Genomic DNA, 115,881 nt, shown 5'->3' with positions numbered 1-115,881 from the left:
TTTTTTGCCCAAAAAAAAAGTAAGGCTAACCCCTTTCCATTTTTGGCGAAAATTTTCGCGATTTTCCAAAGTGCTGGAATTGATTAATTGTGGCACTATTCCGACGTAATTTTGCGAGAGCAATCGATTGGGCGCAGTCCCAATACGCTGCGATCAACGCATCAAAAGTTACGGCCAAAAAACTAGAACCCGAATTTTTGACATTTTTCAGCAGGTGCTTTTTCGCTCGCCATTTCTCTCCTGTTGGTCCTACGCTCTTTTCGCTGCGATTTCTGAGTTCCTAAGGGTGCAATTGGTCAGATAAGGGTCATTCAAATGAAATCTGAGACCAAAAGTTTTTCGCCCAAAAAAAAAGTAAGGCTAACCCGTTCCCATTTTTGGCAAAAATTTTCGCGATTTTCAAAAGTGCTCGAATAGAATAATTGTGGCACTCTTCCGACGTAATTTCGCGAGAGAAATCGATTGGGCGCAGTCCCAATACGCTGCGGTCAACGCATCAAACGTTACGGCCAAAAAACCAGAACCCGAATTTTCGACATTTTTCAGCAGGTGCTTTTTTGCTCGCCATTTCTCTCCTGTTGGTCCTACGCTCTTTTCGCTGCGATTGCTAAGTTCCTAAGGGTCCGATAGGTCAGATAAGGGTCATTCAAATCAAATCTGAGACCAAAAGTTTTTTGCCCAAAAAAAAAGTAAGGCTAACCCCTTCCCATTTTTGGCGAAAATTTTCGCGATTTTCGAAAGTGCTCGAATAGACTGATTGTGGCACTATTCCGACGTAATTTCGCGAGAGAAATCGATTGGGCGCAGTCCCAATACGCTGCGATGAACAGATCAAAAGTTACAGCAAAAATTGAGATCCGGTGTTTTCGACGTTTTTCAGCAGGTGCTTTTTCGCTCGCCATTTCTCTCCTGTTGGTCCTACACTCTTTTCGCTGCGATTTCTGAGTTCCTGAGGGTCCAATTAGTCAGATGAGGGTCATTCAAATCGAATCTGAGACCAAAAGTTTTTTGCCCAAAAAAAAAGTAAGGCTAACCCCTTTCCATTTTTGGCGAAAATTTTCGCGATTTTCCAAAGTGCTGGAATTGATTAATTGTGGCACTATTCCGACGTAATTTTGCGAGAGCAATCGATTGGGCGCAGTCCCAATACGCTGCGATCAACGCATCAAAAGTTACGGCCAAAAAACCAGAACCCGAATTTTCGACATTTTTCAGCAGGTGCTTTTTTGCTCGCCATTTCTCTCCTGTTGGTCCTACGCTCTTTTCGCTGCGATTGCTAAGTTCCTAAGGGTCCGATAGGTCAGATAAGGGTCATTCAAATCAAATCTGAGACCAAAAGTTTTTTGCCCAAAAAAAAAGTAAGGCTAACCCCTTCCCATTTTTGGCGAAAATTTTCGCGATTTTCGAAAGTGCTCGAATAGACTGATTGTGGCACTATTCCGACGTAATTTCGCGAGAGAAATCGATTGGGCGCAGTCCCAATACGCTGCGATGAACAGATCAAAAGTTACAGCAAAAATTGAGATCCGGTGTTTTCGACGTTTTTCAGCAGGTGCTTTTTCGCTCGCCATTTCTCTCCTGTTGGTCCTACACTCTTTTCGCTGCGATTTCTGAGTTCCTGAGGGTCCAATTAGTCAGATGAGGGTCATTCAAATCGAATCTGAGACCAAAAGTTTTTTGCCCAAAAAAAAAGTAAGGCTAACCCCTTTCCATTTTTGGCGAAAATTTTCGCGATTTTCCAAAGTGCTGGAATTGATTAATTGTGGCACTATTCCGACGTAATTTTGCGAGAGCAATCGATTGGGCGCAGTCCCAATACGCTGCGATCAACGCATCAAAAGTTACGGCCAAAAAACTAGAACCCGAATTTTTGACATTTTTCAGCAGGTGCTTTTTCGCTCGCCATTTCTCTCCTGTTGGTCCTACGCTCTTTTCGCTGCGATTTCTGAGTTCCTAAGGGTGCCATTGGTCAGATAAGGGTCATTCAAATGAAATCTGAGACCAAAAGTTTTTCGCCCAAAAAAAAAGTAAGGCTAACCCCTTCCCATTTTTGGCGAAAATTTTCGCGATTTTCGAAAGTGCTCGAATAGAATAATTGTGGCACTCTTCCGACGTAATTTCGCGAGAGAAATCGATTGGGCGCAGTCCCAATACGCTGCGGTCAACGCATCAAAAGTTACGGCCAAAAAACCAGAACCCGAATTTTCGACATTTTTCGGCAGGTGCTTTTTTGCTCGCCATTTCTCTCCTGTTGGTCCTACGCTCTTTTCGCTGCGATTTCTGAGTTCCTAAGGGTGCAATTGGTCAGATAAGGGTCATTCAAATGAAATCTAAGACCAAAAGTTTTTCGCCCCAAAAAAAAGTAAGGCTAACCCCTTTCCATTTTTGGCGAAAATTTTCGCGATTTTCCAAAGTGCTGGAATTGATCAATTGTAGCACTATTCCGACGTAATTTTGCGGGAAAAATCGATTGGGCGAAGTCCCAAAACGCTGCGATCAACGGATCAAAAGTTACAGCAAAAAACGAGATCCTGAGTTTTCGACGTTTTTCAGCAGGTGCTTTTTTGCTCGCCGTTTCTCTCCTATTGGTCCTACGCTCTTTTCGCTGCGATTTCTGAGTTCCGGAGGGTCCAATTAGTCAAGTAAGGGTCATTCAAACCGAAACTGAGACCAAAAGTTTTTTGCCCAAAAAAAAGGTAAGGCCAACCCCTTTGTGTTTTTGGCGAAAATTTTCGCGATTTTGAAAAGTGCTGGAATAAATTCTTTCATGCACTATTCCTACGTAATTTTGCGAGAGAAATCGATTGGGCGCAGTCCCAATACGCTGCGATCAACGCATCAAAAGTTACGGCCAAAAAACTAGGACCCGAATTTTCGACATTTTTCAGCAGGTGCTTTTTCGCTCGCCATTTCTCTTCTGTTGGTCCTACACTCATTTCGCCACGATTTCCGAGTTCCTGAGGGTCCAATTGGTCAGATAAGAATCATTTCAATCGAATCTGAGACCAAAAGTTTTTCGCCCAAAAAAAAAGTAAGGCTAACCCCTTTCCATTTTTGGCGAAAATTTTCGCGATTTTCCAAAGTGCTGGAATTGATCAATTGTAGCACTATTCCGACGTAATTTTGCGGAAGAAATCGATTGAGCGAAGTCCCAAAACGCTGCGATCAACGGATCAAAAGTTACAGCAAAAAACGAGATCCTGAGTTTTCGACGTTTTTCAGCAGGTGCTTTTTTGCTCGCCGTTTCTCTCCTATTGGTCCTACGCTCTTTTCGCTGCGATTTCTGAGTTCCGGAGGGTCCAATTAGTCAAGTAAGGGTCATTTAAATCGAAACTGAGACCAAAAGTTTTTTGCCCAAAAAAAAAGTAAGGCTAACCCCTTTCCATTTTTGGCGAAAATTTTCGCGATTTTCCAAAGTGCTGGAATTGATTAATTGTGGCACTATTCCGACGTAATTTTGCGAGAGCAATCGATTGGGCGCAGTCCCAATACGCTGCGATCAACGCATCAAAAGTTACGGCCAAAAAACTAGAACCCGAATTTTTGACATTTTTCAGCAGGTGCTTTTTCGCTCGCCATTTCTCTCCTGTTGGTCCTACGCTCTTTTCGCTGCGATTTCTGAGTTCCTAAGGGTGCAATTGGTCAGATAAGGGTCATTCAAATGAAATCTGAGACCAAAAGTTTTTCGCCCAAAAAAAAAGTAAGGCTAACCCGTTCCCATTTTTGGCAAAAATTTTCGCGATTTTCAAAAGTGCTCGAATAGAATAATTGTGGCACTCTTCCGACGTAATTTCGCGAGAGAAATCGATTGGGCGCAGTCCCAATACGCTGCGATCAACGCATCAAAAGTTACGGCCAAAAAACTGGAACCCGAATTTTCGACATTTTTCAGCAGGTGCTTTTTCGCTCGCCATTTCTCTCCTGTTGGTCCTACGCTCTTTTCGCTGCGATTTCTGAGCTCCTGAGGGTCCGATTGGTCAGATGAGGGTCATTCAAATCGAATCTGAGACCAAAAGTTTTTTGCCCAAAAAAAAAGTAAGGCTAACCCCTTTTTATTTTTGGCGAAAATTTTCGCGATTTTTGAAAGTGCTCGAATAGACTAATTGTGGCACTATTCCGACGTAATTTCGCGAGAGAAATCGATTGGGCGCAGTCCCAATACGCTGCGATCAACGCATCAAAAGTTACGGCCAAAAAACTAGAACCTGAATTTTCGACATTTTTCAGCAGGTGCTTTTTCGCTCGCCATTTCTCTCCTGTTGGTGCTACGCTCTTTTCGCTGCGATTTCTGAGCTCCTGAGGGTCCAATTGGTCAGATGAGGGTCATTCAAATCGAATCTGAGACCAAAAGTTTTTTGCCCAAAAAAAAAAGTAAGGCTAACCCCTTTCCATTTTTGGCGAAAATTTTCGCGATTTTTGAAAGTGCTCGAATAGACTAATTGTGGCACTATTCCGACGTAATTTCGCTAGAGAAATCGATTGGGCGAAGTCCCAAAACGCTGCGATCAACGGATCAAAAGTTACAGCAAAAAACGAGATCCTGTGTTTTCGACGTTTTTCAGCAGGTGCTTTTTCGCTCGCCATTTCTCTCCTGTTGGTCCTACGCTCTTTTCGCTGCGATTTCTGAGTTCCCAAGGGTCCAATTGGTCAGATAAGGGTCATTCAAAGCAAATCTGAGACCAAAAGTTTTTTGCCCAAAAAAAAAGTAAGGCTAACCCCTTTCCATTTTTGGCGAAAATTTTCGCGATTTTCAAAAGTGCTGGAATTGATTAATTGTGGCACTATTACGACGTAATTTTGCGAGAGAAATCGATTGGGCGAAGTCCCAAAACGCTGCGATCAGCGGATCAAAAGTTACAGCAAAAAACGAGATCCTGTGTTTTCGACGTTTTTCAGCAGGTGCTTTTTCGCTCGCCATTTCTCTCCTGTTGGTCCTACGCTCTTTTCGCTGCGATTGCTAAGTTCCTAAGGGTCCGATAGGTCAGATAAGGGTCATTCAAATCAAATCTGAGACCAAAAGTTTTTTGCCCAAAAAAAAAGTAAGGCTAACCCCTTTCCATTTTTGGCGAAAATTTTCGCGATTTCCAAAAGTGCTGGAATTGATTAATTGTGGCACTATTCCGACGTAATTTTGCGAGAGAAATCGATTGGGCGAAGTCCCAAAACGCTGCGATCAACGGATCGAAAGTTACAGCAAAAAACGAGATCCTGAGTTTTCGACGTTTTTCAGCAGGTGCTTTTTTGCTCGCCGTTTCTCTCCTATTGGTCCTACGCTCTTTTCGCTGCGATTTCTGAGTTCCGGAGGCTCCAATTAGTCAAGTAAGGGTCATTCAAATCGAAACTGAGACCAAAAGTTTTTTGCCCAAAAAAAAGGTAAGGCCAACCCCTTTGTGTTTTTGGCGAAAATTTTCGCGATTTTGAAAAGTGCTGGAATAAATTCTTTCATGCACTATTTCTACGTAATTTTGCGAGAGCAATCGATTGGGCGCAGTCCCAATACGCTGCGATGAACAGATCGAAAGTTACAGCAAAAAACGAGATTCTGTGTTTTCGACGGTTTTCAGCAGGTGCTTTTTCGCTCGCCATTTCTCTCCTGTAGGTCCTACACTCTTTTCGCTACGATTTCTGAGTTCCTGAGGGTCCAATTGGTCAGATGAGGGTCATTCAAATCGAATCTGAGACCAAAAGTTTTTTGCCCAAGAAAAAAGTAAGGCTAACCCCTTTCCATTTTTGGCGAAAATTTTCGCGATTTTTGAAAGTGCTCGAATAGACTAATTGTGGCACTATTCCGACGTAATTTCGCGAGAGAAATCGATTGGGCGCAGTCCCAATACGCTGCGGTCAACGCATCAAAAGTTACGGCCAAAAAATCAGAACCCGAATTTTCGACATTTTTCAGCAGGTGCTTTTTTGCTCGCCATTTCTCTCCTGTTGGTCCTACACTCTTTTCGCTGCGATTTCTGAGTTCCTGAGGGTCCAATTGGTCAGATGAGGGTCATTCAAATCGAATCTGAGACCAAAAGTTTTTTGCCCAAAAAAAAAGTAAGGCTAACCCCTATCCATTTTTGGCGAAAATTTTCGCGATTTTTGAAAGTGCTCGAATAGACTAATTGTGGCACTATTCCGACGTAATTTCGCGAGAGAAATCGATTGGGCGCAGTCCCAATACGCTGCGATCAACGCATCAAAAGTTACGGCCAAAAAACTAGAACCCGAATTTTTGACATTTTTCAGCAGGTGCTTTTTCGCTCGCCATTTATCTTCTGTTGGTCCTACACTCATTTCGCCACGATTTCCGAGTTCCTGAGGGTCCAATTGGTCAGATAAGAATCATTCAAATCGAATCTGAGACCAAAAGTTTTTCGCCCAAAAAAAAAGTAAGGCTAACCCCTTTCCATTTTTGGCGAAAATTTTCGCGATTTTCAAAAGTGCTGGAATTGATTAATTGTGGCACTATTACGACGTAATTTTGCGAGAGAAATCGATTGGGCGAAGTCCCAAAACGCTGCGATCAACGGATCAAAAGTTACAGCAAAAAACGAGATCCTGTGTTTTCGACGTTTTTCAGCAGGTGCTTTTTCGCTCGCCATTTCTCTCTTGTTGGTCCTACGCTCTTTTCGCTGCGATTTCTGAGTTCCTGAGGGTCCAATTGGTCAGATAAGGGTCATTCAAATCAAATCTGAGACCAAAAGTTTTTTGCCCAAAAAAAAAGTAAGGCTAACCCCTTTCCATTTTTGGCGAAAATTTTCGCGATTTTCAAAAGTGCTGGAATTGATTAATTGTGGCACTATTCCGACGTAATTTTGCGAGAGAAATCGATTGGGCGCAGTCCCAATACGCTGCGATCAACGCATCAAAAGTTACGGCCAAAAAACTGGAACCCGAATTTTCGACATTTTTCAGCAGGTGCTTTTCCGCTCGCCATTTCTCTTCTGTTGGTCCTACGCTTTTTTCGCTGCGATTTCTGAGTTCCTGAGGGTCCAATTGGTCAGATTAGGGTCATTCAAATCGAATCTGAGACCTAAAATTTTTCGGCCGAAAAAACGGTAAGGCTAACCCCTTTGTGTTTTCGGCGAAAATTTTCGCGGTTTTGAAAAGTGCTGGAATAAATTCTTTTGTGCACTTTTTCGACGTAATTTTGCGAGTGAAGTCGATTGGGCGCAGTCCCAATACGCTGCGAGCAACGGATCAAAAGATAAAACCAAAAAACAAGAACCTGTGGTTTCAACATCTTTTGACTGGTGCTCTTTTCGTCGTCATGTCTCTGCTGTTGGTCCCACGTTGCTTTTGCTGCGTTTTCTGAGTTCCTGGGGGTCCAATTAGTCAGGAAAGGGTCATACGAATCGATTCTGAGACCTAAAATTTTTCGGCCGAAAAAAAGGTGAAGCTAACCCTTTGTGTTTTTGGCGAAAATTTTCGCGGTCTTGAAAAGTGCTGGAATAATTTCTTTCGTGCACTATTCCGACGTAATATCGCGAGAAAAGTCGATTGGGCGCAGTCCCAATACGCTGCGAGCAACAGATTAAGAGGTACAGTCCAAACACATGAAATTCGAACGCAGTTTTCAAGTAGGTGAGGAAAAAAGTCACAAATTCACAGCAACCAAGTGTCAGCTGTTGATTCAACGTGCCCTAATGCTAGTACAAGTGACCGGGTGTCACTGTGTGGTAACTCAACAAGATGCCGGATAGTACGAAAGTAAAGATTCAACGAGAGGAAGAAGTTTATGAATAAGCCTAACATTATAATTCTGATTATAACAAAAAATAGCAGTGCATCGCATTTTATCTTAAGCAGAATATGAATAATATTACATCAGATAGTCATTGTCGTAGTAAGTAAGTATATTTCAAATTGTGTGTGAGATTGTATTTTTACTATTTTATGTAACCTGGTTTAAAAGAAACAAATAAACGAATTTTTCGGTATTATATCGTATTGTCTCAGTTATTGGTCCCACGATGATTCAAACGCCGTTTTTAGAATCCGTGAGGTCGAATTAGTCTCAGAAAAGTTGTTCGAATGTATTGTGAAACAAAAACTTCTTGCTTCGAAAATCACGAAAAAAGCAATGATAGCTTCATTGAATATTTGCTGAAAATTTGACCATGCTAGATGATACTGGAATCAATTGTTTGATGCACCATATGACGTCATTTTCGGAGCGGAATTGATTGAGCGCAGTCCGAATAAGTTGCGGCCGAAAAACGAAAGACCTCTTTCGTCATTTTTCTGCTTTTTATCCCATTGGCCTTACTTTTTTGACCGAGCAATTTTTAGTCTCAAAATTGATTTTTATGACCCTTTCTAGACTAATTGGACCCTCAGGAACGCAATCTTTGTACACTAACTTATTACCTGGACTTATTTGAGCACACTGCACCCCATGTTGAATGTATTCTGAAGTTTAGCCAACGTACATTACTACACTTGTGTACAAAAACCCATTCCTGGCTTCTATTATTATCAACATACCAAATAACTCATATTTGAAGAATCGAGATATCATCATTTAGCCCTTGCCTGGTGAAAGTTTTGATGATTTTGGATGATGACACTATACTGACGTAATTTTGCGAGAGGAATCGAATGCACGCAATCCGAATAGAATGCTGTCGGCTTTCTTTCCGCGTTACATAAAGGACTTTATTCCCGACTTAATTATATCCACATTATTAACTCGAAAAGTGGCAACCACGTAACTTGCGGGAAATAATTATAAGCGGGATTGTCCTCTTCGTATGCTACCTTTGGTTCATTTTTCAGCATCACAGTTGAGTCGGGAATAAAATACATTTTTCCTAGCGGCACAACGTAATTTTATGATTTTTCCTGATTGACGAAATTGCGTGATAATTCTCGTGCTTTCCAGTCTGATGCCACCGTGATATTTTCTGGTCGTTTTGGTGTCAGATTTTTCAAAGCAATAGGGAATGGGGGAGTTGTATCGAGTGAACATCGATATGTAAACTGTGTTTTTATAAATTATACATCACAATAGTACATGAAATGCATCTTTTCTACTAAGAAAATAACTGATTATAAATAGGTAGTTACAAGTATTTCAATTTTTTTGCTCCTCGCAATGTGGAGGGGAAATGTTTTAATTTAGCAACAAAAATAGTATACTCAAATACCCATAATTAGGTACTCTTCTAACAATGCGCCATATCTTATGCGGTAAGTAGTTTCGTCAATTGCTAGAATATGTCTACAAGCTTTGCTTCTAGGCTGTAATCTTCGGTATCACACCCTGCGATTAGCTGCTCAACGGTAATGTTTACCTTTCATAGTTATTCAAATCGTTTCGATATTTTCTACCGATTTATCTATTGCAAAAGTAAAAGGTTGACAGATATCTGCACGTCATTCTATCACACTCAATCTCACAAATGTATGCAAACAATTAACTGAGTATGGATCAATATGAAAGCACTGTCGGTTTCAGCATTACCAATTATCTGATCTAATGTGCAGATTCAGTTCTAGTACGCAAAAAATGATGTAGCCACTCTTCTCACTTTCCTATGATTCGTTAAGTTCTAGTGATGATTGGGCGTACAAAAAAATATGCATTTATTGTCAATTCGCCGTTTGTAGAGCATCCGAAAATTTCCAAAACAGTCTGCAACTTGTAGAGATAAAAGATACTAAAGCTGATGCTGTTGTAAAAATGAAAGCAAGGGGAAAAGTCTTAAACTTTATAGCTCTTCCTTTACATCAAGTTTTGATACACAGCCCTGTGAAGCGTATTGATTACTATTTATCAAAAAGTTACATAACATACGGAAATGTGTTCAGTTTAAGGTATAACATATATCACATATGCGATAAAATATTTTGACTATCGGCATAAGTTATCAGATTTACTTGTATCAAGTTAATAAGAAGAGGGACTACCGAGTATGTACACGTGATTTACAGTCTTTTACACTAACACACGTTCACCGCCCAGCACTTTAGGTACTTTATAATATCTAAAAAGTATGGGAATATGATAGAACAATATCTTCGATTATTTACAACATTCGACTAGAATATTATATGTATGTTACTTCAGTTTAAAAATTTAGCAATACTAAAGCACAGAACGGTTTAAAGTATCCTGTTATTTATTTTTTCTTAAAACTTAAATATACTGGCTGTGCATGAAATGTTTGCAATTTGCGCAGATAAGAAATATCGATGGACAAACTTGAATCACAATCTCAAAACATTCGCTACCTATGATTAACAATAAGTTTGATAAGTTCAATGATTTATAGGAGATACTATTAACATAAATTTATTCGATTTGAGAACAGATTTGTTCATGTTACAGCTGAATAGTATTAATTTCAGAGTTTAAAAGTAGTCCAAACTCGCAGCAAAATGTCGTGGAAGTGATTCAATGGCGTAGTGAGTACAGTTCAGTAACCTCGTCAACGCCTCTTCTATACCTCATTCCAAGCACAGTCTAAGTATTTTTGTCAACTGTATATTTCAAATGAAATTTTTACAACGTATCCGAAATTTCATCTTGAAAACATATGATTTTGTGTGTGCGTGTGTATGTACGCGCGCGTAGGTATGTATATTAACTACGACAATTTAAATTCTATTTGATTCAATTCTTAAGCGCTGGTTAAAATCATTAATAATTATGTTCAAATCAGTGTATCAAATTTGTATAAATATATAACTAGAAGACATAATATGAAGAATGTATCACTACTAATAAACGTTCATCACTACTCATAAGTTGTTTTCCATACGACGCTTAGGAATTTCTATTTTGTATGATACATTTTTTCCTTACATTATATTTTTTCACCAACTTTGGTTCTAAATGTGATCTTTTCAACTGAGATGTGTATGATTTTTTATATCTTAAGGATATTACTTGATAAATATTGCTGTCAATCTTATCAGGACAAATTTGTGTACCTCCTATACAAAACATATGGAAGATATTGAAAGAGGTGGTGAAAATATAATTCGAAGTTTGATACACCTGATACCATTTGGGTAAATGAATAAAAATTTATTTTCAATTCGGACAAGTTACGTTGCAGATCGTTTTCGATGTATATCTGCTCATTGTAACACTTGATAAATTACTACTAGAAAATATTTATTTGATTTTCCGATATCTCTGAACATTAACTCATTCGCTGGACTTACGTGGGCGCTCTGTACCCCATGTTGAATGTCTTTCGAAGTTTAGCAACGCTGTACTAGTCTTCTGTACAAAACAACCATTCCTGGTTTCTATTATTATAAGCATACTGAATAACACATGTTTGAAGAAACGAGAGATCATCGTTCAGCCCCTTGCCTAATTCAGTCGTCGTTTCTTTGACTCCGATATACATTGAAGGATTATTCTGAGTGATCTTAAATAACGATAAAACTATGTATTTAATAACATATTTCATCAATACGAAGACCTTGGTGCACCTTTCCAAGAATGCACATTCAAGAGAGCCTGGAGGGGTCTTGGCATGGAACGACTACCCAACCATCTTCTCCAGATACTGTAGACCCCATGGCTACAGGCGCACCTCCTGAGCCGCCACCTCGTTGGCCTTTCATGATTTCTAACTGTCTCTTCAAATTCCAGTATAGTTTTACCAAGGATTCCTATTACGAACCAAAATTTTACAAATATTAGTATTGGTCAAGAACAGCTGCATAAATAAATCTTGTTAGAAATTATAAAACGAATAAAAATTAAAAATATAATGGCAGCAATGAATATAATGGTAGTAAAATCAATATATTAAATAAAATTAAGAAGTACTCACTTTCTCATCTTCCAGCTTACGGAGTTCTTGTTGTTGTCGTAGACTATCAACGCTGAGATTTTTAAGCATCTCATTTTTGTGCTGACCTAAAAGCGCAATTTCTGTTTGCACCTTGAGATACTCTTGAGCAAGTTGCTTATGTTCCTCAAAGATCTCCCGAGATTGTTGACACGTATAATCCGGAGTGAGTGGCCTCAATTCTGCATCCAGCAGCCGATAGACGTTTTCCAAATCTTCACTCGTTGTGCTGCTTCCTAAAATGTAATAATCCTCAATTACGTTTCATCTTAAGGTAATTTCGTCCAACGGAATTCAGTGACAACATGCCGTTTTCATGGAAATCTTCTGTGAACGTATCAACTAACGATGAGTGGTTTAAAAAAGATCATAGTCTCAACACTAACAAGATGCATCATCTACTATGGTAATTAAGCTTCAATTATGCTTTCAATAATCCAGAATCCATGTAGTCGTCATTCGCTAATAGTTAGTTCAACTTCTAAACAATATTTATTAATAACATTTGAATACTAACGTAATAGTACCCAGCAACACTTGAGGGTCTCCGTGCTAACGATATTGGGTAATTCATCACACATATTGAGCAGTGCACAATAATCAGTGCTCGATTTCGTAAATTAATAATTTCGCGTTAACACTGCTTTTCGTTGCAGCATAATCCAATATCACAATTAAAGATTGAAATTCAGAATTGCATCTTCCTTAAGAACGTGTGCTCAAGATCAATTTTTTCTTAATTTTTGCAAATAAGTTTTGAATTCACATTAGGATAAAGAAGAATTTAAAATATGCTCATACGAGGATTATAACTTCCATATCTTTTCAAATGAATATACTTCATGAAAACGTTAGGAAAGCCACATGTTTACAGAGACTGTGCTCTAAGATTATCCTTGGGAGGTGTTCCTCCGCAGGCAGTTCGGTCGCTACTAAACAAATGAGTAGCTATATCGGGGAGGCTGACTCAGCCACACCTGCTAAATGCTGCCCCCCTCTGGCCTTCTTCTTAGGAGTAGGGTTGGTGAAGCATGAGCCAAGAACAAAACATTCGTGCTTTGATTCATCCCCAAGAATTTCTGATCTCTTTGGTCATTTTTGTTACTTTTCTCGCTACTTGCGGTAAAATGAATTCTTTTTTATTAGTTTGTTACTTAATTTAGTATGCGAATGTGAATCTTTTCCAAAACTTCATTGTTGTTTTAGAATTGTAGTGCGCAATAATTGGCATATTTTTTACTTTCCTATTATACTCAAACGTGACTTGATTGACTTGATTGTTGTGACACTTTGATACAAGGATATTAATTATTTCAACTTTTATTAGTATATATATGGAGCATAGAAGGGAATCGGAAAATAATTTTCGTAATTTATAAAATGAACCCATTGAACAGTTAAAAAAAGACAGAAAAGAAAAAACCAATCTGATTAATTTCAATGAGCAGTGTTTATTGAGATGTCCATATTAATCTCATGTAAGTAACATTGGCAAGGAGTCAACTGGCGGTCGGCATTATAAAGTCCTCTGAATCCCTGACTTTTATGCAGATTTAATGCGTCGGATTTTCCAATAATACTGCAAAATTAGGTAATGCGTTGCGTTCGTCTCAGAAGTGTATTCCTATGAAGCACGAATCAACTACTGTATAGTTTTACTAACTAAAAAACAGCTGCATTAAATTCAAATCAAGCAAGCACAAAATGTATAGAAGTCGTTAAGAAATCAAGATGATTCTTTAATGATAAATACTGGAATAATGATAGCGGATTGTAAAAAACTTATTACCGAATTTTTTGCAAAAAGGTACAAAGATAGGTCTTCTTCTGATGTATCGCAATTGATTATGTACAACAGCTGCTTGAAGATTCGGAAAAAATAGTCATGAAGGCGTTGGGCTATAAAAATAAAAGTATGTTTCAGCAACAAGGGTTAGCATCTTCTACTTTTATTTTACATAACTCTTGAATCTCTATATGTATAAAAAAGTCTTATAATTTTGCGAAAAGTGGTGGCTATTGATCGTCAGATAAAATAAATTCAGTGCATTTTGTTATGGCATGTAGAAATATGACTAAGGCAAATGTGCTGCAGTACTTTCAACGTTAATCTAAGCTTTGTGAGCAACAAGAACATAAAAAAATTCAGAAAATTGAATGAATTCATCCCACGGGATTTATCTTGCAGAACAGGGAAGTCATTTAGTTGACACTTGACAGCGTGTATCGTCTATATATACATATATACACACATACTCACCCACACTCAAATATATATATATATATATATATATATATATATATATATATATATATATATGCATCTGTACTATATACATGAGACTCAGCAAGAGTGTATTTTAGATGAGTCAACATGCCTTGGTATTCTGAGCCTAAAATATACTTCATGCTCACACACTTGCTTGTATGTGGTTACACACGTGGCGGGAGACCTATATTACTTAAGATTTCCTTTGTCAATCACATTTGTCATTACATTAGGGTGAATTTTTTTTTTCTCTTAATTACTACATCAGCTTGTTCTAGGCTTTGAAAATGTCAAACAATCTGAAAGTACACTACAACATACAGGTGGAATCTGATAGAATTTGACATTAGCATAATCATGAAAGGAGACATTCAACAAAATAAATTTTCATTGAACGAAGGTGAATTTAATTGAAAAAACCTGACGGGGACCGGTGATCTGATTGCAGCTATGAATAGTGCGGGACGTACTCTTATTAGGGGGCTTGTGTTGGCAGACAGTTTGGTGTCACCAGTATGTACAGCATGGCAGAATAATCGAACAGATACATCATTTTCATTAATGGGAAACTGAATTAAAATTTGGAGTATTCAATTTTCTGTTTATAAAATTCAAACTTTTTTCCTGAATAATACCACATAACGATATCTTGTTGTTCAAATGAGTTGCAGAGTTATGCATAAAGTCGCATCATTCCGATTATCTCTACATCGTGTAGCTTTGTGTACTTCATAGTTTATTAGTTTATAGAGCCGATGATAACGAAGTACATGGTCAGTTTATTTCAGTTACTTGTTGCGGCATTGTCTCGGTGTCGTTCACCCCTCATCTCCCCACTATATACCCCTGACGTTGTACAGGCTACAAGTGCAAGTATGAAGAGTATGACTCGCAACTGACATTCTCAGCAATAACATTATTTTTATAGCCATTTAGAGTAAGCTAATCAAGTAAAAAATAGTCAGTGTCAATCTTGACTAGGCTTGTTTTAAGTTTGAGTTCCTTGTTGTTATAATGTGATTACAAATAATTACTGACGGATGTTTTTTAACTTATTCTGCTTACCTAAGATAATGTAAATTTAAAAATGTTTTTGTATGGATAAAGTGTAGTAAAATAAATATTAACAATGCACTAGCAAAAATTATCTCTCGGTCTTACTATGCACTAATTGCAGTTGATAGTTAAGAGTTCTTTTAGAATGAAAAGTAGAGTACGAACTTAATTCGTATTCCAAGATCTAAGTATCTGCGCAGTCGACTAAGCTACCAAGCTTTCAGGCTCTATGACACATCTGTTAGGCTTTCACACGCGCACAGATGCAGTCTCAGCACACGTACACGGGGTGTCTTAGAGGCCAGACATCTGGGGACCAGCTTCTGTTTTATCCTTACTTAATGCTTGCCCTGTATTCTGGCTATTTATGTTTGTATCTTTGCGTTGAGTCACGCCATGGGCTTTTATGTCAGGGATATGTAACCGAATTATTTTTTCAAACCACATACCAATTTCTCACACTAATGACCAAAGTGTCCAGAGACCGGATAGTTTAAAAATCTTCATGGACTTTCAGACTCTACGATAGAAAGAGTCCTTTTGTCACGGTCAAAATTCCCTGATTTTTATTATACTTTCGAGTGGAGCCAAAATTTTCTAAATATCTGTAGAATGGAGTGAATCAGAAAAAGTTTTTAAATAAATAGTTGGTTGTGTAAATACATCTGTTCCAGATTGTAATGTGAAAAGATCCCGCCATAAAGAGATCAAAGATAAAAAATTTGTGCAGTTATTGGATTTAAAAAAACTGTTTATGATTTACAATATATTATGGTATCTGGGTATTCTAGGATTTTGGCGTTTGGTATTTAAGGTACATTTTAAATGACGCAAATTCAGTTTATCTTAATGTCAATGTGAGAAATCTAACTTTCGGTGATTTAGGAAAAGATTCTTCACTCTATAATTTAAATCGATATACACTTTTGTATCGAATTTTCTCATTATTCAATAAACAATTGTTTTTTAGTGCTTTATAATTAATGTATAGATGGAATATATGGCATGGAATCAGTAGCTAATAAATAATTATTATTGTTTCGGGCAATTGTTCATAATAATTCGGCTTATCTAGTGGATATTGCGTGAGATCAAAATGTTGGAACGAAATTGTTGATGCACGAAACTTAATTACGACCGAAAAAGTGACTTAAGAAACCATTTCTGGAAAAACGTGACTCCTTTAAAAAAAGTGACTGACTACCAGCTCTGTGATATCACTCTAACTTTGAATATGAGCTAATTTCTTATTCTACTATATTATTTTCCAAGTATACCTTTGAATGTATACCTTTGTATAAATCGTACATGAGTTTTTGTTGTTACATCGAAATCAAAACGATCCATGTATCTTCAGAATAATAAGGTATCTTTTGCTGCTAAATGATTTAACTTAGGCATTTGACGAAAATTCAATGGATAAAACAAAGTGGGTCAAGTTCAGAAGCTCACTCTAGTAAATATGAAATACGATATTTGCCAAACTGATATGATTTCAAATGGAATAAATGTAGAATCGTAAAAAAATTCTGAACTTCTTACCTTGAGGAGTTTTATGTGTCTTTGGAACCATTTTGTCCAATCCCGCCATGTTACGTATCTCCCATGAAGAGTCATCGGAGGTGGTTAAATCCCAAGAATTCTGAAAATAGGCATCATAAAATAAATAAGAATCAACAAATTTGACAAGTATACCCACATATCGTGACTACTTACTGGATTACACTCTATCTGTATCGGTGAAGTATAGTCGTTTAAAACTGATGGTGATAGTCTGGTTCGTTGAGTCACAGGTATACCTCTAGGAGGTCTTTGTGGCGTGAGATCTGTTTTACCGCCAGTTTGTGAGTTGGGCTTAGAATTATTCTGAAGTCCAAGGAACTGTGTTCCAGCTTGGTTCAGCCTAGGTGTGAGGTACCCTGTGTTACATTCAGTCTGCGGTACCTGAGACTGTGACGAGCTGGTTTCTGGTTGTGTAAATTGAATGTCAGACATAACTTGATTGTCTGTTGGCGTTGGTGTCTGATTTGTACCATTGCTTACAGAACCATTGATTTGTGAGTTTAAGGTACTCGGCATATCCAATGTGTCATCAGCACCATCTTCCTCATCCATTTCACTGCCTGAAAATTACCATGAAAATGCAAAATTCTTTACTGTACAGGTTACTTGGATTTTGTATTTTGTATGAAATAGCATTTACTATAATAATGATTTGTTTTCTCTACTAAAAAACCCTCATAAGACGTAATTTTTTCATAGTGCGTTCTTATCATCTTTTTTCGTTTTTGATAATCCTAGTTTAAGAAGTGTCTATGGAGGTTTATAACATACTTAAAGAATATTCAACAGGATCCAATTGACCGTTGAAGAACTCTGAAAGAGTGGTCATAATTTGAACAACTTCATCCATTGACGGTCTCTCTTCTGGAACTTTTTTCCAACACCTAAGAGCAACAAATAAAAATGAGAGAAAGTTAATATAGAGAAAAATAGGAATTACAGATTAAATTTTGGCATAATGAGTAACAGTCGAACTCTACATCAAACACACACGTTCATGTCAAGTGGATTTATGACTGGACAGTACCATAAAGTACCATAAGATATTGAACTGTGTTCAAAGATTTTTTCTTAGTGTAAATAGGAAGATGCTGTAACAAATTAATATTTACTCACCGGGTCATAAGGTCTTCTATCGGTTTAGGACAACCATCCATCAACGGAGGCCTCTGACCAATATGCACAGCCCACATAATTCTGTATGCAGAACCACCAATGTCGTCGAATGGTTTTCTACGGGATAAAATCTCCCACAAAATAACGCCCCAGCTAAACACGTCACATTTTTCTGTATACCGCGATCCTTCAAAGACTTCAGGCGCCATCCAAGCAGCAGAGCCTTTGTTATTGGTCATGTAAGTATTCAGATCGCAGGCTGTTCCAAAATCACAGATTTTCAGAGTCTGACCACCCAGGATGAGAAGAAGATTAGGAGGCTTCAAATCTCTGTAAAGTTTCCAATAGTCAAAGTTATAGTGTCTGATAGAATTTCAATTATGTCCATGTTTGAAAGTGAGTGGCTCTTAGAAACACAACAACATGTGCATAGCTATGTAATGATTAAATATTTGACCAACCTGTGAATTAATGGTTTTGGCTTCATGTTGTGAAGATAAGCAACCCCACGAGCACACTGGAGTGCCCAACTCATTGCATGGCCTGCTGTGTAGTAAGGTTGTGGATTACAATGCAACACTGTAACATTAACACATTATAGTTATAAAATATGTGTGTATTGTAAAGAAATTTTTTTTAAAAAAGCAGAAAAAGTATCAATTCTCAAAAGATACGTACACAGCTCGAATGTAAATGGAAGAATAAAGCGGAGAAAGTGTCATTCATGTATAATTATTAGAATGATGGGACAGAGCAGCCTTAAAGTGAAATTTGAAAACTCAGTAATGTATGCTGTATTTTGCAGATCATTGGTGTTTTATATTCAGGCACTGCATTACTCCTATTTCATAGATAAGGTATCAAGTAAAACCACTACATTTGTTTAAACATACTGGGTTGTAGTCAACAACCAAAATTATTTCAAGCAACTCTATTCGCAATTGATTAAATAAAAAAATACCATGATGTAATACTTGTGAAATAATACTTATCATTTACAAAGTAAATCATTTTTTAGGATGCATGGTCATTTTTTGGATATGTGTATATTTCACAAATCATTAGCTGGATGTTAGTTTGAATTAACACCAGTGTACTATAAATTTTCAATTACTTGCCATTATATAAAGAGCCACCCTCAGCATACTCCATAACTAAACAAACTGGATTTTTTGTACATGCACCATAGAGTTTAACAATATTAGGATGTGCTACTCTGGATAGCTGGCGCACTTCGACGGTGAATGCCTTCCTCTCTCCCTCAGAGTTTATGTGTTTCACCGCCACATACTGACCTCTCCATCGTCCTTTCCAGACAACTCCAAAGGAGCCTTTCCCAACAATCTGTTATCAGAAACAATTACTTTTTTACTTTACTGTATTAGTTAAAGGAAGTTGGATCGCTGACATAAAATGTCTAAACAAATCATGAGGCGCGTATCAAAGCTGATTAGATGAATTTGATTACACAGCAATGGCTGATATCTCTTTGTAAATAAATGTTTTAATTTTAACTAACGTTAGCTGATCTATAAAGCTTGTTCGTTGATATTGTATAAATCAATTCACTCTCTTTTACAAACGCGAGTTCTATGCACGTCGATAATAATGTTTACTGATGAATAACGGTGAGCAACAGCCCGAAAGTGGATGGACATATTAAGTCAGGACTCAGTTGATTGATCGAGATAGATAATTGAGTGAAAAAAATATTCATGTATGTTTATAGAGACCGAAATGTTTTGGAGACGAAGATGTTGTGAGGTTATGTTTTCGCAATAGATTTTTATACGAGGTTCATTGATACGATATGGAATTTTACGAGTGCTATTTATTTAAGGGTAAGTTATTTGCTACAAAATGACAATTTGGTGAGGGTAAACATAATGAAAATGTGCGATTTTCTTACACAGATATCACAAGATTACCTCCTGTGTTTCAATTTCATTGTAGTTAATTTCTTCAACAAACTGTTGCTGATGGCCAGTTCCTTCCTTGCTCGCCATCACATACCGTCCGCATCACATTATTTTCAGGCCGCATTTACCCAGCTAACGCAAATTTTTCACAAATATTTATTTGAACTGGCATTCAAATTGTTTCGCCATTTGCCATTTTTCGTCTTTCTACCGACGTGTTTGCGTTGTTTTGAGACGAAGTGGGCGTTCTGTAATACAATTGGTCAAAGATATCAAACCTGCAATGGCGATCGCAGCGGCGCTGCTGAGTGGATGAGCGTGCAGCGGAAAATTTGAGAAATATCAAAAGCAGAACACTCGCGATAGTTGTCGAATATAATCCATTATTAGACAAGATTTTAAGTAAATAATACAATTCTCATATCGAAATGACTGCGCCGCGTTGTTCCGAGTTTATTCTGGACTCGTAGGATATTTTTATCTCGTCTCCGGGTTCTGTACTCGCTTTATCGATTTGTTGCATGGTTCTGTCATGGAGGACCTCCTGCTGCAGATCGTCAAGGAGGCTTCGCACGCGAAATTACCAAACATACGTAAATCGGCGCAAGAGGCACATGGTGAGCTAAACATTGAACATCTTATCTTATCCATTTTTTGATTCTTCACACACTTATTTTCTCCCACAGATTTCCTAGACAAGCAGCAAGGTCTATTGCGGGATCCCCCGCACGAACTGCGGGCGAAATGCCTCCACACCTGTCAGCTCGCTCTCGAAACAAGGAGAAGCAAATTTGTCGCCTTTGGTCTTGCTGGCCTACATGTAATGCATTCTAATGATCCCGATATTCACAGCTGTTCGCTTTATTTCGCCAGCTTTCCTTATCGCTCGTACATTGCCTCACTCTCACTGTGTAACACCCTCGTATTTGCAATAACCACATCCTGGGTGGTACAATTACTGATAGTGCTTTCACCATATGATACTCACTATGCTACACAGCTTGCACTCATTCACATTTCTGACGCTGACTAATTTTTTCTACTAATTACTGTTTTGACGATAACTGTATAAAAATATTTAAATTATATTTCGAAGTGAAACTATACTTTAACTGAAAAAAATTCTTCCAAGAATATAATTAATGTTAAAATTAGATCATTGTGCCACAAATTTTTGTTTTCAGAATTCATGATTTTTTGTAAAATACTTTGAGCAGCTTGACTAGATTTAGAAACTCATTCAGAGCTGTGTTATTTAGCAAGTTACCAATCGATATTCAGACAGTAGTTTTTGCTTACCAATTGATTGTTTTTACATGTCTCCTTGCAATTTTAGACCTGTTATACAGTGAAAGTTGATCAATAAGAAATAGGAAACTATTTTTTTGATTTCAGTCTCTTTCTCCTGTTATGACAGCGTTTTGAATATATTCTGCAAATTTGAAGCTCATGCCAAATGATTTTTATTGCAATGGGAGAAGCTCTAAGTTTTTTGGTAACGGTTTCGACACTGATTACACAATATATAACATATTTTTACTGACATATCAAGCACTCTGCTTATGTTTCACTTATTTGCTCATGTCGTTTTTTTAATCGACTAATATATAGTGTTAAATTTGACATTAAATGTTTCTAAGATAATTTATACTTATTCGCTTCAATGAGTTATTTTTTCAGGATTATTCAAACAAACATTTTGTTTCTAATTGAAATTGAATAGAATAATTTCTTATAGATATAAGTGGTTATATGCAATTAATGTTCATTTATGTCTTATGGCAGAAAATGCTGAGGGACGATAGATTTCAGTCTCCTTATGAGCCGGAGGATGATTCCTTGTGGCTTCCAGCTCAAATGCTCCATACTATGAGTTCCATATTATCCCAGTCAGACGATGCACAGACAGACATGCTAAAAGTAAGTTAGTTGTAAAATTGAAAACAGAAATGAAGAGCAAATACAGTCTAGGCTGTTTTTACCTGTGATTCATTTTAAACCAATCAAATCATTAATATTATTATTGATGTTATTCGTAAAATTTTTCCTAGGTGCTACTGCAAGTTGCATGTTCTTCATATTGGACAATGAATGGTCGTCTCATTATTGCTGTACTAACAACTTGTAGCGAGGCCTTTGAAAATGGAAACCAAGCAGTTAGAACTGCGGCACAGGCAGCTACCAGCCAAACTCTTCGATCCTTCTGCTTATTTCTAGGCAATATGAACAGATATTTAATTGCTTAGGATGTAGTTTAGTATATACCACAAATTTTGACTACTAAATATTTTTATTACAGATGAAGAATGTCAAGAAATGGACGAGAATGCCAAGAAGAATAAGAATATTCATGAAAGAGGGGTATCTTGTTTTAATGAGGCGATACCTATACTACAATATATCTGTAGCAAATTAGATGAAGCTCAAACGTAAGTATTGCTGAAAGAAATCAAACGAAACATTTACAGTTGAACTTCTGTAGAAAAAAAAAAATTCATTTTAATATTCTTCGAACAATGTCACCGCAGTATTAAAATGTGCACTTATTACTGCAAAGTTAAGTTTAATCTAATATTTTTCAATCATTATTCCAGAAACGGCCGTAATGGAACAACAGTTGTGTTTCTTCTAGAATGCTTGCACACATTGATATCATCTCTTCCGCAGAAAATCCATACTAATGCACACTTCACGACATTCTTGTGGCAAAAGTTTTGCCCCGCGCTCATAGCTTTTCTGGGTACTCCAAGAGTTGACAAAACATTTATATCCAGGGAAGGAAAAGATACGGAAGTTGGTAGAGGGTCAGGCTACTTAGCAACAGCTTTGAGTTTTGACAGCCATCAGGCTAAAACTGTTTATAGGTATGATATTACAGTGGCAAGCAAACTTGGCTCAAAGTGTGTCGAAAAAAGTAATTCCGCACTGATTAGATATACTTTATGGCGTTTTATATAACATATTTGGAATATACCTATGAAAATTTAGTGTAATAATTTAATTTACAAATTTCAGTATCGGAACAGAATTGGTCCGTTTGGTTGGTTGTGTTGGGTCGCTTCGCCCGGTACTGGAATCAGTATTTCACAGAATGTTACTATACCCACCACCACAACACAGAATAGAACCTTTAAAAGCACTTCGGGAGTTGTTGCGTAGTCCGAGTAGAATGGTAGATTTTGCAGGACCTTTGCTGGTTGAAAATGAAAAAGGAAGTCAACAAAGCGACATGGCATTAATGCGACTGTAGGTTTTCAACTTTTAACGGACGATCTTCAATTCGGCCAAAGATTAGTTACATTTATTTTATATCATTATTCATCTTCCAGAGTTATGGATTCAATAGAAGAATCCACAACAGCTGGGCCGTTGGTACTTCATGCCTCTGTTTCCTGTGTTGTTGCTATGCTATCTGCATTGCAGGAGCTTTGTGAAGGAAAAGCTATCAGTCATGATTACACTTGTACAATCAATAGTCTTTACGAAGATCTTGATAGCTGTAACTATCAAGGTCCGTTAACTTACCAGAGTATGGCTAGGCTGCCAAAAACTTATCGGTAAGGGAATTCACGGGCACTAAATGGAGATCAATTTATTCTTCGATGATCATTCGTTAATAACCATTAATCAATTAGTTACTTATACACTTCCGAATATAATGTGGAATATATTTTCATTATATAGCGAACAACTAGAGCTTATGAAAAAAGCTAATAACTCTGAGTCAGATTCGTCTGGTCATGGGCTCTCTGAGAACGGTGATTCGTCAGACACAGAAGGTCCACAAAACGAATCAGACATAAATGAAGAGAACAGTTTAGATGAGAATGATTATTCGTTAGAAAATGAGAAGCAAAGATTGAGATTAGAAAAGTTGCCAAAGTGCCTGCATGTCGGAAGACAGATTGCCGAAGAGTGCAATGTCGATGTTGAAAGGCATAATGCGAGATTGTTTGCAAAGACTATTATATCAGATTTGATTCCAATGGTATCAACTCTGAGGAGTAATATTCAGGTTGACGAAGCCTTTCAATCTTTTGCTTCTGAATACTGCCAAGGTGAAATTTTCTGTAACATACACTCTAGTTCTAAAACTTTAACATTTGACAGTTGTTGCATAGGATACATACCTCTCATTCATTTTTTACGCAGGGGTTTTTGCAGAGCAACAAAAATTACAAGCTCAGGGAGACACCAGCGTAGATACATGTGCCCTGATAACTATAATGAACGCTGATGGAATTTATTTGGCAACTTATGCCGCACTGCTATTGAACTTGAAGTTGATCAAAATAAATTATTACAACGACGATACTCGACAAGTACCGATCAGTGAGGTACGTCTCTTAACATTGAGACCATTTTTTGTAAATCACCAAAAATAATAAAACTCAATGAATTTAAAGGAGCAATTTGTCGAGGAAGTTCATGGCTCTGGTGTACTGGTATATCTTTCAGCCACATGGCTATCTGAACTGTATCAACAAGTTTTGGCATGTAATCTTCTAGAAAAATGCGGATATAATCCAAATACAAAAGAGAATAATGCGCTTGTGAATGTACTAACCGGTAAGACTTTGCGAAATATGTAAAAGAGGGGAACGAAGAGCTTTTTCTAGACATAAAATAACTATTGTGCTTGATCAAATATTTTTCAGATATCGACGGCCTGGGCAGTACTCTTCAGAGCGGTCAACTTTTGTCAGACTACCGCCGACTAGAAAGAGCTCAACCATCACACATCGAACCTTCACCAGAAGCAGAGGCAGGAGCCAAACTATCACGCCGAGTACTTACTTGCTGCTGGGGGAGCATGATGACTGTTTTAACGGCAGGTCTTAATCCATCGAATGAAGAAAATTCCAAAGGGATTCTTAATAGAGAAGGTGGAAGAAGAGGAGTGAAAGATACAGTTGTGATGGCACTTGAGGGATTGCATAAAGCTGCAACGTTGAGTAATATTTTAGGTATAGATTGTATGCAAATTTGCAGCTCTGCTGCTTCCATACCTGATTGCGATTGATCAGTCATACAGGATTCTTCATATTTTTCCAGGCCTCCAGAATCGTTGTGGTTCCATTTTCTCTCTCCTTGCTAAGGCATCCTGTAGCGAACAGTCTGCATCAAAATTAAGACGGACAAAAGATGTTCTTAGACTTAAGTTACAAAATAGAGGAGCTAACTTACATACGTCCCATGCACTGAGTATGGAAGTTCTCCTAGCCAGAGGTCTTGAGTTAGGAAGTCATAGTAGTGATTGTTGGCCACATGTTTTTATGTAAGTGCTTCAGTTATTTTTAATTATCATGGAATCTAAAAATTTTGATTTGAATGTTAATATTTTCGGAGGGCACAAAATATAGTACGCAATAATTCGTTACATATGACATGTGAGAATGAGTTGGTTTTATGGAGTGGTTTCTTCCGTTTCAGATGTTGTTTGTACGTATGCAAATTGGAGCACGGATTCTTTAGCAAAACTCAAAATCACAGTTTACCAAAGGCATTGCAGAAGAAAGATACTAATATAGGAGAGAATAAAACAACCCAAGAAAGACTTAATCTTAGTTTTAATCTAACAGATGAAGATGAAACTTGGTGCGTTACAATACTACAATTATTATGAACATTTGATTAAAAGTCAACTGTACAAAATGTGTAAATTTTAATGCTGTAATTTTTTCAGTGTTGACGTATACAGTTTCCTTTCAACTCCATACAATCAGAACGTGACAACAGATTCCATCCCTGAAATTATACAGGAATCTAATGCTGATAACCATTTCAATGGCATTCTGCCTGCTGATTATGCAGCTAAAATAATTTGCGTGTTATCACAGTTAGTTGATAGACTTTTCGAAGATGCTGCATTAAAGTTGAATTTGAGAGCACTGTGCTCATTTTTGAATGCTCTATGTAAAGCGAGTCAAGCGCAATTGTTTAAGACGACAAATGGATCGAAAGAGAATAAACGGCTCTGGTGGCGGCGAACTAAACCAAGAGAAAATGATTTGAATGTGCTACTTTTGACAAGACTAGGAGCAGTGATGTTAAAGTGCGTCAGAAGTGGCCGACCATTAATCCATATCATGAGGGTAAGCATGGTTTTTGTCTGTATAAAATTTCCAAGTCGAGGTGTAGAAAAATGATGAATCTTTACAAGTGCAACTTTGTATAGATAAATACTATCTATCTATGTACTTATCTATCTTTTTTTAGGTATGGAGCATCCTGGGGCCTCATTTTATGGAAGCTGCTTGCCACAAGGATCGCGCAATTTCTAAAAAAGCTGTACAATGCATACACGACTCGGTCGCCGCGTTATTGAATGAACAGATCGAACTACCACACTTTCATTTTAATGAGGCTCTCTTCAAGCCCTTTGAAAATTTACTTTGCTTAGAATTATGTGACGGCGATGTACAAGATCAGGTGGGTTGAGAACTTCAGTACCAAGTCATTTATTTATAGTACCTACGAACTGAGATTATGATCAAATAACGGCAATTAATTAATATGTATCACAGATTGTGAGCTGCATTTGTGAGTTCGTCGAAACAAATCGAACAGAAATTCGTTCAGGGTGGCGTCCTCTGTTTGGAGCTTTGAGGGTCGCTTCAGTTGGAAATTCAGAGTCTATAGAATCAGAGCCCCTCCTTGAAGTGTTTAGAGTATTTCTGTCAACTGACAATACTCTGGTGTTTGCGAATGCGGCTCTAGACTGCATATTATGCTTACTGCGACATGTCAGAGGTCCTAGTGATAACGGAATTGAGGAAGAAACAGAATCAAAGAAAATGCAACTCTGCGTCGAAAGCTTGAAGTACCTTTTAAGCTGCAGCGACATTTTAGCATCAATGTACTGTATGCCTGCATGCCCGATATTCCATTCAGCACAAAGAATCCAAGTTTCAACAATACCACAATATGTTGATGCGGTCATTCCGAATCTGGAACTAACGACCTTTGCTCAAAACGGTGACCCTCCTCACGAAACTATCCAAGAAATGTCTTACAAAGTTTTATCAACTACGGACGGTGTTCTTACTACGTTACAAAACTTGGATAAACCAAGCGGAATACTAAGGGTTTGGTATTTGCTCATTGAAGGGCTCGCTAGTGCTACCATGATCTGTCCACGCAAGTACCAGCCGCATACGTTGGAAACGTTATTCCACTTGTTGCGAGACATACTAAATATCCCAGGACCTGATTTCGGACTATACTGCGTCAATCATTTGCTACTACCAATGGTTCAGAATTGGCTGAGAAAAACATCGAAGATTTTTCGTGGCTGGGACAATTTTGCACCTAATTTCAAACAGTGTTGTGGATTAACAACTGACTTGGTTGTGGATTATCTCACTCATTTGCAAGGTATTTGTTTACGCTTCAGTCATCTGAGCATTAGGTTGGGAATAAAAAATTTTATTACTTGTATCCCAAACTATATTTGATCCGTGATGGCGGTTAGCATTTAAGCTTATTCATTTTAAACGTTTTGCGTATTTTTTTAATTTTTGTTTAGTCATTTTATTTTCATCGGTTCAATGCAATTCTGTTCAGAAAAAGTTCTAATCAAGTAGACTATATTCAGTTAAATGTGATCCGATTCTTTTAATGGATAACTGAATGTATAAAATTTTAGGACCTGAAGTCGTTCGGAACGAAACGTTTTTACCAGCTACCACTTTGATGCTGAAACAACTTCTGCTCGTGATGGCAGAGTGTGTGGTACAGCCCACAGAGAGTATAGCGAGATTGGGATGCGCTTGCATCAGGTGAGTACTTCATGATTTTTCATAGCTTAGAAATCGACGAATTGATATTTTACCCGTGTACAATGTTCAATCATATACAATATTGTTACATATTCCGGAGTTTACATTTAGACAAGCATTTTGAAGGATAAATTTTGAACCTGTTAATGCTTCCTTGCCAATACATCTTCACGGCTTTTATTTGCGAATTTCTAAAAAACACAGAGAATGCGCGCATTCGTATTTAAACCGAAGAGCATTGATCAGATCATTGTTTGTACAATTTTTCCTAATATCCATGTTCTGAGTAAACGTGCAGATATTAGATAAAACGCGTCCGAGCATCGCGAGAGAAGAGATGAAAAATAACAGTAAGAAAAAAAGAAACAAACATGTCAGTTCAATACTCTGAAATTGAGTGGGTATTTTGAAAGTAGAATAACACGTTTTGCATCTTTGGCTGAGGACTCCCAACAATCGGAAAAGAATAGAAACGGATTGACAATTTCAATACGATGTATTCCGATTTCCTTATCCAAACGGATGTTTCGTATTCTTTGAAAAGAATTAATTCGGATAGAAAACATTGAATCGAATTGATAATTGCCATCCCTTATTCTAAATAAATAATTGAAACGAACAAGCTATTGGAGGTGGCATTGTCGCGAATATGACGAGATAGGAAAGAACAGATAAAATCGAATAGAAACGAATAAACAGATTAAAACGAACAGTGTCTCATTGGAATAACTCATGCTTAATTCGGAAACTTAAAGAAATGGGATTCATAATTCTGCTAATCGTTCCGTTTCTATTCTTTTCCGATTGTTGGGCTGCACGGAAGTTTCCACGTATCGGGGCGCGTAACGACGCCGTGTGTCACTGCAGGGCAAAGTGGGTAAATAATTATAAAATCTCATTTCTGCAACGAAGTGTGTAAGATAATAACGAAGCTTGACAGGCTGTCGGATAGAATAAGGCAGCCGGGGAACTCAATACCCCGCGGCTGATCGTTGCACACAGGCAAATCTTTACCAAGCCGATTTTGTACGCAATAAATGTGTGTATGCACAACATATACACGTATTCATCTAAACACGCGTGACGAGATGTGCGCCGATCGCACGCCGCATGCAGCCAAGTGTCTGCCTATATGATACGTACGCACATACAGTCGTTCAACTCCGGACACATTTACCCCATATTATAACGCCCCACACATCCAGTAGTAATTCTATCCCTTCTCGGGGTATCGGTGTAACCTTACGCGTAGGTATATGAATTTAAAAACTGCCACAGGTTATACGCGGACGAAAAAATCTCGGTCTCTAGGTATAAGTCCTTAATCGATTAACGATCTTCCTCTGGCTAAAAAATGTAATTATGCTACTCGTAAGCTATGGATTAAAAAAACCGCAGTTTTCATTGATCGCGTGTAACAGTTTCAGCTCCGCCACGAAACTCTTTCGTTAATCAGGCCAGAAGTGATTTAGGTCGTCTCCTAATTACAAGGGGTCAATGAAAATAGCATTTCGATTCAAAATATCAGTATTTGTCTTCACTCTTTTTTTAAAGAATATAAACAATAAAAGATTCGAATCGCCTGCGACGACCTTTTAATAACTTGAAATCATTTCAAGTTCTGCAGTTTGCATATGCTGCACTTTGGTTCCTTCATACGTGTAAATGGATACGGTTCGTTATAATTTTTTCCTCTTTTCGTTCTTTCCGTTTCTTTTCGCGCGATCGCGTTGAAGCTTATGCGCGCACAGCTTTGCGTTCTTTTGCATATTTGCAAATTTATTTCAATACGTTTCTTTTCCTTATATCACTATCCGCGACACTGACAACGCGAAAGAAATCAATTTTCCAGGTGTTTTTATTCGATCTTTGAAATTCCCCACAGTCAACGACACGACTGACATTGAAGCGGGTCAATCCGTCTTCGCGGAACCATTAACTGTGTTGTTTTCCATACCGATTTGCGCACTTTGGTTACGTCGTGACGTATATTAAGCAAGAGTCGAAAACCGACCCGAGCCTGCATATATCTCTTAATGATCAATTAAAACGCGTAGCAACGTTTCGGACGTCGGCATCTCAGGATGACTAATAATTCACCGATATAATTCACGTATTTCGCTCATACGAGTCTGAATCAATCATTCGTCGCATCTGAGGATCTTCACTTTGAATTTTCACAGGCACGTGCTCGTCAGCGGAGGTCCGATGCTGACACCCGAACAGTGGGAGGTATGCGGAGTTGCCTGCTACCGGGCGTGCTCAAATTCCCTCCAGGAGCTCCACCAGCTCACCATGGCATTTTCCGCTCGTTCCGAATCTTTCTACGGGGATGTGGCCCAGGTCAAGGTCGCCGCGCGTCGCGACGCCACCCCGGAGGAATCGGAGCGTCTTCGTCAGCTTGCCGCCCAGGTCTGTTTGCTTGAAAGAAACTTTTAAGAGAAAAATCTAGCTAATTGTGAGGAGTGTTTTGTGAAATGCTAGATTTAGAGTATTCCTTATCACTTTGCATTCAATATTCCATAGTCTTCCGGCAGCCAAATTCGGGAACCTGCTGATCAATCTCGCCAGTCACCAGTTTACTAAACAATTTTTAGAATTGCAGGAATTTATTGTCGTGTATTCTCTGCGCCGATGATGTATTCCCGTTCCACGGAGGTTCGTTAACCGACATCGGATGTACTGAATTTGAATTCTTTTCCACTTTAGCACTTCAAGACACGTGATGAGAAATTACTACTTGCAATTAATCACTGACTCCATTTTCGACCGATTATGAATATTTGGGTCTACAACGAAAGTCGATGCGGGTAATTTAATGGCCACTCACATATCACACGTAATTATTTTTCTGTTTTTATTCAAGGAATATGAATACGCCAGGGTGACCACAGCTCGGTGTAAACTCGCGTGATAAGGAGCTGGTAATCTACCTATTGCCCCGGTAGTCCGGCATGTACGCCTCCGGTGGTGCAGGATTTTTTTATATTTGTTACTCGCGTAATTACTACTCTTGGAGCCTTATTTTCTCTAACTTGAGGTTAATGACATTATTTTTGCATCAACGCATATTCGGAACTTTTGTGAAGGGTCAATTTAATCGGAGATTTGATTGTGGCTCGGTGTTACTTTAGATGTAGTCGGTGTAGTGTACTATCCACACGTAACAATTGCCTTGGGCTAATCGTCCGATAAGCCAAGACTTTCATACGCTTGCGAGGAATTCTAAATACTCCGTAAATCGATTCGAGAATTAAAATATACTTTTTATAATACTGCGAAAAGTCTGTGCGTGGTGAAACTTTTTTTTTACTTTATCTTGTGTCTTTTAGATGTTACGCAGGTGATTTCCGTTAGTATACTGATAGTGTAAAATGATCTAATTCGGAAAGTCCAATTTTCAGATCAAATTTCTAGCATTCAATCGAAATTCTGGATATAAACTAAATCATCAAATCAATTTGGCCAGCCATTTAATGTTTCGATCCAATGAAAAAATTATGCTCTCAGAATCGTGATAAGAGCATGCGGTATATTGTACACACGTAATTACACACCTGCTTGACATATACATACTCCTATAATGTATGTATATCTGAAGCTTGGGAGGCCGAATTATTTTGTCATCCCACGACGTTGTAGCGTAGAAGTCCATTCAAAGTTTGCGTATAATTTTTCACAATTTCAATTTGATTTCAGTCCAATGCCGTAGCTATTCCACCCATATTTCTTGATGCAATTTATCGACATCGATTTGTTTTTTCGTATGCCACGCGTTGGTGAAAATTTTTTTACGAACAATTTTGAGTGGACCGTCTAATGTGACTGCTCAGGTGAGCCAGCTGCGCGAGGCTCTGGCTGCCATCAGGAAGCAAAGCGCAGCGATTCTGCCACCAGGGCCTTTCGATGACACCAGAATAGAGCCGACACTGTTGAACCACCTGAACCAACTGAATCACCTGAACCACCTGAACCAAGCGAATCAACTGAACCACACAACTGCCTCCGGTTGTAGACAGCACACGACACCCCCAGATTACACTAACACTTCGACGAACATGGGGCCGCACTGGCTCTAGCCATTTACGGTAACTCACGTCATGGATTTTAGTTCTTTTACCCGTTCAATCAGCTACCAAAGCAACTCTTTCTCACAATGAACGTATTGAGTAATCAGAATGAAATTAGTCTGGTCGGTTTGGTCTTTCGGTCCTTCGTTTGATACACGTCTTTGCGCAGGGGATTCAATTTTACAAACGTTGACTGTACCTCCTTTCGTTTCTCGAAATGATAAAATTAGCAAAACTAGACTGATATAAGTCCTTGTATACTCGTGTATTACCATGCTGACAAAAGTTGACTCTGAAATCATTTTCATTAACATTGTGAATTCGGATCAAACGTACCGTGGTTAAACATAGAATACATTTATTTTAACTTACGCTTGGTGAATTTTTCATTCGATTTTGATGATTAAAGGAAAAAATACAGAGGTGAATGGCTGCCCGTTTTTATTGCTTGCTGAGAAGGCACTTCATCGTCACTGCTCTGATTCGTTCATTGGTTTGATATCCTTTTTATATTCCACTGTCACATTTGTATTACTTTCATATCTGCAATCTTTTCGATCTTCCATTTTGAAAATCTTGTTTGTGAAGTTTCGTGCTCACTGGCAATTTTTTAATCTGTGCGCAGTCTTTGCCGTTCTTTTTAATTGCAGATAAGACTTTCTACTATTTTCCTTGTAGCGGAGTGCCCGTTTTCAGATTAGGCGAACCTGTTGAGGCACACAAAAGTTGTCTGTGGGCACGTGAACTAACTGTGATTTGCAGTGTTGGCGTGTCTTTATATAATATAATATATAAAGGAATAAAAAAAGGAGTGGCATCATTCTTGCTGACGGTAGATAGTGATTTTACACTTGAGATTATAGTTGCAAAAACCGAAGTGCCGATTAGCTGCCTGTTTGGATTGACCGCCAGGAAATCATCGCACACGAGTGTTCATTTGTTACTTCTATCCCAGTGTTTCTGGGATCATGATTTTTGTCCATAATCACGATTCTTTGTTGAATCAGATATGCGAAATCGGCCAGTTTTTTCAGCGTTCGTGCTGCTTTCTCGCCTTCCATCAGTCACGTTGAATGGCCTCACAGAAAATTTTGCATGTCAGTCTAGAATACGTTACATTATACATATAGCGAAGGACCCATTTACCTTATAGACCCAACCATCAAGTTGCACAATTTGTTTTATATAGTACGTCACCGCTGAAATCCATGGCTTGAGACCATGGCTATTTAACAGTATTTCTCACATGTTACACTTAGGATTGCTTCTGCTACGTAGATCGCACGTGTTTTTCCTATGTATAATACAGTTACTATATTGTTACCTAATAGTTGTAACGATACAATTACTTTATACGTATATTAATCACACACAGCAGTTTTTACAATAGAACTGTTTGAACGCGCGTGCGCGCCTTCATCACCATCATTGCAGCGTTTTCTTGTGGTACGATTTTACACAAAAGAAAACCTTGGTTCCCATTTCAGGTATTTCTGCTCGATGAACAACGGTCCGAAGAAATTCCGTCAACGGCTGACGAGAGGTCCTTTGTTTTTCTACTTTATCCACCGTCGATTACGACTACTCTCAATCCTGATCTTTACATAGTCAGGGTCCAGCTAAAAGCCCTGGTAGTTGGCCTCTTGGTCCATCAGATGCTGCTTCGTTGCATAGCTAGCGTTCTTCTCCATGGGACTAGGCAGCTTATTCCTAGGTGAGGGATGATCCGCGACTGTCAAAGAAATGGGAGACTGCCTTGAGGTTGGAGCTCTTGTATGAATTTCAAACTTTCGCCAAATAAAATAGGATTCAGAACGTTGTGACGTTAACCAGTTGTCAGAATAATCATGGCGATTCGGAGTTTGCTTCATTGCGGTGTCCCATATTCTTATCGACCAATTTTTCTCGATTACACCCTCGAAAAAAGTGGTATACTCTTAGTTTGTATTATCAAAATAAAAGATATCGTTAAGTAATTATAAGGCTGTTAATGTTCAGGGTGGCGACAGTTTGGGAAAACCGGGAAAAGTCAAGGAATTATGATAGATCACATGAAAAAACGTACTTCTTTATAAATTGTTTTTAAACTTCAACTGTGCTTTGTAAATTTAGCCAACCTAACTTTCGGGAATAGTATTGTTTAATTTATAATTATTTGCGTAAAAGGAAGCAGTACTAGGTGTTTTTGAATCCACATTCATGTATTGAAGGTGCACAATTTCTGGAGCTTTTAGTCATAAAAGAGACCGAAAATTATCTAAGTTTCGTAGAAAAATATCAAGGAGTTCTGAATTTTTTGACGGGAAAAGTGAATGAATTTTATTTGAGCAAAATTGTCGTCACCCTGACGGTTTACTAATATAAGTCTAAACTTAAGGACAAGAACGGTAACCAATGTAACGTCTTGTTTGGATTCTAGCCTGGTGCAAGTGATTTTAGAACCGGCGGCATCGTCGGTAACAGATACCCCAGAAAAATCCTTACCCGGATACTTGCCATACATGAATTCATCACATATCGACACATTCCTGGCCGCTCTGGATTTGTCACAGGCGGCAGCGATGAAGTTTGATTCCCGCCCCGGCCTCAAGTTCCTGGTACAAAAGGTGGCGAATCTCGATCAGGCAGCGAATTTGTATCAGCAAGCCGGTGTTGCTTGGACGATTAAAGTTGTAACTCTGTTCGAATTGTGCCTGGACGAGATTTCCAGAACAGGAGCAGACGTTGACAAAGTGAAACTGATTCTTAGAGGAAATTCGGAAGACAGCGAAACCGTGGAACCGACTGCAGAGGATGATACCGTAAAAATTCTGGAGAAATTCGCCAGACTTTCGAAGTACCTGAAAGAGCTGCAGACGACGTTCGACAACTTGTGCGAAATGTACGTCGAGGTTGTCGTCGACAAGGACGGAGAGCACTCGCGAGTTGATCAGTTCGCCAGTCAGTCGGTCTTCTTCTTGGTCGCTCAGCCAGACGACTATCCAGAAATAAAGGGAAAGGAGACGTCGGAGCGCAGGAACAGCGGGGAAAAACTCCAAGGCGCATCCGGAGTCGTTGAGGCTTCGATCACGGCGCCTGAAAGCAGCGAGTTGTCGGTGGAGCCGGTATCCCGAATCCATGAAAACGCAGACACGGGTTCGTCGTCTTCTTCCGACGACGAGGTCGAGATATACAATCCAAACCTCGACGACGAGAGCGGACTGGAGGAGCTGGGACTCGCCGAGAACGAATCGAGGCCCTTCAGGCTCTCCGATTTGGCGGTCGAGTACTCCACGGATTCCGGACCGGAATCGGAGCCGGAATCGTATGACGAGAATTCGCGACCCGCTTCCCGGCTGGGGTCGATCAACGATCGAATTCTCTACTTGGATCAATCCCGCGAAAGTTCTCGGGAGGGTTACGTCGACACATTGGATGACGACGATGTTATGAACCGGGCGAATTCGGTTGCGCCCTCGAGATTGGACCACCTTGATTTTCGGGGGGTCGAAAGCCGCGGGAGTAAATGCTCCAAGGATCGGGCAGTCTCTCGCCTCATGGGAACAGCAGCGACGCCATTGTCCAGGCAGAATTCCCTCAAGTTCGTATTTGGGGACGGCGACGAAGAGCGGATCCGAGGCTCGCCACCACCCCTGCGATCCCAGTCGGTCATGGAACTCCGGAAGACCTCGGCTGCCAATCGGAGAACCGGGAATTCCCTCAGGGTCAGACCTTCGCAGTCCGTTTCGGAGTCTCCGAAGTCGCGGTCGTCTTCCAAGGCCAGCAATCGTTCCCAGCAGCTTTACACCTCGAAAGTCGCGTGTCTCGAGGAGGACGAGACATCGAGTGTCGGCTCGCCTGTGAAGACCGTCGAAGAGGATAAAGTGACCGCTTTGCTCGACGCTTACAAGCGTAGCAAGCTTGGACTTCGCACAAATCCTTTCCTCGTCGATAAAACTGCCGAGGAGACAAAGGCGAAGCAGCCACCCGTTCCTCCCGAAGTCGAGCTGCAGAGGAAGAAGAGCATCTTCAAGGATCGCGAAGCGCACTGCAGAGCCTGGGCCGAGATTCTGAGCGCTGCCTTGCAGTGGGCCTCCATGTTACCGGTGAGTTTTCATTTTTCTCTACCTCGGTAGAACAGTTTTAACCGGACGAAGTATCGAACGATACTTTCGACCAGTCTATCGTCCATCTCAAAGTAATGGTGTACGGATTATTTATCTTTCCAACGCAGGACGAGAAATTGGCACCTTTGCTACCGGTCCTTGTGGGTGGCGTCCAAATTTTAACACGACACGCTGCAGATCCTCCGCTCAAACAGCATCTTGCGGTATTATTTCATCGCATTGCGGTCTTGTACGGCTTCTCAACAAATTAAAAACAGATATCCAATCAATTTTAATGTACGACGCTCTCGCTAGAGGCAGACCAGCGATTTTTTAAATCTTTAAAACTTACCGTTCAAGGCTTTCTATACAGGGAAGAAACGAGTCATAGTCGCATAAATTTCAAAATTATTCTCGTCATTTCAATTGCCATATTTTTATTTTTTCTTTCAAATCTAGGTCGCAGGTTCTATAGCGAAAGTGGTGTAATACTTGACGCTTGTTATGTTCCTTAGGATGGTGGGGACATCAATCACTTGATTCTAGCTGCCTTCTATCTATATCTTCTGTCTATACTTTTAAAGATAAGTGCTAGCGTTGTTATTAGGAATGGGTGAGCTGCAGGATGAGGTACCTGAAACCCCTCGTGTTTTATGGGGACATTTATACAATTGGTGAAATTTTATCAAATCTAGATTGTAATAGTTTTTGTTTACAAGTGTATAATTATAGTTTAGTCGTTTCCATATCATTTGTTATAATTTAATTGTGACAGTAGATCTCGCAGTATTACATGTTTCCTATAGCTATGTCATTTTTTCAATTTATGATTAAACTGATTTGTATATTTTGTATAATTAGGAAGAACTTAATATCACGTTCTGCCCGGTTGTGGAGATTCTAATTTGAGCACAGTCGAATGATTTTTTTTCAGTTTGATTCGTTTACTCATTTTTGTACGAGTAGTGATGTTTTTTTTTCTCAATACATTTACTTTTCATTAAATTCCGAATCCGATCAAGTCCGACCTCTAAGAAATTGGCCATCCCATTTTCAATACCATATTAGAGTCGTTGCTAATCAGTTGAATGAAAAGTTTTATCAATAATACAATGTCATAAAGTCTACAGTTGAATTTTTAAATATTATTACAATTAAAAAAGATCACAAATTAAAATTGTATTTTGCCGTTGTATTTTCTGACACTTGTATCCTCCAACCGCAGAACAAGGGAAATGAGATCTTAATATAAAATAAGAACAATGCATACTAAAAAAACAGATTCCGTGTATCGTATTTGCAATATGATTATAAATACGACATAGTGAGGATACCGAGTTGATAAGCCAATTATTAGGTATATACTATCTAAAAGAAAAAACGCTCTATATACGTACTAAAATAATCCTTGGATATAATAGATGTACTTACATGTTATTTTTCGGAGCATATTACCAGTATTGTACTCTCAAGACAATATAAAATATACTGTACAATAAATGCAACAAAAAAAAAAGGCTTTGGCTTGTTTTACTGCTCATCATCGTCCTCTGTCAATGTTCAATATAAACTAGCTTTAAAACCGGATTAATGTCGGATGCCTAGTGTAACTGGTTTTTGTGCTCGTGCGCTCGTTTACTAAGTTGTCAGTGTTTTACCATATGGCATAGTTGTGGGGGAGACTGGAGCACGATGGACTCCCCAAAAAATTCTGGTATTTGCTTCACAGTATACAGAATGAACACTGTCTTCGTGCATGTGACGCAAACCGAATCCGCCCGTAAGATTTTTCCTATATAATGTTACAAATCACGTTTACACAGGCATGTGAGTATAACGTATTGTGATTTTACGACAATAAATTTCGTCAAAAAATACCACAGAAAAATCAGCTAAGTGCTAACAGATTTGAAACACGACTTACAGGAATTTTAGCTCTAATTGAACGACGTTATCGTCATGTATTCCTATGCATAACTATGTCAACTACTCACCAATTGCAATTTGTTGATTCTGGTCGTTTGGTTTTTTTTCGGATTCAAAACTTTATCTGAAGCATGCATATTCGTTTGATAGTAGAAAACATGACGTTTTCAATAATCAAACATGTAAACTTGAAAATTAGTTCTGAAAGTCAAAAGTCACCAGGTCAAGGACCTGGACAGCCAAAACCACGGAGCGCTTGACCTGGGGGTCGAGATCCACCAGGTGGAGGACTTGGACAGCCAAATTTACGGAAAATTAATCCTGAAGGTCGAAAGTCACCAGGTCAAGGATCTGGACAGCCAGAACTACGAAGCGCTTGTTCTGGAAGTTGAGTTTCACCAAGGAGCGGACCTGGAGCGCGGAAACTACGCAGCGCTTGGTCAAAAGTCACCAGGTCAAGAACCCGGACAGCCAGAACTACGGAACGCTTTTCCTGGATGTCAAGATCCACCAGGTGGAGGACCTGGACAGCCAAAACACGGAAAATTAGTATCGAAGTTCAAAAGTAACCAGGTCAAGGATCTGGCCAGCCAGAACTACGGAGCGCGTGTCCTGGAAGTCGAGTTTCACCAGGTAGCAGAACTGGAGCGCAGGAACCACGAGGTGCTTGTCCTGGAAGTCGAGTTCCGCCAGGTAGCGGACATGAAGCGCAGGATCCAGGAGGTACCGAACCCGGTACTCGAAATCTGCGGAGCGCGATTTTCATACGTCCGCCCTACTACGCGGTTGTTTCCAGACTGAGGAATTCGGTTAGCCGATTTTAGATCGATGACGTCAAGAGAAAAAAAATTTTGGGTGACGTCACTCTCTTCAAATCCAAACTTTGGTTTCCAACTTTAATACTATGTATGATGTTGTTGTAAGATTTGATGCGCGCAAGTATTTTCTATAACGTACCGTACAAAACCGTGGTCACAAAGTGTGCCTTGCTCTCCGAGTACCTGCTCCATAGATTCTGACTCCCGACTCTCAACCCAAGCCCAAGCCGTGTCCCTCCTCCTTCTATTCGTAATATTTATTTATGCTTTTTGCGTTTAACTGTAGTCTGTGGTTTCTTCGCCGCAAGTTCTGAGCTTAGCTACAGCAAGTCGTAACTTTGTCAACCGCTTCCTGGACAGCGATATCGGCAGGGCGACGAAGAGGTATGTTGCTAGGCTATGAAAAAAAAAAAAAATCTTGAGAGACATTTGATCGGTTGTATTTTCGTTGTGTGTAAGTTTCAAGCAGCGCGAAGGAATCCGATACGAGCATTGAACCACCCAATCATCAACCACCGACTACCGGCTAGAACACCGTAGCCGTCTTTCCCATTTCTTATTTTCACCTTCGATTCTCATTTCTTTTTTCTCTTATTTTTTATTTACTTTCCTCACTGCTCCGTTGAAAATAATTATGAAAAACGTCAGAATTTTCCTGTATCAGTTGCGCAGAACTGTAATCTAATTTCGGGCCTCGGTGAGGGGTCGTCGAGCTCGTCTCCTCGAAATGGCCCGTTGCAGTTGGAATAATTACCGCACTATTATTGCTAGGCAATTCCGAAGTCTTCGCCGTCGTTGTCTTCCACGTATAACGTGGCCGGGAGACGTCGTCTTCGGAGAGCGTAAACCTCTGTAGTGCAGATAGTTGAGCCGGTGGATTTGTCGGCGCGTCTGCGGTCGCCCGCGAGTGTCACTGCTCATCGTAAAAAGCTGAGCTTACGATCCATACCTCGCCGTCTTGCATGGCGAACCTAACTCATATCAGCGAACTATTCTTTTCCACCTTTAACACGCGAGCCGCCCCGCAATTCTTGACTTTGAATACGCAACAATCGAGTCACGTTTCTTCCCGAAGAGCTTGCGCCAAAAATCCCACTTTCATCATCATCACTGACTTTATTTGAGGTGAAGCCGAACTGGTCTTGTTATTTCGTTGCATCAAGGCGCACAATTCTGTCAGCATAACTTATACGCAGTACGTTATTCCTTGGAATCACAGCAGACACCTTCTGCTTATTTGAGCCTGCATTCGTGATAATTAGGGTTAAACCGTACATCGAGAGGTGGAATTTTGTTCAAGTGGCAACAATATTCAGATACTTGGTTCACGGTAAATGGCCAACTATGCTAGACCACTCATTTTCAGAGCAACTGTATAAGTATTTTGGACGTGAGCTTATCGTTGAGTTTACAGATGATGCGGACGATGTTCAAGAAGATGTAACATCGCGCCGGAATATAACCTGAGAAAATTACAAGAAAAACAACAAAAATTGATATTGAAACAGTAGCGTTGAGCAGTGTGGCCATACACAGTGATGGCATGGCAGAGCGGTAGAACAGCTAACCACAAATGAACATATGGCATGGCTACTGTCGGGTTTATTTGCTAGGTGTATGGGTTGATACATTGGCCTGAATCTGCAACAGCGCAAAAAAGATTCAGTAATGAAAATTCAATTATACTATCGTCTCAACTTGAATGAGCATGCGCACATCCTACCTAAGAGACGTCTGCACGTGCGGTTTGGATGGTCCCGAGACACCACGACTCGTCATTGCCGGCAGAAGTTAACACAGGATGTACACAGTGTGAGCTGAAGTGAAAGAGAGCGATAGGAACAAATCCGGCAAGATTTTATTCATGAAAAATATTGCATTATTGTATATTTACATAAAAAGTTAATGTTACTATTATTTTTATTAGTATTTATAAACTATGCATTTATATAATACTAAAATGAATCATGTCCTGATGTGTGTAGCATCATACAATTGGTATTCACTATTTATATATTTATATATATAAGATTTACAGTTATACATTACATTTGCTTATAATTATGAAGAAGTTTAGATCACTATTACATGAGTTCACAACTCTGTTGTACAACCAATGATGTTTGTTTAAAATGTAACATCTAACATTTCCATTAATTTTTAATTATTATTCTTCTTATACCGTTGAAAACATGATAATATTTACCGATATTACGCATACCGATTCTATGATTTGTCTTTTGCATCTAATTGTAAATAATAAGTAGGTATAATGAGATCTTATGCAGTCCGTGACCGTATTTCCGGGCAGGTATAACAGGTTACCCCGGACCCTTGTAAAGTCAGACACGATTTTAAAAAAATATATACAGCTATGAATAATGCTCGCGATCCGCAGGAGTTTATGACATTGATAGTAGCTACGTGAGAGAAGCCGATGATAACACGAGTCTTATCGAAGCTACGTCAAGTCCTGTAGAATACCGCGCGGTCAGGTAATTAAATCGAGATGAGAAATTCGCTGGCGTTAAAAATTATTCAAAACTGACCATAATTTTAGATATTTAATGCATTTAAGTTAACGTAAATTATTAAACAAATTCCGAGAAGAAATTTTTGAGCAAACAAAGGATAGTATTAAATTTTCATTCTCTACGAGAAAACCCGTATTTCTAACAGCCCGAAGAGGAAAATCTTCCAGCCGTCACGTAATTAATTATAATGAATCAGTGATTAGAATAGTCTAAGGAAATATCCGTCCGGATTGTTAATGACTCTTTGCGGAAGATTCCTTGTTCCTCCGATTGATTTCGGGCGATCTATTCGTTGGAGAACTGTACCTCCGGCTCTATTAAATTTTCCTAAAAAATAATTTCCTTACTTTCTATAATCTTCCAAAGTCCCATCGACACGAAGCGTATCCAAATCGATCATCAAGTTCTCCGTACGAATTAAACTCGAGTGCCTGTATCGACGAGCCTGTCAGTGTTTGTTCGAGGAGGGGGGAAGACGGAGGGTGTGATGGTGCTTCAAACAATTTTAATAAGGTCTCCAGACATCATTTCTCTGTTCGCTTTCCTCTCCTAAAACACCAATTTCCAGTCTGTTACTACTAATGCTCAACCCGCTAGCTATGGTGACTTGTTCCTCGCTTAAATCACCGTGTAAATGAACGTGTATTTGATTTTGGTTGACAGTGCTGTAGAGTTGAGGGTACAAAACCATCGGTGGAGGATTGATATAATTTTGCGGTGGATTGTAGTACCCCTGATGATTGGGGTTGTAGTTGTGGGGCAGGACCGGGGCCGCTGGGCTCGCTGCCCACGAGCCGTAGTGATACCCTGGACTTCCGCTACCTTCCCCACTTCCGTTATTCCCCAAAATCTCAAGCTCGGACGATTTCGCTGGTACCAGCGGCAGCGTCGCCGTCGGCCCGTGAGGATACTGCGTCGACACGTAACTAGGCGTGTACGTGTCTTGCGGAGTATCGCCCATAACTGCAATTCAATCGTCACACTTACTACGAGATGGACCTCTACGAGACGAAACGACTCGTGGAAAATTCAGTTCAATTTCGTGCCAACTGTTCGTAACGTATCGTACACCCAGCGATCTTAGAACCTTGGATTCAACATTATCGCAAGGTTAAAGCTCTAGTCTAGTCGACTTACCGGATGGTAAAGACACGGGCTCCGTCGTTGGGTGATGCGATAGCGATTCACCTGGGTAGGAGAAGGCTGCTGGTAGTGGAGAATAGGGCCCGCTACCAGCCCCGGTATAAGACGAATTCGATGGAGGATACCAGTCCGTGGTCCCGGCGCCGGTATCTGAAACGAAAAAACGAAAAAAGGAACATTTACTCCCAACGGTTGAGCGAACTGTGGCTGTTGGCACCGCCAGATCGTGCGACCTTCTTCGAAGTACGAAAAAGGCCCAATTCCGTGATTCACGACTACGATACTACTCGCTAAATTCCGCAATTTTGCGGCATCGATTAATTTCATCGAATCCGGCCCTCGGTTCAAGCTTTCGAGAACTACAAACTCGAGATGATTAGACGAAGGGGAATAAATGTATGGATAATCAGCGTTACCGCGTTCAACGACAAGAGATTTGTCATCGCGTCGGGCGCATCCGGAACGCCTACTTCGAGCGGTGGTGTACCTGTGTACCTGTGTACCCGAGATTGAATTTCTCCGTTCTCTTCATCATCGAGTCATTTGCCCCGAGTCGGATGTAACCAAATTGCGTAACGATATAGCGGGATTCTCGAAGTCTCGCAAGTCGGTACGGATGCGATGATGGGCAGCTGGTAGGCCTAAACCAATTCATGGATTTCCGACGATTTCTTACTCACGCTGCTTACGCGTATAGTCAGACGCACACAACGATCACCGTGGCATCGCGACGTTGTGCCCGAGGTACTCAGCCGTTTCACCGAGAAACCTTAGCGTTTTCTCCCACTTCGCGTCACGCCACTTCACGTCCGGCCCGAGGCCCGAGGCCCAGTTCAGCACGTCACTTTTACTGCTTAAACGGGAACTTTTGTTATAATATAATATTCGTGGTTATTTCCACCTGCATCTTTGCTTCATCAATATACCACGTGAAGGTAGGTATACTTGTGTAGATGATTTGATACTTTTTTTATCGTACAAATTTCCAAATCGTCAATTAACGTGTCTCGATTTGTGGCTAACGTGAGTTTCCGTTATTTCCCATTAGGCTCTATGCGATGATCCCTGGTCCATGGCATTCGTATACGAATCGTCGACGAGTGCATGTCTGGCTAATAGGCAGCATTTTTACTAACGCGTCTACCCTCCTCCTCCTCCTGTCCCTAATTTATGTCTTTAACGAGTAACGCTGACATATTAATTAGCTTAAACTCGGTGATTCACGCGGGGCGATATATGGACCGAGACTAAACTATGCGTATTATGGAACTGGAAATGCGAAGACGTCATATAGGTCCGTATACCTTACGCGTTGCGTGTGTGTTACGAGCAATGACATCACACCGTGCAAAATGGAAGTAAATACGCACACGCAAAAGCAAACTTGAAAATTACGATTCGGGTAAAGAAAACGTCGAAGATATATACTCCCGCTAGTTTGTCCTTGGCTACGCTCCGAGGCACAAAAATATTATTTTAATCAAACAGGTTGCAGCAGGCTGAACAAGGACATGAATCAAATCACACTTCTCCTTTCCTTCCTCGCCTCCTCGAAGCATCTTTGTCCGAAATGCTTGATCCACTGTCGTCGCACGAGTGGATATAAATATCGAAGTTCTTCAGAGTAGCTGCCCGCGTATGCCTACGTACACCTCCATTGTTCATCGCACGATTTGAATGCGTCACTGCTTAAGCGCAGTTTTCGTTAACAGAATGGAAAGAGTTGCGAGGCGACGAGATATACCAAAGCTCGCGATGTCCAATCGCGATAAGTGCCAAATCACTGTCGGACATTTTTTTAGACAACTTTAAGGTCAATTACACAGCGCTGACGAATCGATTTTGAAAATCCATCGATCACTAATGATCATTAAACGTACCTGTCAAAAATTACACGGAAACAGGCATCTGATCTTGAGTCGTTGTTACCTGCACACACTAAGTTTTCTTTCACCGAGAGAGAAGCGTAGGCAAAAACTGTTTGTCAATGTTTTGAACGTGCTTTAACTTTTTACTTTTGTTTTTTTTTCTTCTTTTTTTATCGTTGTCACGGCTTCTACGCTCTGCGGTATTGTCCTCTCCGTGGAATCGGGGGCCCCAAGGTGTTTAATTAATACAGCTGATGTAAAATATATGACATTAAATATTCCCACCTCGTCGAACGCAAATCGATCGTACCGATGCTTCGCCGCCTGCGCATGCTATTGATATTTGAATCATGAATGGGTCAAAGCGGGGAAACCCCAACAAATAGTCACGTATGCCTTCACACGATGGCTAGTCGAGTATATAAGCTTCTCTCTCTATCCCTCTCGCCAAATGACCTGCACTTTCACTATTTCGTAACACGAAATTATCGTCTAGACAAGGTCGATAGCCAAGATCTCGCCGCGTGGAAAAGGAAATACTTCACGATTTGACTCCCGACTTAGCTGGCTAGATCGATTTCGTCCTTTCAAAGTTTCGACGGGTTCCCGCCTCGGCGAGTCCTCCTCTTCGTCGACGAATCACCGCGTGGGTTTCCTGCGTCGCCTGAAGCGTCCGGGTTTCCCGTAAGATCCGGACCGAAGCGTCGACTGGAATTGGCCTAGGAGCCAATATTTGACAATTGCTTAACTACGTGACTGACGCACCGCCGGCCATCGCCTGGGGGAAACTAGTCGAACAATTCCGCACAAACAACCGGGTGAGAAACAAGTTTCTACTAGTGCGGGAATGATTTTATCGCGCACTTTATTCTATCTGGAAATACGCAGTCATACGGTCACCTCTGGTTGAATATAATTCGTAAATAAAGCCAACCTTGCATAAACTGGATATCAACGCGGGAAGCCCATGTTTATACTGACGCCTGCGGCGAACGGCTTTAAACGACGGAATTGAAGCATAAGCGTGGTACTTGGGAGCTGTGTAACTTTATCAATTAGTTGAAATCCGCTTACCGGATGGACGATTTCGCGGCAAAAATAATTTACAATTCATAAAAATGGTCTGGTACGCACTTGAATTGTGTTACAGGGTAACATCGACAGTTTTATAAAGTGATACGGTTTAATCATTTTCATCATCGTCAATTTTACGCGACGGTCAAAGCAACGACGGAACAATTTGCTTGTATCAAGCTTATCGCGATTGCAGGAAATTCGCGCGTTTAACGACCCGAAAGTCGGAATCGTGCCGTGAAAATCGTAATAACATCCAGTTTTTTTATTCAGTATAAAACCGGTGCGGGTTCCTTTTAACGATTGTTAGTCAGCTCGCACCGATTCCCCGAGAAAATTTATAGGTCAATATGATTCATTCGACATGGAATTAGCACTGCAGTGTCAATACAAACGAGAAAAAGACGTCAATTCACTTTTGCACGAGCGAAGGTCACCAAAAAACACTGCATATGAATTAACATACTTGCAGCACAGCTGCATTATGACAACAGAAGGAGATTCCAAAGATAGGAACAGCTGGTAAAGCTTTTCCTTTATTTCCCGCTAATTGTCACATTACAGAAATTTTTCAAAGGATCAAATTGTATCCTCAATATCTCGATGAAAGGTATCTCCCTTTTTTCGAATCTAAACAGGTCCATATTGCCACAGTTATCGGAAAGGAAACAATAATCATTATTATTATAATAATAACAACAATAACGATAATAATAATAACGACAGCAATATAACAAAAGGAAGAAAGAGAGAGAAAAAGAAAGGAAAAAAATTCGAATAAAATTAAGGGTGAAGGGAGAGCGGGCCATCTGTTAGATGATAGTCCATGAGTCCGGCCAAGTCCAAAGTTCGACTATACTTCGAAGGCCTGCGAAGGGTCCTAAACGATTCTAATGACGGACTGAAGATTGCTATACGGCGGTAGGTAGGGCCCAGCATCCACCTTCGGAGCTGTGAGTATTATACACACCGGCAGTGACGTACCGATGGTTACAATTCCTCGAAACCTTGTTACACGAGAAGACAGGGGCTGAAGGTTCGGTTCTGGGTTTAGGAAAGTTTCCGATTCTCAATGACGACGCTGTATTATAACAGCAATAACTGATGAAGAAGTTGGCGGACCCCGTTCTCTCAAGGCTTTAAGCGTCATTGCGGGAATCCAGGATCGAAATTACTCAAAGGTGTGTATGTTCCACGTGCTTCCCCGGAAACCGCAATTCACGTGAAACGATTCTGATCAATATTCCTGACGCCGGTGTTTTTTATTTATTTTTCTTGTTTTACGAATTAGCAATCTTCACTTTCGTTTCTAAATCACTTGCGATTGTTGATATTTGAAAAAGTTGACCAGAACTTTGTTTCAATACGTGCAGTCCGAATGAAGAAAAGTAAGATCGAGTTGAAAAAATGGGACAGTGAAAAAAAAAAAAAAAAAAAAAAACGCGAAAAATGATACCGCAACGGTGCGAAATATACAAGCAGGCTACTGTTCGATCAACCGCAAATGAATTTTCATCGAGATACAGCCCGCGACCGAGTTTCCTAGACCTTTCAGATGTATTACAAAGGTAACTGCTTCATTGGGACCGTTTTGCCGGCCAGAAAGAGAAAGAATAGTTTTTGTATTCTCTCATTTTTTTTTCCTCTCTCCGCCTCTCGTTATGCGCGGTTTTCAAGGTGTTTACTACCGTTGTGGGTGTGAAACCACACTGAGGTTTTGGTGCTTAGGTTCCGAGCAGTCATCTACTTAGCTGACCGAGGATATAAGACTGTAACCGGGTGAGCGTTTCTTCCTTAAGACCGGCAACCTCAGAGTAATCGTAACAATTTTATCATTTGCCGTTTTTTCGTAATCGCACGCGTTAAATTTCTCCACTCGTCTGTGTATCCTGGACCGTGCGTTTATTTTCACTCAAGAATCACACTTTGCGGAATTCATTCGAACGGTCCTGGAATCTTTTGTGGTTTTCAACGCCTACGGGATATTTTTCTTATGCGGTGCGGGATGACGGGGTTGCGGTTTTCGAATTTAAGTAAACACCCGTTACCTTGTTGATCTACTGTTATTTACACGTCTAATTACGGCTCGGAGAACGCGGACAGAATCATGGACACGATTAACAAAATAGAACAGAAGAAAATGGCAAAGATTCGTTGGAACAAATCGGCATTATTCGATTTAGTTTCAAAAAAAAAAAATAGTCATTTCAAATCTCTTTCACAGAACACGATTATCATACAAGTTTAATGCTTTAAAAACATGTATAGTTTTGGACAGCTCGACGCTATAAACCATCGAGTTACAAATATAAGAAACTGCGTGAAAATTGAGTACAATATGCAAGATCGGTGAGGTTAAAGTGATCGATTTTTTTATATCTTGCATGATATTATTCACTGTTAAGAACCTCCTCTCGTTTTCTTCGTGCCAAGGTGTGCCCGGCTCGTTTTCTCGATAGACACATTATCCTTGGCAGGATACTCGATGAAAATAAAATGAAGAGCGGTAAAACAAAAACAAAAAACGAGAAAAAAAGGCAAATCGAAAAGGAAAAAAAATTACATAAAAAAAAAAAAGAAAAAGAAAATGAAAAAGAATCAGTGTAAGCGATACGCGCGAGCAGCGATCGAGGCGCGAGAAGAAGTCGAACGAGGGAGAGACGAGCTTGGGAGAGGAGAGGCTCGAGAGGTTGCCAGTTTCCTGCGTCAGTGTCTGCGTAAGACTTCGCTCCGCATGCGTACGGGACGCAATATCAACTTACGTTATACAAGACGTTGCCGTGCGTCCCTCGAGTCGCGGTGGGAACCGAAGCCGTATCGAGCCAACCGATCTCAAAAGTTGTAACAATTTTTTTCACTCCCTGTATGCGATCTTCAGGAATATACGTAGGTATTCACGTCTTGTACACACGCATAGAATGACGCGTTGTCGCCGCGATTGGTGCTTTCGGGATCACATTTGGAAGTACCGAAGCGGCGGAAACGCGTGGCGAAAAATCGTACCTGCGTACCGGGCATTCCAGGTAAATTCGGTTAGGGTTTGATCCTGAACCTCTTGGATGTGTTATCAATGATTGCGAAATTTGTGAGTTTAACAAGAAAAAAAAATGAAAAATCGCAATATTTTGTGATACGTCCAGTATTTTCGCTGTTAATCTCGAAAAAGAGCGAAGTTTTTCATCATTTCAACTTCAACCTTGAATAACTTTTGAAAGAGTTTAGTTATCGAAAAACTATACGAGACCTTTTTTGTATAGCATTAAATTCCCCAGAAAAACAAGTATCGGTCATTTATGTACGTTACCTCGTTACTGATTGTGAGCTACAACATTCAGAAATAACTAAAATTAATTTTTCGTGTTAATGAAATGGAAAATTGATAATTTCGGTGAGAAATCACCAAATATGAATATTAAGGGCTCATGTTACAACAGACGTCTTATTCCCTCTTCCCACAACTATTAAACATGTGAGATTGAAAAAAAAATAGTCAATTTTTTCAACCGGTCTAATATAACATGAATGCCAACGTTGTACACTTGCATCGATTCGTCGACGTAATGGATTTCTCTGAAAATCGCGAGTTAGTATTATTACACGATCAGTAAACCCGAGAAAACCTGTCAATATGCCAAATGCGAAGAAGATTGCCGGTAATTTGGAGCATCCTGTTCGTGCAGTCGGATGTTGCGCTTGGGTTTTTGTTTCACTGATTCAAATTTGCGACCTATTTTCCGAATTCGTTCTCGTCACTCGCCATGCCTGCCCTGCAAAGACGCAAAGGGTCCTTGCACCCTCCGTCCTGTGGGTCGGTGCTGCAAACTCGTGTGTTGAATAAATGCCGATTTTCGAAAGTATAGTATAGCAATAAACCGCATCAGGTAACGAAGGAGAAGGGAATAAAAATGAGCAAAGAAACTTTTCTACTATTGGGACAAAGGTCCGCGACTTGCACGCACGTCCCGTAATTGCCTTCGTGACAATGGATTCGGTATCCGTCGTTGCACCAGGGAACCGAAAGAAACGACTGTTTGACTCTTCTCCTTCCTTTCTTCCTCCATTTTTCTTCATCTTATTCTGTACCCGATTGCCCGTTTTTCGATTCTTTTTCCTTCCCTCTCACTATCTCTATCTCTTCCTCTCTCTTTTTCTCCAGTATTTCAGAGCATGAATGAAGTTACCGGCATGAATGAAAGAGCGTGCGACAAGAGCCCGGAAGCTGTTGGACAGGGCTGCATGTACACTTGCCGTGAGGCGAGTGAGATGAATTAGAAGATCCCCTTCAGCTACAAGTTACTCGGGCATTTTGTTTTTCAGTCGATTGCCTGATCCCAACAGCCGGTATACGTTTTATTCGGGGTATTCGATTGTTTTCGTAAACAAAAGTTTGGTATCCTTGAGACGATGAATTTTGTGCAATTTTTCAACAGGTTCTTGGTACATACCTGTTCGCAAACCGTATTCGTGCAAAAGATTCAAAGACTAAAAATGTGGTATAAGCTGGTTCACGAACTCTGAATAAATGACATACCTACCTGGAAATCGAAATCTTTTCGAAGACGGTCTACGAAAGCGTTTCGTGTAGCGTCAACTAGAATTAGGCAATTAATGAAAATGACGCTCGATTCAACGATGAAATTTCGGAAAAACCTTAGCTCTGGATGAATCCCCGGATTTTTCCGGGTATCTCGCTCCGTCACCGATCATTGGCTTTCAACACTCGTTGGTTCGTCATGTGCAGCATCAGCTGGCCAACCTGATCCAAGGTTCCAACGACGTCTCGTCGATTCTAGAGTTTCAAAGACATCCCGCGTGGAGATTATTGCTCCATGGTTGTTAATTAAAACCTCTTATAAATTGGTCCAGTCGTAGCTGTTCAGGGCTTTTCGCCCTTGTGATTCGTGGCCGTAGGTGGGTGCTATTATAATACGCGGGAGAGTTGTAGGGCGTAACAGATGTTCCGTCGTAAAAGTTAGCGATGCCCACTAATCAGCGATATCCCGTGCAGACGCGTTACCGATCCCCACCCACGAACGACCCCGGCGCACTCTTTTCCAGGCTTCGGGGTATTCGGGGGCGAAGGAACGAGTCCTAGAATAGACGACGAGGAGTCCTCCGGTAATTTGACAGAAAACCCTGGTCCCGTGGAGGGTGCGCCCTCTTATTAGCGGACCCGCTGTCGCCTAGGTGGGCCTCAGGTATACCTGCTGGTCCCGGAACCGGCGCTCCTCGAGTGAGTCCCAATTTCTAGATCCAATTAGTTCGGCAAACAAGCCGCCTGTCCGTGGCATCGCGGTTTTTCATTCGTCCTTCACACGAGCCGGTCGTGTTGATATCTGTCTAATTCTTGGTATTTGACAACCGGCCGGCAAGAAGTGATAATTTATAACCGTTCCACGGACGGTCCACCCGTTGAACATGGACTATGAAACTCGATTAAGTCGGTCGTCTAAGAAAACGTTTGAGTGGGTACACTCTGGCAGCGTGGCAAAAAACTGGTGTCCAAACGGGCGATCCGATGGAGAAGAGGCTACGGAACGAATCGACGGTAGTGGAGAAAAAAGAGAGAAGAATCTACGAGTCATAAACGGCTCATTAATTTCGCGTTAATCCCTACAGACCGGTTTAGCCTCGAGTCAGATTTGTATAAAAGTGATCGTTTCTTCCTCACGTTTTATCCCGTCCTGTGCGGCACTTTTCATCTGTTTCATTTGTTCTTATATCTCGAATGCGTTTCTTGTCGCTAATTCTGTAAGCGTAGGATACGTACTTAAGGTACAATCTATAAGTTACAGACATCCGCTTAGAGCACTCAGAACTTCGTTCTTTGGCAGTTGATGCAATTCGTGGTGCATTGTTTTTCTTTTTTTTTTTTTTTTTGCAAACTGTTTTTCCATTAGCTCTAGGTTTCAGCGTAGCTGCGGTCCAGGAATTAGTGGGAATAAAAGGGAGGAACAAGCACTTTCGTAAACGGATGGCCCTGTTCTGTAGCACTTGATCATGATCATTTTCTATACGATCTGTTGATCCGATGATGATCCATGAACCAATGGAAATACTTGCAGGCTTTTCTTCCAATCTGCTCTATGTAGTGCATTTCAGTACCTCCAATACGTCACACTTGCTTTCGCGTCGTTGTAACCCTGTTACTTTCCAATCGTTAATCAGGTTATCAATTATCATACAGTCGTGGATTCTTATACGAATGAGATAAAAATGTACGAAGGAACATATCATTTCCACTTCCATATTCGGAACTCTCATACAAATTTCCTATCCTCTTTTCCCTATGAGACATCTTCAGACCTATGTGAATCATCGAAAAAGTCAGGGGGGTCATGTTTCTCTACCAATCTTCTACCGACTACTATATACAGGCAGTAACGGCGCGTCGAATCTTCAGGACGTTCAATGGAGTCCGAGTCTCCCGGTGCAGATCGGAGGAAAAGGTACGTGGTCCACGGTTGAGGGCGCAGAACGGTGGCTCTCGTTGATCTTACGATCCCTTGGTTATTTCAAGTGGTATAAGAGAGAAGGAGAGAGAGAGAGAGAGAGAGAGAGACTTCGGTCCATTGATTGAGGAAGTGAACTGTTCTTAGCTTCTGGGAAATGCTTCATTCACTCATGACCGGCTAGCCTGGTCTTTAAGCCTGGAATTGCGGCAGCTTGCAATACACTGTATAACACTGGTCTCGAACACACGTTTCAATTGTTTCAAATTTATACACGTTCCAATTGCGATACACGTCTACAGCTGAATGGTCTTCCATGGCTATTTCTACCACAGAGATACCATTGAAATAAGGTCGAGAACGACGACGACAACAACAACAACACTTTGATCACTAGCCACAAACCGCACGGAGATTTCTTTGCCGGGTTTTAATAATTATTGTGCATCGTCAGGGAGTTTTTGGGAATTTCGCAACTACATTTGCATGATGGACTATTTACCTCTTGGAATATTTTTATACGCAGCGTGGGTGGACACGGTTATTTCCTTCGGAGTTTCGATATTTTTTCCGTGTTTTTCACGCTAATATACCAACGTCATCGTCACCTAAGGATGCCAGTGGTGCAGACGTTGATTTGTTTCCTTGTACTAATTATAGATGTGTGCGGGTATGATAATCGCGGGAGAAAAACGCAACAAGGAAAGAAAGGTAAAGTTTATTTTGAGAGTAAAAATTTGCAAGTATAAGTTTGAGCATACGTTGATTTATAGAAAACTCGTTTTACCTGCTGTGTTACTCTTTTGAAAAATTTTTGCTACTACAGGAATTTCTTCTTCGTCTGTCTCTATTTTAATATACTCTTCCAGCTCTTCTAAAAAATGATTTTTTCATTAAGTATAACGGTTTTCATCAGAGATGAATAACATTTATAAGGTAATTTCCTTCTCACTCACTAGGAATTCCCATTAACACAGTCAAGTTCCACACCCCGAACGATGTAATCGAGAATCCAAAAGCAGGTATAAAAAGATTGCGTGAAATTTGACATAACCAATTTTGAAAATCTAAAAATTACTCTAATCATATCAATCGACAATTGCCCGACATTCCCTGTCGATAATATCATCACTTAACGCTCGACAAACGGAGGAAAAAAAGGAGGAAAAAATATTCAATTAAGACTGGAAGCGAACCAAGCTGAACAGACGCTGGGTAACCACCACGATTGAAAGTAATCGATTTATTGATTAGCACAGGAGCAATCGGCAAGTTTGCTCCAGTCACCTGTCTCGATAGGCGATTGGAAGAGTCATATCAAGAGGTATAATCAGACACGAATAACGACAAGTGTGAAGGCTGCAGCACAGCTGGATACAGGGATTTAGGATAATGAAGATCTCGTGAGTGAGAAGATCATCCGCGCAACAGTGAGAGTAGGTATAACAGGTTTTTTCACGACAAAGATGTCGAGAGGAATTACCGGGAAGTGTGACGCCATCAGAATGCCAGGCATTCCCGGTACGATCCATATATTTGTCAATAGGGCAACGCAAACAAGACGAAACGAAGATGAAACGAGCAAAAAAGGAGCAGCAGCCGCATTTATAACCGTTATGGCCTACGCCCAAATTCGATACTATTAACGATTGTTAAGCAGAGGCGACTGCTTGTCTGTACAAGTATTGTTACGTGATAAGTAAACTGGATAATCAGGTTTTTGGAATAACCGAATTCGCCTCTCGATGCGCCGATCACACCTCGCGTGGGCGATGTTCTGAAATTGATATATCTTGCCTCCTGCTCGGAATATTTCGAAGCCCGTGGGTCAAGAGCACTGTTAACATACGTACATCAATTTTAACATATTACAAACGAGTGATCGCGGAAAAAGTGATATTAATATGTATATATACCGGGAAAGTTACATCACGATTGAAGTTTACAGGCTATATTGACACCGTGCCGATGCAGTATGACCAACATCACAAGTTTCGGCCGGAACAATTGCTCCTCGAAGTGTAAAATTAATTGGGCACCGTCGGCAGCTGACTCGCGTTGAATCGCCGCATAATTCCTTAGTGTGATTAACCGTCTTAATCGCCGTACGGTAAAGTCAACTCTACATCGTATATTGTTAGTAAACGTAAGCCTGAAACCGCTAGTTCCGAGAAAGTCCGCCAGGCGCGCCGAAGAGTTTCGCTCTCTCGCGAGACAAGGATAATCGCCTAAGTCGGTAATTACAAATATCATTGATCTCTTTTGTCGTGATCGATATCGTCGCAGAGTTCAATTTCTCGGGGATCTGGCCACGTGACAATTCGCAACGTCGCAATGGCTGCGATGATACGCGTTAATTCGTACCCGCAGACCCATAAGGTCGATCTTACGCGCATGCTACGTGAGATGAATGAAAAATGAGATGAGTCAGTAATAAAACCGGCCTGCGAACGCGTGTGGGGCCGTCTAGCGACCGTTACTGAGAAAACGTCACGGTTTGTTCTTCTTCGGTTTTGTGTTTGTACGCTGCCTGAAAGCGTGTACACGAATTACATATCGCATAAGTGTAACGCAATGCACACGGTGATCCGCATTTACGGGGAAATTGTAAAGCGCGGCTCGAGGCGAGGCGAGGAAATTCGGTAAACTTTCAAATTAGTATAGAAATTCAAGCAGATGTAAGGGGAAATTGCCTTTCACAATTTGTCAATTAGTCTTTATTGCATGTGCATACGCACCGTGTGTATATCCCCGTATAATATGACATAATTTATACAATCTTTCAATTCCGAACCTCGGGTTTAATGTTAATTAACGATGGTTTGCATAGACCGCATAATTATAAATATTTATTTTCCATTTCTGCGGTGACGCGCGTTTGCTCTTGTGAGTAGGTATGCAAATTGTCGAGAATTTTATTCAACGCGTATCGTACCGGACGTACGTAAGTAGATTGAGCTAAAGAAGCCGCGGGACGTTAAGCCTCAACCTATTAACGTCGGTATAGACTTACACACTTTAATGCTTGCCCATACACGCGTGCGCCGCTGAGTATCTACTTTGAGGTCTGAGACCCTCCTTATCGTTTTGTTAAATTTTCAATTTATCGAAAAAAAAAATATTCAAACTTCTTTTCATTCTTCATTTCTTCATTCGGAGGCAACTCTGTATGCGATTATGCCATAGACAAGTATCGCCACAGATTCATGTTCACGCGTTTGAGTAAACGGTAGGAAAAAAAAAAAATAATATGACTTCAAATTCAAAACTAAGATGAGAACATGCGAGAATTTATCTGCAAGCTGATTACGCGGTTATAATCACAAATTAAGAGTATACTACTAAGTAACTACTGTGCGAAAGCGTGATAATTAAATTTTATTGCAATCGCGTTTGCAGCATAGAGACGTCATTGAAACCCGGGTGATAACTGAAAAGACGGATGAAGAGACAAAACAAATAAATGAGGAAATAAAAAGCGAGAAATGAGAGAACTGCCGAATCATCGCAATTGAAACGAGGAGGGCAGTCCGGCACGAGATTTTTCGTTTGCGTCGAGAAAAAGGAAAGGTAAGGGGGAAAAAAAAGTATCTTACGCGCCGGTACAACCTATACCACACACCAAGAGTGAATCAATCTTTCGTCGATTAACAAAGTCCTGTAATCATTTTTTTCTTTCTTCTTCTGCTTGGTATTTTTTCGAAATTTTTCTTTTCTTTTCTTCTCTTTTTTTTTACAATCTATTTAATTTTTTACCCTCCGGTCACAGATCTCGTACACTTTTTGTTCCGGTCCAGTGTTTCGGTAGGTTACAGTCATTCTTAGGATCTGCCTTGCTGCATCGCGCTGCTGCCGCAGCAGGTCGACCACTTTCTCGCAAGTTTTCATCACATCTTGCACGATTTCTTAAACCGGATTAAATCAATACAACGTTCAATTATCTATCCCAATATCGTTGTCCATTCGGACGAAGAATTGCTCTGCGATACAGCCGCTCCGCTTTATATTTACGGAGCTGACTCTTGCCGCATCTGATTTTCATCGCGTACGTTTATCCATCGCAAAAATATTCACATTCCTCGTCGATACACGATGCTTTTTACTTCGCACAGACGTCGAGCCGTGGGTGTATACCTATAATACATAAGCGGAAACTCGTCTTAATTTCTCGCTTCGATATCTCACGGCTCGCAACGTGGAACGTTCAAGACAGAAGCAAAGTGAAGCTGCTTCTCCCGCTGCCTTTAACTTCGTGGTTTATTTACTTTTATTAGCTTATTTTTCCCGAACACGTATTCGCCGACGCGTGACCGACCATTGGGACTCAGATTCCGCTACAGCGGTCTCATCTCTCTCTATCTCTCTCTCTCTCTCTCTCACCCCCCCCCCCCCCCCCTCTCCTTTCCTCTCCGATCCGAGATGATCCTCATATTATATTGTCTTCGCCTTTTCCAAAGCGCGGTAAATAAATCTGACGAGTATTTTACCCACCATTCCGGAATGGATACCCAATCTCAGGATTGGAGAGAACGTTCCAAAAATGTGTTTCGTGATGTATATATATTGTATATATATATATACATGTATAAATATATACAGAATCACGAAAGAACTGATCGCGAGATTTTAATTATCTTCACGCCACGGTGGTTCTTGATGAATAAAAATTTTCGAATCGGTTGTACGAAACGATATATATATATATATATATATATATATATAGTCGGTCAAAGGTATTGTACCACTACGAACCAGTGAATCGCGGGTGTAATTGAGGTAAAAGTTATTACATCCTTTTTAAGGATCCAAAAGTAATTGAACAGAGTAACGAGGTAAACGGACTAGAGTGAGAGGCTGCAGCACAATTATTTCACGTTACGTTTCAAGTATAATTTTACGACGATTCCCAGACTCATTTCACCGACCTCGGTTAATTTCATCTGCAGATTTTACACGCCCAGCCGACGTTACCTAAGACTCAGAATTAATCTCGGACTTGCGATTTTCATCCCCGTATAATCCAAGTCATTGACTTTGGTCAAATATCCGCAAACGCGGGCTTAAAGATTGAATAAAAACCGCGGATCGCTGGACCGCAAGAAGTTCGGGAAGGAGAATAATAATAAAAAAAAAAGAAAAAAGAAACAAGATTGATAAAGAGGCGATTGGAGGAGGGGCAAATTTAATTCGTGCGTATATCGTATGCAACGCAAGAAGAGCAGGAAGCCGCTCGTAGCGATTGCTCGATAGGCAACCTGTTGTCTTCTCGTTCCTTACTCACGCGCCCCGAGGCATCCCGATGTAACCTGGGCGAAGGTGTTGGCGCATAGACGCCGAGTCGGCGATAAACCCAGACACTCGCGTCCAGGTGGGATCCCCCCTCATTCCATCTTCATCCTCATCCTCATCCTCATCCTCATCCTCATCCTCATCCCCATCTCCTCTCCAACCCCGACTATTACGACCAGGTGCGCCAGATCGAACGCGTATCGTGTTCGACATATCGAGCATGGAATTTGCCGATAAAAAATTATATTGAAAAATTGATCACACGGCAGATTATTCTCAACTTAAAGGAATTACCTGCAGCGCGAGTCGATGATGTAGGTTCTGTATCTCAGGCATGGTATATTACCTGATTATAATATGTATACATATACGAGTATCGTCTATATACGATGCATTATAAGCATTCGGGTAACGTGACTTATACATGCGCAACAGGTACTCATTTATTTTTCGTTCGTACAACGATTCCACGAGATCATTTTTTTTTTTTTTTAATTCTTTACTTTCCGCGTCGCAAAAAATCGCACATAGATACGCGATTCGCGGTACTTTTCGTATTTCGGTAAGAATGACAAAAAAAAAAAAAAAAAAAGTAAATAAAAATATTAAACCAACGAAGAAACGGATATACAAAAATTGTACCGAGGGCTAAAATGATCGCTGCCGGTTACGATCAGGGACCGGAAGTGACTGAATGCTTCGGCGGTAGTAATTCCTTTGCGAATCGCATTCCCATACGATCGTAACGTGTATATATGTGTATATATATATTATATACCGTATGACGAGAAAAGAAATTACACCTTGAATCTGGCTGACGATTATTTATTTTCTGTGGTTCCTTGAAGCGAGAGAGAGAGAGAGAGAGAGAGAGTGAAAAAAATAGCACGTACTACGGCAGACGGATTTGAAGGGTGATGGCTTTATATCTCGGCTCGATCGCTTGTTATCATGTAACGAAAATTAAATTAGGCAGAGAAAAATAGAGGTAAGGCATAAGAAACGGCGGGTAACGATCCTCGCGCAATCGTCTGGAACCTATACCGTGGGAAAAACTAAAAACTAAATCAAACTCGCCTCAAGTCGACACGACTCGAATCAATTCCTCGAGTCTTAATTCTCGGACGATGATTGCAGGACTTGGATAGAAACGGAAGAAAGAGGAGAGCTGTCAGGCAGAAAACAGAGGACGGAGGAAAAGCCTCCGTCAGGGACGATGATCTCGGTTTTTGTCACTCCCTGTTCCATCATCAAGTTCTGCCGAGCAGTCGTTATTACTATTATTATACAACGATGATAAAAATTCGATGCCCTCCTCAATTCGATACCCTTAATTTCCCGAAATCGATTCTTAAATCTATCGCTCAACGCAACGCGTAACTAACTACTTAATTATTGTAGAGCTTATATATATATATATATATATATAAGGTGTACCACTTTTAATAAGATTTATATTTACACGGAAATCATACTTTTACATGTGTGTTATTTTCTGAGGTTTCCTGACTCCGCGTACGTTGATTTTAAAATATAGACATAAAGTGTCGAGGAAAGAGAAATATACATGTATAAAAAATTGAATTATAATATCGTGTTTATGAGAAATAAAGAAAAAAAGAAGGAAAAAAAAGACGTCGACGAAGAAAAGTGAAGAAAATAATAACAATTCGAAATTATTACGCAAGTTTACGGAAAGTGTTTATCGCGGTGTGTCTTAGCGGTTACACGCAAGTTTCCTTAAGTCCGTTTTCAAGAATATACCCGAGTGGTTGAATCCGAAGGATGTAGACCTTGACAGAAGATAAGAACGAGGCGATAAACCTGTCTTAGTGCAGATTTCAAAACTTTCCTTTCAAAATCCATATATGTATATATAATATATCCCTCTGGATTCTTTTATACATATGCACGTGGATAAAATGTATAGAGTTGCGCCGTTTTAAACATTCACGAAAAAATCAACTCGCATTTCAGTAGCGATGCATTTTTTATTTTCTTTTTTTTTTTTTTTTTGATTCACGTGAGAGTTGGAAAATTTCGCTTGTTCACAAAACGATAACCATACAAATATACGTATACGTGCATACGTAGAACGTCTCGACGTGAGAAAAAAAAATTGACGACAAGTTTGAAACGCACTGTTCTGATAAAAATACCCCTGGGAATTACGTTAATATAATTTCAGCCCTATTCCACTCAAGCTTATACCGTTCTTGTACATATCGCGTATATAATATATTCTAAATGAAAGACAAAAGTGGGTACAGAACTCAACGGTATAAGGCTAATGGATTTATGCGTTTAATTAACTTTCGCGGTTACAACGTTTGTCATTTTATCTGGCGTATAGAGCTATTGTTTCATGCAAGTTAGGGTAAAACTTTTCAGCTTGTTAACTTCCGCTCGCACGGAACTCAATGCGAACGCGTTTTCTGCAAGAAGAAATACGGTATATACGATCGCGGCTCTGCCTCGCCGTAATCGCGTAAATTCTGCTCACTCCACCCGCAGGTTTTCAATTGTCAGGGAAATCCGTAGGATAATATTGAAAGAAAAAGACTGGAAATAAAAACGAAATCAGGCTGCGCGAGTGGACAGGAACGGTTATCGGATTTCAAACATCGAAGCCGTGAGTTTATCGCGGGACAGTATCGAGTTGAAAACCCCTGCCTTCCGGGCGCCGGTTTCTTAGGGGGCGTTTGTGAGGTAATTAGGGAAGTGTCACATACACTCCTATCGCTTAGCCCTTACAACTCCGGTTAGCCTTACAAAGGCGATGTATTCATTGGGCCGCCGGTTTCCCGAACTTATCGCGTTATATTTTCCGCAACCTTATTTTTATTTTCTTTCCTTCGGCCTCTGTTGCGCTTAACCGATAGGATAATTAGCCTCGAGCATGATTCCAGCAACAAAAGGTACAAATTTTATCTCCATACTTGCGCCGATTGCATCTATAGGTTATATTATACAGTTGCAAAAGTACACACTGCAGGCCTTTGTTTCAAGCGAGAGTTAACAACGAGGGAGGAAAGTAAGAAAACGTCCTGCAGGGGGAGAGAATAATTTGAATTATTTTTGTAAAAATGCAGTTAAATCAGCAAAGTGCATTCCTGCAGTGCAGCAGGAGCGAGTGCAGCGAGACAACAGCGGCTGGGAGAATTGAGATATACCGTATATAAATACATACATTCAATATGTATATGTATGTGTTTACACAGAGGTGTATTTATTATATATATATATATATATATATATATATATATGTATATATGTATACATGTATATGTATATATACGGTATATACCGACTGCAAGAAGCAAGGAGGAGTAATACCGACTGCAGCGGTAAAGTAGGCTGTGGCACGTGGGAATCGCGAAATTTTCCTCCCCCTTGGCCCCTTCGCCCCTTCCGCACACGAGGCTTTTTAGCGCGGTAAGTAGCCGCATCTCGGTAAATAGGTAAACCGCTTCGCCGCAGTACAACTTTGCTCGAGGGCATATATGCACGTTCCATTAGGCCTCTGTATGCGTGTATGATATATATATATATATATATATATATATGTACACAATGCGCATTTACGGAAGTGTAGCAATAATCGTTCGCACAATGCAGCGAAGCTTTGAGCGCTTTTTATCCTGTGTAACTAAATGAATAAATACTTTTACCGGCGGCACGCTGCTGTTCGTTACGACGAATACCGCGAGAATATGCGTATATTTATCAGATATCTTGCGATACGTCGTATTATACAGGTACACGTATGTATCACACCCGTTATAATATTTTGATCCATTGTCAAGAATAAATTGTTTCTTTCCGGTATCGCGTCAAGTATGCCGACGCTTTTTTCATATACGCACGGTCCTTTATATACTATAATGTTCGTCACTCGAGGCTAACGCTTCGCGATATCTGACGTTCAAAGTTATATCTTACGTCCATTATATGTTTTTTAGACTCGTATTATATTCAAAACCTGTACAGGAAACGTCGCGTAACATAACAAATTAAACCAGAATTTAATTAAATCCTTACAATTCTGGGACAAATATATACCTGAGCGATATTTTTTCAACTCCCTGTTCTAATTTTTCTTAATGAAATTTTTCCGCACGAGTTGCTCGGAATTTTACTCGGGAAAGTATGAATCGGAAAAAAAAAAAAAACAAAAAAAAAAAAGACGCCGCTGATAAATGTATAAAAAAGTGGCAAAGGTGGCGGCGAAGTTATAACGGATCGGGGAACGATTTTACCGTCACGGACTGCCGACGCAGTCAAGATCGAGATCGAGATCGAGATCGAGAGACTCGCGGAGTGCGGAGCTTCCTCGAATAGTTAAACGGTCCGAGGGAGGGAAGGACGATGATCACCGTCAAGTTTGCCAGTGAAATAACGTCCGTGGACCGAATCGACGAGGCATGTTCAGTCCGCGTCGTCGAGTCGTTCCTCGGCTTCTTCGTTCCTTCTCATTCGCTCGTCGGTCCGCGACGCTAGCGAAGAAAAGGATCCGAAGCAAAGTATAGGTTTGTTACTTACACAGCCAGAAGGAGTCGGCATATACAATCAGTGTGATTGTTTCACACCCCATCATCAGCGTCCTTACCCCCTCCAGTTCCGCATCCGTCGGCCGGCTCGCTCTCTCTCTCTCTCTCTCTCTCTCGCGTCCCTTCTCTTCTCTTCTCTTCTCCGGCAGGTCTCATTACCCTGATCACGACCCAAGATGAGCGACTCCTCGGGAGACCAGAGACGATTCAAGTTATATTATAAGAGACACAAATAACACTCACTTCCTTTTTTCCCTCCTTGCCGCCCTCTTCTTCCTTTTCCCAGTTTCCAGTTTCCTATTACTCCTCCATTCTTATCTCGCAGACTCTTTGATAAAGTCTCTGCGCGGCCGCTGCTCGGTGAAATTTCGTCGTGAAAAAATTTTCCGCAAAGTTGCAAATAAAGCCGGACGTGCGTCGCGACATCTGCAGCGTTCCGCTATTTTTACGTGGCCGCAGGTCAGTTGCGGAACTTTCTACACGGCCGTTATTTTCCTCGGACTAGTTCAACTGTCAGCTAGGAGATCGTCATTAGCTAGCTCGTAGACCGAGAACCCTGTACGTGCTGGGCACGTACGCGCATGATGCATCAATGTGCCGCAGAGCACCTATGAATTACCGAGTGAACAGTTAGGATGCACTCGGCTGCATGGGGGGCCGAAGTCAGGGGACAAATCGAGATTGCAACCTTGCGATTCTGCATATAAGGCAAAGACGCAGCGATCTTACGTGGATGCAAAATTAGCAACGACACGAGGAGCCGTGCAGCCGCCGAGGAGAAGAAGAAGAAGAAGAAGAAGAAGAAGAAGAAGAAGAAGAAGAGAGATGATTATTCTGAAGACAATGCGGCGCGTTGTCGGCGAGGCGAGAGGGGGAATCGAAAAATAGAAGGAAAAGATGGAGTGGGAAAAAAAGCCAGCGGCAGAGAAGAATCGGTGTAAAAAGTGGCTGGATCCTCCGATCGGTAGATCAGAGCTGCAGGTTTACCCGTTCTCCGTGATAGTAAATATCTTCCGATCGATCGACGCTGCTGCATCCTCGAGGGGCAAAAAAAGGGTATAATCGAGGATCTTGCAATGTCTCCCGTGATCGCATATGTGCGTAATTGACCCGGCAGGAAATTAAATTTGCCGAGCGTTCGTACGAACGGGCGAACCTTGCCGCGGCGTCGCGACGAGTCGAGGTGTTGCTCTGCCAGCCGAGGCTATACGGAGCTGGCAAGGTGAAGACGGAGGTTAAGGGTGACGGGATTCAGCTTGGGGAACGGGGGTAGTAGCTACACAAAACCGCAGCGTATAGCTTCAAAGAGGTCTTGCCAGCGGGACTACCTGCCGTCTACTTAACCGACTTTGATCAGACTCAAACCGCTGCTTGGTACACATAAACCTTATACACGGCTGAACGGGTAGCAAGGCGCACCTTGTACGTGATGCGCGTATACCTACGCCTGTTTCATTCTCGACTTGCAGGGACTCGCGACGATCCGACAGCGTCTGGATTTCGGTGCTATTTTTGCTTCTTTCGGGAACCTGCGTGATTTTGGTTTTAAACATCTCCGAAGGGTGGACGAGGATCGAAGAGTAAAATGACCGCTTGAGAAAAAAGACGCGAAAATTTAACACGTTGCAAAGATTTTAAATTTAGAAAGGTTAAAGTATATACGGTTAAAACGTAGAATTGTAAGAATTCCAACTGCTCTGAATTATTGCATTCGTTCAGCTGACGGTTCTGTATCTCGAATTTCTATACTTGGAACTTTATACTTTTGAAATCTTATGGAGTAGATTTGGGAGTCTTTAAAAAGTGTACACTGTGAACTTTCTACATTCTTATTTTGCCACATATTTATACACCTCCGCCACCCAGGGTTTCAAAGTTTTTCATCGATCGGGCGATCAGAATTGATGAGAAAATTGCCAAATTCAAAAGAAATTGTTACTCGAATCGCTACAAAAATTCATCGTTCAATTACATTTTTTCGTCAAGGCCGTAACAATATTGTCCTCTCGTAACAAGTTTATTTTCCTGGGTTAAAATCGTTCGGGAATAAATTATGTTTCTGGATCCGCTAACCTGCGATACACACACACCCGTAAAGTGGGCCCGAATTCGGAACAAAAGAATCTTCTAACGCTGTACAAGCCCGATTTCAATGGAATCACGGCGTTGATGTCTGGGCGGCGGAAGAATCCTCTCCGTATCTCTCTATCTACCGAGTAGCGCTCTCGGCCGAGCTGTGAGCGTTTATATTATTTATACAGTTGATTAGGGTCCGGCGGAGGTACCTGCAAAGGTAGTTTCGGCCTCACAGCTCCGCGCAGGGTTGAGGTAATGGTAAATGGGCCCGCGTACGTGCCCCACGCCTCCGAGGCTCCCCGGGCCCACGTTCGGGCCTTATTGGGCCTTCGGGCCTTTGTGGACCCGCGAGGTGCGGATCGGTTTCTAACGCAACACGTGGCTTCGTTTCTCGTTAGAGAATCATTTGACCGATTGGTTCGATTCCGATTTCGATCGCGATTGCGATTACGCCTCGGTAATTCTCGACGCACGAACAAAAAAGCTGTCGGACGCACACCTTTGTTCTCAGTTATATCAAATCGCCTCGGCTTGCACGGACGGATTTCTGCAGCTCGGCCGCCGTAACGTTGCACCACGATCGGCGGTGATTCATTACACGATTTCACCAGGATGCTCCGTGACCGGATTAATTATATATCGTACGATGAGCGGGCAGAGCTCGATTTTTATCCCGCAGCTGATAATTCTGTCGCACAGGTAAAACGTCGACTTGCACTTTGGGAGGGACAAAAAAATTCCAGCGGTTTCAATCGAACCGTGCGTCATTCCGCAATCGGTTCGAGGACTGCTGGGGAATGTTACGCTAATTATCGATCCTACGGCGTCACGGTGCACGTTATAATACGAAAGACTGCGTCGCGTGTCAGACGCTGTTGTTTCTACGGTTCTCCGTGACTCCCGCGCTTTCTCAACAGCTGTTCACCATTCCCGGAAATCGGACCGAAGACCGTGCGTCACAACTGGACACTATGAAAATCTTTCGAAAGAAACTCCCGATATTTTTTATATTTTTTCAGACAATTTCATTAATCGAGAATATAGTTAGTATTGATTTCCTTCGTGGAGATACAGAGGTTATATTACGTGCGCAATTTCGTATCCGAAAAATAATGATTCGGAGCGAAACGTACGACGGCAAAATTCACAGATCTTGGGTTCAACGACATTGTTTTTATCCTCGACACTCCTAATTTCACTGTGCTCTGTGTCTCCGTTTATTTATTTATTTATTTATTTTCAAGTAGGCAACTCGGAGGATTAATTTTAAATCGCAAAAACTAATCTCGGACCCCGAGGAAATTGTCGATTACAATACTGCAGCAAGGTAACGCTTGTGAGTTACTAGATCGAGTGTGTGATATATTTAACCAGTGACAAAAATTGCGGTTGGGTATAATAAACTTTGTTACAGTAAGGTTTACAAGAGAAACGCGCCATTCCCCAAAGTTAAGTGACATAGAAATACGACAGTAATTTTCTTTCCGCCTGTGTAAACCTTAAGACACGAGCTGTCCGTGGCAGGAAACACCCTTGAAACCGCGACGGTTTCCGGTCTCTTAATTATTCTTACGCGATACGGATTAAAATTCTGGGCGATTCTGGAATCGGAAATAAATATGAAACGGCGTGGGGATAAACGTGAGTAAACTTACCACCGTGGGGCGGGCTCTGCTTGTAACACTCCTGCTGTGCCGTCGTCGGCTGTCCGCCCGACGAACCCGCGGATCCCGTCAGCTGCCCGGGAACGACGGACGTCGGGGAGGTCGCACTTACACTCTGGTGATGGTGGTGGTGATGATGGTGATGGTACTTGCTCTTACGGTACTGATGGTCGAGCGAGTCTCTCAAGTGACTGCCGAAGGGTGGGCCCGAATCTATGTACGGCCTCTGGCCCAGTCCGATTGCCCGGAATTGCTGCTGCTGCCCTAAGTCAATTGTGGGGCACAATATATTTCAATTAGAATACAGGAAAGAGAGAGAGAGAGAGAGAGAAGCTTTGTTCGAGAGAAGCTTTATTCACCCTGGGACGATTCCCCTCAGGCAGTATGTGGAATACGTGTATAAAATGCAATAAAACCAACAAGATTAAAACTAAAGTTGCGAAAGAATACCGAAAAGGTGATCAAAATAGATGAAATTAACAATAAATAGAGATAAAAAATGTAAGTAAGAAAATAAAAGAAGTTAGAAGATAAATAAATAAATAGTCGAATATCAGTAAACATAGAAAGAGAATAGATAAAAGTAACAATAAGATCAGTTCGGACAGAGGAAAATGATTCAACCGAATGTGAACAGGAATGAAATAGAACAAAACCAACAACAAAAGTTAAAACGAAAGTTACAAAGAATACAAGATTGATTGATTGGTTTTATTTAGGCTCTGGGGGTTAACCCGTAAGAGCCCGACACAGTATTGAAATAATAAACATAATTATAATGTATAATATTAAAACTAATTGAACAGAGAAATTCGTGAGTCCATGCGGCCTTATACAATAATAGGTTCAAGTTTTGATATTAGAGCGGTGCGGGAATATTAACGGCGCATTTGATGCGCGTAGAGGCGGGCCTTGAATACCTGCACCGATGGAGCAGTGCGTATGAGCGATTGGGCATTTACGTGGGCAATTCGAAGCGAGTTTCCACATGTAGATCAAGCGAACGAGAGTGCGAGTGTGGCGCGGGTGGTTGGGAGTCTGCTATCAGACGTGCTTTGGCCGATTGCGTTTGAGCGGAGTTTTTCGAGATCGACCATGCTTTGCAGTACCGCGTGTTCCGCATTCCCTTTCCCGCACAGATGAACGGAGCCATTTCTGAGCCGAACAGCCGAGATGTTAGGCTGAGAACGAGCCCAAGCTCGAGCCGCCTTTTGGAGAACATAGAGAGTAGTTGGTAGATTTCGATTTATGAGTATCTTCGAATCTCCGAGGGAAGGGTGTACGTCCTTGGCCACGAGTGCGGGTTTCCTTTGCCGTGCGAGGGTTACCAGTCTGTCACATGCGTGGGCGCTGGAAAATTTTACTAAGATTTTCGCCGGGTTTTGTGGACTCGAGACTCCCAGACGAAAAGCGTCAAGCACGCTGGAGGGTTCAAGATCAGCCCGAACTGCCGTGAGGACGGATTCCACGAGTTCGCGAGGATGCTCGCAGTCAACTAAGGGCAGCCCCGCAATGGGGAACAAGAGAGAGAGAGAGAGAGAGAGAGAGAGAAAGAGTCAAGCGACAGAAAGATATCTGTGGGCATTGAGAATTTTCTCCAGTGCTGAAGGTGTCACGCTTTTCTGCCAATTCCATTTTCACTACAGCTTGAATTATCCTCATTAAAGTTCGCGAGTAACGAAGTTTTTTTGGAGTAAAAATTTTTAGGGATAGGTTCTCGTAGAGTCAGCTTTATATGCGGATAGTTGGATTTTACATGTATATAAAAATATCGAAGTGTAATAAATTTCGAACTCTGGATCGAGTTAGTTCAAGATCAGATTTTTAAAGCGTTCAAATTTACACTTATCTTGATTTTCTGTTTCGAAGAGGCTCTGAAAGTTTGAGTACTCGGGGAAAAAAATCGATAAATGAGAAGTGGAAGAAAGAAGTTTAATTTCGTGTATATAATTTGTCTGACACCCTCAATAAACAGTCTGCAGCAAATGCCTCCAGAATATTATTTCCATGTAGTCCCTGGACGCAATAGCTTTGTATTCATGAAGGCAAGACGAATGTGCATTACTTCTAATTTAAAAGCGTTTATCGAATTTTTGTGGGACTCGATAAGACGGGAAGGGTTTGATTAGAAAGGTCGCGGCTAGTGTAGGAACCCAAGGAAGCTCGTACCGATTATGCCAGTGAAAAAGAAGTCGGAGAACGTTGGGCCCCAAGGGTATTTCAGGTTTGTATGGATCGCTAAACGGGTACAACGAACTGTGTCGAAAATGGGAGGGAAATGGAGTTTTGTAAGGCGGCAGGCCGATCGTGTGCCGATAATTGGCGGACAGCTCCGCGCGTTGTAAAGACGTTAAGGAGTTAAGATTCTGCCTAGATCAATCAACCCGCGAACAGCTGCTGATGCGGCCAAGGTTATTCTCCGCAAATACACGAAGATGTTGAAACGGACCTCGATTCTTCTCCACTTTGGAGAAAAGTGAAATCATCCAGTCGTGGGTGCGGATCAACTGGATAGATTTTGAATCAGCCCGTACGTCAAAAGCATAGTTACACTCATAACTAGGTAGGTATAATATCGGGTCGAAGTGAATGCCTCTGCAGAGACCATAATTATGAAAGACACGAGTCGATGGCACGCACGGCATGCTATTGAGCCGAGATTCCAGCGTGGTCGAGCCTCTTAATCATCCTAATATCCGCCTAATTGTACAAACGATATCCAGAACCCACTCGTATCGGCGAAACCTCGACTTCGGCGCACCGAGGCTGACAAAATATTTTCACGATGATTCCGTCACGCCTTGAAATCTCCCCGATCGTTGGATCCCTGCATGGAATTACAGACGAATTCCTGCAGGCATCCGTATTTACTCTGACACAATTCCAACGCGTGTAGTAGATTTTTCCAGAAAGTGGGAATTCACGTTTCACTCAAGACGAAGAAGAAGAAGAAGAAGAAACGGCTATAGAACACTCGCAATAATCGGGTTGCGCACGAATGCTGGGATCGAGGATTACTGTAAAATAATTGTATCGAATCCCAGCCTACTACTCCCACGAAATAATAGCTCTGATCCGCCGCAAGAAAAGCGACAAATAATATTCGACCGCAAACTGCGCGAAATTGTACCCACGATCAGGGCATATCTGTGCGGGGCGTCGATACCAAGTATTATACAAGTGCGATTGTATCGTTCACCGGTGGCTAGTGGCTACTGTTCCCGATCGGCTCTCGGGCTCTCAGATCGAGAGCCGTGGCTATATACATCGGATCGCTCCGAAGATCCCACGATTGACTTCTCACGTACCGGACGTGAGGCGCTGTAAGGCCCAAACCTATCGTTGTTCTACACCAACAGGCCTTTTTTGACTCGTGTTCATCTCTGCCCGTACCGAATGTCTCGAAGAGGGGAGGTTCGGTTAAGGGAGGGGGGGGGGGGGGATGAACCTGGCCCGAGATGAATCTGCAGCAAGTAAAATTGGGTGTAGAATATAAACGGTGCCCGTTAATATTTTTCCCCAGAAACATACACAGCTGATATATTCTCGCGCTGCAGTTTCGCGGACGTCGCAGTTTCCTGCCGAATTGTACTTATTTGAGTAAAAAAGGTGAAATATCTCTGCGACGGTTCGACGAAATTTTACTAAATTTTGTACGCGAGTTGAGTTTCACAGTTTCGAGATACCGTGTGAGTTTTATTGAATTTGAATAAAAAATGTGAAAGTTTGAAATTTGTCACTTGAATCGTGTTACATTTCAATTAAATGTCTCTCCGTGATTATATAAGTTAAGATTTCCAGAAACAGTATGCGAACGTACGTGTATAAAAATGCGTGTGCATTGTTACTGGTGTTGGAGCTCGAGTCTCAGCCGAGATTTAATATGTACACGTTATACGTATAGCCGAGGCGCGTTAATGTGTGTGTGTGTGAGTGTGTGTGCGCGCATGGGTTATAATATAACGGCGTGGACTCATTTATCTAATCACATATAGCAGCGGATGTAGCCGGCAGGCTTCGTGGGACCACTCCCTAGCGTCTTATTGTTAGGCCCTTCTTAACGTCGAGTGAAATTCAAACAACTCCATGATTCATGCTGCAGATGCAGTTTGACACCATGGTCGTAACCGTGTCTCCAACCCCTAGCAGGGGGCGATGGGGGTCGTAAGTATACGTTCGAAAGTAGCAAGATGAAGCAATGAAAATCGAATCGTGCATCGATTACCAAAATTCGAAAATCGACCATTCGTCAATCAGTGGGAAAAATTTCTTCCGGCTTTGAGCGGCGCAAGCTATATATGTATACATATATACAATTCGGATAGGCGTCGTTTCTTTGGTCCGTTGTGGTGGTATCAAGTTTTGCCCTCGTAATAAAACTTGTAATATACATCATTCACCATTAATCTCCGGATGTCCACCGAAATATCGAGTTACAATTACCTTGACATACGCGCGTGAAAAAAGACGATGGCATCGGAAGTAAGCGTTCGCATGCAAAGCGGACGTTGAGAAGGGGGCGCCTTATGTCTCCGCGGGGCGAGGCTTGTATACAAGAATCGAGGAACAGGTTTCGAAAATTACGAAAAAATAGCTCAATTACATGAAATTATGTGAAAAAGTAGAAACAATTTCAATAACAAAAAGCTCGCTGACGATTATATTGATATAATAAGGGGTGGCAGGTGTTTCTGGGGTGTCGTGTGCCATTGTTAGAAGACAATGCCGCCGCTGTAACCCGCCGTGGCTTGCTTCGGTAAAGCAGCGATACGCCTTGCCTACGGAGCCGCGCACGCACGCGACCCTCTAGTCGTATATGCAATATGTTGTCCGCCTCTTGCCGGCCCCGAAACCCCCGTCGAATTTCTGGCCTCCCGGACAAGAACCTATTAGGGTACGTGTTGCTGCCATGGCCCAAAACCCAACGATCCCACGGGAGCTCAGGGAGACGTCAATCGTTAAAAAGCGATTGTCAGCTTATCGAGGAACAGACCATTTTCAAACGCCATGCTATTCCACAACATTAATAATATTAATTTTTTATTGCCGGTATTCCAGAGTTACCAACGCGTCGTCACACACGGAAAGCTCTCGGATGATGTGATCGTGGGAATTTTTGATTCGATATTTCAGAGGTTTGTAATCTCCCGCGTCTTTACTGGAGAACGTTTTTGGAAAGATCGTTTACAGCCGTGGGAGAAGTGTTCCATAATAAAGAGGTATTCGATATTGGGCCATTGGATTAGGCTGAATAGGTGTCGTTGAATTTAAAGGGGGCGGCCGGCCACTCTGGAACTATACGTTTGAAAGCTTGCGACTCATCTCATCAATACTTGATTCCTCAAAATGCGAAATGCCCGCAAACAGTACAGATTTGCGGTTCAATTTACTGCACTGTAGCAGAGCCGTGCAGTACAGTACCTGATCAATCGTCGGCGCAACAGCAGCAACAGCAACAACAACAACAATATTTCAATGAATTCTTCTTACGGGAAACATTGATTGATAAGTTGCAACCACTCGTCCTCGTTGCATGAAATCTGACTGTAAGCAAACTTCTCGCGGAGTGGTCGATTGAATAATATGTAAATAATAAGGATGTGGGATAAAAAGAAAAAAAAGGGGGTCGAAGCTGCAGGCGTGCAAAGTGACGTCGCGAACCACATGCTATGCCGTGCCGATTCTCGTTTGGCAGGAAACTTTAAGCGAGCAGCATGCAAGCCGAATTCGTGACGGTTGCTGGTGCGTTGCGTGCAAATTGAAGCTACATTGATCCAACGATGCACAATGGCGGTCACATTGTAGACCCATTGGGGAAAAGTTAAATGGAAAGAGAAGAAGGAAAGTAGAAAACAATGAACAAAAAAAAAAAAAAAAAAAACCACGACACGAGCTGCATCACCCGGACAAATGGTAAAAATGTAAAAATTTTAAATGACTCTCGACTCATTTTGTGGTAGGTACTCACTGGTCTTTGATCTCGGTTCTCTTGGTCCATCAACCGTCACCTTGATAGCCCTGCTGTAGGTCGCAACTTGAGGCGGACTCGTCGATACCGTTATCGTTATGCTGAAACTTTTTCCTAGAATGAGACAAAAAAAAAAAAAGAAACGAAACAGAGATACTAGTTAATCGACTTAAACAAAATTTGCAACCAATCGCTACGTTTGTCGTCACAGCTGTACGATCCAATCGTCTAATTCTAGGTTTGTTTTCCTCAGTTTTAACACAATATCCGCTTCGTTGGTTAAGGACACTTTTAACGAGGTCGGATATTCGCTTATCTTTCTCAACTGACGGTAAAAGCGGTGCGATAACATCTTATCGTTGAGAAATTGTACTAATCTGCAGTACGAATCCCCTTTTCAAATGAAAAAACAACCTTACTTCGGACAGAATTTTTCAAAGAAATCTCGGTACAAGATCCACTCTCGCTCGTATATTCATGCCTTGGGTAATTATGCGCATATATAATCTTAGTGGCGAAATAAAATGGCTATTAATTACTTCTCTATTAGCCCCCCGAGAGTCGCTTCGCTCGGCTGCTGCTCGAGGGTTCGCGGGTATTGAGAAAAGTATCAGCGAAAGAGCGAAACGCGACGTGTGTGTCGTACGTATGCCCGTATAGAGAGGCATACACACGTGGCTGTAGGCGCGATATACGACTGCGCTGCAGAGCCGGAGGTTGGAGGCCCGGTATATTAATTCTCTCTCCATAAACGTCGTTGTAAGAGATTGACTACTCGGTTTTAACCGCCTAGTCGCTAATATGCATTTGGTAATTCATTGCCGCAGCTTCTTCGGCTTTAAACGCCTCCTCGCTTCATTGTATTATCCTGTGTCATTGGCGAGCTGTTTTGCGGACCAAAGATCGGTGCGAAAACAGCTAGGCGTATCGTATACAGTCCGAGCGGAAAAAGACGCGGCTGCGGACGATAGAATGAAGAATTTCGCTACCCGAATTAATCCCCCGGGAGAGGGATGATCTAACAAGGTGCTTAATTGCGGCCTCTCCGACACTCCGTCCGATTTTCAAGCCGATTTGAGGAGGCCAACTCCTCGGGGTTCACGATCACGGATCAGTTATACACACACAGCCGTAGACTCGCTGCGGTTCACCGAAAAATGCCTCGCAATTATCATCGGAGCTCTGTTATGGGTCGGTGGACCATGGGGGTTATTGAACGCACCATGGCGGCGGTTAGGCCTTGAATAATAGTCGTTTTAATTTAAACGCGTGTAATTATCAGGTAGCGTTTTTATTGAAGGCATGAATTAAGGGCCGCGCGTAAATCGGCGCAATTCCGGTCGAAGGATTCGGGTGCATCCTTCCAGCCATTAACGTTGCAGCTGAACGATTAACCCCTTGAAGCTCGAGGGGAACGGGGTGAAAAATTTTCGCCAAGACTGTACCGAACTCGGAGCTGTCTTAACGATTCGTACAAAGTGTTTGGGTGCGTTATTAAAAGTTGAAACGTTTCATTTTTTATGACCAGCCGAGAGTCGTTCCGGAATTCACCGCCTGTCTCCGCTCCTGCACAAGCGACTCTTTCTCTACAACGCCACGGACTGACTCTTTGAGGTTTTAAATAGACGCCGGTGTAATAATCTCTACTTGCGAGTCCCTTTTTTCATCCTAATTTCTTGTCACTATCCCCGTTCCGAAGTCCACTTATTAAAAATCGAATCAGACGCTCCCCTCGAGCGTGAAGAAAATTGTTCTTGCTCTGCTCTATTTTTTTTTTTTTTCTTTAGTCAATATACCAAGTTTAAGAGAGAAAATTATTATAAAGTAATACACATGTATATACTGTTATTAATTACTGAATCAGACTCGCGCTGCGTTGTTTCCTTCCGTTGCGAATCGCGTTATATGTCTATGTACCTAGGTATCTGTGCATAATCGTACTTTCCATTTCGCGTAACACGCGTATACACATTTATATTCACCGAAATCGTAGAAACTATTATTTGGACGTGTTGAATGCATGGAGAAAAAGAAAAGATAAACGAAAAAGAGATGAAAAAAAAAAAACCCCCATCAAAGTGATAGAAACCGAGTCATTATGTATACGTCGTTTACATAATTTGGGAATATTTTTTTTTACCTCTCGAGCGGTGCACCGCAGCTGTGGCGAATGATTTCGCGTTTCGCTCGGTATAATCTGTGCAGGCCACGGATAAAAAGTCATTCAATTATCCGATTTGTGCAATTATCCCGGTGGAAATCGGCGCCTTTTTGTCAACGGCAGACTTGAAACCGGTTCGACGTTTCTTCGCCAAATCTTTTGACGTCCTATATTCGAGTACATGTACATTTCACCCGTATACCTATAATCCTACGTACGCACGCACCTTTGTCGGGTGTCCGTCGGCATGATAACAGGCATCAAACACCCCCCCCCCCCCTCTCCCTTCGCAGCCCCTTTCTCGCCGACGGGACAACTGCGACTGCAACTGACTGCATCGTCACATATCGTCCCGAGCGTCCCGTCGGCTCCCTGTGTCATCCCTTTATACCCGTCATTGTATCATTGTTATCGTCATTGTTCACGCGCGGAGCGAATCTCATCTATGTACCTGTGCTATGTGCGAATGCTTTGCACGGCTGTTCGACTAGCCGGATTACCACGCGGATTTTATCCAACGAAACAATTATACCACGAGTTGAATCGATTTTTTGATTCCTCGAATTCGATCGAGGTGAATTCCGTATCTTATCGTGCTTATTTATCTTGCAGAGTGACGGAAACGAACCATCGAAGGGCTTAGATTTCGAAGAATAACCATTTTCGAGAACTAGTGTCGTTTTGTTGGGAATTTCTTTCCCTAAATTCGATTGACCATTCTACCAGAAACTTAAACTGAACGATTCTAGTCAGGATCTGTGAAACGACGATTTTTATGATTAGATCCGGTCATTGAGTAAAAGCAGTTTTCGCAAGTTGGTGAAAACTGTCCAAACAACGTCGATCGTCGAGTACCTTCAATCCAATAACATAATTTGTAACCGATATTCTGTACGTAACAAAACACATTATTCTCTAATAAATAAGTTTTCTTGTATAATTCAAATTCTTCGAGTAACAGTTCGCAACCTTCTTCTTTTTCTGAATAATAATAATAATTAAAAAAAAAAACAATTTCACACGGTCCCAAACGAAGCAATTAAATTATAAGCATAATATTGTATGTAAGAATAATTGAAAAAGGCGAAAAATTCGATCGTTTAAGACACACAGAACATAAATCACGATTTACGAGAAATATCGTATTAAAAAGATCGTCGTTCATCGGACGATCCATATTCCCTGTAAAAGACAGGATTCCCCGTCAAGATCCACGGAGTAAGACCTCACCAGATTGGAAGATCTTATAATTCGGCATTGGAAGCCGTGTCCTAGCCGGAGGCAAAAAACGTGGAATTCCTTCAGGAAATGTTCGTCGGCGTAGGTCCAGGCCGGTGTCCTGGTACCGGGTAGGCGGTCGAGGGGCACGGGGTGGTTCGGGGGTAGGTGGCACAGGTCTATCGCATTTGGGGCTAATAATGCAGCCGCCCCCGTGCCGGAGCTGCGGTTAATACTCGATGATGGGAACAGTCATCTGCAGAGACAGCCAGCCGGTCCGGCAGAGTCTAGCTCAACACCAACGGGACAAAACGGGGGCATACCGTCCAGGGCATAGGATAGGATAGGATATACGGCGCACCGCACGTTGCGTTACGTCGCGTTACGTCGCATCGCGCTGAGCGAAGCTGGCGAAAAAGGTAGGGTGCGTCGGTACGCGAGTTCGCACGGGGGGTTGCGGGGTGTCGGGGGTGGATTGTCAAATAATTACTATCGGTGGTAATTTCGACCCTGTGTATGTGCATATAAATATGCTGTACATATACCAACGCATACACGGATATTGCCTGTCGGTATATTACTAATTATATGACCTATAGATCAGCGGCAGAAACTTCTCGCGATGCGTACGATCGTCATTGGTTTCGAGGATTCGATTTGATCCCTCTTATTTTATATCCTAATTCACGAATTTGCCGACGTTATAATAACGGAGCGATTATTTAGCACGGTGATCGGTAATTTGTGATTCACAGGATATTCGAATATTAAACCTTGTTTGACACGTTGAGGTACAAACGACCTACGCCTTTTCTTCGTTAATTTAAAGTATGTAATTTAAAAAAATTGGGTCTGCGGGCGCCATTTGGTATTTTGTTATTTATATATAGTTTCAAAAGGTAACCTGTTAAGAATTTCTAATAATAATTTTCAAGTGAAAATATTGAATAGTTTATTTTTCATGACAGTTTTTGTCGCTGGGGTACAAGCGACCCCGGTGTGTCAAGTATGTGGTTATACATAAGTGTGTCAAACAAGGATTAATTCCATAATAACGTGTATAATTTAATGTCGACGATTTCTAACTTAAAAAAATCCACGATCCTAAATTCACTCTGAAATACTGCGCTGGTCGGAATATCCACAATGTATGTATAAAGAACGTGTGTTTACACAGAAGCAGGAAACACGAAAATAAAAATCGGTATTAATTAAGACTGAGAAAACAAACATAGTTGAATCCGAGAGAATGTTTATTCGAATAGTAGCTCCTCAGCAGAAATTTAATAATATCACATGGTGATTTGCACGTACTAAGAAAACTTCAAATATTTTAGTAAGAAGACAGTCAAATATTTCGTTGAGTGAATAAATTATCTGCTAAGGATTATTGAGATAAATATTATCGTGGATAAAACTATTATATATTATTTTTTTTTCAATCGAGCAAATGCAGTTATAATATCTAGAAAATGAAGGAAAATTTCCAATGAAAATGCAACGCTATTTGCGGTTTGCTCTGCGAGCTTTCCGCCGCTGAACAGCCCACCCCGGATATTCCTGCACTCAAATTAATATATTTACAAAAAAAAAAAAAGACTTGTACGTGACACCAGTCCGTTGTCGCGTGAATAGATTCGTCGAGGGAAAGAAGCCTCGGGGTTTGTGGAGTCGAATGTGGGCATAGGACGGAAGGCGGGTAGTCACACAGACACGCGCGATACAATTTATATTATTGTAGATTATATCCGATGCGCTGAAACGAGCTTTCTCTCTGTCCTCTGTCACACGCCGTCGCACGTACAATACGTACTTTACTGATGTGTCACTGTACACGAGTGTAGGTATTATCCGTGATGCCAGCGAATATGAGCTGTTTTCATTAGCAAAAATGAACCGTGCTTTCTATTTTTTCCTATATTATACATGAGAAATGATTTCGTTAATAAAACAACCACCGTATCGATGCAATAAAAACCGCAGATTAATTTGTAAATCGAATTGGCCACTTGACCGCGGATTGTTATTGGTAGATACACGTGTATGACGACCGATATCATTTTTTAGTATAACAAGTATCCACATGGTTGTATGTTTATACAGGTCTACACAGGCATGCGCGTTCATATAAATAGGGTACGAATTTACGGATGAAACTGCAGTGCAGGACCAGGTCCATTGAACCGCGGGGGCTGCAGGAGATGATGATAAAACGTGTGACAAAAGGGTAACGAATCGTATCCGCGAGCCGATGCACCGCACCCTGGATCAATCTGTTAACCATGAAACCCCGTAATCCTGAATGGCCGGAAACTAATTCGTGTATGTCGACGGTGACCGCGTCGAGGTGAAAATAATTCGCCGATCTTGAGACCGATCGCTCGATCGCGACGATCGAATTTCTAACCGGCGCACGTTCGTACGTTTCCACCTTCGCTCGATCCCCGTGTCGACGACGATCCACGCCGGAAGAAGCTTTTCTACGATCCGTCCGCGGTACGAAGCGCGAAATATCGGGGCGGGAATGCAGACGCCAATGATAAACTGGGGACGTCATTCTTGGTAATTGCAGTTTGGATCGATTGATACCATCGCGAGATGATTTCGGGTTAACAGCCAGTTGTTTTTGGTGGTGTGGGATTGCAGCGGACGTCGAGTAATGACTCTGGGGGTTGCAGCCCGAGCGGATGAACGACGGGGTGGAGGGCTAGGCTAGCCTCCAGCCTGACGATGATTACAATAACTGTGATTTCGACGGGAGGACGAAGGACGGGGGGCGGGGGGGCGGGGGGCTACACCACGGCCTCCATTATATCGCTTTGTGCGCGAATTGAGTGATCGCATTTATTAACAGAGTGCCGGTGGCTCCAGGCTCTCGGCTGCAGGATCCGGAAGAATAAAATCTCCGATCGCTCGCCTTTTAACGCGGTCAACCACTTGTCGGATCGAAAAGTCGCGGAATTAATTTACATTTCATTTGATTTATCTGAAAATCATCGACGCCTCGCGATTCCGCGTGTACCTAATAAGGACGAAGAGAGCGGACGCGTAGCAACGAAAAGGGACCGCTTTTTAATTATACTCCCGGTTTTACGTAACTTAATTTCGCAACGAACGTGTTGTAATTAATTTCACCGATTGATTTGCGATACCTATTCGTTTTTAGTGGATATCATTGCAGATTACACAATCGAATGATGTACGTATGTGTGCACGCGTATCATACACTAACACAGTGTTTCGTTCCCGGATGCAAAAATTAAATAAAACATTTCTGCGAAAATCTGTGACGATCAGGGAAAGAAGTAAAGGTTCGAATTAACTAGGCGTCGATTTCTGTGAATCAGATAATTCGTGGAATAAAAAAGATGGTGCGCAGGTATGAAAAAAATTCACGGCCTGTACTAGGAATTCAGGAACATTCCGCAAAGACACCTTATCGTACCATATTCGGCACGTATCAATTTCGCGCAGTGAATTATTTCGGAAGACGATTATAAACTCCACATACTATTGCCAAAGGCATTAAAGTTCCTGGAACTGGTAATATTCGCTGGAGTAGTCCTACTCTAATTCCTCAATATTTCATTAACAGAAATAACTTGCTTTGCGAATGATGTTGATAAATTTTTTTTACCAAGTATCGGCTTTCGATTAGCGCTCTAGTTATGAGTAAACAAGTAAACGCGATAATTATGATACCTACGCATAATTTAATCAAAATTACCCCGTCAAAAACTCCATCGAATTCAATGATCGGATTTTCCCGGGTTTGAAGTGTTGGCGTGATACAATTATAAGTTTGTAAGTGTAACACCTGCGGTAAATAAATTTTCCAACTGCGCAAACGCGTGTAAAAGCAAATTTCATCGAAAAAATCATACCCACGATTTCGTCATTTAAATTTGTACGAATTATCGAAGAGTTTGAATTTTGATCCTTCTCCCGAGGGTGTGCATGAAGTTGTTTGATGAACAGTGACATCGGATAATTGAAAATGGGTCTGTGTCGTAAAGCGTTGCATACATACATACGCATATGTATACATAGGCACGATTCATTTTTTAGCAACTCTTTTTTTCCATCTCTGTCTTTTTTTTTTTTTTTTTTGAGGAACAATAATATTTCTGATGGAAATACATTTGCACGTCAGTCTCCATGCGGATCTTTCACCGTTATTATTACCACTACTATCACGATTATTATTCGTCCAAATACATATTCATGGATCATAGGTATAGATTTTTCGCCAGTTTCACCCGCAGAACCACAGCTGCGATATGTTTCGTGAAAATTACATGTATACGTACCATATGCGTACGTACATAAGGTCCGGTATATATAAATCAAAAATTATTTATCCCTTCCAAACTAGCCATAACATGTGACGTGCGAATTCTCACCTCTTCCACTTCTGCCGACGAACCTCAGATCGTTGAATTTGGCGATCTGGTTCTTCATGAGGGCCGTCGAATTCCTGATCTCGGCGCAGCATTTTTCTTCGTTACCAGCGCGGACTGTGACGAGGGTGCCGTCGCTAACCTCGCCGAGTGCAACCACCTCGAATCCACCCGGTAGCGCCTTGTTCGACCTCCAATGCGTCGGTAGCTGACTGCAGAGGAAGAAAGGTGACCCTGGAAGCCGGGAGGAGAAGAATAAACGAATGATCGGGGCTCATTCCCAACAAGTCGCGGAAAGTGCTCGCGAATTTCATACCAGGGCTTGGCTCCCCAACTTCGAGAACCCGTTTACGACTGGTAAGAGTTATTAGCCGGCGCTAAGCTACCGCGGGTAAGAAAGTGACCCCGGTTACGTTACGATCGAGCCGGTGTGATACGTGATTCACGATCGATGATCCAGCCACGCAACGCTACGTTTCGAAGTGCCTGCAGAGAGCGAGCGGAAGGATTTTTAACAGGATGTGCGCAATCGTCGAAAGGTATTGCAAAACCTGGGCTATAACGTAAAGACGCGAATTTTGTTTACTCATCCACGCATCCTCCTCCGAGGCTCCCAAACTTTCCCAACTGACGAATCTTTTCGATGAAATCTCGCAGGTCTGAACGACTCGAATTAAATGATGAAACAGTTGCAGGTGAGTGCGGAGAATTAAACGGTTACAGTGATTCGATGAATTGATCCGCGATGTCCAATCGCTAATTGCAGCAATTAACGGGGCCCGAAAGCCACCTTACAACAGTCGGAAACGATGATTCGCATCGGCTGAACGCGGTGGGAAGATTGCATAATTCGCGAACCGGACCTCGTTCCAAGTTCGTTCCAAGCGTAAATTGATGTAAGAAATTTGAGGATTCCTCACCCGTCCTGACGAGTTCCCCGGGGTGTTTGGCCTGCGCCTCGTCGACGAGCCTCTCCGTCCACCAGAGTTCACCAACGGCTGCGGTTTCGCTCATCTCGCCGCCGCCGCCGCCTCCTTGGTACCCTAAGCCGCCCCCTTGGAGGGGCGACAGCGAAGATCCCGTTAATTCACCGTCTCCTCCCGACCCGACACTCCCAGCACCACCGCCACCCTCTCGTGTCCCAGTGAAATTCTCCCCGCAGCTTACGGATCCCACCGGGAGATGCATCCCACTTGCACTGCACCGCGGAATCACCAGTTTCGGTGACTTTTTACTCGGAGGTCCGAAGGGGAGTTTTCTTCTTTTTACTACGCAGGTACGTACCTGCACGTTTCCCTAATCGACACCGTCTGTTGCCTTTTGCACTCTCCCGACGGAATGTGTTTTTTATTATACTTGTTACAAACGATCGTTGATTGACGTGTTATTTATCGTTATTTATCCTTTACGTGTAATTCAGAAAAGTCGTTTAAATTTTTTACACGCATTATAAGAGTTGTTGCTGAAATTTACCGCACTTACGATGAGATACTTTGCAGCGTGTATTATTTTTGTAGAAAGTTTAAAGTTTCAACTCCCGGTCAAGGCTTTGGACCGATTAGGCTTCCAACGATTGATCGCAACTGTTGCATACTTTCCGGGATATTTAAAACTCGCAACACTCGGATATCGCGACGATAAGAAATCAACGGTTCGATAGAAAGTTAGATAAACCCTGATTGTAAAACAATCACTGTTTCACGGTGTTCCACAGTTGAGTTGTACGAACAATTTTCTTGCAGTCTTGAAGTTAAACTGTGATAAAGCGTATACAACGTACAAGTATAATTTACGCCTAGTAATTAAAATACACCCATATAGGGGAGCCGCACGTGTATTTCAATTCAAATATTACTTTATCAAGTTGAAACGTTGGCGTGTATAAATGCCCTTGAAGTTACCATATTATCACCTCTTGATATTCGAATAATCAGCATTTATATACGAGCGAGAAGGTGTTGCGGCGCATAAAAAAGCAATCGTTCGCTCCAAACTAAACAAAATACATAAAAAAAAAAAAAAAAACCGTCATCAGTGAAAACAACGGTTCTCCACAGACGTCGCTGTCCGATTAAAGAACGAAATTATCAGCATGTAACATTCCCAACAGACAATGAAATACGTTGAAAATTATTCCGCATATTATACTTATTATCCTGCATGTTACAATTGAATACGACATGCAGGTAATATCTCGCGACTATCACGGCGAAGAAATCAGCAACAAGCTCCGAACCCAACACTCGTCACTCGTTTACAGAAATTCGCGAATCCGTTCCCCGTGAAGACGACCACTGCGTCCGAGATCCGAATCCCGACTCCCGGGCGGCGAAACGTCAAACGCGGTTGACACGCGTGGCTGCCGTTCGCAGGCGGCTGGACTGCGTTAAGACCGGCGGTCGAGTCAGTCGCGGTCGGCGGTGCGCGACGTTGTGTCGCGATCTCGTCTCGTGCCCCGGGTCGGTCGGTCCCTCCCCCAACCCCCGGCCCCTGCCCTCTGCACAGCCTCTCCCTCTACCTACCCAGGCGTTGATACTTTGCCGACACTCGTGTAACGCCCGGCGCGCGGCCCGTTGGTTGGCTCGTTCCACGATCGAAATTCCCGGAGTGCCTCTTATGCCTCTCACTCACCGCCGCCGAGTCCTTGGGGATGATTGGCCATTTTTTTACCGCTTCTTCCTTCTTCCGTCCTTTCCTCTGCTCGCCTCACCACACCTTTCCCTTCATTCGTTTCCTTTCCTTACTTCCTCCGCTTCCGTTGCCACGAATTGTACACCACCATACGCACGTTGATCTGTCATTTCACGCTTTCAATTTAGGTATGTAGGCCTGGGCGAATTATTTTCGTACCGTCGAATCTTCGGTTTCGGTTCGACGTTGGTTCTGTTGACTAACGAAGGTTTGGCGGATTTTTTCAATCTCAAATACGACTGCATCGATATTTCGTTGAGAGTACGCATGTAAGACAAGTATTTGCATTTATGCCTTGCATGTACGTACGAGATGTTCATCGTCGTTACGATATTATCTTATACGTCACAATTCGGTTTGCCAGGATTTCTCGTACCTGTGAATGGGATCGATTTGGCGGTTGATTCAACGTTGCTCCAGGGGATAAATTATCGATAATAATACCGCCGTACGAGTCGCGAGAGAATCGTGTAAAGCAATCGAAACATTCGGCTCATCGATTGGTTGGTTACAAGCATCGCGATTACAGAGCCATGTGCATAGCTCGCTACTCAAATTGTGGTTACGCTCAATCGGAATCTGTAAGAGACCGATCGCAATGGTCAGACTAATTGTAAGTAATTCAGCGACTACCGCTTGTAGTTGATCTACCCCTCTCCAGCTGTACCTACGAGTTAACAACTACCAATCACACGTCGATGATCCAAGCGGAAGGTGCAGTCACGAACGGATGAGGCGTATGACGAAATGGCTGGAGTAAAAGCTCCATCCAGCCAGAACCGGTAGCTGATCATTTTACCCCGCAGCCCTCGAAGCGGCATCGGTAGGTCTTTGTAACAGTTAAAAAAAATTCCATCCGTTATCACAGTCGTTCCCACGGTGACAATCGCTGTTGATTCCTCGTACGGCGCGCGATATCTCGAATCGTTCCTATCTTCGTTCAGTCGAACGGAGAAAAACCAGAGGTTATAATTGTAGGCGAGCTTGCACCGAAGACTACGCAGAGAGCCTAGCTGGAAGAAAGGAAAAACAACAAAGCGTAACAACAAAACGTGTCAAAGATAATAGGGGATGGGAACAAAAAAAAGTTTAAACCTTCATTGCACTCACAATCAGAGAACGTCGTGCTTTAGGTGTGTAAACGTACTTCCTCGTGGGCGAAGGACTCTCAGAATTCGGCGGCACGATCTAAGACAGAGAAACAACCGAGAATAGAGCGATAGCGCGGCGATGAAAGAGCGAGACGGAGAGGGGAAGGGGGAGAGGGAGGGAGGGAGAGAGGGAGAGAGAGAGAGTGAGAGCGAAAGGTCCTCTCGCTCCGCAAGCTCAGGGCAACGCGTAACAAGTGTCCGATGACGTCAGAGACTCCTGCTTACCGGAGGCGGGGCCTCCGTCGGGGGAGGGCTCTCGACGCTGATGACCGCCTCGCCCCACCCCCGACAATTTCAGCGCTCGCCTCCTTTAGTCTTGTGAAAAAAACTCACCGCTACCTACTTCGACGACGCTTGAAAGACGCGGCCGGCGCGCAGAGCCGCTGGGTTTCGCTGTTGCGGGCCGACTTACGTCGGCAAGCCTTTTGCGTCGTCGACCGCGCGCCTGTTCTTCCGCTTAAACGGGTAACAGCCTTACCCCGCAAGCTTCGGGAGTCCGTTCGAAGCTGGTGAGTGAGCTACCCTGGTCGAGCGAGGCATGAAAAGCTCCCCGTCGGAGCTTCTCCTTTTCCGCAAATAAGTACTCGCCCAAGGAAACAGAATTAGCGGCGCCTTCCGCTGGGCGTGCAATTAGCAAACGATAAGATATAAACGTTGCCTCGAAAGGCGCATGCAGCATGAGCACGAGTAGTGGCGAAACGGGTAGAGGAATATACCGGCGTAGATTCGGTACGTTGGATAGCAAAGTCGTCGGTACCCTCGAGTATCGCGGACAGGTCTGTAACAAGGTACAAACCTTGACGGTGCGATCAGCTGGGTTTCTTTTCGTATCGTATATATTCGATCGAGAACCAAGGTGTATGACGTGATCTGATTCCAACGGGTATCAAATTCAATCCTCGAGCCACCGTCTCCCTCATTGTCGGAACATTTGACAGTGAAATTCTAACGTTACTTCGGTCTTACGTATACAGGTACAACGTGTCATCGAGATCAACAAGAATGAAATTACCTCTGCACGTATTTTGCTGTACTGTAAGTTTCTTTCGAATTGATTACGGGTACCTAGGTGGGACTTTCTTCCGTTGCAGATTCCAAGTGTTCCGCAGCCTCCGGCGACCATGCTGCTGATTCAAGGTACACGTTTCGTTCGTTGAAGTCGTTGTACCTGCACCGTGCATCTTCGTCGTCAGCCATCCAACGTAGGACTGACTCACCTGCGATGGAAAAACAAATACCGAATATTAAAGTCGTGCTACATGCAACATCTGTCCAACAAATTTATAATACATAATAATTAATTTATAACCGTCGAGTGAGAAATCAGAATTTCAAGTCTACTCGATCAGGTGCTGACGTCCAGTTTTCCCGGTAAGCGATACATGCCTTCCGTGTAACATCGAATCGTCGGGCTGCAGGGTTAGCTGCTCTTTTCCTGGGAGTAAACCGAGCCCCGAGGGAAGCCGGTTAAGAATTGAGGTGACCCGAAGCTTCCGCGATCGGGTCGCGAAGATGCACGCAAGTAGGTGTAACGTGTTAAGTATAGAACACGAGGTAGGCGGAAAGAATTCCCCGAGGTCGGGACGTTTGACTGAGGGGGAGGAATCGGGGATCGGGGATCTCGGTCGCGTTCTGAGGTTTGGCCTGCAGAGTCGGAGGTGCAACGTTTTTGAGGTTTGGGTCGGGCGTCGAGGAGGACTCGCATCCGCGGCAGGGTGCCGCTGCCGCGCCGGTCTCCAGCTGCGGTAAGGAAGCTTGTCGAGTGCCGTTTCGGTCGATCGAGGCGTACCGCCGTCGAGGTACTCGACTTGACCAACGACGCCTGCTATAACGCCCCGCATTTTGAGGTCTGCTCTGAGGTTGCTACCGTTTATTGCACTGTGGTTGAGACGGAGTGCACGGGCGCAGGGAAACCTCGCGGCTTTTAGTCCGGCCACATATAATCGCAGGCGTCGTCGAAGTCGCGCGCTTCTGTGCCGCGGATCGTGCGAATGAATGAATAATGGTCGATGGACGATGGAATGGCACGACCAGCTCCGGAGATTGTTTCGTTGCGACTTCGATAAGCCGCGCACCGAAATCCCGTGTAAGGACTTCTCGGCCGCCCCCCGACTCGCCGCAGCTGATACCTTCGGCCCGTAATCTCGCTTGAGAAGCCATCAGTCATTTTCTATCGATAGGGCCACGGAGTTTTTGTTGATGTTAGGGTTGCCACGGACTTTTCGAAACTGTCGTATACCGGTAAACAGCTTTGGTTTCGGTTGCATCGGTCGATGTTACGCGGTCTGCGGAGAAAAGACGACGTGTCCTGCTGTGATATGCATGGATATTATCGTAACGAGTAATTATGAAAACTTCCGGTCCCTCGCCTCCGGAAATGTTTCCGGATAGACGATATCGATTCTAGAATCGTTGAAATACGGTGCATATAAGGAAAATTATAGAACGTATAACCTCAGACCGTTTTATTGCGATATCTTTCATTCCGTGGTATTTCCAGGAAGGTGCGGATATCTTGCTGGGTTTTTACTCCGCTTATACTTCCGGTGGTAATTACTTCATCCGACGCTTGTGGAAACTGATTATAGCCGGAACTTGATGGCAGTGAATTTTAGGATTAAATTCATTCAAGATACTAGCGAGACCTTTATTGGTCATTTTCAAAACTCAATCGCATATTCTCAAATATCACAGCGTCGAACTGGGCTTGAATCTGTAAGATAATATCCTATCTCTGCATACTCGAAAAGTTTCGATTAATCCGTTTTATAGATGATTATTGTTATTTATAAAATTTACAAAAAAATATTGTACCAATTTCTCGATTGTTGTAATAAGTCACCTATGAATATGAATTTTTATTTTCGTTACTAATGTTTACAAAAATCTGAGATACAATTTTCCCGGAAGAAATCCCGCAAGAAACCATCGTCATCAACTCCAATTATATTTGATTTGTACAAAGCTAAGCACAACAACCAATAAAGTTATCGAATAAAAATACATACCGATGTTATAATTCAATTCGTTCGTTTCTTGTGTTGATTTTATAAAAGGGCCCCAAACTCTGTGCGCCCAAGGGCCCCTGCATGGCCTAACACGACTTCGCGAGTATTCGATCCGACTTTTCAGTCGTTGAACTCATGCACTGCATGAATTTCTTGCACGAGGAAATGTAGGTGTACTATATAAGGTATAGCAGCGATTGTATAAAAAATTCCGAGGCAAGTTTTCCGTAAATTTTCCCGAGTTCGCATACTTTAAGCAATAAATATCTCGAGAAATCTGACAAGGATCTCGTATAAAGTAACAATGTTTAAAGAAAATAAGAAACAATTATCTCAGCACGATTGTACAACTCGTTGCAATACTCCTACGATTTTGCATCTCCGTTCCGATTCTTTAACTGCACAATTACGAAGTTTCGAGTCTCACATGTAAGATGTTGCAGCTTCCGTGCGTGACTCGCAATCAGTTTGAGTGACAAGTAAAAAGCTTGAACGACATCGTAATGAATTGCTAAGACTTTTTTTTTTACCGTTTTTTCCGGGTACACGACGTTTCCTTTACGAAAATTCTTATCTAACGTATAAAAAATGCGGTGTAGCATGAATAGCTCGATGAAAATTTTTATCGTCAACTCCTGGGTCGATTCGAATCTCGCAATCAGCGCGTATCCGGCCGTCGAGTTAATTGCCGGCAGCGTCGATATCTTCGAGATTCGTTTCGGCCGAGGATTAGGATTGGGCCGAAGTTTCGCAGATTCGGTGGTGGTCAGGGGTCAGTCTAATACGCGGTAGAAGCGAGCTCGTCGCGAGATAATTGGTCGGTGATGTCCATTCCGTCGCTAAGAACGGTCTCGCGGGGCTCGCGCTTCCTTCGGGCGCCGGGCAAATCCACCGTCTGAGTAAGGCTCGACTAATGAGCCATAAATAAGGGACATATACGCCGGCCAGACCGATCCACGCGTCTGTGAGCGCGAGCCACACTTTGCGCTGACCCTTGTAATTAAAATCCCTTCCTAAATCAGGACTAGACCCCGATTAGACGGCCACCCTCGCCGGACTAAGCTCAAATCTCAACCCTTACGCGGGCCCTTTAACCTTTTGACCCTTGCTTATACTTAAACACTAGGCCGAGCGTCTCCTGCGCGCGTCCGTGAAGCTGCAGCCAGATTTTCAGTTACTGACCCTTCGCGGATCAGGCCGCAACGTTTTTGTTCTTACCCGCTCAATTTGATAATCGGGATTCACGGATACGAGAGCCTCTCGCCCGACGTGCAGGATATATGCGGGAATTATTGCAATAAGGGTCGAGGACCTTACCTGAATACGATGTAATACCTGTTGCACTTTTTGTCTCAAATTTCATGTTTTCTTTTGCAATTATACATAGTTACTGAAGGCTTCCTGGACAACGGAATTAATTGCCAAATACTCGAATGTGGTCGTATACTGTAATATTTTTACGGTGTTCACGGAATCTGAAACGTTGATTTCAGTTGTAAATCGTGGATTTGTGTTAGAATAATAAGATGAAACTGCTGTTTCGTAATCGAATTATAAACACGTTTCTTCAATTTCAAACTTTCAGCTTTTACTGTTTCGTAATCAAGTATTTCCAACGAAACTGCGATGGAATATAATTTTCATTGTTTAAAAAACAATTATTAATAATTAACATATACGTAACGCTGGAAAAAGTCTGAGATCCGCGTTATACTTACATTATACCAATCCTCAGAAATTAATTTACTCTGAAACATGACACACGCGATTAATTTGTATTCAAGGGAAAAGGTTTATTTTTTTTTTTTACCTCACACGGATGAGATAAGAAAGTCACATGCGTTACTAAACGACACCGGATCCAGCTGCACGCTTTGAAACGACCAACGCATTTCCCTGTCAGGCGGTAATTTTCGTCTAGTTTATCTAATAATTCGAAATTCTAATCTAATTTCGCACCACGGCTGGGCGTGTACCAGTAGGTCCTTACAATCCCGCGGAACGTCCTCCACAAGGGTCTAAGATCCTGCGGAGTGGTCGGTTGGCTCCGTCTGATTATCTGGTAGGTTGCTCCACTTTAGGACTCTCGCCAAATTTCCCCCAGCTATATTCGGGATACCTTATACTCAGGTGATCCTGCCTCGCCGTACCTCGACGGCGGTAAGTCGGTATGGGATGGGCAATGTTCCGAAATTTAAGTAACATGTCTACATGTACAACATGCCGCGACGCACACAGACTCGGATACCCGTGACGCGTATATACTGCCTGTTAATAAGCTTAATAAACCCTTTGTGCAACTACCCCGCTCTGCCGTCCACCCCAGCCTTCGCTGTGACTCGAGAGATACCTACAGGGATGGGCTCCTTTCACCGCGTGTCGTAAAATATTTCCTCATCTGGTGTTCAACTTTTTTTATTTCACGTATTTCGTAAAGCTTCAAGCTTCAAAAACAGTTCGAATTATTTGTAATTAACGCACAACGCTACGGATAAAATTCTTGTCAAATTTGTATCATCACTTGAAATACCTGTGATCGATGGTCCTCGGCATGCACATGCTTCTTCATCGAGATGAAAATGTGTTATTCAATTCGTACCTACGTCTTGGTTTGGGAACGATGACGATGTGGGATCGGATTTAGTTTCCAGCGAATGTTTGTTACCGCTACTGCCTCCCTGTGCCGCTTACCAAAGCGAGGGATGGTAAGCTCGGAGTGAGAAGGTCCAGCTTTTCGAGGTACATCAACAGGATTACAATCTACGAATGTATATAAGCCGTCGCTTGCTTTCCCATTCCTCGATTCTCTGCCCTTTGTCCAGCGTGTTTTTCGTGCACTGTGAAATTATATACTATGTACCGTTTGTAAAATATTAGGTATAATTCATCAGAATCAAGTACTGCCTGTCGGGCTTTAATATTTTCAAAATCAACTCTGTGCCAATAATAGTGGCAAGCTAGAGAATGTGAACGCTAATCATGTTTGATGTCCGGTGGTATTTTACAAAGTTGGAATGTAATATACGCTGTATGGATAAAAGCCGTTACGTTACATTCGTTAGATGCACACAATTATTTTCAATGAATTAGTTTGGAACTTCCCACGAATAATCAACCCTCTAATTTATTTTTCCGTGTTTCCCTCGCAGACAGAAATTCTCTATCACGTTACTGCGGTCTTCGGTCTTAACCTTACTAATACGATGCAATTAGTATACTCTTGTTAGAACGACTAATATAAAAATACAAAGAACGAGTTACAAAGTGACTGAGAGATAGAATATGTAGGTCTTATTAATTCACTACGTAACTGCGCAGCTTTTAAATTTTTGAATTTTTCAAGTTCAATTGGGTCTAGGTCACCTGTACACAACCTTTGGCTTTAATATTATCAAAACTTTTATACGTTCCATTTGAGACCTGCGCCTGATTTAAACGTTTCGCGTAATTTACGCTTACGGCGTAATATATACATGCTCCTATTTAGGGACTAAACGGATACTATAATCTGACCACAGCGTGCGGTAGTTCTTGGTAGCTCGTTTTCCAGTACCATTGATAAATTGATAAAGTAAACTTCGAGTTTATGCGTCGTTAATTAGTGTCAACTTGGATGATGAATAAACGTTTTCGAACGAATCGATACATCACGGCCTGGCAATCCTTGGTCCCGAAAACGACGGATTGCACTCAAGCACGTACAATACTGCCTCAAAGTCTTTCGACTCAACCGTACCGCGAACGAAAATGCAGTCCCACGCCTTTGTTTTTACCGACCGAGCGGTAAGTTACTTGCTAGAGGTACTCTAGCCAATCAACGGTAAGTATGGAATTTACTGTATCGAACCCGAACATTCGGTGGTAGAACGACGTGATTTCTATCTTATCAACTGCAGTAACAACTTACCCCCAACGGAAACGTTTCACCCTGGATCGGAACGATCGAGCTACCCTCCGTTCACTTTCACTCTTTACAGCCGGTGATTCTGAAGGCGAAAATCTCGCACATGGTTCAAGTAATCTTTAACAGGGGGCGAAAAATGACCGATACCTTTTATTGTTAGTCTTGGTCGTTCTCTTTTTTCTCACCTCTGAACAATGGATGCGCATTCGATTCACGCCCTGAAAATGTCAAAGATTGATTAGGAAAAAAAATAAAAGGCCGGTCCCAAAGTGTCGATAATGATCCGAACCTCAATCTGATGTAGCAATTAGTCGAATACACTCCGCTTCTGTCCTGGCGCGTAACTATCGCGCATGTACAGTTTGTCTTGCTTTGTACCCGTAGCTTCTGTCACGTTTGTGTAAAGCGACGAGATTAACGCGTCGGTAAATCGCGTGAGCAAATCGCTCACGGCGTGTTTCCTGCGGTGAATCGAACAGAATTGGTAATTGGTATCACTTTGGTAGAGAAAACTTACACCTAAATCCCGACATCTTTCTATACAACATTATGGAAGATCTTCAGCTCAGAAATCACTTTCCACTGACAATCATGAATGAGGAAATGAATTGACGAGTGCTTTTAGTCCATCTGTCGAGTTTGAGACCCGGTATAAAAGTACGCTAGTAAAACCGGATGTAGGCGTTCGTGTTTTGCACGTTATTTGGTATTTCGAGGAGAGGGACGGCCGTGGATTATTTTTATTCCGCTGGACCGGAACGTCGAAGCTTAGCGAGGCTCGCCACTCGAAAATTAGGTAATATCTCCCATTACAGGCGACATACGCCCGAAATTACATACTGCCCGTGGCAGGCCCCATTCACGTGTACGATAAGATCTCGAAACTGTTGAAAGCTCGATAACATCTGATGGTAATGCGATCCTAAAAGTATAATGGGAAAAACCTGCCCCATTGTGCCCCGGATGGTAGGGACATTATACGAACAGGATGTGCTCCGATTTTCGGGTAGAACGTGGCTTATATGGGGAAAGATCTGGAGATTTTTGCGTTTTTTTTTTTACAAAGTGTATTATACATAAGCGCCTCGACGTCGTCGCAGTTTCGGGGGTGGGAATATTTCTGAATGATATATGGTTACCGGTAGTTTACAAGCGTAATCCTGTACCTCGAAAAATACGATTGATATGGTTTTTCTGGGGTCGAAAAAGCCATATAGATTTCGCGTGGCAGAAAAAAAAATTTCTTTCTTTTCCTACATCCGCGGACAAGTAAGGACACTCTTTTTTGCGCCTTTTCGTTTTTTTTTTTTTTGCCTCCTCTGAGCGACGAGGTACGGCAAGGATTTATATATTTTTACCTTTATTGTTGAGGTTTGATTTTTTTCCCTATCAAAAAAAACGCCGAATACAATAGCGACGCGCCGTCCAGTCTTGCGAAGGTTTTAATTTTTATGGTTTTTGGGGTTAAAAAGGTATCCGCGAGGGTTTGGGCAGAGCCTTTGGGTTGTTTATACTCGCCATAAACTTTTCTAGCCACTGTCGACCCTTCTGGTGTCTATCCTAATGTCCCGATGTCGGTGGTATTGGTTTCGTGCCGGCGGTCACAAGCCTCTGCTGTCTAAATACCCGGGCCACGCGTTGACCGATCGAAAAAATCATCGAAAAAATTTGAGAAAAAGTTATCGAAAAAATTTTCCTCGCAAATATCAGATAACGACTTGTAATGACCGACTAATTTACCTACCATACCTTCGCTCATCGCACTGCGGGTCATATTTTCATTTGCAATAGGCAATGGGATTCCCAAACCAAATCCCTGCAAGGCACGACCGCAGACCTTATTATCAGGTATTTTACGTGTTGGCTGGTGCCAAAGTCAGCTAAATCTTTCGTCGGTGATAGAATGATGGAAGAAGAAAAGAAAATAGAATTCGGAACTAGGTTGTATGGTTGAATCACACTTTATATTTAAAGTGATAATCCAATTGTAAGGATTATTATCAGTTTTGCTCACCCATTTTTTTTTTTTTCTTTTGTCGAAGTTCAAATCAAAACTGGAAGCTAGAAAGGCTCGTTGAAATGGTCCAGCTTTTGAAAGCTGCTTCAAAACATCTGTGCTCACTTCACCTGGATAAGTAATTCGATATCTTGATGTAGACCGCCACCTTAGCTCGACGTTCTAATCCTGTATAGCAAAATATTGAAAAACTCAAAAAATACTAAATCGAAGTATACCCTGGTTGCTTGGCGTTTTTGCGAGGATACGGCTTGGATAGCTATTTTTTCGTCAAATTTTTTCCCCTTCTTCACTACAGTCCAAGGCTTACACCTCTCAGAAGTGCCGTATCATATTTGTCTTGCTTCCCTAAAGAGCCCTTTGTGGCTTGGCGTGGACCGTTGCGTCCTTTCTGTTCCTCTCAAGTTCGGATTCCGCTCTACTGCAAAACCCGCGTCACCTCGTTCGGGAAGACCTGGAACAAAGGTTTTTCTCGTGATTCTCTCCGCGTGCAAAGATTCTCACCTGAACTAGTAGAACTTACTGTACCTTGTTTTTTTTCAACATTCATTTTTTGCAAAGCATCCTCTACGGGGTTCAGGTCAACCGAAGAACACCCTTCGTCTAAGAGGAGCTCTGTGCCAAAAAACATTTTACCTGCATTTTATCTCGGAGATGAAAGGATTCTTTGTTCTGTATCAGAACCGACAGTAGTTCCGTATGATCTTTTCAAACAGTTAACCAATAAAGTTACAAATTCACCGCTTTGGTGTTCTGTGAATTACTGGTTTTTGCGCATATTGCTTCTTGTAAGAAAACTTTCTGAGATACAATCTAGAGTAATTATAATTAGAAGGTTTCATAATTTGATACTGACCCAATCGAAGTACTGGTATAATTTAAAAGAGTTTAGACATAAAGTTTGCGTTTAGTTCAACTTTAAAACTACATTTCCCGAGGGGTCGAGCTGTTTTTTGCGGATTATCCCACGTGACACACGACCTAAACGGCTGATGATACCCAATTGTGTAATTTTTTTTCTACCGTATACATAGGAAGGTGGACCAGGAGATCCCTGCGACATTAACTCTTTAGAACGGATAGCTGCAGGCACGTGTATCAAGCCCAGATTTACTTATAATATACAGCTACATTTGACAAAGGGTTATAATCTGGAAATCTCGTTCGCGAAGGAGTCTCAAAAGACTCGAAACTCGTAGTTCCTCGACCCTTCTCTGCCTCCAAGCATTCGTCGAAACGAGAGTGAAAAAGTGGCCGCACCTCGACTGCCCCGAAGATTCAATCCGTGTACCCCCGCCACCCAGTCTCGACGCAATCGCAAGCTAACGTCTTAATTTCGAGAACAGATGGTCCTGAAGCGTGGTCCATTGGTCTACTCTTTGGCGTCTATGCGGCGTCATAAATTCCCAACAGTACAGTTCAGCGTTAAGTACGAACAACAGCACGTGCCGGTTCACAGTAGTGCGTGTTAGGTCGCGGTTAGGACCGGAAACCGTCTTTCACTACTCGCGCTTCGTCCCGTTCAAAAATAGCTCCGAAATTGCAGCCTTCGAAGGAGTCACTCCCGGCTTTGAATCACCGTCGCATAGTCCTAAGTGCGACTTAACTCACGTAAGGCAGCTGCTCGCTTTGCTCTCGTTAGCCTAAACGAGCTCCTAAACTGCCGTCTGCCGCCCCGGTCACGTTTGCCAGATACAAGCAAGCGCACGGGGTTGGGACCAAGTCGCAGGATACGGCGGAAGCGAATCCCGGGGTAGGTGGTGCTTTTCCTGTCGTTGATACCGTCGCTGCTGGCAAGCAACGGTGTGCGAAAAACCTCGGCGAATCAAGGTGCACGTGCGAAATAAGTGAAACCAATGTTCCTGCAGGATCGAACGCCAGAATTACATCCTGCAGTCCGTCTAGGTCAGGATTCGCGAGGACCTTGTGGCGACCGTTTACCCTCTCAAGCGGCAAAGAGGCTACCGACTTCCGGAAGCCATTGAGATCATTCAATTAGTGGCCGGTAATCTTTGGGGATCTTCCCGGGCGAGGCTGAAATCCTCGCAGACGGCACAACTGTCGTCGGCAGTTGCAACAACAACGGCACGCGCTTCTAGAACTCCAGCTTACTCCAGACGATGAACCAGCGAGTCACGTTCTCCGATCCCATTCATCACCCAGACCCCGGACTTTATTTTTAGTCTCATTCTACCGGCAACAACACCGTGTTATTTTTTACCGAATTGACCGGGGTCAGGATCCTCCTTCAGACCTTCAGAAAATTCTCTCGCAAGATTTTGATTGAACCGGAATCTATTGCGATGAATGACTCGAGTGAGATTACTTTCGTCACTACCTGCCTTCTCCAGTTTTCAGGATTCCGGGTTGCAGGGTGTCGATCATCCAGGTGTGTGACAGTCTGGACGAATGCAGGTTGGAATTGGAGTGATGATCCTTTGGCGACATAACCTGGCGTTGCAATTCCACCGCGTGTAGTGCAGCGATGTTTCGACGAAGGAGACGTCCTTTGATGTCGGATATCTGAGTCGAGCCCCCAACCGGGCGGGGCTCGCGTCGACGGCACATAAATATGATGTCACGCTTCTCTGGGTACCAAAAGTCTCTTCTTCGAGGTCGGGAGTCGAGGAGCGGACATGTGAAAGAGCTCTCGTTCGAGAATTGACCCCTCTCACCCTCTGCTTGCTATTGCAGTTGTCTCGATTCTACGAGTCGTCGAGCCTCCGGGTGCTCAAAGAGCTTGTCTTCTACTGCGTGGATGAGAGGAAAAGAGAGAGAGAGAGGAGAGCGCAAGTGAAAGAACAATTTTTATTACCAGAATGAAAAATGAGGTTACCATGCGCCGGAGAATAGGAGAATGGGCACAATATTTTGGCACTCACTACGGCTACGGGGGGGATGCGCTTTGAATTCTTCAATCTCTTCTCATTTTCAATGGTCCCGATACATTCCTGCGAACAAAATGCTATCTGGGGCCCTCGTAAACGAATTTCTCAAAATTCTCAATATGTAGATACCTACACAAACACTTGTTGTGCTCTTTCTACTCTGCGTGAATCTTCACAAGCATATTTCAACCTACGAGTGCTTCTGATCGATGCATTTCTCGACGCCATCGGAATCACTGGATCTTGTTGAGGTGTTTTTTCGTAACTCGACAGATACCGCCCAAAACCAGTATCCAAGGCCTTTGAAGAACGCAATTCTTGATCAATTTGCGTAGGGCTTCACATTTCAATTTAATCGTACAAATTGAATGCTTCTATTAATTATATAAAAATCGGCAAAATTGACTGTGCAGTCACGTACAATTCGCAAAACCTGCATACCTGTAAGTGATTTGTCAGATATCGCCGCCGGAATAAGGGTCACCAGAACGATCGGCATCAAGATAATTGGCCAGAATCTAAAGTTGAAGCCCGTTAACGACGCTGGGTCGCACAAAATCGTTCCCGTTGAGCCCAATTACGATTATATCTGCCGACAGAAAGGTGCGTATGTGCGAAGTGACACTGCCGAAACAGGCAATAATATAACTCAATGCGGAATATCCATGGTTGCACACTTCCTGTGTACGGCTGCCGAGCATTCTTCCGTCATTCTATCGCGGGGACAATGCGCGCCTTGACACCATTTATCTGCCCCCCACGAGGGGACCACAAACCCCGGGGACTCGGAGCGCTCAGAACTCGGCTCAGGCTGTATAATGGGCTCCAGCGTCGCGACGGCTTCATTACGTTGCGGGCGTCGGGCCCCCACCGTGGGCCTACAACGGACCGCAAGGGTGCAGCGCAGGCTGCGAGACATCTTCGCCCAGCCTGCAGACAGCGCTCCCTTCTTTGCGCGGTCCCTAAGGCCCCTAAAGTGGGCCCCGCTGTGGCCACTGGGCCCCGACCGACCTGCACCAGCTACCAGCTACCTCTCGTTCCACGCGTCTGTGTGTCTGTGGAAGTACATGGACCAGGGAATCTCCTACCGTTATGTATGTCTGTCAGCGATCCTTAGATTTATACTCACGGTTACCACCTTCGTCTCACTTATGCTCGTACAAAAGGAGCATTGGCTTTTTTTGGTGTCAACAGTGTACGCAAGTGGTTTGTGATATGCAGATTTTTTTAGGCTGATTGGGATGATGCACCGGCTATTTTCACGAACTTCGAGGCAGCTAGTGCAATTGTTATTATTGCTCGGCAAATATATATTCGGTTAAATCGTGCGTAATGTAAATAGATTGGAATTTACGAGGGGCACAGAAGCGAAATTTTCAAAAACTTGAAAACCCATATCGTAGAATTCAAAAATGTAGATAGTCGAATTATAGAAGCCCTGCAATTGCAATTCTGTAATTTTGGCTTTCTATTCTTCCAACCTTTCTACATTTTGAAATTCTATGTGATAGATTTTCACAACTTCAAAAATTCGATACCTTGATCCTTTTATTCTCTGATCATTTTACATTTCCGCCCTCCACTCGATGTTTTCGATTTTAGGATAACGCGATTTCTATACTTCCTGACTTCCGAATGCAGCTCGCCGAAGAACGTCGTTAACTTTTCAGAATAACTGAAAGCTTCGATAATCCATGTCTTAAATTTACAACTTTCGCGATTTACCAGACGAGTCGGTGTTTAAAGATGAAAAATAAAAATCGAGAAACAGTGCCGGTTATCTACAAAACACGTCGTGCATACCCATAAATTGTGTTTCAACTCGGCGGTAAGGAGGTCATCTCCTCGTATCGAGCCTTAAATTTCCCCCGGACGATCTCGGGGGTTGTTCAATTTCGGGAAAGTGGGAAAGAAAAAAGGGGAAAGGGGCGATCCGGCGTAAGTGTAATCGTTGGAAAATCAGAATTCCCCAGTTCTCCAGGCTGGGGTGGTCATTGCCGGTTTAAGGCAGGCCTCGACGGCGTCGCGGTGCCTTGGTGGCCACGGGTGCGGGCGTCCCGTAACAAGGGGCCGCCTTTATGGCTCGTAAAGATACGCGGCCCGTCCACTTTGCCGCTGTGCTTGTGCTTTTCTACCTTCCCCATACGGTTACGTAAACGCGGAGGTACCCACCCGCCCACAGATCCCTCCGCTGCCCCTTTCCTCATCCCACGCGAATAAGGCTCCCGAAGGGGTAGTTTTATAATGCGGAGTGATTGTGTGTGATTGCCCCGGCAAACCAGCCGCCTCTGAAGTCGAGGCTGGTCGACTTTCCGTCGGGTACTCGAATCGCGGCGAGGTCATTTATTCGGAATAGATTCAATCGCAACGGTTCAGGGATTTACTTAGCTATGCTCACTTCTGTAATATTTTTATTCGATTATCTCGTTGTAAAATAAGACACTTTTTTTCATTTCCGAACACTCGTCCAATTGACCGTTTGGATCACATCGATCGTATTATTAGTTGATCGCCAACACGGTAGATTTAATCTTCCTCACTTTTCCTACTCATTGCTCGACACTAACTGTGTATGTGTATCATAATTTATAGACATCACTTGTAGAATGTAACGGGCTAATTACACATCACGATTTCGTTGCATCTCTCTCGATCTTGTTCACGAAACAATTTAAACTTCGTTGACTATATTGAAATTGAGAAATGAACCATTCATCGCCTGTGGAAAAACATAAAACTACAACCATATACCATCGATCGTCGTAATCGATCGTAAGTAATCATCCGCAGACTAATTCCTGTTTTGGCAGGATTAACGATTTTGAAACGTGTTGATAACCAAACGGAACGACATTTTTTTTTTTTTTAACACAACGAATTGAATGGGGGAAAATAACCGAGTCGGAAAAAACTCGTGCAAAAAACAAAAAAGTGTACAAATAAAAAAGAAAAACCACCCGTTTGTTTCGTTCGGTGCGGGAATAACGGACTTTTAGCAATTAGTCGAGGCAAGTGAGATTCGTCTCCGTAATCCGGTGAAATCCATCGCAGATCAGAGCGGCGAATCTGCAGAGCGGGAACTTATTAGATGATCCTCCGTACCCGGAGCTAGACAAAGGCCCGGTTAACTGGCTTAGGCCTCCTCTACCTCCCAGGGGTAGCCCCAACGTCGCGGTAGCTTCGGCCAGTGCGCTTCGTTAAACCGTTGCCTCCGCATGTGTGCAGATTCAGGCTCGCCGCCTACCGGGTATCATGTCGGCGATCCGCCTCGAAGACACGATTCGTAATACCCGTAGTTCCGCACAAGAGCCGCGAAAGCTCGATTCCGTAGGTTTCCTCACATGCATACATACGGGTCACGCGAATGATCGGTCATTAAGCGGAACGATCGCGAAGCCTCGACGAAAGGATCGCTTCGATTCCTTGAACCCGGTACCATGGGTTTCGTCAGTCGCTTCGCTTCGCCGCCTCCCGTGATCGTCGCCTGGATTTAAGGGGATGCCCTGGTCGATTCAGACGTTGACGTAGGTACGCATTTCGAAACATGCAAGTCCACGTATCGCCAACGTTAAAAAGGACACGACAGCGCGATTTTGTACGCAATCCCGAACATCGACACTTCGATCGATTTTAATATGACACAGAGATGAAGGAACGACATGGCCACGTTTGCGATACGTGAATTTATATACTCGGAGGTATACATGTACGTCAACGTCGAAATCAACCAGGACACCCCCTTGACGTTGGTGAAAACACGAAACACCCGGTAGGCTGCAGAGAGCACAGGAGCTGGACCAGAGTTCCCGTGTGTGGGAGGATTAACGGGAGGGTGTGCGTCGGATGGGGGGGTACGTGAATCAAAATTAGCTCCCTCTTGTACGGCAGAGCCGGACGGGAGTGGACAGTCCGTTCAGTTAAACTTTTTCAACCGCTGTTTGAGGCGATTTTTTCACCACCGGCGCGACGTTGATACCCTGGGCAAACGGGCAACTGCACGTGTCGTATACCGCGAAGCGTCCGGAGTACGCTTGAAAACGAATAAAGATGACGATCTCGCGGGATGATCGAGAGACGCATCCCCGCATCGCATCGATCGTGAGACTCGAGGCGTTCGGCCGGATGCTGGGATCGGAGAGCGCCGCGGATTTTTTGCCGAGGACTGTCCTCCGCTCTCACTAACACGCATCTCGCACACGCGAGCACGAAGCTTGCCGGGGGTATTGAAATTAGCCGCACGGCCAAAGGGTGGAACGAGGCTAGCGCGGCCGGCGGTAGGGGATTGCATATATTCACACCGAATTAAGTCACGCACACACAGAGTTCCCCGATGCCGCTCACACGTCGCCCTCTTTGCGTGCAGTCCTTTCACGCACGACTCGTATCGCGCCGTTGTTACTCGTCGGCGACGCCGCTCTTCGGTCTGCGTGTATTAAATGTGGCTACACGCCCGCGTCCGTCCGATCTACGGCGGATCTACGTGCCGGAGATCTATCGCGTGTGTACGTGCGCTTCGCACATCCCCCCGGACGACGCCTGCAAGGCGAATCGGAAGGTGCATGCATTATACGCCGCAGGACATCGCGCAGCCTCGCTTAATTCCGACGCTCGTGCTGCTACGGAGGACCCGGCACGGAATCTAAAATCTGTATTAGGAATGATTTGTTGATGACCGATGCCGCTTAATCCTCGTTCGGGATATTTCATTTATTCTCACCTGGCGTTCGATTGTAATATTCATGCGGCGAGCTTTCCAATTTAATCCGTTCGCAGTGTAGAAAATTTTCTCACTTTTTTACAACACGATTATTGTACGGAGAATTTGTCCCGATAGATACGGATGAGGGATAAAAAATTCGTAAATAATTTCAGGCATTTTCGCGCCATTCTTTCCTGTTTTATTCGCAATGCCGAAAATTTTTCTCGAATATGCAGGTACATGTATCATTCGGGGACCGAATATGCCATTTGAACAAATATTAAATATCGCCAGGGATCGTGAGGTTTCAACAATTTGTTAACACACGTTTCATCGGATATTAAATCTTCGCTAGGTATGCACGCCGTCGTGGAAGTCGGCAAACGCAAGTAGCTTACGATAGATCTAAACGACGTATCGTGTATTACAAAAAGCTTCGACAGCGCGTTTTCTTCTCGTGTATACGATATATATGGAATTAAACATAAAAGTGATGGAAAAAGAAAAAGAGTTATTCTCTCAGCAGCGTGTTATGGTATAACGATCATGGAGGGCGACGCGTCGTATTCGAGTACAGGAGCGGCGTCTGTCGCTCGTTTATTGAGGTTCATGTTTATTTTTCCAGATTCTCAGGGTCTGGTGTTGTGTTGATTTTTAGGCAGCGAGTTGCCTCACGGCGAAAGCGAAACCAAGAGCCGGCCTCCACCGGCACCGATATTACCTACCGATTTCAACTGCATACGCGTGTGACACGACGAATTAATCTCGCGGTGCTGATCGCGGACCCGGGGGGGGGGGAATAAATCGGGCGGCTTTGAAGCCGAATGGCCGTACGGATTTAGGCCCGCTGTGAAAAGCGGCATGGGCGAAAAGACCGAGGCCTCGAATAATTGGCGGCGGTATTAGGCGGGCAGGCAGCGCTATTTCGGAGTGCGACCTGATCTTATTAGAGATTTCCCGCTTTTCAAAGGCCCAGCGGGAGCCGCTGCCGACGGCGATGGTGCCCCACATAGGCCACAATAAGCGCTGCGTGGCGCCGAAACGCTGTCTCGCGCTTTTCGCCGGGGTTCGACGCGATTTTCCCTCTTCTTCGTGTTGTTTTATTTTTTTTTTTTTTTTTATTTCTCGTTTTGCCCTCCCGCCCTGGCTTCACGTGGCCGAAGAAATTAAAACCCGTTCCCTTGTGGCTATCGGTTTGCGAGGGTGTGCGGAAGTTCGGGGCTCGCATGTTGCGCGGATTATAACGGATGTTTGTTCCCCCGTTTTCACGGTTCGCAGGTCGCATAATTGCGGCGTTGTCGACGAGTGCCGGGTTGTGTGCAGCTGAAAACGAGTAGGAGTAAACAATAATTTTAGCCGGAAAAGACGAGCGGCTCGGTAAATCAAAATGTCTCTCGAAGCGTAAAAACGCCGGGCTTAGAATTTTTACCCAATTTGTATTTCTTTAGGGTGTAGGAAAGAAGCGAGGGAAAAAAATTTAGTTTTAAAACGTGCAATACGACCCCGGTGGTAAAAAATAGCCTATTTTGGTAAAAATTAGTCCGTCCTCTGCAAGCGTTAGCTGCTGGGACGGGCTTGTAAACTTTAAACGCCGCGCCGCGCTGCCGAAACTCGGGTACTGCAAGTCTGCAGGCTCGTTTCGTGGAACTTCTTTTTGTCTCCGTGGCGAAAAATTCAATAAAAATATACAACACCGTTATTTAAAATAGTCCGACCGTTAGGTGGAGATATTCGTAACAACCGGGTTCCGTAACTTTAGTCCCGTTTCTCGTGATTTTTTCCGCAGTTTATTGCGGCAGGTCGGTCTCGCATATCGCGAGGATATAAAAATTAGTAAAAATCCAATGTGCAGACGCCCTCGTTTCGGGTACCGCTATTTCAAACTGGGTCAACACCCTCGAGGAACCAATTTTTACGGTACACAGGTACGAACAATCGCGCCAAAATTACGAGCTTAACGGACCTACATTTTTCACACATTATTAAATTTTTGACGGGACAATGGGACTTTTATTGGCCTCGTTTTACCGCTGAAAATTATCAAGTCAATTTGACAGGGGCCGAGGTGGCGAGGGGAGGGGACTTTTTTCGTACCGTTATAAAGGTAGTCTATACATACAGTTGCTTTGCCGTTGCGACCGTTTCTTGGGCCCGGCGAAAAACTTAGCTGCGTACGTGCAGCACGTTGAGTAACCCGTCGACCCACATTGAGAGAAGAATAGAAAAAAGAAAAAGAAGAAAAAAAAAAAAAATGTAAAATGAAAAGGATGAAGGAAAAAACGGTAAAGCGCAGCACCGTATTTCTGAAAAATCGTAAAAATCGCAAAGTCGTACGGTGTAGTAAAACAGTGACTTCTTCTTGACCTAAAAACTTGGTGAAATATTGCAAGAGTTGACTTTATACCGCTAATCCTTTCGCGCAGTAAAGCTAATCCGTCGGGCTCGAACCTCGTGCACCCCTGTAGGCTCGGGCGAGTCGAAAAAGTGTTCGGAGTCATAAAATTGGAAGCGCAAAATAACGCTGTCCGGTTAAAAATAACCCTTAAAAGTCAACCCTATGCCGGCAGGCGTAACGGGTTATCCGCTCGACCACGGGTAGCCGCTGCCAACATAAATTCCTAAACCCTCCACCGGTAAGAAAACTGCGCTGCATGGAATTGGTTGTAAAAAGGGGTGGGAGTTTTGGGGGGTTAAACGGTACGAGAAAAACGGTAAAAATATTAAAATATAACCCCTTTAAAAACCCTTCCGTGCACTCAGGGCCGCGTACCGCAGGCTCACCCAGTGACCAAAAAACGTTACTTCCAAAGGCGGGAAATTGCAGTGTACCTACCTATGGGTAAATACGCGCCGACGCAAACCACGGAAAATTGTAAAATTTCAACAATGCACAGCCGTTACTTCTTGCGCGCAACCCGTTTAACTTCGGCCGGACATACAATTCGAACAACTTGCAACGGGTTGACTCCTAATCTCGGGCACGCAACTCGCACAGTTCGATGCTCGTTGCCTCGGTGATTTACAATTTACTGCAGGTAAGAGTGCAGGCCACTGCGGAGCCGAGGTTTGCTTTGTACCATATTCATGTAGGCAAGGGTTGGACCTGGAGTGAATTTGCTCGGTTAGGTCAGTTTTCCGGCGGCCCAAATACAATACTCCGATTTTGCACAATTGACCTTTAGCACATCCGTTCTGTTGAATCTTCTTCACGAGCCGGAAGCCATTCGTCTATTTACCCCGAAAACTTACCCAATCCTTGCCTAGTATTGCGATATTATAGAGTTGTTACAGTTTTACTACCAAGAATATTTATGAAGGTCCTTCTTACCCCGTTGACCACGAGCACTACTATATACGTGGTTCACGGTCTTCTCCAAACGCTCGAAAAGCGGTTTTGTCGTCTCAATACTCCTTTGCTATCTCGCCTGCTGGAAAACTACTCTAAATTACGACTTTAGCCCCGTTACAATTCCGAAAGCTGAATTGTCGGAGAGGTTGTTCGCCCTTGAATTACATGCCATGCGGTAATTCACCGTTCGACACGGATTTTGCATTGTTAATCGGTGTAAACTGTCTTTTTTACTTTTCATCACCTGCGGTGGAATAATCAAAGACCAAATCGTTAGCCTCGATTGAGAACGAATTTCTTCTTATTTTTTCAAGTACACGGAGAAAATAACAGAGCAGATCTTACTCGAAGCTACAGGAAAAGATGGACATTCAGGTTTTTCGGTGAAATATAATTCGTGAAATGTAGAATTTACTCCAAAAACAGGGACAACCAATGTGTGCGGAACAAAATCTGCTACATTTATTGTGAAAAATATAGCTGACATAGGTATTTTTTACCAAAAACCGCGACTTGTCCTTCTTTTCTTCCAGAATTTAGTGAAATCTGCTCTCTTTTTTCTCTCTGCGCGTGTTGGAAATAGATAAGGTGCAAGTAACATAAATTTCTCACAATCATAGAATAACGTTATCGTCACCATTTCAACGATGAATTTCGAAATTATTACCTTTTTACCCTGTAACCCAGAAAAGGATCGATTAAAATCTAAAACGCACAGCGTTTCACCGCGTTAAACCGACGAATAGAAATATCATCGTATGAAGCGACGAGGCTTCTCGATCGTACTTTCAGTAATCGATCAGCCTTGCAAGGCAATAAAACGTACCACGAAAACACAATTTGTACGACTTGTTTTCCATCCTTAAATCCGATCGTCTCCTTACAGTCACGGCGTAGAATCGGAAGCTTGGATTCTTCGCGATTCTTCGACCAGCACCGATCGTATAACCGGAACATTGCGTAGCATGGTAGAGAATACACGGGTATATACATCGAGCTGAAAGTAATCTCGACGGCAAATTTAATCAACTCGGAATCGGCGACGTCGCATGTGACGCGGTATGTGTTCGACGCATGCCAACAAGGCGGAGGCGCGCTATGCGATCTATTTGCTTTAACATTTCCAGTATGTGAGAGCTGGGAGAGAACCTCGCGACTGCCGCTAAAGAGCTCGCATTGCTATTCCCGCGGGCGCCTCGAACTAACTGACCGATTCAACCGAAGGTAATCTTGACAATTCCGGCCTTCTCAGCCTTCGACCCTTCGCTGACCTCCGGATCTCGGTGGCGATTTGAACCGAATGCCAATCCACCGTCGGGAATGACCGCTGAATTATCTCTAGGTATATAAGGGATCGGGATATTCGACGTGTTTCTCTTTACTTTCCGCTTATCGCGACGATCGTGACGAGGACTTCGCAACGCGTACGATACTCCTCGCCGCACTCAAGGTAATTATCATTAACGATCAAAGCGATCCGCTTGTAAAGAGAAGTTAGGTAGAGATGTATAATGCGGGGAACGGCATTCGGCCGGTTCGGTAGCGGCAATAAACGTCTCGCGGCCTCCCTGCAGCGGGCTGGATGTTAATTCCCTGTGAAATTCGAGCCCGAGTGTCAACCTCGCGTCGCACTCTCGTTTGTCAAAAGGGAGGAGGAGCCGCCGCGCGCCGGACATAGCCGAGAAAAAATGCAGGAAGAACGAGAGAGCGAGAGGGTGGGTGGGTGAGAGAGAGAGAGAGAGAGAGAGAGAGAGGGGTGGGAGGAGGAAATGGGTGAGAGTTTCAGATAATGACAAGGGGTGAATGCAGAGGGAGAAAAGGACGGAGAGGAATGAAGTGCGGCAGGAAGAGCTGCTGCTTCAGTTTTATTCGCTATTAACTCCGCCCGACCTTTGCAGGACCTATTCCCCCTTTGTCTTTGCTAAACCGTCTATTAAGAGCAATTTTTATCAGCCCATCCGATCAGCGTTTCGCAACTGGTTACTTCGCACCGCCTTAATTGTGCTACAAACGTACACTCCGGAGATTTTCACCTTCAGAATAAATCGAGAGTGTGAACACAGTGAATAGTTGACTCATCATTAACCTACACAGTGTCGCGTTTCCAAAGACATGCACGGCGATCACGATCGATCAGTGATCGAAGAACGAGACGAAATAGACGAATCAAGATATCGCGAAAACAGGGATCGGGGTGGAGACGCGACAAATTGTCCAGAACTTCGAGGTATACTTGTAACAATATACGCAGGTCGTAGTTTCGGTAGACGGACATCCATCCTTGACGCTAGCAAACAAGTCATACATATTTATTGCGATTTCCCTTTGCGATTTATCGTTTTATTATCCGGCATATTTTCTCACCCCAAAAACGAACGGGCCACGATCCGTATATTTATTAGCGATATAGGTAGAGAAAAACAACCGTCTCCTTTCCGTTGGATTCTTTTCCCCCGTTGGCTGATCCTTGCAAAGCTGTTTCGCCATTGGCCTGCCGGCTGGCTCGTGGGCTCCATAATGTGTTTATGGAGCCGGAAGCCCCCCGTGCTGCGCGGGAGGGTGCCGAATCCCCGCATAAAATGGGACCTTTGTTCGGCCCATTATGCTCCATAAGTAGCAGTGCCGAGTTCTCGAGTCCTCCGACTTTTTCATCGTCCTGTTGCAAGAAAAATTGCACGGTCATCTTGACGTTCGGAGGTCAGGCAAGGACGAAGACAACTTTACATTGTACGGTGAATAAGTGCATGGTTCCGGAATGGTTTTGCGGAATGTTAGCTCACCTCTCGAACATGTGTTCGTCAAAATATATGCAATGGTACCCGGACAGCATATTTTCATTCTTGCTCCTCGGAGTTTGACTCGAAGCCGAAAGAGCCGGAATAATGTTCACCGCCTTGAAAAATTAACCTTTGACCGAACGATAGAGGATTCGAAGGAAAAGAAAAAGAAATTAAACCTGACGATTGAAATAGAAAAAAGAAAAGATCGAAAGGAGATGGGATTTGGCGTTCGCGAAGCAGCACACATCGGCAACCCCTCAACTTGGCAGGTACACGTACTCGATTTGGTTTCTGGGAAGCCGATATCTGGCCACAGTTGAGGCTTGGGGTGCTACGGGGAGAATCGGGATGAGACGGTGTATTGGCTCCAGGGGTGGAGGACGAGTACGCGGGGGGAAAAGCGAGGGCGTCGGGACGCCGAGATTCGGTCGGAACGAGTTGTATCCTTTCCAGCGCGGCGAGGCCCTTCTTCCGGCCCCGTGTATTGTGTCCTCTCAACCCTCGCTGCTCCATATATTTAAAACAAATGCTATCTGATGCGGCGCCGCTTTGTGGAAGCAAGATGAGACCAACCCTCCGCTGCGCTACGCGGTGTCTCTGTAACAGGGGTTCTTCCCTTTCGGTCCCGAGCTCTCCACCTACGCGTGTAAAGTAACCGCGCTTTTTTCTATTCTCCGAAAAGTAAACGGCAAGAACGACGCGGAGAGAAGAAATAATGCCGGGGTAAATACGCGGGTGAAAACTTTCTGGGCATGGAAATATTTCTATTCAAATTTGAAACCAGCAACTAAAAACTAACTTTCGTATTTACGTTAATAACGAGGGGTTAGTCGCTGTGCAAAAATGGTGTAAAACCGTTATCGTTACAAAGATCACAAGAATTGCAAACGATTGCAAAGATTGCGAGCTTTGTACAGATATTGCAAAAAGATAGCAGAGAATACACAAGATTACAAAGAATACATGAGATTACAGCAGCATGTGTAGACCAGAATTTACAACAGTGATCAACTCATCGGTCACGAGTTGATTCCAAACGTTCATTTTCGGCGACGGAATAATTAACTTTCGGAGGGCCAAAAGTAAATCGCGAACTGGGCCGAGGATCGGCACGTTCAGATTTGAGGACCGCTGGGACACGCGGAGCCCGTAGGACCAGAGGAGGTTCCCGGAGGTTCTGGGGTTCGCGGTTCTATCAGCGAAGAAGAGGCGCGGGTGGCCGCCTATCTGGTGCAGTAAATCCGGTCGTAAGTTAAACTATTGGGGAATCGAGGGAGATCCAGTAGCTGGTACCGGCACCCTTGACGCGGTGGGAGTGAGGTTCTCTCGCCGAGCCAGAATCAACTTTATGTATATCTCGTTGCCTATCATCTCCATCACCATAGATTGCCCATAAAGAACTCCGCCAATCCGTGGTTATACGCCACTGCGCGACGCCATCGCCTCGCCGGCTCGAAGCTCGAACCCAGAAGCTCGCCCGGGACTCTTGGGATCTCAGATCGGGAATCGGGAATTCAGAATTGCCTCCATTCAATCGGAGTTTTGGTTTCGTTTGTACTTTCGTCTCGCCTGCTGATACACGCACACACACACACGCACACCTCAGCTCATTTCTACGTTCAGTTTCACCCTCGTCACGCCCTCGCTGCTCTTTAAACCCTTCGTGACCAGCGTATATCCGCAGCTACGGTTATTATGAATCGAGATTTCAGAAGCAGAACCATGTGAGGAAGTACGAGCGGCAACCTTTTCTTTTTACTTTTACTTTTACACTCGCGTCTTCTCCCGAAGCTGCTGAAGAACTATCGAAAAAATTCCGACATTTGATCGGCAATCAATATTACCTTCTCGCCCCCTCCAAATTTAGGAAGCTTTTCCTGGTAGACTGCAAAAGCGCGGTGAAGGGAGTCCCGTAAAGACGCGCTGCGGGTTCAGCGGTGGCTGTGGCCACGTGTCCTCAAACACAAGCCAAGATCTTCGTCAACAAGTGACCTCATCTCTCGCAATAGCGGCGTTTCTTTTCTAGGGTGAAAGTGAGGAAGGAACGTGAGAGAGGGAGAGTCAGTCCACTGGACAAAACAGACTCTTTAGCGAGGCCGAGGGTGGAGAGAGAGAGAATGAGAGAGAGAGAGATAGAGGGAGGGAAAAAAGAGAGTGAGAAAATATGGAAAATGAAGCGTGACTGACCCCACCGTCGAGGAGTCGACCCGACCGACCTGAACCGAAACCGGGTGATTCAGGGTGCGGAACGCGGCGGCCATAAACGCATTACTGCCGGAACGAATCGTCCTCTGAACGAAATAAGCGAAACTTGAACGTTCGCGCGCGCTTCATCCTTCACAAGCACCGAGGTTGTACAACGTCGGAGGGAGGCGACAGATAAATACCCGATATACGAAGTACCGAGAAGGAGAATGAGGCCCAGATATATGGGGAGCAGACCGCCACGCGGGGGGGCTTCTTCTTTTTCTTTATTTTTTTTTCATCCTCGTTCTCTCCCAGTTGCCTCTTATTATGGCATTTTAGACAGGTGATTTGTACAGGGCTGTAGCCACCCTTCATTAGCACTTCCTCAAATTTCAAATCTTTCCTATCGATCATACACGAACACACCCGGAACTTGATCATCGACGTATTTCGAAACAGTGATTAGGGCAATTATCAGAGTCTAGTCGAATTCATAATTTTCAGACTTCTTCTTTCATACCATCTAGCAATAAGAGTTTCTTATACTCTTCTTTAACGAAAAAATTCACAGTTGGTGCTTTTATAATTTTCTCGTCGATCCGTGAAAAAGTGTGCGAATGAAATGAAACATTACTGCGAATATGGAAGAGACCCAAACCAATGCTCGATTTCATCCGACCGTAAAAAAGTTCTTCCAACACTTGTGAAAAAATTGGTTATTCCAACAGATCTCACCCTATCATCGCTAGCGTGTGACCGTGTTCCTGGAATCATGATGATACAAAAAGTACTCGCAGCGTTTGTTTCATTGTCAATGCACCGGCTTGAAACACAGTAATTGCCGAGACTGATCGTCAGTGTCAAGGCTGTCCAGGTGAGAAGAAATAACCGAAGAATTTTCAGGTCTCTGTGCGATTGTTGTTAAAGTGAAAAAAAAAACAAAAAAAAGAAAAGAAAAAGCAAAAACTTGGCGAACACGAGAATGGTTCTGCCGGGGACATACCTGATCTCTCGGTTCTTTCGACGCATCCCCGAAAGGCGGGTGTTTCATGAAACGTCCGTGAATATCCTGGCTCTCGGTCTTGGAGCGGAAGGGCAGGGTATGGGCGTACTGTTGGCTTCATAAACACCCGCAAACCCAACCTCTACGGCCACCTTCGGGAACCTCTTGTCGATGGCAACAGAAGTCGAGCGGGATGAGCGATGGTCCAGACATCTCGGGTGATCTTTCGGCCCGTTCCTGACCCTTCGGTAATATGTTAATCTGCACGTCTTCCCGGCGCCGACAGTATTTCTGGTACTATAAATCTTCCCGGAGTCTTGGGGAATGATTCGCGGCCGATGGTGCATCTTCCGAAAAAAAAAAAAAATGTCGATGACTGCGAAAGCAGGCGAAAAAAAGGCGACTACATTTCTCACTTTGCGCCCTCAGTTCGTCCCCCAGATTTCATCTGGTGCGCCAAAAATGCGAGCTGCTTCTGTTTAACGGTCTTCGACTTGATGAAACGTCAGGCTGCGTGCAGGTAGGTATAAATATCTTGCAGGCGTCGTTAACGCGGAACATTTTTTCGCCTGATTTTCCAATATTCACACGATTTCTCAGATTACGATGGGATAGGAAACACATGGCGGTGGATGTACGATCCTCGAAGAATTCTATGGGGAAACAAAGGCGGTCAATAATGGGAGAGTTTCGAGCACTTACCGGAACTACGGAGACCTACGAGGCGCTTCTGCAGATTCCATGGGACGCTAACGGGGCTCCCCGCGATCTTCGAGGTCAGCCTGCAGGGGGTTGGCACCCATAATGAGCCAACATTTGTCAAGAATCCCTGTCTCGTCGAAGACGAATATTTCGGCTTCTTCGCCTTGTGCTCTTCTCTCCTTCTTTCCCTCTTGCATCTGCTCCTTTTTTCTTCTCCAGTTCTGGCTGCAGGATAGAAAACGGAGACAAAGCCTGATTCATGGGGAGACTGGTCTAGTCTATAAGAACCGCTGCGACCGCTATGGAGTTGGCGTGTGGCTTTTGCTGGCCGCAACGACACCAGGGTTCGCCTAAAGAGCTGCAAATTTGCAAACCGTTAATTGCAAGAAGCCAATTAGAACGAGAATTTGCACATGACATGGATTCGCGTGATCGGTGAATGAGGAAAAGGGAACTGACGCGTTATACACGGCTGTTCATTTTGATTAAAAACTGACCTCGCAAACGATTTGCGAGTAATTTGCGATTCCTTACTCAGTCAGTTATAATTCTATTTCTTTTTTTTTTCTATGTAGACGACCCTTATTTTTTGGTCGTTGTGTAATTCGGCAGGGGAGATTTGCCTAATACAGAATCGATGCGAGGGCTGTTGAAAGAGACTCGGTTTTTTTCAGTGGGTGACGAAAGATGAGCTGCAGGTCTACGGAGCCGGTAATTATCGCTTTGAAAAAAAGTCTCCCCTCCGCATGTATTCGGTGAGGCGTTACGTGACGATTGTCGCCAATGCGGTTGTCGCTTCGTTACTACCACATGTATATACCTACACCCTACCCACCTACCGCAGGGCGCGACTACCGCTAAAAATACGTAAAACTAAAATAGCTAGAATTGTGGCCCGGGTGTGGGATTCTGGTGGGAAAAGTTAAAAACGAAAATACACCGCCAAGACAAGATAAAAATAAATGATAAGGCCAGCGTGCAGGAGGAAGCCGGGACGCAGACCGAATGACACCAGCGTTTCCTGCAGCGCATCTTATAAAACGAAATTCCGAATTTCAAAAATAATACTCCTGATCGCAATGATATTTCGATGCCCAAAGCTTACGTTTAACTCTACACGGTCGGTTATTAGGTGGCATTTTTGAACCCCGGTTAAAAATTGGAGGAGCGATCGGAGGCATGGATTTCAGGTCAAGTTCGTAGCCATGAGAGGTGAATTTCGAAATGAAGATATCAAGGACAGGTCGGTTGTGCCCATGGGTCCATGTTTCGAGTGATTCGGGCGTATTCAAAGTTGGTAATAATTTATCGGACAATGGGGTGCAGTAGCCAGGCCTCCGCTGCAGTCAGAGAGCATTGAATGAAATCTCGGAGTAATTTGTTCGGGATTTTCGAAAAGCATAGAAAGCTCGATCCTTCAGACGCTGCCGACTCCGCCCCGCGCCTTACAATATTTTGGAACTTGGTGGCAGGCTACGAAAATAGCTTTTGGTACTGAATGCCCTGGCTGCTGGATGAAGCTGTGCCTACCCACCTTCTTTCATGGGATTTCCTTTCCCATGACGGAGTTTTCTGAATACGCTATCGTCGTTGATTCCCCATTTTTTCGGATCAGACTCGTACGGTAGACAGTGGTCATCTTCGACCGAGATTCAAAATTTTACGATCCTCGTTCCATTGGCGGAAACACCGATAGGCGGGCACTCGGGATTCTCGGAAAGTCCATAAAATCATTCGTCTGAATTAAGGCTGATTCAACGATTTCGTGGGGCCTGTAATTCGCCCGCACACTTCATTGAACCGCAATGTTTGTACGATATATCATATTAAACTTTAATACCTTGAGTCTGACATACGCAACCTACAACATACAAAATTGTTCGGAGATGATCCGATCAAAAGTCCAAATTCCAAAGAATCCCCTCCTCGACTACTGGCATTTATCACAGAATTCCATCGATTATATAACTTCGCTTTTCGTACAAAAATCTGCAACAATTACTTGACAAACATACAGCTCTTTTCAATCGCGTCATCACCGGCGCCGCCCTTTCACTTAACCGTCGTCGCTTTCAGAAGGGTTTGAATAATTTCACCCCGGTATTTGCACTGCATTTGGTTACAGATTGACACAGCCGAAGGCGTTCCCCGGTTTGTGGACACGCGGCAAAATCCCCAACTTGTTCAAATTTCTCTTCATTGTGAAAAACCTGTTTATTTTCCCGTCCGTTAATGCGTGTAACACCCACACGAGAGCACAATGCACACGATGCAAGGGAGCTTCAATGCATTTCCGTTTTTCCTATTTCACCTTTGTCTCTATTATTTGCACACACGGAGATTTTTTCCCCCATTGTAAACGAGCATCGAGTCAAAACCTATCGCGAATTAATCCGTTTACGGATTTCTTACTTTCTTTCTTCCCCCCCCCCCCCATTTGGGTCAACATTTTCATACGACGAGTTTACGGATATTATTCGTGTGGCGTGGCAGTTTACATTGTAGTTTTTCGGGATGCTGCTGTATCAGGGTCCAGAGAGGTTGGACGGCGGGAGGCGGTTCAGCCACTGTTTGCCGTCTCTATGCCGCTGCTTCCACGTGATTTATGTCAAGTCACCAAATACTACAGCGAGCTGGATGCCTTTGGCTAGAATCCATTCACGAACGCGGTTTGTAGGCCCCCTCGTTTCATTCATGTCTGAGGCTGGGAAAAATCTTGGCAAAGAAGAAAAAGAGAAAAGTAAAAAAGAAGCATAGGGAGAAGAGAAAACTCCGAGAATATCGCGTACCGTTCACAATAACCACCTTCCATGATTATACCGGGATAATCCGACTGATTACACCCTGCATCGTGCGGCCTGTGCGATAATTCTTTCATCTCGATATTTATCACAGACGGAATACCGTGCGACACGTGCGCCGCCACTAATCAATGCCAATGCCCTCCGAAAGCCGGAAAAATAACGTCTTTCTGTTTCCGGCTTTCGCCGTACTTCGTACGAAATCTCTTGCGAAATAAAGCCGCAAGGTCTCATTCACGGACGTTTCTTCGCGGGTCACAGGTGAACGAATGTCTCGATCGCTCGCGCCCCGCTGCGTCGTTTGATAGAGAAAAGTCTAGACATCTCGTGGGATCCAGAAGTTCACACTTACGAGCGGTGAAAGACGTCCCCAGGATCCGAGGGACCTGCCTCTGTTCCTCTTCTCGCTTCTTTCCCGCGAAGGTCGCGTCCAAGACGTCCGGAGATTTTCTTTTCAGGATCTCATTGTCCTCGACATTGTCGAGATCTGACCGTCAGGCTCTGGATTGTGCAACATGTGGGGGTAATGGATGCCTGCGTTGCAGCAAAGACGTCTCAATTACACAGGAGGGCCCTGGGAAAACTTGGACTAATTTTTTCGCCCTTCATACGGGATGCGGACCTCTGAAGGGACGTCCGGCTGTCTCTTCGGGGGGAAAAAATAAAGCTGGTGTAATCCAGCGAACGGGGAAGTGACGCGCGGAAAGCTGGCACGCTTGGGCGTGCTGCCGCCACCATAACTCCAAAATGTCGTAAAATTGGTTACACCGTAGCTAGAAAGGCTGCGTCGAGCAGCATGGTGACGTTAAATTCGTCTCGTGCTCTCGTCTCGTCATAAATGCAGCTCAAACTTTCCCTTTTATGGTATTTCGAAATTGTTGCCAAAATTCTTAAACACGCGTATAATTGGCGACGTCCGTCCTGTCCTGTCCTCTCACTTCTCGTACAGCCAACCACCGTTCGAGGTCTCAGAAACAGACGCACGACCATGCACTTGAGAAAGGTCGAGACCGAAGCATTTCACTTGAACTTACCATTCTATGGTACTGGAAAATTCACGCTTTTGGAGGAGTAATTGACGGGCTAAAATGCATCTGGCCTCGAGATAGTTTCCTACATTTTCTTACCTTCCTTTGGTCTGCATAAGCGGTTTTGAAAGAGAAGGATTTTCTGTTGCCGAAATTTCAACTCAAACTATCGTAAGTATATTGTCCATAGAATCTACCTAGAAAATGCTATTTCCGTCCGAAGGCTAGACAATTGGATATGTTGGACTCTAACACTTGAATTACGCCTGCAACTGCTCGCCGAATGTTGATCTTCATTTACTAGCAAATTTTCTTGCATTTTCAGTCGCATTGCGAGACGCACGAACGATTTTTAATATTGTGCAAATTGGCAGACGTCCCTCGTACAAAGCTTGAAGCACGCTTTCGATATTTTCCTAAGTACGATATAATTGAGAGACCGTGTTAAAAAGAAGAGGCTGCCCCCACCCAAGCTGAAGAAACAAGCAGCCACGCGCCGTAGAATTTTTCGAAACGGAAATAAAGCCGGTTAGAGGGTCAGTCAAGCCAATAAAGTTTACAGAGACCCACTGGCCGGGATTCGTTCGGTGCAACTGCAACTGCAACGCTCTGGCGTACGACTGCTCATAAATTCAGTCCGGAGAGCGGTTGTAAAGTTTTGGAAAAATTTTTCCCTCAATTTCTAGTTTCTCCTTTATGGGCGGGAAAGCGGCGGCTCGGGATAACCGAGTTTTATAAGACCTGATATAAAATCTTAAAATTACCCGGTGAAATAACGCATCCAAATTGGGCATAAATTTCTTACTTTTCCTTGCCGTCTGTACCCGATCCTCGTACCTAGGAAATGTTGGGTACCCACTGCCCGACCTCTGCTAATTCACCCCACTGACCTAAAACCCGAAAACCCGACGTCGGTTGAAATTTTGGCAACCACCGATTGTAAAGTGTGTGAAAAACGCCACTGGATTTGAATCCTCGAAACAGTATATTACTCGGGTGAAGGAGAAAGAGTATAAGTCCCTTCCATGCTACCTGAATGTGAACCATTTCGCAAGGATTTTGGATAAATTATCTAACGGCTTTCCAGTGAACTTGATACCTACTTTCCGTCGCTGTAAAATCTGATTTTTTATTTTGAAGAACGCCGAAGCCGAGCAACACTTCCGAATTTTATCTCATTCTGCGAGGTCGTTCTGAAATTTAAAAGTAATTCATTAGAGTCACCGGATCTTTTCAGGGCACTGTCAAAGTCCGTTAAAATAAGGTCTACAACTGACTATGAGTTAGGTGAGTAGTGCAGCATTGGAAATTCCTTTCCCTTTCAGACTCAAGGTCAACCAACCCCTTCCCTTTGAGATAATGAATGCAGAACGTCCCGTTTGCCGGTCCATTGTCGAAGTGATACAACCCTTTCCCTGCAGTAGCTTTCGAATTTCTAATCTCCAGTTTTTCCGCCATGAAGAAACGTACCGGCTCAAAGTTAGGTCGTACGCCACGATCAGGAAAGAAAGACGTCTTATTTCTCTGCACTTAGCAGCGTCTCGTTCGCTGACAGGCGAATCGTTCACCCTCATCGGGTGCCTGTATACCCAACCATTCCAATGTGTGTACTCATAAGTCTGGGTTATACGGAGGGCAACAAAAGTGACGATTCAATCGGACCCCGGGCAGGTAAGGCATTCGCCACACGCGAAAAATATTTCACCCCAATTCGATTTGGTCTTTGGCGAGCTTTCCAGCCTTCCGCCGAGCTGACGAGCCGCCGGTGCAACGGCGTGAACAACGGCTAATTTTAGGTCAACGAAACGTGTCACGGGGTCCAGCCACGATTGGTTACGGGCCTTATTTTTCGCCCATCACCTTAACTCCGGTCTTTTAAACGTGCACCGCGTGTTTTGGTCGACTCGCTTTACGACGTGAAGCCTACTTTTGACAAACTTTCCAAATACTTTTATCGAACCTACCACCCTCGAAGTCTTCTGGTCACGTGTGAAAACTTGACTCCGAACACCGTATGCATGTCCTATTCATTTTGGTGTGCTCAACCACCTTTGGTATAGTTAGCACAAAAGTTTGAAACGCGGCTAATTAATTAGGGTAGGTATACTTATTTGGTATACCTGACAAAGGGTTCGCCCATTTTATGGCTCAAAGTGCAATCCGCTTACAAAGACACAACATTTCTGCCGTTAAGGTAATACTCGCACCGCCATACTGTGGCGCGTATCTCTTTCTTTCTTCATTGCTCCACTCCTCTGGACAAATATTCATATCAATCTCGGCGCATTTCTTTCCCCGTCCAAGGTAGCAATAATTCCTAAAAATGGTAGAATTGTAGTTTGAACTCCTTCCGTGCGGGTCGAATCAAACGGTTAACGTCCCCCTTTCTTTTCTAGCTGTTCCAGTGTCAGGGACGATAACGTCAGCACCGATACCCGAATCGATAAACGAATTAACAATAAACAATAGTCATCGCGCCATGAGACCACCTGTACGTATTGGCGATTGGTCGGGGTCTCTAATTCATTTCAGATTCAAAGAGAACCTATTATAGTCGGCGGTCAAAGGGATTGCCTCGGTGACGTCGTACTTGTCTAAATATTTGGACACTTCGGCGGATTAATTTTGCGGTATATTGATGTCCGATGTGGACAATTACCAGCTTCTTAACCGAGGCTTACCAGCATGTGGTTCACCCAAGCCTTTTGTTCTCCCCCCAGCATTTCAAAGCGCAAGGGTATTTCCAGAGAATTTTGGCTTACGGTCATCATTCATATTTCGAGGGAGTGACTGCCCGAGGATTAATTTGTCGTTAACCGTTCAACCGCCTTGGATATTATACCTATTTGTAGTTCACATTGTTCTCAAA

At 42.9% G+C, this 115,881-nt stretch overlaps 3 protein-coding genes across 8 annotated transcripts; 1 reads left to right on the top strand and 2 right to left on the bottom strand.

Moving 5' to 3' along the window:
• Positions 1–8,962: 8,962 nt before the first annotated feature.
• LOC124211461 (TGF-beta activated kinase 1) lies at positions 8,963–19,955 on the bottom strand. Of its 3 annotated transcripts, none has more exons than XM_046610536.1 (9): positions 19,737–19,951; positions 18,927–19,152; positions 18,270–18,387; positions 17,809–18,138; positions 17,464–17,576; positions 16,846–17,252; positions 16,672–16,771; positions 11,787–12,040; positions 8,963–11,622 (listed from the first exon to the last, which is right to left on the bottom strand). In XM_046610536.1, exons 1-9 carry the CDS (start codon positions 19,812–19,814, stop codon positions 11,458–11,460), a joined length of 1,791 nt encoding a protein of 596 aa, XP_046466492.1. In that variant the 5' UTR covers positions 19,815–19,951; the 3' UTR covers positions 8,963–11,457. The 3 variants fall into 3 exon arrangements, with proteins under 3 accessions (XP_046466492.1, XP_046466506.1, XP_046466497.1); XM_046610550.1 differs by having other exon boundaries at positions 19,718–19,820; XM_046610541.2 differs by lacking the exons at positions 8,963–11,622; positions 11,787–12,040 and adding exons at positions 13,257–13,428; positions 13,594–13,703 and having other exon boundaries at positions 19,737–19,955.
• Positions 19,956–20,022: 67 nt separating this feature from the next.
• On the top strand, positions 20,023–37,176 carry LOC124211450 (brefeldin A-inhibited guanine nucleotide-exchange protein 3). 2 transcript variants are annotated; one of them, XM_046610523.2, is made up of 23 exons: positions 20,023–20,344; positions 20,414–20,547; positions 21,513–21,647; positions 21,779–21,944; positions 22,027–22,156; positions 22,322–22,591; positions 22,743–22,973; positions 23,057–23,284; positions 23,412–23,785; positions 23,880–24,064; positions 24,134–24,296; positions 24,386–24,694; positions 24,783–25,005; positions 25,161–25,325; positions 25,414–25,822; positions 25,947–26,159; positions 26,255–27,104; positions 27,376–27,508; positions 29,692–29,920; positions 33,066–33,292; positions 33,998–35,663; positions 35,792–35,887; positions 36,123–37,176. In XM_046610523.2, exons 1-23 carry the CDS (start codon positions 20,260–20,262, stop codon positions 36,150–36,152), a joined length of 6,651 nt encoding a protein of 2,216 aa, XP_046466479.1. In that variant the 5' UTR covers positions 20,023–20,259; the 3' UTR covers positions 36,153–37,176. The 2 variants fall into 2 exon arrangements, with proteins under 2 accessions (XP_046466479.1, XP_046466470.1); XM_046610514.2 differs by having other exon boundaries at positions 20,024–20,344; positions 35,792–37,176.
• Positions 37,177–40,274: 3,098 nt separating this feature from the next.
• Positions 40,275–81,219, bottom strand: LOC124220104 (protein lozenge). 3 transcript variants are annotated; one of them, XM_069137031.1, is made up of 7 exons: positions 79,725–81,219; positions 78,808–79,038; positions 71,026–71,139; positions 65,049–65,321; positions 42,079–42,234; positions 41,569–41,904; positions 40,275–41,490 (listed from the first exon to the last, which is right to left on the bottom strand). In XM_069137031.1, exons 1-7 carry the CDS (start codon positions 79,990–79,992, stop codon positions 41,447–41,449), a joined length of 1,422 nt encoding a protein of 473 aa, XP_068993132.1. In that variant the 5' UTR covers positions 79,993–81,219; the 3' UTR covers positions 40,275–41,446. The 3 variants fall into 3 exon arrangements, with proteins under 3 accessions (XP_068993132.1, XP_068993133.1, XP_046484529.1); XM_069137032.1 differs by having other exon boundaries at positions 41,673–41,904; XM_046628573.2 differs by having other exon boundaries at positions 40,275–41,904.
• Positions 81,220–115,881: the final 34,662 nt, after the last annotated feature.

This window comes from Neodiprion pinetum, chromosome 1, assembly GCF_021155775.2.
Source record: "Neodiprion pinetum isolate iyNeoPine1 chromosome 1, iyNeoPine1.2, whole genome shotgun sequence".
NCBI classification, from domain to species: Eukaryota; Metazoa; Arthropoda; class Insecta; order Hymenoptera; family Diprionidae; genus Neodiprion; species Neodiprion pinetum.
The sequence above is the reverse complement of the archived record's forward strand: the minus strand, read 5'-3'. Positions and strand labels throughout refer to the sequence as shown.

What these genes read in the sequence shown, in the direction of transcription:
- LOC124211461 (XM_046610536.1), bottom strand. Translation starts at nt 19,814, where the DNA reads ATGGCGAGCAAGGAAGGAACTGGCCATCAGCAACAGTTTGTTGAAGAA. An exon ending in ATGAAATTGAAACACAGGAG is followed by an intron (nt 19,153 to 19,736) that starts GTAATCTTGTGA and finishes TTCTGATAACAG; the next exon opens with ATTGTTGGGAAAGGCTCCTT. An exon ending in GGGTGGCTCTTTATATAATG is followed by an intron (nt 18,388 to 18,926) that starts GCAAGTAATTGA and finishes TTAATGTTACAG; the next exon opens with TGTTGCATTGTAATCCACAA.
- LOC124211450 (XM_046610514.2), top strand. Translation starts at nt 20,260, where the DNA reads ATGGAGGACCTCCTGCTGCAGATCGTCAAGGAGGCTTCGCACGCGAAA. An exon ending in ATCCTTCTGCTTATTTCTAG is followed by an intron (nt 21,945 to 22,026) that starts GCAATATGAACA and finishes TTTTTATTACAG; the next exon opens with ATGAAGAATGTCAAGAAATG. An exon ending in GCTTGTGAATGTACTAACCG is followed by an intron (nt 24,297 to 24,385) that starts GTAAGACTTTGC and finishes AATATTTTTCAG; the next exon opens with ATATCGACGGCCTGGGCAGT.
- LOC124220104 (XM_046628573.2), bottom strand. Translation starts at nt 79,992, where the DNA reads ATGCATCTCCCGGTGGGATCCGTAAGCTGCGGGGAGAATTTCACTGGG. An exon ending in CGTCGGCAGAAGTGGAAGAG is followed by an intron (nt 71,140 to 78,807) that starts GTGAGAATTCGC and finishes GTCTCATTCTAG; the next exon opens with GAAAAAGTTTCAGCATAACG. An exon ending in GCAGAGCCCGCCCCACGGTG is followed by an intron (nt 42,235 to 65,048) that starts GTAAGTTTACTC and finishes TTTTCGTTTCAG; the next exon opens with ATACCGGCGCCGGGACCACG.